The sequence below is a fragment of the Cryptomeria japonica genome, chromosome 9 (assembly GCF_030272615.1).
Source record: "Cryptomeria japonica chromosome 9, Sugi_1.0, whole genome shotgun sequence".
NCBI classification, from domain to species: Eukaryota; Viridiplantae; Streptophyta; class Pinopsida; order Cupressales; family Cupressaceae; genus Cryptomeria; species Cryptomeria japonica.
In genome coordinates this window covers 644764636-644908814 of record NC_081413.1, presented here as the reverse complement: position 1 = coordinate 644908814, position 144179 = coordinate 644764636, and the positions used below count along the sequence as shown (strand labels likewise).

General features: G+C 36.7%; 1 protein-coding gene and 1 long non-coding RNA gene across 3 annotated transcripts in view; one reads left to right on the top strand and one right to left on the bottom strand.

The window, feature by feature from the left end:
* LOC131066726 (uncharacterized) overlaps positions 1-3894 on the top strand; it is an 8693-nt gene extending 4799 nt beyond the window's left edge. The window contains exons 3-4 of one of the 2 annotated variants that reach the window (XR_009111711.2): positions 513-628; positions 3569-3894. This is a non-coding gene — a long non-coding RNA (uncharacterized LOC131066726). Of the gene's footprint in view, positions 1-512; positions 629-3092 lie in introns of both variants that reach the window. The other variant, XR_009111710.2, reaches the window with a different exon arrangement.
* Positions 3895-55983: 52089 nt separating this feature from the next.
* LOC131066725 (uncharacterized) lies at positions 55984-115584 on the bottom strand. Its single transcript, XM_058001557.2, has 4 exons — positions 115316-115584; positions 62149-62407; positions 56962-57156; positions 55984-56766 (listed from the first exon to the last, which is right to left on the bottom strand). The coding sequence occupies exons 1-4, from the start codon at positions 115405-115407 to the stop codon at positions 56371-56373; spliced, it is 942 nt and encodes a 313-aa protein (XP_057857540.2). The 5' UTR covers positions 115408-115584; the 3' UTR covers positions 55984-56370.
* Between the last annotated feature and the right edge of the window lie 28595 nt (positions 115585-144179).

The window sequence follows — 144179 nt, the reverse complement described above, 5'->3', positions numbered from 1 at the left end:
AATTATTTATTCGAGTAGATATGTATTACTCAAAGTGAACAGGCTTATAGTTGATTATACAAAATGTTGCGTAGGTACTAGCTAAAAATTATTATAGTTCATGTACATATTGTAGGAACATTACATAATTTAAGACTGGGTATCATTGGCTATACATAAAGGGAATTTACAGTATCAAAGTTTTGTCAGTTTTCACTTATTTGAATACTCCAAACCTCTAGTTTGTTTGCTAGTCTTCTTTCTGAGATGGATCTTCATATGTTAGTTTTGACTTTGTCATTAAGTTTTAAATCTACGAGGTTATTCTCTACCCACTTATTTTTTAAATCCTTTTATTTTAGGCATGAAGTACTGTTCATCTTCCATTAGTATGAGTTTTTTGTACTACTGCATCTACTAGTATGGATTTTGTTGGTTTAAATCTGGAATGGATTTATGAATGTTGTTGTATTGGTTTTGATATTAGATTGTTTATGATTTACTGATTTCTTGTGAAAATTGTGTTGTGGTAGATTCAGCCAGGTTATTCTCTGCCCACTCCCTTTTTTTTCTTGTTGGAATTGATGAAAAAGATGGACAACAATTAATAATTGTAAAGAGGATGGGAGGCAAATTCGACATTTGAAAGGTTAGTTTTCATCTTCTTCCTTTCTTCTGAAAAGTGGGACATTTATATATATTTTTTTGGTGAGCATTGGTGAGATAATGTAGGATTAGGAATCTTCAAAAAAAATCAAAATGAATTCCAACCCATTTACTCAGAATGAGCCTTGAAGCACCTAAATTAGAATATAGACCTACATGAACACCTTTCTAATTGGCCTAAATTAAAAAGCATCTCACCTTGATTGATTATATTGCCAAGAATCTCTGTTGTCCTTGGAGTCATAGATCTCACATCACTTCCTATCAGCAATGGTGCCTACAATCATGATTAAGAGGAAATGGAAATTCGAATTGTTTATCATCATCATTCAATATATAGAGTTGCTAACACTTGTTTTAGTCATAATAGTGTTCCAATTGATAATGAGATAGAACATATTTTGAGTGAGGGTTTAATTCTTTAGTGTGGATAACATTGTTTACCGATCTTTCTTCAATTATACCACAACAAACTCCATTTTTCCCGGTCCAGATCTGATATGGTATTTTCAAGTAATGGCTTTGAAGTAAGTTTATGAGCATCCAAAAACTTGTAAAGACTAAGAATAAAAGATAAAATGTGAATGGTATTCTCCAACATGTCAGGATCTGATACACAAATGCATAATGAGTCCGATTGGTTACATTAAATAAAGTCGGGATAATGTAGCAGAGCGTAAAGGCTAAAAAATGGGTGATTGGTTCTTAGTTAATTGTTTATGTAAACTATACACATTTTCAAACCCAAATAGCGACTATTTGTAATTGAACCTTTGAGTAGGCTAAGATGTATGATTATAGAAATTAGATCTGAACTTGCTAGTGACGATTTTAGTTTTAGGACAGTATAAATAAACAAATTTGTGCTCAGTTATGATTTCAGTAAAATTCAATTAATGTGAAATATCAATTGCATTTCTCTTTAATTGGGAAAGTCCTCACCATTCCATCCGCCCGGTCTTGCATAGTCTGCCCATCTATTGTTCAAATCTGCTCGAGTAGATATGCTGAGCCACCTAAGCATCCATGCTCAGAACAAGCAGTCTACCACAAGGGTGATTGTAAAGCAATCCATGAATTTGGGATTGAACTTATCACTTATCCCAATTGCTGTTAATATCTTGTGTTGTCCTCCAGCTATTTCCAACTTTCCCTGCAAGAACATAATGTCAATTAGCAGCAGTACGCCATTAACAGGGAGATTTCTTTTCCCTTTTCGATCAATTCTGTTGTATTTGTAAGCAATATACCAGCTTTTTATGCTATAGTTTTTCAGAGTACATTGTAAGAAAACCTAGGTAGATTATTACTTCATTGTGTGTGTATTCCATTGCAAAACATGCCAGCCCATCCTAATTCATTGTGTTTGATTCAAAAGATTTATTGATGTACTTTTGATTGACTTAGTCTTGTAGCGCATTGCCTTCCATAAAATTCAATCAAGTCGCAATCATACACTGCCACTACCTTGATTAAAAATTTCATAGCGGTGAATGATGGCCCTGTCTTGCTTAGCTTAGACCATAATTTTAATTGGGCACCTGAGCTTGAGTTCAATGCCCTCGGTACATATGTATTGCTCAAAGTTGTATAAATTGAGATTAAGTAGAGGGCTTTTAGTTTGATGATAAAATTTATTCAAATAGAAATGTATCAATCAAATTTTGTCAGTACACAAACTTATAGTTGATTCTACCAAGTCTTACGTAGGTATTAGCTAAAAACTATTATGGTTCATGTGCATATTGTAGGAACATTACGTATTTTAAGACTGGGTACCATTACCTACACATAAAGGGGATTTACAGTAACAAAATTTTCATTTATTTGAATACTCCAAACTTCTAGTTTGTTTGCTTTTCTTCTTTTAGACGAGATGGATCTTCACATGTCAGTTTTGACTCTGTTATTAATCCCTCTGAGTTATCACAAATTAACATTTTGCTTCCCAGTCAATATTTACAGTAATAAAAAAAGCTAGAAAATATCAGTTTGAAATCCTACTCACTAATCATAATGGCTAGAAAATATCAGTTTCAGGGAAATTGTACAATATTCATTTATAGTGAAAAATGAAAGAACTAAGTCTTCCTTATCTGTTGTAGCTGACCGGTCTCCTTTTTCAGACTTGTAGATAGAAATAGCTATACTTTCCTCAGGAATACAGTCTTACTTGTTTCAATTGTCAACGTTCATGAACTTGACAAGTAAGAAATACCTTCTAAACCATGGTAATCACTTCTTCTATATACCTGCACAAAATTTCAAATGCCAAGTCTTTTCCATCTGACTAAACACTTCCTACCTTGGCTGCAACAAGAAGAAGAAACTCGCACTTTTGAGAATGGCAAGTTGTCTGTCTTTTTCCTTTTGCTTCTATTCCCATGCCTATTGATTAGTTCTGTTATTGATTATTTTTTAAATTTTTCTCATGATGAGGATTACAGCTTACCAAGGATGGCCTTGCATCAAAATGTCTCAAATACGGATAAGATATGCATTTCTAATCTTTTTTGCCAATAAAAGAGATGAAAGCTTTTGTTTCAAAGTTTATAAGGTCGTCATGGCACTCCAGTGCAAGTAAGATCTTTTCAGTTTTGTGTTATAGTGTCTTATGTTTTAAATACGAAATTGTGAAGTACTGCTCATGATATTCACTGGCTCTCTGGCTGGAATTAACACCATCAAATTTGCAATTACTACGGTCATATTAGACCACATCTTGGTGAGGTTGGTGAGGTATTTTGTCATATAGTCTGCTACTTAAATTAACTGTTAGTATTCCAAGACAATTGAAATTGTAAATCACTTAAAATTGATGCTTCCACATTTTGCATACATGTTTATTATAATGTACACAAATACAACTGACAAAAAAAATCACTTTTAATTATTTTTAATGCATCTTTAACATGTATCAAAGCTCCCATTGTGGCACAAGCTTGGAGGATGGTGTCAATAGCTACACAACTTGCTTTATACCTTTATACCAGTTAATCACATTTGCTAAAAGAAGTTTTTAGCAGCAGAGAAGAAAGGGCAGCAAATTTTACTAGGGAAAATTTCATCAGAATATCACGAAGAGAAAGAAGATTATGAAGTCCGTTTACAGATGAAAGACCACCACAATTCTTGAAATAAATGAAAGGTTAAAATTTATTCAAAGAAGAAGAAATACAAAGCAAGGGCATCAAACAGCCCATCAGAATAGTGTATTAACCCCAAAATTCAAATAATCCAAGGTGAAGGTACCCCTCATGACTTACTATTTTTTAAGTATTTAGTATTATTAATTTATTTTAGTAAATAGTATTAGTTAAATTTATATTTTAAGGAAATTACTTATTATACCATTAATTACTAATTAGTATTATATTATTCTGAAAGACAATTAATATTAGTTAAATTTATATTGCAAACTAATTTTAAAAAATTAGTATAGTTTAATTTATTAGTTTTAAAAAGCCAATGAAGATTAGTTGTATTTATATTGTAAGAATAAATTGCCAAAGAAATAGTATTTAAAAGTAATTTAGGTAATGAACATAAAGGAGAGGTAAAAAAGTAATTTATGTAATGTTTTTGAACTTCAAATCGAAATTTTGTGAAAATTATTTGTATTATTGAAGTTGAGAATAGTATATTTTATGTCTTAATGTTGTAATTAATATATTTCATGACTTATGTCTTATTGTTGATATGGATACATTTTATGATCTATTGTTGAAATGAAATAATTTGACTTATTATTGCAATAGATATTCATTTTATGACTTATTGTTGAAATGGATACATTTTATGATTTATTGTTTATGATTTATGATTTATTGTCGATTGAATATATTTTATGAATTATTGTTTGAATGGATAAAATTTATGTCTTATTATTGTCTAGAATAAGATATCTTTTATGTCTTAAAGTTAGATATATTTTATGCTTATGATTTGAATAAATAATTATTTTATGTGGTGTTGATTTATTATTAAGAATAGTATCTTTTACGTTTTAAAGTTGTAATGAATATATTTTATGACATGTCCTATTGTTGATATTGATATATTTTATGATCTATTGTTGGAATGAAATTATTTGACCTATTATTGCAATAGGTATACATTTTATGACTTATTGGTTGAAATCATAAGTTTTACACCATGTTGTTGAAATGGATACATTTTATGCTTTATAGTGAAAATGAATATATTTTATGAATTGGTGATTGAATGGACAAACATTGTCTTATTGTTAGAATAGATATAATTTATGTTTTATAATTAGAATGGATATTTATTCTATTTGGTGTAGATTTATTATTGAGAAATAATATATTTTACGTCTTAGTGTTGTAATGAATATATTTCATGATTTATATTTTTATTGTTGATATGGATATATTTTATAACTTATTGTTGGAAATCATACATTTGAGACCTTATTATTGAAATAAATACATTTTGCACATTATTGTTGAAATAGACACATTTTATGATTTATTGTGAGAATGAATATATTTTATGAATTATTTTTTGAATGGATAAACTTTATTTGTTATTATTGGAATAAGCTACCTTTTATGTTTTATTTTTGGAATAAGATATCTTTTGTCTTATTGTTGGAATGGACATATTTGATGCTTTATGATTAGAATGAATATTTATTCTACCAAGTGTTCATTTCATTTTTGAAATGGTTTGTTTAAATGATCTCTTTATTATTGGAATGAATTTATTTTATGAATTATTTTTAAATGGATAAACCTTATGTCTAGGGGGATAACTTCTAAGTGGTGGGGTTGTTCCTAATTTGATTGAACTTCTATCTTCAATAGGCTTTAGATGAGGTCAAAATGGGTTTTAGATGGTTATGAATGTGCTAATTAAATATGATAACTTATCTTTATACCTATTATGCTTTTGAATAGTGAGTTGAATGACGTGAATACATTGACTACCTTATAACTAGTTTTTGTTCATCTATTGAGTAGATGGCTTATTGTGTTGGATCCAAATGATTTTTATATGTTTGTTAAATTGATCAATACATATAAGACTGTGTTTGTTAATGAAATGCATGCAAAGTGATATTTTGGTGACCCATTTTAAGTACTCATTTTTATGATTCATTTTGATGACCTATTTTTATTACCCATGTTAATGACCTATTTTGATGACCCATTTTTAGTTTTCATTTTTATGATCTATTTTTATGACCTATTTTGAGTACCTATTTTTATGATCCATTTTTAAGATTTATTTTTATTACTCATTTTGAATACCTATTTTGATTACCTATTTTAAGTGCCCATTTCGATGTTCTATTTTTATGACCCATTTTTAGTACCTATATTTAGCACTATTTTTTATGATATATTTTTAGTACCCATATTGATGATCTATTTTAGTATCCGTTTTGATGACTCAATTTTAATATCCATTGTTAGTAGTCATTTTGGTGACCCATTTTTCGTGACCATTTTGATGATCCATTTTTATAACCCATTTTTATAACTCATTTTTAGTGGCCATTTTTATGACCTACTTTGAGTACCAATTTTTATGACCCATTTTTAGTACACATTTTAAGTACCCATTTTAAGTATGCATTTTTAAGACCCATTTTTAGTATGCATTATTGAGTACCCATTTTTATAACATATTTTAATTACCCATTTTGATGACATATTTTTAATACCTATTTTTAGTACCCGTTTTCATGAGTTATTTTTAGTACCCATTTTAATAACTCAATTTGAGCACCCATTTTTAATACTCATTTTGATGACTCATTTTTAGTATCTATTTTGATGACCAATTTTTATGATCCATTTTATTGACCTATTTTTAGTACCCATTTTTATGATCCATTTTGAGTTTTCATTTTGATGACCCATTTTTAATACCCAGTTTGATTACTTATTTTAATAAATTGTTTTTGTGAATCATTTTTATGACCCATTTTTAGGTACCCTTTTTAAGTACCTATTTTTTACTCATTTTTTTGTATCTAATTTTATGACACATTTTCATTAGCCATTTTGAGTACCCATTTTGAACCCATTTTGAACCCATTTTTATTACCAATTATTATGGTTTCTTTTAATAACCCAATTTTAGTACCCATTTTGATGACCTATTTTGAATAGTCGTTTTTCTAACCTATTTTGAGTTCTTATTTTTATGACCCATTTTGATGATCCATTTTTATGGCCTATTTTGAGTACCCATTTTTATGACCCGTTTTGTGTACCCAATTTATGACTCATTTTAAGTATCTATTTTGATAACCGAGTTTTAGTATCCATTTTTATGACCTATTTTGAGTACTTATTTTTATGACGCATTTTGAGTTCCAATTTTAAGGCTCATTTTGAGTACTTAATTTTATGACCCATTTTGAGTATTCAATTTTATGACCCATTTTAATGACCTATTTTGAACACATTTTAATGACTTATTTTGAGTTACCATTTTTATGACTCAATTGAAGTACGCATTTTGATGACTCATTTTTAGTGCTCATTTTGATGATCCATTTTTATAATCCATTTTTATCTCATTTTTACTACCCATTTTTATGACCTATTTTAAGTACCCATTTTTATGACCCATTTTTAGTACATATTTTAAGTACCCATTACTCAAGACCCATTTTTATGACATATTTTAAGTACCCATTTTGATGACATATTTTTATACCTATTTTTACCCATTTTCATGACCTATTTTTAATACCCATTTTAATAACTCACTTTGAGTACCCATTTATAATATTTATTTTGATAACCCATTTTTAGCACCCATTTTTATGACTCATTTTTATGACCCATTTTAATGACTTATTTTTAGTACCTATTTTTATGACCCATTTTGAGTTCTCATTTTGATGATCCATTTTATAAAATTATTTTCATGACTCATTTTCAATACCCTTTTTAAGTACCTATTTTTATGACTCGTTTTTTGTATCCTTTTTTATGACACATTTTCATTAGCTATTTCGAGTACCCATTTTGGACCCATTTTTATTACATATTATTATGATTTATTTTAATAACTTGATTTTAGTATCCATTTTGATGACCTATTTTGAGTACTCATTTTTCTAACCAATTTTGAGTACTTATTTGTATGACCCATTTTGATGATATTTTTTTATGACTTATTTTGATTACTCATTTTTATGGCTTGTTTTGTGTACCCAATTTATGACCCATTTTGAGTATCTATTTTTATAACTCAGCTTTGGTATTCATTTTTAAGACCTATTTTGAGTACTCATTTTTATGACCCATTTTGAGTATCTAATTTTATGGCTCATTTTGAGTACTTAATTTTATGACCTATTTTGAGTACCCATTTTAAATAATTATTTTGAGTACATACTTTAATGACCTATTTTGAGTACCCATTTTTATGACTCATTTGAAGTACCAATTTTTATGACATATTTTTAGTACTCGTTTTGATGACCTATTTTTAATGTCCATTTTGATAATCCATTTTTGTAACTCATTTTTATTAGCTATTTTGAGTACCCATTTTTATTACCAATTATTGTGATTTATTTTAATAACCCAATTTTAGTATCCATTTTGATGACCTATTTTGAGTAGTGGTTTTTCTAATCCATTTTAAGTACATATTTTTATGGCCCATTTTGATGATCTATTTTTATGACTTATTTTGAGTACACATTTTTATGATCCGTTTTGTCTACCCAATTTATGACCCATTTTGAGTATCTATTTTGATAATTGAATTTTAGTATCCATTTTTTTGACCTATTTTGAGTACTCTTTTTTATGACCCATTTTGAGTTTCCTATTTTATGACTAATTTTGAGTACTCAATTTTATAATACATTTTGAGTACCCAATTTTATAATCCACTTTGAGTACCCATTTTGATGACCCATTTTAGATACATATTTTAATGACCTATTTTTTAGTACCTATTTTTATGACTCATTTGAAGTACCCATTTTTATGACATTTTTAATACTCATTTTGATGGCTCATTTTGATGATCCATTTTTATAACTCATTTTTAGTACCCATTTTTATGACCTATTTTGAGTACCTATTTTTATGACCCATTTTTAGTACACATTTTAAGTACCCATTTTGAGTATCTATTTTTAAGACCCATTTTTAATACTTATTTTTTAGTATCTATTTTTATTACATATTTTAAGTACACATTTTCATGACCTATTTTTAGTACCCATTTTAATAACCCACTTTGAGTACCCATTTTTAATACTCATTTTAATGACCCATTTTGATGACCTATGTTTAGTACACATTTTTATGACCCATTTTGAGTTCTCATTTTGATGACCCATTTTTAATACTCATATTGATGATCCATTTTAATAAATTATTTTTATGACTCGTTTTTTGTAATGTTCCTAGACCGTACGGTGGTGTGACAACCGTAGGAGGGAGTGGTCGTATGGTGAAGAGGTCGTACGGTGGTGTGAAAGTGAGTGGTCGTACGGTGGTGTGAAGGGGAGTTGTACGGCGTACGATGGTTGGAAGAGGAATTGGTCATACGATGGAGAAGTTGTACGGTGATGTGAAGGGGGTTGTACGGTGGTGTGAAGAGGGAGTGGTTGTATGGTGGAGAGGCTATAAGGTGGCGTAACCATACTGTGGACTTCAATCACCGTGTGGTGAAGGAGATTGTAGTCGTACAGTGGTTCAGTGGACTGCCTTCGGTTTCAAGGGTTGATCTTTTGCATGCATATCAAGTATTGAGCTCTGAATGAGAGGAATCCTTAGACTAATTAACACGCATGTATACCAGATTACCAGATATGAAACTAGAAGTAAAATTTGATTCAACAATGATGAAGTTCCAGATTTGCCAGATCCGGAACAAGTACACAAAGCAGAATAGGGTGAGGGATGAATCCCACCGAAACTGCAGATACCAAGTAGGGAGGGTCTTCCACCTCCGAAATGGCTGACCACAGAACTCCAACTGGAATTCACACAAACAAAGAAAAATACCAAATTCACACACCTACAACAATACTAACTCGGCCATATATATGGGATCCAGGAAGTTTCCCAAAGGTTTACAAACAGGCCGACACCAAAAAGTTTATAACTAACTAATTAATAAAAGGGGCCCGAAATATATTATGAAGTACAAGGTCGTACAATAAATTATTTAAAATGACTATTTAATTATATCGGGGACATTACATTTTTATGATCCATTTTTAAGTCCCTGTTTTTATGACTCATTTTTTGTATCCATTTTTACGACACATTTTGATTAACCATTTTGAGCACCCATTTGGACCCATTTTTATTAACTATTATTATGATCTATTTTAATAACCTAATTTTAGTACCCATTTTGATGACTTATTTTTATAATCAATTTTGAGTACTTATTTTTATGACCCATTTTGATGATCCATTTTTATGACCTATTTTGAATACTCATTTTTATGACCCATTTTATGTACCCAATTTATGATCTATTTTGAGTATCCATTTTGATAACCCAATTTAAGTATCTATTTTTAAAACTTATTTTTAGTACTCATTTTTATGACCCATTTTGAGTATCCAATTTTATGGCTCATTTTGAGTACTTAATTTTATGATCCATTTGAGTACCCATTTTAAGTACTTATTTTGAGTACATATTTTAATGACCTATTTTGAGTAACCATTTTTATGATTCATTTGAAGTACCCATTTTTATGATATTTTTAGTACTCATTTTGATGACCCATTTTGATGATCCATTTTTATAACCCAATTTTATAACTTATTTTAATTACCAATTTTTAATACACATTTTAAGTACCCATTTTTAAAACACATTTTTATTATGCATTTTTTAGTACCCATTTTTATGTTATTTTAAGTACCCATTTTGATGACTTATTTTTATGAAATATTTTTAATACAATTTTTAGAACCCATTTTGAGTATCCATTTTCATGACCTATTTGTAGTACACATTTTAATAACTCACTTTGAGTATCCATTTTTAATACTCATTTCGATCACCCATTTTTAGTACCCATTTTGATGACCCGTTTTAATGACCTATTTTTAGTACCCATTTTTATAACCCATTTTAAATTCTCATTTTGATGGTCCATTTTTAATACGCATTTTGATGATCTATTTTAATAAATTATTTTTATGACTCATTTTTAGTAACCTTTTAAAATATTTTTATAACTCATTTTTTGTACCCATTTTTATGACACATTTTGATTAGCCATTTTGGACCCATTTTTATTAACTTATTATGATCTATTTTAATAATCCAATTTTAGTACCCATTTTGATGACCTATTTTAAGTACTCATTTTTCTAACCCATTTTGAGTACTTATTTTTATGACCTATTTTGATGATCCATTTTTATGACCTATCTTGAGTACCCATTTTTATGACTCATTTTGCGTCGCCAATTTATGACCCATTTTGAATATCCATTTTGATAACTCGATTTTAGTATCCATTTTTATGACTTATTTTGAATACTTATTTTTATGATCCATTTCAAGTATCCAATTTTATGGTTCATTTTGAGTACTCCATTTTATGACCCATTTGAGTACCCAATTTTATGACCCATTTTGAGTACCCAATTTGATGAGCCATTTTAAATATCTATTATGAGTACATATTTTAAAGACTTATTTTGAGTACCCATTTTTATGACTCATTTGAAGTACCCATTTTTATGACATTTTGAGTACTCATTACCCATTTTTAGTGCCCATTTTGATGATCTGTTTTTATAACCCATTTTTATAACTTATTTTTAAAACCCATTTTTATTACTTATTTTGAGTACCATTTTTTATGACCCATTTTAGTACACATTTTAAGTACCCATTTTGAGTATCCATTTTTAAGACCCATTTTTAGTACGCATTTTTTATTTTTCATTTTTATGACATATTTTAAGTAACCATTTTGATGACCTATTTTTATGATATTTTTAGTACCCATTTTTATGAGCTATTTTTAGTACCCATTTTAATAACTCAATTTGAATACCCATTTTGAGTACTTATTTTGATGACCCATTTTTATGATCCATTTTAAGTTCTCATTTTGATGACCCATTTTTAATACCTGTTTTGATTATCTATTTTAATAAATTATCCTTATGACTCATTTTTATGCCCCATTTTTAGTACCTATTTTTATGACTCATTTTTTTTACCTATTTTTATGACACATTTTGATTAGCCATTTTTGGTAAACCCATTTTGGACCCATTTTTATTACAAATTATTATGATTTATTTTAATAACCCAATTTTAGTACCCATTTTGATGACTTATTTTGAATACTCATTTTTCTAACCCATTTTGAGTACTTATTTTTACGACCCATTTTGATGATCCATTTTTATGACCTATTTTGAGTAACCATTTTTATGACCAGTTATATGTACCCAATTTATGACCCATTTTGAATATTCATTTTGATAACCCAGTTTTAGTACTCATTTTTATAACCTATATTGAGTACTCATTTTTATGACCCATTTTGAGTATCCAATTTTATGGCTCATTTTGAGTACTCAATTTTATGACCCATTTTGAGTACCCATTTTGATTACCCATTTTAAATACATATTTTAATGATCTATTTTGAGTATCCATTTTTATGACTCATTTGAAGTACCCATTTTTTATGATATATTTTTAGTACTTATTTTGATGACCCATTTTGAGTGCCCATTTTGATATCCATTTTTATAACCCATTTTTATAACTCATCTTTACTACCTTTTATGACATATTTTGAGTACCCATTTTTATGATCAATTTTTAATACACATTTTAAGTACCCATTTTGAGTATCCATTTTTAAGATGCATATTTAGAATGCGTTTTTGAGTACCCATTTTTATGACATATTTTAAGTATCTATTTTTATGACATTTTTAATACCTATTTTTAGTACCCATTTTTATGACATATTCTTAGTACCCATTAAAATAACCCACTTTGAGTACCCATTTTATTATTCATTTCGATAACCCATTTTAATAACCCATCTTGAGTTCACATTTTGATGATCCATTTTTAATACCCATTATGATGATCCATTTTAATAAATTATTTTTGATTACTCATTTTTATTATTCATTTTTATGACCCATTTTAGTGCCTTTTTTAAGTACCTATTTTTATGACTCATTTTGGACCCATTTTTATTACCCATTATTTTGATCTATTTTAATATCCCAATTTTAGTATCCATTTTGATGACCTATTTTGAGTACTTATTTTTTTGACCCATTTTGAGTGCCTATTTTTATGACCCATTTTGAGTACACATTTTTATGACCCGTTTTGTGTACCTAATTTACGAACCATTTTGAATATCTATTTTGATAACCCAGTTTTAGTATCCATTTTTATGACACATTTTGAGTACTCAATTTTATGACCCAATACCCAATTTTGAGTACCCATTTGGATGGCCCATTTTAAGTACTTATTTTGAGTACGTATTTTAATGACCTATTTTGAATACCCATTGTTTTTTATTGAAAAAAAAAACGTTAAGAAGGGCGTTGACCCTTTACAAAGCCAAATGCTATCAAAATTAAAAGACCAAGCAGGGGTGCAAACCCCAAAAGGACAAAGTCGAACAGGCCAAACCAACCTGTCAAACCATCAACAACCCAACCCAAATCAAGAGGGGGGAGAGAACCTCGTATCTTGACAAAGGAGGGCTTGGGAAAGGGGGTTAGATTTTCCTTTCCGCCTACGACAACCAACCGTCCAGGCAACACTATCATTAGGAACTTTCAAAGAAGAAACAAGCGGGGAAGACCCTGCAGAGTCACTGCCAGACTGCTGTTACAGAGCGGCAACAGGTTGTTGCAGTGGAGCAGCAGCACGAGAAGAATCGCCAGGAGTAGAGTGAAGGTGAGAAGCAGGAGCAACGGGTGTAGGAACCAAGGGGGCGAAAGGGACCGCAACAACAATAACATCAACCAAGGCTTCATCAGCAGTAAGGGGCACCTCATCTTGAGATGAATCCACCGAAACAGAATCTGAAGCATTAATCGTCAAGTGGTCTTCCGTAGTATCCTTCCACCAAGTAGCAGCACCTTTGCGACGAGAGAGAGAACAATCAGAAGCAAGGTGACCCGTTGAGAAATGGGAGGCCCTCACAATTGAGCAGTTGAGTCCAAGGCTTGTCCCCAACTATAAGAACCACATCCCCAGGGAGGGCCAACGATATGTCAACATCAATTAATAGGCGAGCAAAGGTAGAATGACCCATGGAGAACGTGGCATCATCAACCTTCAAGAAGTTGCCAATGGAGTTGCCGATGGCCTCAAAACAAGAAGGTTCCCAAAAATGGAGGGGGAGATTGGGGAGGCGAACCCAAACCGGACGAACAGAGAGAGATTTCGTAAGGGGGTTGAAGGAAGGAGTCTAGGGCTTAATGGAGAGGGAGTGATCCCCCCAAGTCCATAGCTTACCCAAAATCAAATCACGATCATGAGTAGAGGCAAAGGAAGCAACAAAAAACCCCTTAGCATAGGGGAAAAGCGCAATGCCATAAGAAATATGGGGCTTCCAAGAATCACTCACCCAACGACGAAGGTTCAGGAGGGAAGGCCAATACCCATTGTTATGACTCATTTGAAATGCCCATTTTTATGACATATTTTTAGTGCCCATTTTTATTACATATTTTTTTGAAAACCTTTTTAAATACCCATTTTATGATTTATTTTTATGACCTATTTTTAGTACCCATTTTTAATACTCATTTTAATGATCCATTTTGAATATCCACTTTTAGGACCCATTTTTAAAATCTATTTTGTGTACCCAGTATTAAAACCCATTTTGAAAACCTATTTTATGACACATTTTTAGTACTCATTTTGATGACCTATTTTTAGTACTGATTTTGATGACCCATTTTGAGTATCGATTTTTATAACCCTTTTTAAATATCTATTTTTATGACTCATTTTGAGTATCCATTTCTATGACCCATTTGAGTTCTCATTTTTATGATCCATTTTAATGACCTATTTTTAATACATATTTTGATGAGTTATTTTATGACCCATTTTCATGATCCATTTTGATTATCCATTTTAAGTACACATTTTAATTACCTATTTTAATGAACCATTTTTAGTACCCATTTTTATGGCCTATTTTTAGTATTGTTTTTAAGACCTATTTTGAGTACCCATTTTATGACTTCTTTTTACAATCCATTTTTAGTACATATTTTTAGTATCCATTTTAGTACATATTCTTAGTATCCATTTTTTATGACCTAATTTTATGACCCATTTTGATGCCCTATTTTTACAATCCATTTTGAAGTCTCATTTCAATGCCCCATTTTGATGACCTATTTTGATGACATTTTTATTACCCATTTTTATCGCTAATTTTTAGTACCCATTTTTAGTACTCATTTTGAGTATGAAGATCTAATTAGAAATTATGGCCCTAAAGAAGTTGTCCAAAGAAGAAAGAAATGGGAATACCTTAAGAAATTGGAGAGGGAAAAGAGAGAAAAGGACCCTAGTTTTTAGGGATTTTGTTCAGTCATTAAGAATGATTTTGCAAGAATGCTAAACAAAAGGAGAAATTTTGAGGCCATTGTCACCAATGAATTGGCACGGGCTAGGGCAAAGCAACCAGCATAAAAGCTTGAAGAAAGTCCCATAGATTCTTGCCTAGTTGTATCTAAGGTGAAAGTGAAGGAAATTTTGGTAGAGGAATCTTCCCAAGCTATCCCTCACGACAAGCTCCTCAAGTAGGCCAGCCAGCAACAGGGGCAGTTAGAAAAGTTGAAAAGGGGAAAGCAAAGCTTTCAAATTTTGTTAAGGTCATAGATGATGAAGTGGATGAAAATGTTCCACCACCTTCTCCTCTGAGGGAGACATTTAGAGATGATGAAACACCAAGTGTCCCAAATGATGAACATAGGGCAATCGTTCCTAGTTTTATTCTAGAAGAGAAAGCTCGTGATGAAAGGATTATTGTTGCTATCCATTTTTTGTCAGATGATGATTTTGTCAAAACTCTAGAGTTCAAGGCTTTTTGGTTGAAGGAAAAATTGAAAAATTTATCAAATGAGGAGATTGCGAAATTTGATAAAGACAATATTGAGTACACTCCTCAAGAGGCAAGAGAAATGATAAAAAATATAGTGACATGATGTTAATCCCTGGGTGGGATATGAGATTTTTTTTAATTTGGACTAGGTAATGAGCCAAAGGGATCCCATTTATTCTCAGGAGTTTGGGAAGCAAGGGCTAGGATTCAACCCAAGCATCAAGGCATTTGTAATATGGGCTAAGGCACCCAATACATATAAGCCTATTGTATTTCATGGTATAGAGCAAAAAAATGGGGATGCTATTGTTAAAACCCTTGCTGACACTGATGCCTTACAAGTGGCCATATTGTCATTCCATGCCGCTCATTTTGCAAAGGTAGCCACTGAAGAAGAAGAGAAAAAACATGAAGAGCTTAAACAAAAGCATGTTGCTCTTAATCCTAGCCACAATGTATTATATATTAAAAATGTCAGATTGAAAAAGGAGCTAGCTTCAAACCTTTGTTTGCTACTATGTCATATGGTGGTCAAATTGAGAAACAAAATCCAAATATGACTTTCTCGATCTTTCTAGATGTGCTAGAACAACAAAAAATGTTGTCAATATAACTAGAATACTTGTGGTCACTAGATCTCACCGAAAAACACACATACAATATACAATCAACAAGTCTTCATAATTCTTTTTTAATTCTCTAGATTGTATTAAAATGCAAGAGAAGAGCATATGATAATTTACAAGATCATATAAAAACTCAAATCACAATAGAAAAAACTTGATTGCAGAAACTCTCTAGATCAGGGAGGGGCTTGCCAAATTTGATGCTCTAATACCATGTTGAAGTGAGCAACCAAGATCTTCAATCAACAACACCAAATAACCTTCCACACATAAGAGAGAAGCAACAACAAAAGATGTTATTCTACCACTCAAGAATACAATACCAATATAATATTCACAAGATGTTTAAACATGAGACCTAGAAAGGCATAGGATTAAGACAAGTGTCATAATCACATTCAATGACACAAAACGAGATAAGTATCTTTAGTGTACTCTAAAACCTACCTAAGTAAGATTAACTACTAGATGTGAATAGTTCCTAAAAGGGAATTGGCTAGGGAATAACCCCTTTCACACCAACAATAGGATGGATAGTAATACACCAAAGTTTAGTTGTCAAAAAAAGGTAGAGCAAGGCTAGGTTCCAAATGCATTTTGCACTATATGTGAGAAAGAAGAAACAATTGATCATATCTTTTGAAAATGTGTAACAACTAGAGGCTTTTGGGGATGGCTACAAGATGAATTCAATTTCCTTATTATTGCTCCTCTCTTGAAAAGGGCCTATTTAAGGGATTTTGGTATGGTCTACGACAATTGCAAGGGTTTTTGGCATACAACTCAATTGGTAGCAATCAATTTTCTTTGGAGATCAAGATGCCATGCTATCTTTGAGGAGGATACTTCCTCTCTCAATATGGAGAAGTTGAGACTTTTGAAACAAGAGTTGGCTTTGATTGCACAGTATAAGTTTTAGTGATTTCAATAGACGTGAACTCTTTCATTGGGGTTTGGGTGCTTTCTATCCTTGCCTATATGGGAAGAGAATCCTCTTCTTAAGAACTATGCTCAAATGGCGTTACTCTCCGTTCCTTGGAAGTTTTTTTTGAAACACTTTTTTAAATTAAAAATATATATTGTAAGATCAAATTTAATCTCCCACATAATATATCTTATACTACCATGCATTCATTGTATGATAATTTGTATTTTTATGTGCTTGTCATTTAATACTTCAAATGCAAACACTTTTCTCAAGTACAATTTTTTTTTATTAAACCTCAAATATGTATGTCGATATTGGCAAGAAGTGATGGTTAAGTTGTGGTGTTGTTCTTGCCATCAAGGTTCAAACCCCATAGAGTGTTATTGTTGAATGTTTAAATTGGGACGAGGTCCCCCATTTGTGACCTCATTGGTTCATAGCTTTGGATCAAAAGCGTTTACCCCATTTTTTTTTTAAAAACCTCATATATGTACTAACAAAATGAACAACAAAAGTTTGAAGTCGGAGTTCACAAAATAGTGATATTCATGGAAGATGAATTAAAATATACAAGACTTCTAATCAAGTAGATTCTTTAACAATTTCAAATTCATATTTCATATAATTTTTATTTTGTGATAATTTTGCACTTAATTTTCTTTTGTTCAAAACCAAATGTTATTATGCTTTCATTTGTAATTTGATTTTTTTTAGGATCTTTATAACATCAACTTTCCATAAATCAACCTACAATGCAAGTGTGTCAACCCTTGATACAATACACTTAATTGGATTTCCTTATACAAGCTCCCACATGCCTCAATCAAGACTCCATACCACATCCATTAACTATCTCTCTTCAACCATGATAAGACTTACTTGACCCCATCCATACTGTCAAGAACTCAAATATTAGTTGGTGGCTTAAAAAGTCACCTTCCACACCAATTGGACTTCAACCTATTTGCCTTGCAAATTAATTTGTTTTTAGAATTTTTAATTTTGTTGGATTTCACTTGTGTATGTATTTTAAGTCATCTCAACATGACTTCCATAAGTAATCATTATATACTTTATTTTTCCTCGTACAATTTTTTTTCTTTAGCTAGACAAATTAATATCTCATCTCACCCTTTCAAGGTTACAAGGTATTTAGAGAGGAATAAGATGATATATAAAAATCTAAGGAGTAAATTTCAATGTCAAAATAGAGTTTAGGTAGAATGAAGATTCCCTTCGTAGGATTTAATATGTAGAATTTTATCCAAGATTCATAAGGCAATCCAAGGAGTGCAGCGTCGAGATGTCATTTGTAAATATGGTAGTTATTTGCATGGTCACTTGTTATTCTTGAGTCACAAGACTAAAAATGCAATAGTTGCAAAAATGGCTCTATCTTCCTTACAAATTTGAAATCTTGTTGTGGAAGGTGATTCTCTCATTATGATCAATTCTCTAAAAGAGGTGTGTGTCCCAATTGGTAGTTGGAGAGATTCCTTGAGGAAGCCCTCAATCTTAAAGCATAGCTTTAGGATGTCCCTTTCTTGGATTTTCACAAGGATGTAAACTCAATGGTGGAGAATTTAGCAAATTGTGGGATTGATCGAGATCCTATCATCGCCTTGTATGGTATTCACCCTTCCTCTTGCAATGAAATTGGCAATGTTTGAATTTTAAAGCTCCCTAATTTTCTTTTTCTTTTTTCCTTTTTGGGGACCCTTGGTCCTTTTTCCAAGTTGTCAACAATATATTTAAGGCAAGTTCAATATGTGGTAAGGTGGTGATTGTTATGTTCTAGAGAGCCATTCATTAATTTATTCACCCTTTTGCATTAGTTGAGTGTATTTTTAAACATGCAATGACTATTCTCATTGGCATTGTGGTTGTGACACTTGATTAATCTTTGGCACCTAGTTTTGGTCTAGGGATTTTGATTGTTTGTGCTAAGGTAGTTGCTTGTTGTCATGGCATGTCATAAGAGGATTTTGTTGCTCAAGGTTCTATTTAAGAGGCATAGTTTCCAGCAGGTGGTTGTATTTTCAACCTAGGCTACTATAGAGTTTGTTAATGCAACTTTGGGAGAGGATGGTGTTGGCAATATGAAGGAATTGATTATGTGCTGCATTGATGTTTTGTCATTGATGTCAACACTAGCTGTTTTAATTGGTTACTGGCAAACAGATTTTGGTTACTGGTAGAAGAACTAGTGTTACCGACAGAAAGGACTATCAGTTAGATACTACCGACATGTTTGGATCAATGGAATATGTTTGGTTTGATGTTTCTGGAGTATGTTTTAGTCAGTTGGTATTGACTTGATGATCGGATGTTATCATACACTCTAGTAAGCCTATATCGGTAAGGGTTTAAGGTTTTACCGACAGAGCTTTTACTGAGAATCTTTGACAGGATGCAATAAGTGGTGTTGGGGCAACTTCTAGATGGAATTAAGGAAGCAGAAGATGATATTTGTTTGTGCCTCGACTGATTGGAGACATCGCTTTGGCGTGGTGAATCTATTTGGGTCCAAGTTATGGACCGGTATCATGTAACGTGTTCTCTACACGTTACTGGGATGATTTATGGATTGGTTAATGTTGTTTTGGTTTAAAGTCAACATGGCATATCATTGTAATATGGATGTATGTAAATGATCTTATTGTAATATCTTTTAGGTGGCCGACCTAATTGGTTTAGGCCTTAGGGTTTATATAAATTGATGTAAGATCTCATTGTAAATTGATGAATAATGATGAACAACTAATACCCTAACTGGTACTGAGAGGGGGGGGGGGGTGAATCAGTACAGACAAAAATTTGCTTCAATATTTTGACACTCTCTTAACGGAGATAACCGGTTGTCTATACCACTGTACTTAACCATAGCAATATCGGTTAAACAGAAATGCTTCAAACAGCTAAATCGGTTAACCAAAAGTACTTCAAATAGCATTCAACAGATCTCAGATCTTGATAACTACTTTACCAATTTAGTCATGCATGAGTTGCATCAATAATACCACAATCATTTAGCACTGCATGCATATTCAACTTTAATTAAAAAACTACTCAATCATCACATGATAACACACAACCCATAACACACAGATTTTTCACGTGGAAACTCAAATGGGAAAAACCACGGTGGGGATGAATACCCACAAGCTTGTTTTGAACTCTTTTGAAGTCCACTCTGTTAGAAGCCTAGTCCGGTTAAAGACTTTACAATAAGGTTTTGTTAGGAACTAATCCTGTTAGGGATCACCCGATTAAGGGATGGCTATAAACCTTGTTAAAGGTTGAAACCCTGTTAAAGGTTACCTCACTAGAGGATTTAAAGAACTCAATGAACTTGAGTCACCTGGTTAGAGGATTTGCAACAAGCCTGTTAAAGCTACTCGGGATTTTCCTTCTGTTGAAATGGTTAGAAGTCAACAGGTAAAACTCTGATATGATAACAACACTACTTGTTAAGGCAGATCCTTTTCAGCTCCTCTCCTTTGCAATCACACTCTGCAGATTCCACGCTCTCGTTTGGCAAGTATCTCAACATGCGGACACAAAAACAACTTTTGCCAACACAAACAATAACAAACATCATCAACCTTATAGACAACAATTAAGTCAGTAGCATAAACCCTAAACCCTAAGTATTTTAGGTTTACCATTTCAAGCGGTCCAATCTCGACCGTTAAATCCATTGCATAGAATGAAACAATCTGAAACAAATCATAAGTCATTCTGCATCGTCCAATCTTCACCGCATCTGGAAATCAATAACCCATCACGCGCTCTTCACACACCGCTAGAAAAATCGCACATTCCCGAGGTAGGCATTCAATGCATTTGATCTTCACACGCAAGATCCTCAAAGAAATTCTTCACGTGCACACAACTTACATGGTATCCTAATCCTTATCGTTCACAACACACCATTGATTGCACCACATAAGCCAAACCAGAAACCCTAGAGCTGAACAGAGACTACCAACCGGTAGTCACACTTAGTGAACCCCGACACCGGTCCACTCCATCTGGGTTGACCATGACCGCTTCCAATCTTCATACCGGTGCATACCGGTACACTTGCTTGAGCACTTACTGACATCAATGACAACATACATTGTCATCACTTCATCATATGCCAACAATCGTGGTGGTAATGGTCATGGAATGAAATATCATATGCAAAGGAGATTTGGTTGATCATAGGTGATCGGATTGGGTTTATGTAAGAGGTCAAAGGCCTCCGGTACTGAGCTTAATCGGGACTATAATTAGGCATGGTAGATGCTAACATTTGCAGTTCATTCTTCTAGATTGTTGTCCAATTATATTGAGGTGGTTATAACCTCTCTGTAGTCAGTGAAACTCTTTTGTAATGAGCAGTACGCTCTAGGCAGTGTGTCTTCCTGCATGTGCAGACCCCTTATTGTATCACATACTTTCTGTAGAAGTATTATCTGGCTATGGGTAGGCTTCCCACCATGGTTTTTCCCTTTACCGGGTTTTCCGCGTACAAATCATGGTGTTATGTGGTATGGTTGCATTGTGTTAATTCTCTATTTCATTCTTAAGTTTTATTGCTTACCAGTATCTGTTTCTACTATTCCGGTATTCAATGTTTATGTGTTTCGGTTAAAAGTTATAAAGTGGTTTGTTTAATATAATTTGTTGACAACTGATTCACCGCCCCCCCCTCTCAGTTGTCCATCGGTTATTCTAACAATTAGTATCAAAGTTTTGGTCCGCTTTTGCATAAGCTTAACCGCTTGAGGTAGATCCTATGGCAACTAATACTTCAAATCCACCAGCAGCTATCTTCAGAAGAGAAATCCCTAAGCTTGATGGAACAAACTATGGGATATAGAAAATTCGAATGGAGACTCATCTTAGATGTCTTGGCAAGGATATTTGGGAGATCACTGAGAAATGATATACACCTTATGATCCGACATCTGGCGATCCTGCTCTTGCAGACTTGGACAAAAGTATTGAAAATGATTACAGAGCTAGAGAAGCCATCTTGTGTGCACTCACTGATCAGCAAATCATGGGAATGACTAATAAATCATCCACAAAGGTTATGTGGGATAAATTGCAAACTCTGAATGAAGGTGACCCTACTGTCAAAATTGCTAAACTTGATGGTTATCGGGTAAGATATGAGAACTTGAAGATGGAAGATAATGAAAGAATTACTACATTTATGAAAAGAGTAAATGAGATTGTCATGAAAATTCAATGTTGTGGAGGATCTCTGAGTGAAGATGAAATAGTTTCTAAAGTTTTGAGAGCCCTACACCGGCTTACAAGATGAAGGCTACTGCAATTAATGAATTGAGAACAATGGCAAACACTTTAGGTATCAGAGACATTCTGATTGGGAAATTATCTGTTTTTGAGCTTAAAGAATTTGGACCCTCTGGAGCTGCAAAGTTTGAACCTTCTTTTCATGCATCATCATCTATTGGCAAAAGTGATTGGAAAGCCCTATATTCAAAAGAATTGGAAGATATGAGGAAAGAGGATGAAGAATTTGAACAACTTGAAGCCTTATTTGCTAGAAGAGTACCTAAAGGACCGACATGAAATAAATATGAAGGAAAAGCACCTTTTAAATGTTTTGCATGTAATAAGATTGGTCATTTTGCATCTAGATTTGAAGAAAGAGAAGAAATCATTTAAGCCTAATCAGAACAAATATAGATTCAAGAAAAACAAACTATGCTACATAGTGGATGAGGAAGGAGTAAGTGATGACTCAAATGATGAATCGACAAGAGACTCTGCTAGTGGATCCGGTAGTGGAAAGGAATGGGTGTTCTATGCTATAAAGGAAGATAAACCGGAACCGATTATCAAGAATGAAGAAAAGGCCCTGGCAGCAAAAGTTGTAAGAAACAAGACTAGACTAGTCTGTAAAGGATATTCTCAAATGGAAGAAATTGATTATGGTGAGACATTTGCACCAGTAGCTAGAATTGAAGTTGTTAGACTATTTTTTGCCTATGCAGCATACAAGAACTATAAGGTCTATCAAATGGATGTTAAATGTGCATTTTTGAATAGTGAACTTGAGGAAGAAGTATACATTGAGCAGCATGACAGATTTCACTGACAGATGACAAAGATATGGTTTGCAGGTAAAGAAAAACATTATATGGATTGAAACAAGCTCCTAGAGCTTGGTGTGCAAGGTTGGATAAATATATTTTGAAGCTTGGTTTTACCAAAGGTAGTGCTGACAGTAGTTTATATTACAAGATCACTAATGATGATATTTTGATTATTGAGGTATTTGTTGATGATATCAGTTTTGGAGGTGAAGATAAATTGTGCATGAAATTCTCTAATAATATGAAGAATGAATTTGAAATGTCTATGATTGGTGAGATGAGATTTTTCTTAGGTTTGCAGATTACTCAAACTGACAAAGGCATTTTTATCTGTCAAACTAAATATCTAAGGGACTTGTTGAAGAAGTTTGGTATGGATAATTCCAAACCAGTAAGTACTCATATGGTGACAAGTGAGGAATTATCTATCTATCAAAGACACATCTGCACCGGTAAATTCGACAAGGTATAAGTCTATGATTGGTGGCTTGTTATATCTAACTCAGACTAGATCGGATATTATGAATGCAGTAAGTATTTTTTCAAGATATCATAGTAATCCTAAAGAAAATCATGAATGTGCAGTAAAGAGGATATTCCGGTATTTGCAAGGAACAACAAAATATGGTTTATGGTACTCTAGAGATGATAACTTCACTTTACGTGCATATACAGATGCAGATTGGGCAGGAGATACTGATGACCGGAAGAGCACTTCTAGTAGAGCTTTATTTCTTGAAAAGAAATTGGTTTCATGGATCAACAAAAAAACAGTCATGCATTTCTTTATCTACTGCAGAAGCTGAATATGTTGTAGCAACAACTAATTGCACTCAAGTATTGTGGATGAAGCAAATGTTGAAGGATATCAAAGTAAATTGCAGTGAACCGGTAGTTATCTATTGTGATAACTCTACAGCTATTGACATATCTGAGAATCCGGTATTTCACTCTAAGACTAAGCACATTTCAATAAAATATAACTTTCTGAAAGAAAAGGTGGAAGAAAAGGAAGTAAAAATTGGTTTATGTGAACACTAAAGAGAAGATTGCAGATATATTCACTAAACTGTTGTCTAAGGAATCATTTGAATATTTGAGAGACAGGTTAGGGGTATCTACCCCTCTGATAGAAACTTAATTGATGGAGCAGTGCATTAGTTTGGTATGCATCATCAGCTTTATCCTTTGCTCCGGATTGATGTAGTGGTGCTACTACTCAAGGGGAGTAGTCAGCTTTGAGATTCACAAGATTTTGATATCTGTCATATATTTGACATTGATCTCAAAGGGGGAGAGTTATATGTGAAAAATAATGTCATAATATGTCATATGGGAGAGATTCAGATCAATTTCAGATTGGACTACACTCCTCAGGGGGAGTTGCTGGGATTTTTCAATTTTTCATTATTATATCTTCTATGAGAAATTTTTGGCATTTATTGGCACTTAGATGTTTTCTTTTTCACATATAGTGATGCCATCAATGTCAAAGGGGGAGATTGTTGTCAATATGAAGGAATTGATTATGTGTTGCATCGATGTTTTGTCATTGATGTCAACACTAGCTGTTATGATTGGTTACTGACAGATAGATTTTGGTTACCAGTAGAAGAACTAGTGTTACCGAAAGAAGGGACTATCAATTAGATACTACCAACATGTTTGGATCAATGGAATATGTTTGGTTTGATGTTTCTGGAGTATGTTTTGGTCAATTGGTATTGACTTCATAATCGGATACTATCATTGTTGGCATTTTGAGTTTGTTGGTATTTTGCATAAAGATTGCATTAATGATATATTGTCATTGATGTCAATTGAACCGATAATAGTATTCATGTTATTGTTGATATTGGCTAGTAACCGATAAGGAGAGCTTTGTGGAAGATGTTGTAAACCGGTATGTTAAGTTTGTGAGTTGAATCGGTGAACCAGTGTAGAGGGTTAAACCAGTACAGACAAAAACTTGCTTCAATATTTTGACACTCTCTTAACGCAGATAACCGGTTGTCTATACCACTGTACTTAACCATAGCAATACCGGTTAAACAGAAATGCTTCAGACAGCTAAATCAGTTAACCAAAAGTACTTCAAATAGCATTCAACAGATCTCAGATCTTGATAACTACTTTACCAGTTTAGTCATGCATGAGTTGCATCAATAATACCACAATCATTTAGCACTGCATGCATATTCAACTTTAATTAAAAAACTACTCAATCATCACATGAAAACTCACAACCCATAACACACATATTTTTCACGTGGAAACTCAAATGGAAAAAACCACGGTGGGGATGAATACCCACAAGCTTGTTTTGAACTCTTTTGAAGTCCACTCTGTTAGAAGCCTAGTCCGGTTAAAGACTTTATAATAAGGTTTTGTTAGGAACTAATCCTGTTAGGGATCACCCGATTAAGGGATGGCTATAAACCTTGTTAAAGGTTGAAACCCTGTTAAAGGTTACCTCACTAGAGGATTTAAAGAACTCAATGAACTTGAGTCACCTGGTTAGAGGATTTGCAACAAGCCTGTTAAAGCTACTCGGGATTTTCCTTCTGTTGAAATGGTTAGAAGTCAACAGGTAAAACTCTGATATGATAACAACACTACTTGTTAAGGCAGATCCTTTTCAGCTCCTCTCCTTTGCAATCACACTCTGCAGATTCCACGCTCTCGTTTGGCAAGTATCTCAACATGCGGAGACAAAAACAACTTTTGCCAACACAAACAATAACAAACATCATCAACCTTATAGACAACAATTAAGTTAGTAGCATAAACCCTAAACCCTAAGTATTTTAGGTTTACCATTTCAAGCGGTCCAATCCCGACCGTTAAATCCATTGCATAGAATGAAACAATCTGAAACAAATCATAAGTCATTCTGCATCGTCCAATCTTCACCGCATCTGGAAATCAATAACCCATCACGCGCTCTTCACACACCGCTCAAAAAATCGCACATTCCCGAGGTAGGCATTCAATGCATTTGATCTTCACACGCAAGATCCTCAAAGAAATTCTTCACGTGCACACAACTGACATGGTATCCTAATCCTTATCGTTCACAACACACCATCGATTGCACCACATAAGCCAAACCGGAAACCCTAGAGCTGAACAGAGACTACCAACCGGTAGTCACACTTAGTGAACCCCGACACCGGTCCACTCCATCTGGGTTGACCATGACCGCTTCCAATCTTCATACCGGTGCATACCGGTACACTTGCTTGAGCACTTATTGACATCAATGACAACATACATTGTCATCGCTTCATCATATGCCAACAATCGTGGTGGTAATGGTCATGGAATGAAATATCATATGCGAAGGAGATTTGGTTGATCATAGGTGATCGGATTGGGTTTATGTAAGAGGTCAAAGGCCTCCGGTACTGAGCTTAATCGGGACTATAATTAGGCATGGTAGATGCTAACATTTGCAATTCATTCTTCTAGATTGTTGTCCAATTATATTGAGGTGGTTATAACCTCTCTGTAGTCAGTGAGACTCTTTTGTAATGAGCAGTACGCTCTAAGCAGTGTGTCTTCCTGCATGTGCAGACCCCTTATTGTATCACATACTTTCTGTAGAAGTATTATCTGGCTATGGGTAGGCTTCCCACCATGGTTTTTCCCTTTACCGGGTTTTCCGCGTACAAATCATGGTGTTATGTGGTATGGTTGCATTGTGTTAATTCTCTATTTCATTCTTAAGTTTTATTGCTTACCAATATCTGTTTCTACTATTCCGGTATTCAATGTTTATGTGTTTCGGTTAAAGGTTATAAAGTGGTTTGTTTAATATAATTTGTTGACAACTAATTCACCGCCCCCCCTCTTAGTTGTCCATCGGTTATTCTAACAATTAGTATCAAAGTTTTGGTCCGCTTTTGCAGAAGCTTAACCACTTGAGGTAGATCCTATGGCAACTAATACTTCAAATCCACCAGCAGCTATCTTCAGAAGAGAAATCCCTAAGCTTGATGGAACAAACTATGGGATATAGAAAATTCGAATGGAGACTCATCTTAGATGTCTTGGCAAGGATATTTGGGAGATCACTGAGAAATGATATACACCTTATGATCCGACATCTGGCGATCCTGCTCTTGCAGACTTGGACAAAAATATTGAAAATGATTACAGAGCTAGAGAAGCCATCTTGTGTGCACTCACTGATCAGCAAATCATGGGAATGACTAATAAATCATCCGCAAAGGTTATGTGGGATAAATTGCAAACTCTGAATGAAGGTGACCCTACTGTCAAAATTGCTAAACTTGATGGTTATCGGGTAAGATATGAGAACTTGAAGATGGAAGATAATGAAAGAATTACTACATTTATGAAAAGAGTAAATGAGATTGTCATGAAAATTCAATGTTGTGGAGGATCTCTGAGTGAAGATGAAATAGTTTCTAAAGTTTTGAGAGCCCTACACCGGCTTACAAGATGAAGGCTACTGCAATTAATGAATTGAGAACAATGGCAAACACTTTAGGTATCAGAGACATTCTGATTGGGAAATTATCTATTTTTGAGCTTAAAGAATTTGGACCCTCTGGAGCTGCAAAGTTTGAACCTTCTTTTCATGCATCATCATCTATCGGCAAAAGTGATTGGAAAGCCCTATATGCAAAAGAATTGGAAGATATGAGGAAAGAGGATGAAGAATTTGAACAACTTGAAGCCTTATTTGCTAGAAGAGTACCTAAAGGACCGACATGAAATAAGTATGAAGGAAAAGCACCTTTTAAATGTTTTGCATGTAATAAGATTGGTCATTTTGCATCTAGATTTGAAGAAAGAGAAGAAATCATTTAAGCCTAATCAGAACAAATATAGATTCAAGAAAAACAAACTATGCTACATAGTGGATGAGGAAGGAGTAAGTGATGACTCAAATGATGAACCGACAAGAGACTCTGCTAGTGGATTCGGTAGTGGAAAGGAATGGGTGTTCTATGCTATAAAGGAAGATGAACCGGAACCGATTATCAAGAATGAAGAAAAGGCCCTGGCAGCAAAAGTTGTAAGAAACAAGACTAGACTGGTCTGTAAAGGATATTCTCAAATGGAAGGAATTGATTATGGTGAGACATTTGCACCAGTAGCTAGAATTGAAGTTGTTAGACTATTTTTTGCCTATGCAGCATACAAGAACTATAAGGTCTATCAAATGGATGTTAAATGTGCATTTTTGAATAGTGAACTTGAGAAAGAAGTATACATTGAGCAGCATGACGGATTTCACTGACAGATGACAAAGATATGGTTTGCAGGTAAAGAAAAACATTATATGGATTGAAACAAGCTCCTAGAGCTTGGTGTGCAAGGTTGGATAAATATATTTTGAAGCTTGGTTTTACCAAAGGCAGTGCTGACAGTAATTTATATTACAAGATCACTAATGATGATATTTTGATTATTGAAGTATTTGTTGATGATATCAGTTTTGGAGGTGAAGATAAATTGTGCATGAAATTCTCTAATAATATGAAGAATGAATTTGAAATGTCTATGATTGGTGAGATGAGATTTTTCTTAGGTTTGCAGATTACTCAAACTGACAAAGGCATTTTTATCTGTCAAACTAAATATCTAAGGGAATTGTTGAAGAAGTTTGGTATGGATATTTCCAAACCAGTAAGTACTCATATGGTGACAAGTGAGGAATTATCTATCTATCAAAGACACATCTGCACCGGTAAATTCGACAAGGTATAAGTCTATGATTGGTGGCTTGTTATATCTAACTCAGACTAGATCGGATATTATGAATGCAGTAAGTATTTTTTCAAGATATCATAGTAATCCTAAAGAAAATCATGAATGTGCAGTAAAGAGGATATTCCGGTATTTGCAAGGAACAACAAAATATGGCTTATGGTACTCTAGAGATGATAACTTCACTTTACGTGCATATACAGATGCAGATTGGGCAGGAGATACTGATGACCGGAAGAGCACTTCTAGTAGAGCTTTATTTCTTGAAAAGAAATTGGTTTCATGGATCAACAAAAAAACAGTCATCCATTTCTTTATCTACTGCAGAAGCTGAATATGTTGTAGCAACAACTAATTGCACTCAAGTATTGTGGATGAAGCAAATGTTGAAGGATATCAAAGTAAATTACAGTGAACCGGTAGTTATCTATTGTGATAACTCTACAGCTATTGACATATCTGAGAATCCGGTATTTCACTCTAAGACTAAGCACATTTCAATAAAATATAACTTTCTAAAAGAAAAGGTGGAAGAAAAGGAAGTAAAAATTGGTTTATGTGAACACTAAAGAGAAGATTGCAGATATATTCACTAAACTGTTGTCTAAGGAATCATTTGAATATTTGAGAGACAGGTTAGGGGTATCTACCCCTCTGATAGAAACTTAATTGATGGAGCAGTGCATTAGTTTGGTATGCATCATCAGCTTTATCCTTTGCTCCGGATTGATGTAGTGGTGCTACTACTCAAGGGGAGTAGTCAGCTTTGAGATTCACAAGATTTTGATATCTGTCATATATTTGACATTGATCTCAAAGGGGGAGAGTTATATGTGAAAAATAATGTCATAATATGTCATATGGGAGAGATTCAGATCAATTTCAGATTGGACTACACTCCTCAGGGGGAGTTGCTGGGATTTTTCAATTTTTCATTATTATATCTTCTATGAGAAATTTTTGGCATTTATTGGCACTTAGATGTTTTCTTTTTCACATATAGTGATGCCATCAATGTCAAAGGGGGAGATTGTTGTCAATATGAAGGAATTGATTATGTGTTGCATCGATGTTTTGTCATTGATGTCAACACTAGCTGTTATGATTGGTTACCGACAGATAGATTTTGGTTACCAGTAGAAGAACTAGTGTTACCGACAGAAGGGACTATCAATTAGATACTACCAACATGTTTGGATCAATGGAATATGTTTGGTTTGATGTTTCTGGAGTATGTTTTGGTCAATTGTTATTGACTTCATAATCGGATGCTATCATTGTTGGCATTTTGAGTTTGTTGGTATTTTGCATAAAGATTGCATTAATGATATGTTGTCATTGATGTCAATTGAACCGATAATAGTATTCATGTTATTGTTGATATTGGCTAGTAACCGATAAGGAGAGCTTTGTGGAAGATGTTGTAAACCGGTATGTTAAGTTTGTGAGTTGAATCGGTGAACCAGTGTAAAGGGTTAAACCTTTTTATGTAATGTTACCAGTAAACCCTATCAGTTGTTAAACCCTAATCGATCAAGTTTGATGGTTTATTATCTGATAAGCGGTAATGATGGAGACACGTGTGATCATTGAATGAGGATATGTTCAAATTGTGTTGGCACATTTGTTTTTGTCTAGGGAAGGAGCAAAGTGGATTGCATCTAATGCACAACACGTGATGAGTTACAAAGTCCGATGAAGTAGTGATCATAGAGCAGTTGAAATTTTCTTGAAGAATGTGAAGAGATTGTCATGATTTCTAACGGTCAAGATTGTACCGACTTGTTTGTAATCTCGATGATGAGAATTAGGCTTTTGTTATGTTACCGACCTAATTGATTTCTATTTAAGGTCGATGAAGTTGTTTGTAAAGGTTGTTGGCAAGATTGATGAAAACTTATTGAGTGTGTAGTTGCTTAACTAGTGAATGGATCTACACTTTGAGTGAAGGCAGATTGAAGCTTAGAAGGATTTGATTAAGCAAATGTAGTGCTACTCAGACAGATCAAGAAAACCTGTTGTTTTCTAACAATTACAGCAGAAGTGAAATCCCTTAACCGGGCAGGGATAACTTTAAGAAACCCCCCCGAGCAACTGTGTAAAATCTTGGCGAGTTAGACATTATTTTCGGGGGGAAATTTTCATATCGATGGCGAAATTTTTTTTTTAAATGACGAAAAAATTATTTTATATTGGCGATTTTTTTTCTAGGGTGCGAAAATGCCATAAATTTCTGGCGAATAACACCTTGTTCTATGGGGAAAATATTTATTGTGGGAGGCAAATAATTATTGTTAAAAAGAACAAATATATAATTGTATGAGCGAAAATTTTTACTCCGAAGGAAAAATTATTTAAATGTATTGGCAATTTTTATCCACAGCTTGAAAATTATTTAAATGTATTGGCGATTTTTTATCTACCTCTTGAAAAAAATTTAATTTGTTTTGGCGAATATTTTGTTATTTATGGTACAATATATAATTCATTGGCGATTTCATAAATTCATTGCCATTAATAGACAAGGTACATCACATCACATAATACATTGAGTCCGGACTCTGCACGATGTATCAATAAGCGCGGCCTCTTTGACACATAAAGGGTGACACATACCTAAAATCTATCAATGATTTTAAACCATTCGATGATTGTATATCAATGGCTGAAGTTTTATTTCGGCCCAATTTTCTGAAGAGAACATAGCTCACCAGAAAGTGCTCGGAATGGAATTGGATTCAATAGACACGTATCAAATGTCACAAATCACGATCGATAATTTCATTCATTTAATATATATCTTTTGACTTACAGCAATCCACTCTATCCCCACGACTTCCAATGTGATACTTGCCAATTTGGTACTTGTTCATAGCTGTTTCCAATTTCGCACACTCGTACATTTATGGGAAAGATTTGCAGAGATACGAAAGATTTAAAAAAAATTATAGTAATTAATATTGTTAAAGAAGTAATTATTACAATTAAGAGCTTCAACAATTTATATACGATCTCTGCTTCTTTCATCTTCAATTAGCCTTTGCCATTTAGTAGATAAATCGTCAAAGCTCACGGTATTTTAGGTTTATAGGCTCACTGCTCGGGTTGTTTAATTTGTTAATCTGTTTTCTCAAGATGGACACTCCCATCTGCTTGAGAAGCATTTCTGCAGAGGACCAAAGGGCCTTTCTAGGCTCTGTTAGAGACCCAACCCTCCAATCAGTCTGCAAGGAGGTTGGGTCGTTCACCAATGAAGCTGTGCAGATGGTGCTGGGCAGAGAATTTCTGCGAAACGAAAATAGGTACCGTGTTAACACGGACCTTACATCTCGCTTCTTAACATCTCTTCTGGACTTGGGAGGAGACAAGGTAGATATGCTGATGCTATTGAGGAAGGTTTTTAAGGAAGACTTCCTCGGATACGACATTACTCTTGTCGTTCTTGCAGAAGTAGGGGTGGGGATCCCTTGGGCGAGTGATTTATCCAAGCTTCTCCTCCCTGACCAAACACTGTCAGTGGTCAGGCAACTGTTTCTCCTAAATTTGAATGCGGAGCAGCTGACACGTCACAAAAAGTGGGCGCGGATTGGCAGGGACTTCCTCCGAAAATGGTTCCTCCTGGACGACTTTCCAAACTATGTGGCTTGAAGAATTCTCTCAGCTTATGTTGTCTGAAGAATTCTACATGGAAGGAGGGCCAGATTCTTAGGGAAAATTTGTAAACAATTCCACTACCTGTAGTTTTTTTTTCCTATGTCCTTGACCCCTAACAGGCTGAGTGCCTGTGGCTCACTCATTTTGGCTTTTAAGTTTTTGGGGGACTCAAGTCTCTGATGAAAAAATTGTAAATTTCAAAAGCATAAATATTAATGATAATTTTTCAAATTCCAGTTTGTTTCACTTTGCCTCTTACAGTCTTATGGATATAAAAATGTTTTCTATAATTCTATTTCATTTTTATTAATTAATTTCTTTCAAATGTTTTTTGTATATGAGCTACGTTATTTCAATTATTTGTTAAACAATGGAAATAAATTTAATGTCGTGATCTTTTTATGTAATGCTATTAAAAAAAAATTCAATTCGTTCCATTAATTATTTTACATTGATTATAGTTGATTATAATTTTATAAATATATACTATTACTATATAGTCATTCAAAATACAAAATTTCAAAAGTTGCAAGATACAAAAGTTTATCAGTCAAGGTTTTTTCATTCAATTAATTGAAACATTTCAAGATACAAAAATTTGTCCACAGCTTATAGCAAGCAGACAAAAAAACTAGCTCATTGTCGATAGGCCGCTCACTCAGTTTCACTATCCCCCTGGTCCTCCCAGTCTCTTCCCTCCTCAGAGGTCGATGCTTTGGCTTTCCCTTTTGCCGCTTCAGCTTTCATTTTTGGAATGCAGTTTAGGAACCTGAAGTCGGGGTCGCCCTCCAAGCTTGCCAGTAGCTGTATGGCCCTTCCTTCTTCAGCCCTATCTCTCAATGCCCTACCAACCTCCATCCTTCCCACCACATGCAAAGCATTCAAGACTTCATCCACCCTCGTTAATTTAACAGAGTTTCATCGCTTCCCACCCCACTCGGACTCGTTCACGGCACTGGTATTTGATTTCATCCTCTGGGCCACGAATAAAAGGAAGCAATTCCTCCTGGTCGTCCCCTTCCATAATTCGAATGCCTAACTCCCGGCACCACCCACTCCAAGATTGAATCCAGATTAATCGAAAACTCCCCATCAATCAATTTGACCAATGTGAGTTTTACCTTTTCCACCTCTGATTCGAATTCACAGGCCCACGCCATAATCAGAAAGTAAACCTCCATGTTAGTTCGATATCGGTGATTGATATACGCCACCTCCTCCGCAAGCATCAATCGAGCTGCCGCCTACAACTTCTCCTCCTTAAACCTGAACAGTCCTTGCATTCGTTTATCAGATACTTTGCCCAAAAAGGGCACCAACTTCTTGTCTGTTCGAAGTGTGAAATTGGCCTCCATTGTCACCTACAATTTCAAAATCACTTCCTGCAAAAAATGTCTTACAGAAGGTACAATTCTACAAACTACAAATTTGTTCTGTAGTTGCTTCAAAGCAAAAAGTGGTAAACAGATCAAAAGGTAAAAAAATTTGCCTCCGTTTTAACTCTTATAGGCCGGGTAATGAATGTGCATGATAAGACATTAATGCCATGAGATCAGGAAAAAGATTTCCTACCATGCTCCCCTTCCTCCTTTCGTGCGGCATGTCGCAGACAACTCCTTGTGCAACAATTAATCACCACCTTGGCATTTGTACTTTCCAAATTTGCTTGCTTTAACAGGTTGAGAACTGTAGTTGCACATTTTTTTAAATTAATAGACTAAATTTATGTTGAAATTTTATATATATTTTTAAACTATTTTTGAAAATTATTTATCGTAAACATATTTTCAAAGAATTTTGTTAAACGTTAAATTAATATTTTAGATTTAATATTGAATTTTTTCTTTTTAATATTAAACTTTTACCTTTCAAATTGCATATCAAAATTTATATTTTTATTTAGTTATTTGTTTTATTCTAGAAACTAAGTTTCGTGTTTTATACTATTTTTGAATTTAAAATTTTTACAAATAATATTAACATTATATTTAATAGTTATCTCAAACTATTGCACGTCTTTAATTACAAATAATATTTATTATTAACATTATATTTAATGAACAAAGATCAACGGTACCATCGACCGTTGGATGAACAAATATCAACAGCTAGGGTGGATTTCGACCCGAATGTGGGAAGTGAACACCTTTCTGAGAACTTCGCCCGGAATTGGACATTTTAAATTTAATTAAATATAATTAAGTCTAAAAATCTCTTTTTCGGGCAGAATTTTAAAATGATTAAATAGACTAAAAATCAAACCGAAAAAGTGACACGAGTATGGTGACATGCCAGGAAAATGGCAGAAGTCGTGGGACCCACTACATCTTAAAGCAGGTACCATCGACCGTTGGATGAACAAAGATCAACGGCTAGGGTGGATTTCAGCCCGAATGTGGGAAGTGAATACATTTGGAAGAACTTCGCCCGAAATTGGACATTTTAAATGTAATTAAATATAATTAAGTCTATAAAGCTTTTTTTCGGGCGGAGGTTTAAAATGATTAAATAGACTAAAAATCAAATCCGAAAAGTGACACGATTATGGTGACGTGCCAGAAAAATGGCTGAAGTCATGGGACCCACTACATCTTAAAATAGGTACCATCGACCGTCGGATGAACAAAGATCAACGACTTAGGGTGGAATTCAACCCGAATGTGGGAAGTGAACACATTTGGGAGAACTTCGCCCGGAATTGAAACATTTTAAATTTAATTAAATATAAGTAAGTCTATAAAGCACTTTTTCAGACGGAAGTTTAAAATTATTAAACAAACTTAAAAAATAGACTCGTAAAGTCACAACAGGTACCTTGGTCTCTCGTCCATTGGATGAGCAAAGATCAACAACTTAGGGTGGATTTCGGCCTGAATGTGGGAAGTGAACACATTTGGGAGAACTTCGCCCGGAATTGAACGTATTACATTTAATGTCCTCAGAATTTATACTGAAGTAGTGAATGTTTTGTCCTTCGCCATCGAATACTTATTAATAATAATTAATAAAATTACAACATGATTCTTAATGTTCTCGGAATTTATACTAAAGTAATGAATGTTTTGTCCTTCAGCATCGAATAGTTAGTAATAGTAATTAATAAAATTACAACATAATTCTTGATATTTTGCCATTTAGGTTTTACTTTTTTACTTTTTAGAGTTTTCAAAATAAGAGACTCGTAAATCATAATCGTCTTTCATTTCTTTGACAAACCTGTAAATCGAGGGAGATTCAGAAACAGCTACTAGATTGAGGAATGCAAGTTGCAACATAGACTGTCTGCGCCAATCTAGTGAAATAGAAATTCCAATTTCCGGGTAAAATCTAGAACACCTACATCCCGCCTTTTTTGCTTTTGGTAATCCCGTGGTCCAATTTGAGGGTTAGCATTTTCAGGTTTTTATCTAGCATTATTTTGAATTATTAACAATAATAGTGATGGGGAAAACGGGAAGCAGTAGTTCTACAAGAAGTCAAGTGAAAAACAAAATCTACCTAACCGAACTGGTTAAAACACCAGGTTTCACTGATGAATACCATGATATTTATGACCATGTTATCCATGGTGAAAAGCGTATCATAGATATTAGATATACATTGTCTAGTAAGGCGGCAGATGCATCCAGGGCAAAATTTACTGTTTTCAACCCAATGTTACAACAAAAAAAAAAAAATTGCATCGTGGGATGTTGGATTGGGAAGCATGGTGTTACCTGAAGTATTCCCTTGCCCTGATTTTGTCATGGTCTGCGCCGAAAATTATGATGAAGATAAAAAAACAATTGTCAATAAAAATGCAAAAGAGGAAATTCTATTCATAAACGAGGGAGAATTTGCTCGTTTGTTGAACCTAGGATTTGAAGCCCAAAACTCAAACGTCCAAATTGACCTAGGAAAGCTGGCAGAGAATTATGAGAGTCTCGGTCCAAGTCACAGAGATTCATTTATCAAAGCTCTAATAAAGATTGGTACTGGTATTGTGTTGGATCAGAATCATAAGCCTCCTTATGATTCTAAAATTTTTGTTCCATTAGTTGGGGATGCTATTTCCTTGCTGTCGTTTTGCCTGGGATTGGAAAATGATAGAGAAGTGGGTGCAAGCCTTCTTGAATTGATTTATAATATCCATTGTGCAGGTCAACCAGTAAGATATAATTTTATTGAGCACATTGTAAAATCCATGCAAAAACAGTTACTAATGATCAAAAAAGGTTCCTGTAAGACATTTAGGTTCTCATCCTACTTGTGCTATCTCCTTCTATCCAAGTATTGTGCAATATTTGAGACCAACAAACTTCAAATTGTAAGCTATAAGATTGATGAGAAAACTGGGAAGAGAACAGAGTGTCCAATATATGATTGGACCCCAAAGATAAAGATGCATGATAACAGAAAGAACTACAACCATTTTGTAGACTTCTTTTTGGCACCAATGTATAATGAAATTACAAGCACTCCAATGCCTAGGTTGCCTGTGTCTTGTAGAGATTGCATTCAACTTGGAAATCAAATAGAATTGGCTGACTGGTTCTTCATGGAAGAATTCACTGTGTTAAGGTTTTACGGATCGGCAGTAAAACCATACAGACTTCCAATACATGTGACAGAGAGGGTATTTGCCTTAGAGTATGTATGGCAATTGGAGAGCACAGATAGACACTTCCATGGTCAGCAAAAGAAGAGCATATTTTCTTCCTTGCCTTTCTCATGTGGAGGGTTCACATTTGAGAGAAAAGCATTCATTGTGGCACATGATTTCTTGACAGTTTTTAACTTTGGTGATGAGGGTCTTTAGCAGTATGATCCAATCGGTGTAGTTCAAGCAAGGCTTAAGAAAAATGGGAACTCTTCAGCATTATGTCAACATGAAAGTAAGCCATTGCTAGAAAAGCTTAGAAACAAGGACTCCTGGGATGAGGTTAAAAAAGAAATGGAGAAAATTGCAGCTGACAATAACATTTCAATAGAAGAAATTTCATCACAAATTATGGCATTGCAAATGCACACAGAGAGGACAACAGAGGAGGGCCAAGGCATCCAGAATAGGAGGTCCTACAATTTCTACCTAAAATATGCTAATCCATCTAAAAAAACTATTCCCAAATCAATTATGCACGAATGTAAAGAGAATTATTTCACTCAAACCAAAATAAATGATTTTTGGACTATGAGGAGGAATCTCGGTGAACCAAAGACAAGTTCAAAATTTGAGAGCATCAACGAGGATGCAGAGTTTAGCAAATTGTGGGATATGGAGCATGGCGAGACTGAAGGTGATGATGATGAGCATGAGGTTGTTATTGAGCCCCCTCCAACAACTACTACAGTCCCTAAAATATTAGGTGGAGTCAGTGAGTCCATGAAAGAAAAATATAGCAAAGGGGCAAACCTTGTGGAAAAAATGGGTTTTGAAAGTGGTGGTCTAGGTCCCAAAGGAGAGGGCATTTGGTATCCACTTCAAGTACAACTTCCATCACAGTCAAAATCAAAAGGTCCTTATAAACTAGTCATTGGACTTGATTCTTCAGATTCATCAGGGATAGGTACTACTCATTACCCTCAGGGTCCACCTACATTTGATTCAGGTTCAAATCCACAACCACCACCACATCATGGTATTCCCATTGGTGGTGAATCAAGTGCCACTGCCATTGGTGGGGAATCTAGGGATAGTATTCCTATTAATGTTCAGTCAAGTGTTGTTGTGATTGGTGGGGTTGGCATGGGTACTACTACTGATACTAGTTGTCTTGGTGTTGGACAAGGGCAACAACAAAATATCTCTCGCAAGAGGCCACTAGAGGTAGATACTCAATCTCATACTATTGAGAATCCTATATCAAGTGCCACTGACACTACAAATCAATCATTTGCAGCTTTAGATCACACACCTCAAAAGACTGAAAACTACACATGAAAGTGTCAGTGGGAGTGGGACAGCATCAGGAACTGCTGTTGGTAATCCTCGTCAAGTATTAGTTAAAACCATAGGAATAAGTGGAACTGGAGCCTATGGTATTCTTATGTCACCTTTCAAACATTCAATTGCTTCAGCAAGCCGAGATTTTCAATTTTGTGATTACTATGAAAAATATGAACACACAACAAAAGCAAATAAAGAAAAAAAGAAAACATTTCATAGGAATTTCGTGTCTGAAGTTGTAAACGAACAGCCCGCAAGGAACAGGGTATTTCCAACATATGACCCACAGAAAGATATGATGGAGTTCATGGTTGTTATGCCCCCGGACACATCTAAAGATAAAAATCCACCACACAGTCAGATAGATCCCTCTCAATTTCAACTTAACACCCTCCAAATGGATTTTTCCAAAGTACATAATGTGGACAAAATTAGTATGTCAAAAAGGACTAACGAAGTGGTCTGCACTTCACTGCTAAAGGTGGAGAGAGAAAAAAATAAACTGGAGAAACAAATAGAAAAGTTACAAGCAAACCTAGAAAACGAAAAATCAAGGAGGAAAGCAGCAGATAGCAAGTACAATGATTTACAGAAAAGGATTAAAAATTCGGGCTCTGCAGTAGAAATTGTAGAGTAGAAGAAGAAGGATGCAGAATTGAAGGACCTGACTGAAAAACTGGCTAAAAGCAGTAAAAAAATTGTTGAGGAAAAAGCCAGTTTTCAAAAATTACACAAAAGTTATGAGTCTACTGCCGCAGAAATGAGAAAGTTACATGATTTATTGGATCATGGGAAGGAAAAAGAAAAACATTTGCAAGAGGAAGTAGAGGAAGAAAGAAAAAAATGTGCACAAATGAAAGAAGACCTGCACAATGCAAATGATAAAATAAAAACTTTGGAGGATAGATTGAAAGACAATATGAAAAATACAACGAAATATATACAAGAAAACATTTGGCGGTGAATAATGCAGAGTAGTGAGAAGTTGTGTGAATGGTTTCAATTGACTGAAAGTATGAGACAAATTTTTATAAAAATCAAAGGGCACTATGAGAAGAGCACACATGTTTATTCAAAAGAGGAAATGGCAAAAAAGATTCTGAAAGTAGTCTACAGTTCCAGTGACAGCTACTTGGCATCCAAGGGAATTAAGAGTTGCATTGATGCCACAGTTAAGACATCATCTATCATTCAAATATGCCAGAAGCTAAGGGAAACATCAGAAGTTATCGACAATTGTGGAAAAAAGATATTGAAGCTGCAAGAAATGAAAAATAATTTGATTAAACTTGGTTTGCCTAAGCCTCTTGACACATCAAATAAATTCATTGGAGAAGAAGCTTACAAAAAAATCATGGAGATAAAAATGAAGTCTGATTTAGACTTGCTTCCAAAGGATACAACTCCCAAAAGCTTTCTGGAATTCATCCAACCATTTACAACTTTAAATACGGTATTGGATGAAACAGTGATGTCAAGTAAATCTTATAAATATGGAATGTTGACGAAGTTGGAGTTGACTTTCCATAGTTTACAGAATATTGACCTTCCATCAGACAAAGAGTGGAGCACCCTACAAAAAATGGCATAGAATTCTTAAGAATCATAGTATGTATTGCACAATTTTCTTCTTTTATTCTTAATTTCAAGGTTTTATGTTTTTTCTGTTTGCTATTTTGCTAATCCGGCTTATGAATCTATTTTATGAATAGGAAAAAAACAACACTCGTTATTGCTATTTTGCTAATCCAACCTATGAATCTATGATGCACAGTGCAAAACTTCAGCCAGTAAATTTGTATTCTCAAATTCTCCCTTGCTTTAACATTTATGCATTTCTCTATTTCTGATTAGTAGGTTTTAGGCACTGCTATTATCTATGTTTAATTTGTCATGCCCTGAATTAATATTTAATTTTGAACTTTGTTTTTTGAACAGGAGACATCAAACATGTAGCAGATGGTAAATTGCTAATACGGCATGTGATGGCCATATAAATATGTGTTAAGTTTGTGATTTTGATGTTCAGTGTTCACATGTTGCAAACTTGCAATTCGACCTGAAGCTGTTGTTGCTCCCTTGTTTCTATAAAAGGGAATTCAGGGTCATTTGCAATTTTGCAAAGGGTTCTACTTCTGAAACTTTGTATTCACTTTTGCATGGACATTGGAGAATCACACAGGAGTTGTTGTTGCTCTCTTGTTTTTATAAAAGAGAATTCAGGGTCATTTGCAAAGGGTTCTGAAACTTTGTATTCACTTTTGCAATTGATATGGAGAATCACACATATTGGAATTTGGTGTATTACTATTGAATGAATTGTATCATATGGCTATATTTTGAAAGAATTAATGAAAATCTAAGTTCTCGACATGTGTATTACTATTGAATGAATTGTATCATATGGTTCTAAAATGTATCACACAGATTTGAGACTCAAACATGAATAAATAAACAATAAACATCTTTGTATCAATAAACACATTATGGTTTTTTTTTATTATGCTATTTTAAATCTGGAAATAGAAAGTTGAAAAATATAATTACAAATCAATATTAAATTTTAATTGCAAAAAGTAATATGTTTTTGTAATATGAATGATGAGATACAGTAATAAGATTAATAAATACCAATCTCTTACTGTTACAGTTGCCATTCATCCTCATCAAATTCAGTGCTTTCTTGATTCCCGTCTGTGGATTCTTCACTCTGAGTCTGAGTCTGCATATCTTCGTCGAACTGCATCTCAATGCTACCAGTAGCTCCAGTAGTCCCACTGGCACTTTGGTTTGAAGCGTTGCCCAAACCTCTTCTTTCACATTTGGACCTCCAGATTTGCAGTGCCCTATCGTAAGGAAAAGTGTGGACATCATACCTAGATGTATAGAGCCTCAAGCAATTTTTCAAATTTTTGTCTAGTTTGTTTCTTAGCTTTGATTTTAGGAACCCCAAAGCACTGAAAACTCTCTCATCTTCCACCGAACCCAATATCATGGTAAGACATAAATCAGCAAGCTTCACATATTCTGGCATTGAATCACGCAAGGTTTTGTTCTCAGCTATATATTTCCAAACCCTTGTTATTGATCCCTCTTCGCGAGGGTTATCCATTTTGGCATATTGTTCTTTCATAGTGTATGCAAAACGAGCTGATTCCTCTCGAAGATGAGTTTCGTCTAATATTCCATTTATAGTTACTCCATTAAATTCTCTGGAAATGCAAAATTGTTTTACCAAAGTCAGTAGCTTACTTCAATAATCAGATGCACTGTTGAGGCTCCAATAATGAGGAAACACAATAGACATGGCTTCGAGTAGGTTGTCAGGAGGGAATCTGCTTCTAATTTGTGAGGAAAGATCATATGCAATTTTCTTCACATAAGTAGTTACAGTCTCAACAATCTTGTCGAAATCTTCCTTTGTAACTCTTGCTAGTTTCTTCCTGGGGTGCTTTCCTGGTTCCTCGGGATCGACCGTGGCATAGAAGTGCATTGGTGTCTCAACTCCCCGTACATTGGCACATACCTCCTCGTCTGCACCGATTTGTAAAAAGTTATTAGGATTGTTCAAATCTGTGAGTGTCCGCCACTTAACAAATTTTTCATCAAATAGTGTTGGTTGATTTCAATAGAGATTGTCGAGGGAGAGGCATGTCATCTTACACAGCGTAGCATATTCTGCAATATACAGAGCTCTTTTTTGGGCAGCCTTCATAATATTTCTCATTTCCTCTAGCATGGGCAGAAGAGCTGCTAAAGTTAAGAGTGTCTCTAAATTACTTAACCTGCCAAGAAGTTCTAGAAATTTCAGTTGATCTGATTCGTCGCGAGTTGTGTGAAATAGTCCAATCAAGGATGGATATTCTGAAAACACTCGATGTGCTAGACCATCCAAAGAGATCCATCTGGTATCATTATCCTTGAGAAGCTTGTTCCCATCAGTTAATCCATCAGCAAAGTTTTGAAATTCCATAAATCACTTGGGACTTTGACAGAAGTGTGAGTAGAGCTCTCTGATTAAAATTTCAATTTTTTTAACCGAAGCAAACTTGCTCACAATTCCAAAAGCTAGATTCATTCTGTGAGCCATGCAACGAATTGCAGTAATGTACGGTGCAAATGAAGTTTCAATCTTTGTACAAAGTTCGTTCCTGTGACCTTGCATTACTGAAGCTCCATCTGCTCCAACACAAACCAATTTTTTGGCTACCGTCATGTCATTCATACCTCCATATTCAATTAAACTTCTCTTTACTAGTTGAAATAAATTTTCCACTGTCGCACTCTCCTTCATTTTAGCAACAGATAGTGGATGAGGTTGGCGGGTATGATTCTCTCCAGTATAAACATGCATGCATACCCATGAAGTATTATCTACTGCGGTAACTTCGTCTAAAGAAAATGCAATGAAGTTTGACTCTCTTATTTTTTCCTGTACATCTTCTTTTTCAACCTCAGCAAGACAACTTGCCCATTCTCATCCACTGTTTACTGACCAGTGTCTATTAGGATAGTTAGGAACTTTCAAAAAGTGTAATAAACCACTAATTGATGGGAAATCTGTTATAGCATGCCCTCTGCTCAAAATATGAAAAACAAAGCTTAACTGAACAACTTTTCCCAGTTGTTTTATTTGCATTGTTTTTCCAAAAACAGCTTCAATAGAACCTTTAACTTCAACAAGCTTCGTCTGTAATTTCTCATAAAAATAATACTCTTCGGCATTCCTCACATGCTTACATTCATCATTTGTTTTCCATCTTATCACTAATTTTTCAACCTCGTCTATCACTTGTTTTTCATAAACTTTACCCATATGTTTTTCTATGGTGTCAAATTTTAGCTACAACCTTATTTCCTTGTTATGTTTCCAAGTGCAAATCTTACACCTGCATTCTATTGGAGGCTCGCCTTCAATTGGATTCTCGACTGGTTCAATGAATGGATACTTTGATGCCCAATTAATTTGAAAATTCTTCATTGACATATCCCACTCCCGATCCTTTTTTTATTGTGATTCACCCTTTCTTGATATGGCTTTTCTTTTCCCCTTCTGTGCATTATCATCAATAGCATTATCACCCAAGTCGATTATATCATTCTAGCTAACTTGGGTATCTACCAGATAATCTTCTTCAAGATCATCCTGATCTGAGATATCAGGTTCGCCGTCATCTTCAACATGCGGTGCAGGTGGTGAATTTTGTACTTGTACTTGTGATGATGTACCTTCCTGATTTTCACATCCAATGCCAAAGTACAAAGACAACATTCTGCTTTTTGTTGGCCTCTCCTAGCCTTCCCCACATTCAGGTTTCCTACCCCTCTTCCTGTTCGACATCTCCAACGAAATAAAGGCTGCCAAAAAAATATCAATTTGCTGAAGAAGCAATAATAGGCTATAATGTATAATATACCACTTCAAAAATATGATCGCTCACCTTTAGGCTTTATGATTTTCCTTGGTCTGAAACTTTGCTATTGATCAGAATTCAGAGCCTAGAAACCACCAGATTGTGTTGAGATAGATCTGATCTTTGCATGTATTTATACAAATCCTTATATGGCGAATTCCACAGGAATTTTATATGGTATACAAATATTTGGCGAATCCCGCGTAACTATAACACGACTTATGTAATTTTCGAGGCGATTATAGGTCGTCCAAATACGACTTATGTAATTTTCGAGGCGATTATAGGTCGTCCAAATAATAGCCGAATACAATATAGTTGGCGAAAGTTGGGGTGAATGGAGACGCGTCGGCAAGATGTCAAGCGAATTGGGTCCCCTTGGCTAACAAATCTTCACATGCCTATAGACGAATTAAGGTCATCTATTAAGGCAACCTCGGAGAGTGTAGGCGAAACAATTAAATTTACCGTGTGTCCACCATATATTATATTGGCGAAATCATCGCATAGAAACATTTATTTGCATAAAACATATGGCGATCGGGCTGTGACTTTGACGGAAATTGATAATGTTATGGCGACATGGCCACCCCCAGACGGTACAAAATATTTGTCATTTCCGACATGGCCGAAGTGAAAAATTCGCCATTGGCGAATATTCGCCACTAAAGTAATCTCTGTAACCAGGTAAGCTCTAACAACCTTGGTTACTCATTAAATCCTCTAACAAGGTGGTCCATTAGCTTGGATTCTTAAATCCTCCAACGAGGTTCCTCCTAACAGGGTATTGAGCTTTTAATCAAGGCATATTTGTGAATCCCTTAACCGGGTGATTCCTAACCGGAATTAGTTCTTAACAAGACTTATTGTAAAGCTTTAACAGGCTTGGCTCCTAACAGAGCGAACTTCAAAAGAGTTCAGATAACTATCCTTGTGAGTCTCATCTCACCGTGGTTTTTACTTATTTGGGTTTTCCACATATAAACATTTGTGTCAAGTGGTGAATGTTTTTGTGGTTGTGATCTTATTTGTTGATGTCGTTAATTTCTGATAAGGCATGTTATGTGGAAGCATTGAGAGTTGAATATGTTGAGTTATGATTAAGCATTGTTGATGTTTACAATATTGAAGTTGTTTACTGTTAAACTTGTCATAACAGTTAAACCGGTTGATGTCAAGTATTCTTATGAATATTGATCTTGACTGAGATATGTTTCCTTTGTTTGACTGAGTTTGAGTTTAGGAACTTTGTATCAATTTTTCAATATACTGATTCACCCCTCCACCCTCCGCCCCCCCCCCCCCCGCCGCCCCCCCTCTCTCAGTATTCTACCAGATACTTATTCCTTCATCATACCATCAATTGGTATCAAAGCATCTTAGGTCTTAATCTAAAAGCCTAACAGCTTGAGGAAAAGATCTTGTAGATCATGATGATGAAAGAAGATCCGAAGTTCAACAAAGATAACTATAGAATATGGAGTCACAGAATGAAAATTTACATTAATAGTCTTAGTAGTCAGTATTGGGATCATATAGAAAATAAGTATACTACACCTATTGGACCCCTGACTGATGATCAAAAGAAAGAACAACAAGAAAATCACCAGACATTCGAAGCTATTATTGGTTCCTTGTCTGATGTTGAATATGTAGATGTTCATGGTCTTGAAACTGCATATGAAGTATGGAAGAAATTAGAAGAGATTTATAGCGGTGATGAACATGTTAAGATTGCCAAAGAGGAGAGTTTAAGAAGAAAGTTTGACGACATGAGAATGTCTGAAGGTGAGAATATCCAGCAGTACGGTCAAAGGATTAAAGAGATAGTTGGTGAGATAAAGATTGCAAGAGGGAAAGTGGAAGATGTCACAATAATCAGTAAGGTACTAAGAACCCTGCTGTCGGTCTATGCTATACGAGTTGCAGCTATTCAGGAGCTGAAATCCATTGACAAGACAAAGGTAACTCTTGACTCTATTATTGGCAAACTTACTGCTTTTGAACTAAATGGCTATGATGGTAGTGTACGGAAATCAGAATCTGCATTTAGAGCTTCTGTCTCTAACCCATCTATGAGAAGTAGAGATATCGGCCATAACTATGAATCTAGATCCAATAGAGATGTTGAAGATGAAGACAACTTAGTGAAACTTGAAGCATTGTTGGCAAAATGACTGCCTAGAGGCACTGGTAAATATAGAGGTAAGCTACCTTTAAAATGTTTTGCATGCAACAAGATTGGTCATATAGTAGCAAATTGCCCTAATGGTGAAAATGAATACAAGAGAGACAAATTTAAGAAATACAAGGGTAAAGGCAAGGGAGATTGTCTTGTAGCTATTGACAGTGGTATTACTGATGAAGAATCTGATGATGATGCTAGTGAAGATATTGTGTTTGTAGCTATTGAGGAAGGAATATCATATCAGAAGGCACTAGTATCCAAAATGGATAACTCTGATGATTGGATCATTGATAGTGGTTGTTCATATCACATGACCGATGATCAGAGCAAATTTCTTTCCCTGAAGGAATTTGATGGCGGTACTGTCAGATTTGGCAATGACTCACCCTGTATGGTTAAAGGTAGGGGAGTTATTTCTCTTAATGGGAAGAGCAGTGCTGACGATATCTATTGGGTTGAAGGCCTAAAGCACAATCTTTTAAGTGTGGCACAACTTAATGACAGAGGATACCCACTGGAGTTTAGAAATGGAATGTGCAAAATCTTTGACAACAAAGGTGAATTGATTGCAACCGGGAAACAGACCAGAGGTAATCTATTTCATCTCAATCCTAAAGTTAGCAATTGTTTGATTGCAAAAATAGATGATAGCTGGTTTTGGCATAGGAGATTTTGTCATATAAATTTTGACAATATTGTTAAAGTAAGCAAGTCTAAGACAGTAAGAGGTCTGCCTCGGCTAGACAAAACGGTTAATGCTCTTTGTAAATAATGTCAACTAGGAAAGATGACTTCTTCGACTTTTAAGAGAAAGTCCTTCTCAGCAAAGCACTTGTTAGATTTGGTTCATAAAAAACCTATGTGGACCAATAAGAACAAGAAGCATTCAAGGTGACAAATACTTCATGATCTTCACTGATGATTGTTCAAGGATGATGCGGGTCACATTCTTGAAAGATAAGAATGAAGCTTTTGGTAAATTCAAGGCATTCAGAGCCTTAGCTCAGAAAGAGAGTGGCAAAAAGATAAAATGTCTAAGAACAGATCAAGGCGGTGAGTTCACTTCCGTAGAGTTCACTAAATATTGTGATGATAACGATATCAAGCGGCAGCTTTCTACACCAAGGACACCACAGCAGAATGGTATAACAAAGAGAAACAACCGATCAGTGGTTGAAGCTGCTAGGACTATGTTGATACAAGGAAGTGTATCAAAAATATTTTGGAAAGAAGCTGTAGCTGTGTACACAATGAACCGAGTTCTGGTGAAAAGAGGTAAGGACAAGATCCCATATGAGTACTGGTATGTGAGAACACCTAATGTTAGCTATTTTACGATATTTGGAAGCAAATGTTTTACTAAAAGAGGCGATTACGTAAGCAAGTTTGAAGCTAAGAGTGATGAAGGCATATTTCTTGGCTATTCCACCAAGAGTAAGGCCTATAAATGGTTCAACAACCGGACACAAAAAATTGTTGAAAGTGTTGATGTTCGTGTAGATGAATGTCCTGAAATTTCAAAAGGAACCGGTTTTGAAAAGAAGAATGAAGATCCTTGCATTTTGCTCTTGGAACCTGAAACTGTTAAATCAGAAACTAGTAAAGCAAATCTTGGTGTACTTGTTCAACCGGAACAAATAAATTCAAAGGAAGATGATAATGAAGAAGCTGAACCTGAAGAGAATGATCATATTATTCCTAGGTATGTGAGACTGAATCACAGTCCTGAACAGACAATTGGAGATAAGGATGGCGATGTATTAACTAGAAGGAGAATAAGAGAAAACTCTTGCATGATCTCCACCTTTGAACCTAGAAGTGCTAAGGAGGCATTTGGTGATGATCATTGGGTGAAAGCTATGGAGGAGTTGGATCAAATTGAGAAGAACAACACTTGGACCCTGGTACCTCGACCGGTAAACAAGAATGTTATAGGTACTAAATGGGTGTTCAGAAACAAATTAAATGAAGATGGTGTTGTAGTTCGCAATAAGGCAAGATTAGTATGCAAAGGATATGCGCAAGAAGGAGAGGATTATGGAGAAACTTTTGCACCAGTAGCAACACTGGAAGGTGTTAGAACATTGCTTGCATTTGCAGCTCATAAGAAGTTCAAGGTATACCAGATGGATGTTAAGTCTACATTCTTGAATGGGATACTGAAAGAAGAGGTTTTTATAGAGCAGCCTGATGGTTATGCATTGACAGATAAGGAAGACATGGTATGCAAATTGCATAAAGCCTTGTATGGATTAAAGCAAGTACCCAGAGCATGATATGAACGGCTTCATACTCATTTGGTGAAGATAGGATTTGCTAGAACCAGTGATGACAACAACATTTATCTCAAGTCTGAAGGAGATAAAAACTGGTGAATGAAGTATTTGTAGATGACATTATATTTGGAGGTAATGATGACATGAGTAATTGTTTTGCAGATGAAATGAAGAATGAATTTGAGATGTCATTAGTAGGGGAAATAAAAAAATTCATAGGCTTACAGATACAACAGATGAAGAATGGTATTTTCATTACTCAATCCAAGTATGTGAAAGAGATTTTGAAGACTTTCGGTATGAGTGACTGTAAACCAATTGGAACCCCAATGGTTGCAGGTTGTAAATTGTCCAAGGAAGATGCATCGAATTCTGTAGATGAAAAGGAATACAGGTCAATGATTGGCAAATTACACTATGTTGTTCACAGTCGACCGAATATTGCCCATGCGGTTGGTATTGTTGCTAGATTTCAGAAGAATCCAAAAGAGGCACATCTGATGGCAACCAAGAGAATTTTTAGATATCTAAAAGGTATTGTTGACTATGGGTTATGGTATCCATATGGTGGAAATTTTGATTTGAAAGCATACACAGATGTTGATTGGGCAGGAAATATTGATGACCGGAAAAGTACTACCGGTGGAGCATTCTTTCTAGGAGGAAGACTAGTCTCATGGAGTAGTAAAAGGCAGAGTTGCACTTCACAATCTACTGTTGAAGTTGAATATGTAGCAGCTTATATGAATTGTACACAAGCTATGTGGATGAGGCACATTTTGGAAGGTTTCAAGATGGAAATCTCAGAACCGATACAGATTTTGTGTGATAATACAAGTGCAATAAACATTTCTAAAAATCTTGTTTTGCACACAAGGACTAAGCACATTGAATTGAAATATCACTTCTTGAGGTAAAAAGTTCAAAGTAAAGATGTTATCTTGGAGCATGTTTCTACCAAGGAGCAGCTTGCAGATATCTTTACCAAACTTCTGCCTCATACCACTTTCGAGTATCTTAGAAGTCAATTGGGGTTTCTCCCTCTTCATGAAGTTAGTTGAGCATGATGTTGATTGCATCAGTCCCTGAACCACTTGCAGAATTTTATATGGATTGATAAAGAAGTGGATGTATTCCATAGGGGGAGCATCAAGTTGCAGAATGATGTTGATACACAGTGAGAACAGAATTACATGTTTTACTTTCACTTTGGCATTGTTGTCAAAGGGGGAGAAGAATTATGTGATTAAGGAGAAGAATTATGTGTCTGATTAGGTGAACCAGCGGCAGGTTGAAGACAGACAGAGCAAGGTGAATACTTGGGATTTGTTAAGGTGAATACAGAGCAATCAGAGGCGTTGATATTTGTATTGCCATCAATGCCAAAGGGGGAGATTGTTGGCATTTTGAGTTTGTTGGTATTTTGCATAAAGATTGCATTAATGATATGTTGTCATTGATGTCAATTGAACCGATAATGGTATTCATGTTATTGTTGATATTGTTATTTTTTATATTGGCTAGTAACCGATAAGGAGAGCTTTGTGGAAGATGTTGTAAACCGGTATGTTAAGTTTGTGAGTCGAACAGATGAATCGGTGTAAAGGGTTAAACCTTTCTATGTAATGTAACAGGTAAACTCTATCAGCTGTTAAACCCTAACCGATCAAGTTTGGTGGTTTATTATGTGATAAGCGGTAATGATGGAAACACGTGTAATAATTGAATGAGGATATGTTCAAATTGTGTTGGCGTGTTTGTTTTTGTCTAGGGAAGGAGCAAAGTGGATTGCATCTAATGCACAACGTGAGATGAGTTACAAAGTCCGATGAACCAGTGATCATGGAGCGGTTGGAATTTTTTTGAAGAATATGAAGAGATTGTCATGATTTCTAACGGTCAGGATTGTATCGACTTGTTTGTAATCTCGATGATGAGAATTAAGTTTTTGTTGTGTTACCGACCTAACTGATTTTTATTTAAGGTCGATGAAGTTGTTTGTAAAGGTTGTTGGCAAGATTGATGAAAACCTGTTGAGTGTGTAGTTGCCTAACCAGTGAATGGATCTGCACTTTGAGTGAAGGCAGACTGAAGCTTAGAAGGATCTGATCAAGCAAATGTAGTGCTACTCAGACATATCAAGAAAACCTGTTGTTTTCTAACAATTACAGCAGAAGTGAAATCCCTTAACCGGGTAAGCTCTAACAACCTTGGTTACTCATTAAATCCTCTAACAAGGTGGTCCATTGGCTTGGATTCTTAAATCCTCCAGTGAGGTTACTCCTAACAGGGTATTTACTTTTAATCAAGGCATATTTGTAAATCCCTTAACCAGGTGATTCCTAACCAGAATTAGTTCTTAACATGACTTATTGTAAAGCTTTAACAAGCTTGGCTCCTAACAGGGCGAACTTCAGAAGAGTTCAGATAGCTATCCTTGTGAGTCTCAGCTCACTGTGGTTTTTACCTATTTGGGTTTTCCACGTATAAGCATTTGTGTCAAGTGGTGAATGCTTTTGTGGTCGTGATCTTATTTGTTGGTGTGGTTAATTTCTGATAAGGCATGTTATGTGGAAGCATTGAGAGTTGAATATGTTGAGTTATGATTAAGCATTATTGATGTTTACTGTTAAAGTTGTCATAACAGTTAAACCGGTTGATGTCAAGTATTCTTATGAATATTGATCTTGACTGAGATATGTTTACTTTGTTTGACTGAGTTTGAGTTTGGGAACTTTATATCAGTTTTTCAATATACTGACTCACCCCCCCCCCCCCCCCTTAGTATTCTACCGGATACTTATTCCTTCATCATACCATCAATCATACAATCTAGTAAGCCTATATCGGTAAGGGTTTAAGGTTTTACCGGCAGAGCTTTTCCTGAGAATCTTTGACAAGATGCATAAGTGGTGTTGGTGCAACTTCTAGATAGAATTCAGGATGTATAAGATGATCTTTGTTCGTGCCTCAACTGATTGGAGACATCGCTTGGCGTGGTGAATCTATTTGGGTCCAAGTTATGGACTGGTATCATGTAACGTGTTCTCTACACGTTACTAGGATGATTTATGGATTGGTTAATGTTGTTTTGGTCTAAAGCCGACATGGCATATCATTGTAAAGTGGATGTATGTAATGATCTTATTGTAATATCTTTTAGGTGGCTGACTTAATTGGTTTAGGCCTTAGGGTTTGTATAAATTGATGTAAGATCTCATTGTAGATCATGGTGGTAATGGTCATGGAATGAAATATCATATGCGAAGGAGATTTAGTCGATCATAGATGATCGGATTGGGTTTATGTAAGAGGTCAAAGGCCTCTGGTACTGAGCTTAACTGGGACTGTAATCAGGCATGGTAGATGCTATCATTGGCAGTTCATTCTTCTGGATTGTTGTCCAATTATATTGAGGTGGTTATAATCTCTTTGTAGTCAGTGAGACTCATTTGTAATGAGCAGTACGCTCTAGGCAGTGTGTCTTCTTGCATGTGCAGGCCCCTTATTGTATCACATACTTTCTGCAGAAGTATTATCTGACTGTGGGTAGGTTTCTCACCGTGGTTTTTCCCTTTACCGGATTTTCCACGTAAAAATCATGGTTTTATGTGGTATGCTTGCATTGTGTTAATTCTCTGTTTCATTCTTAAGTTTTATTGCTTACCGGTATCTATTTCTGTTATTCCGGTATTCAATGTTTATGTGCTCCGATTAAAGGTTATAAAGTGGTTTGATTAATATAATCTGTTGACAATTCCTTAGTGTGGCGAAGTGAAGGTTTTGGAGATAGCTTGCAATTCCTTGAGCACATGTAGTCTTCCAACGCTTCAAAACACCTTGAGTCCACCTTTATGCCTTAGGAATGTCCTTGATGATGATGGATTGGAATAGGTCGTCCTTGTCCTAGCTTGGTCTCCTCCTATCTGCAAAATAAATCAAAGGATGATTAAGTACATATGACATATTCATTTCAACATAGCATTTTCCACCTTAAATCATTAATGAAAAGACATCAAAATGGAATTTCGCTCAATATCCTCTCCAGGAACAGGTCCTATTAGAATTTCGCTTTGGACCCTTTGGAAGGGTCAGGAGCGAAATTTACATTTTAGCTCAAATTGCATCATTTCTTCACTCCAAAATGCCTCCAAGACAAGCATATGCTATCTTTCTCTTTCTAAAGCCTAGGAATCCACAACTTGGCTTTCATCATGAGCAAATTAGGTGAAGTTGAGAATTTCACTCTGGACCCTTTGGAAGGGTCAGGAGCGAAATTCAAGTTTTAGACTTGATCCTTCATTTTCTTCATTCCAATTCACCTTACAAAGCAAGAATACCTCACTCCACCTTCAACCATGACATAGGAATCAAAGTTTTGGCTTCACACAAGGAGAAAATAGGTGCTTTGAGGAATTTCGCTCTGGACCCTTTGGAAGGGTCAGGAGCGAAATTCTTTCTTTGCTTGTTTTCTCTTACTTAGCTCCATTCTTCTCACTTTGTTCTAGCTTGACTCTCCCTTTGGATCCTTCTCTCATGCTTGCACTTTGTTTGACCTCAAAATGGCTTGCTAGGCGAAATTCGCTAAAAATCATGGCCAGGGACAGGACCTATTTAGGATTTCGCCCTAGACCCTTTGGAAGGGTCAGGAGCGAAATCCTTGTCCTAGCCTAAAATCTTCATTTTTGGTGACCAAAATCCATTCAAGGGCAATCCTAGGGGCATCTCCCAACTTATCTCATCTTGATCAAGACTTGTTTTGACACAAATTTTGGAAGATAAAATAGGTTTTAGGATTTTCGCTCTTGACCCTTTAGAAGGGTCAATAGCGAAATCCTTGTTCTTGAGCTCATTCCTTCATTCTTCCACTTCAATTCACCTCAAAGGTTAAGGCAACGTTACCCCATTCCTCTCTAGGCCATAAAAACCAAAATTTTGACTTGTTTTGAAGGGGAAATAGGTGATCTTAGGAATTTCGCTCTGGACCCTTTGGAAGGGTCAGAAGCGAAATCCTAGTTTTTGCTCAATTCCTTCACATTTGTTGATTACTAGCAACTCAAAGTCACGCCCAAGGGACATCTCCAATCCTAGTTCACCCTGACCCACACTTGTCTTGGCATAAATTTGAGAGAAAAGAGAGGTTTTGGGGAATTTCGCTATGGACCCATTCGAAGGGTCAAGAGCGAAATTCACACTCTAGGCTTGATATTTCATCTTTTCCACTCCAATCTTCTTTGTAAGGCAAAAACACATCATTCTACGCCCAAGGAACAAGGTTGGTAGCCTAAGCAAGGAAGCAAATGAGGTTAATGAAGAATTTCGCTCTGGACCCTTTGGAAGGGTTAGGAGCGAAATTCATCCCCTAGGCAAAATCTTCATCTTTCAATGCTTTCAATCGCTTCCCAAGGCAAGAACATATCAATCCACCTTCCAACATGCCTTTGAAACTAAGAACTTGGCCAAAACAAGGAAGAAAATGAGGTCTATGGGGATTTTCGCTCTGGACCCTTTGGAAGGGTCAGGAGCGAAACCCTCATTCTTGGTTGATTTTCCACTTCATTCATCTAATTCTCTCTCAAACTTGATCAATCTCAAGCTCCTTTCACCTTAATCAAGGCAATCCACCATCAAACTAGCTCAAGACAAGGTCAACCTAGGGCTTAAGGCAAAAAGGAGGTCAAATTGAGGATTTCACTCTAGACCCTCTCAAAGGGTTAGGAGCGAAATTCTCCTTCCAGGTTGATTTCCATCATTTCATCGCCTCAAACCTCCTCTCCAAGGAAAATATGCATCCAAGTCTTCCAAACCATGTCTTAGAAGTTCTAAACTTGGTCAAGTTAAAGAGCAAAATAGAGGAAATATGAATTTCGCTCTGGACCCTTTGGAAGGGTCAGGAGCGAAATTTTCCTTCTAGGCTTATTTTCGCTTTTTTCCTCCCTTCTTTGGCTTGGATATAACTCATTAGGCTTCTCCTGATCATCCTCTAGTCCAAGTCAGCATTCACTTCAAGGTTTTGTGAAGAAAAAAGGGTCTTGTATGAATTTCGCTTTGGACCCTTTGGATGGGTCAGGAGCGAAATTCCTCCTTATGCTCAAATCCTGACTTCATTTTCATATTTCTTCACTCCAAATAAGTGTTTTGCCCTCAATAATGCCTGGGAATGAGTTAGTTCTAAGTTTGGATCAAAGTAGAATGTCCTATAGAGGAATTCACTCTGGATCCTTTGGAAGGGTCAAGAGCAAAATTGAAATTCGTTTTAGACCCTTTGGAATATAACATTTAAGTATAAATGACACTTATACTTTAAGTTATATTCCATATACACTGTCAGGATGTTTGAGAGTGGTTTCGGACCTCCAAGAGTTATAATGCAAAATCTAGTTTTTGGAAGATTCTTCAATTTTCCAGACTTAATCAAATTTTAGGATCAGGATGACATTCCAGACTTCATCACTCACCAATTTGACCTAACTCGGATCTTCAAAGATGAAATTCACTCACCAAGCTTCATTGACCTCCTGCAACTCAAACAAGACACTATTAGCAACAAGAGCAAAACTAGGCCTAAGGGAGACTTTCAAAGAAACCCTAACCTGGAGCACCTGTTGACTCCCCCTAGCTCAAGCAGAGCCTAACATCCTAGTGATCCCCCTGGCGACACTCAAAATGCAAAGGCTAACAGACAAAACCCTAAAAACCTAGAAAGCAAACCCTAGAAAGCAAAAAAAAAGTAGGGGTCCCCATTTGCAATGGGGCGATGTGTGAATATGTCACAACAGGGCACCAATTGATACCCCTAACTAATTAATCAAAAAAAATTCATACAACTTGGTTAAATCATCTAAAAACTGAAATTTTTATTTGTTGATAAAAATACCTTCAGCTTGTTCAATTTCACTAACCTTTTGTTGTTTGAAAATGTCTAAGTCCCTTCTCAAGTGACACGATGTTCCTCTACAATTGATTTCATTTATAATATTATGTTATTGTTATAGTTCTTCAATAATTTCATTCCATCAACACAAGTTTTAAAATCACAAATATCCACTTCACACATAATACAGGCCCCTCTTTAGGCTCCCAATGCCTAGTACTGATTCGAGAGCAATCCAGCTGCTTATATAACTAGACTCTCAGCTACCATGCATTTCATATGTGTGTCACTGACTCAAATTCAAAATAAATCACAGTTGCAATTTAATAATTTCCACTTACATTGCATCTATCACAACAGTAAATTGGGAATTTAACTGCCATTTTGGTTCAATGCAATGAGATTCCTTATAAATTTACTTCACATAGTACACCACCCTCTTTAGGCGCCCAATGCATTTCATATGTGCATGTCACTGACTCAAATTCAAAATAAATCACAGTTGCAATTTAATAATTTATCTATCACAACAGTAAATTGGAATTTAACTGCCATTTTGGTTCAACGAGATTCCTTAAAAATTTACTTCACACATAATTCACAACCCTCTTTAGGCTCCCAATGCCTAGTACTGATTCGAGAGCAATCCAACTGCTTATATAAGTGGACTTCTCAGCTACCATGCATTTCATATGTGCATGTCACTGACTCAAATTCAAAATAAATCACAGTTGCAATTTAATAATTTCCACCTTATATTGCATGTACCACAACAGTAAATTGGGAATTTAACTGCCAATTTGGTTCAGAGCAATGAGAATCCTTAAAACTTTACCTGATTGTTAGAAGCACATGGATTAGGATTTGTCATCTCAGTAGCGTATTTCACGCCTTTCAGCAAAAAACTTTCCTGTAGGTGACTCTGGAGGAAGTAAGACTGTCCATACTCCTGTATCTGCACCTTCATCTGCAGTTGCGATACCTTCCCCACCCGTCATATCGGTCTTGACCCAGCCTGGACAGTAGCAGTTGGCATATATCTTTGAACCTGCAGGGCGATCTGAAAGCCTCCTTGAAAGCAAACGAGTATAAGAATTGACAGCTAGTTTTGAGACTGAATAGTCTGTAAAATTTTGTGGCCATCCACCAGAGATCCACGTCCCTTCTTTCACTTGTTCCAAAAATCTTTCAACGGTATTATCAATGAGTTCTTCTGTAAGATGTTCCTCGTCTTCAAGTTGATTCCTTAGCAGCTCGTCACCAATTTTCTAAAAGGCAAATGTTTTGTTACAATGCAAACACATGTTTCTTAAATATCAATCAACTTTGAACAAAATTGTATTCCTTCAAGCATTTAGACTCTAGAGCATTAGAACAGAAAATTGTAAGCAACAATTGCATAGATGATTTGCTAAAAATGAATGGAAAAATAGCTTTTGGAATATTATATTTATTTTTCGTACATTCCGCCTTCCATTTATCCTGCCCAGTCGGGAGCCAACATTCAGAATTCGGGCACCAGATGCTGATGATCTCATTAGAGGAAGCATGGACTCTATCATCCGTTTGGAACCATAGTAATTTGTATATATCACAGTTTGTGCATGCTCAACTGAGTTGCTTGAGCCAGTATTAAAATTGGCACCTGCATTATTCACCTGTGCATAATTGACATGCATATGAGAAACTGGATGACTGCAAGGAAGGACCTAATCTTAAGAATTAAGAAAAAAGATTAATACATGTTTACACTAAGAATTTTAGTGAGTTTATATGATCCTCAATCAAGACACATTCTAAACATCTCTGAGTAAGAACAAATCCAACCTTGTGAGTGATAACACCAAAGAAAAGAATTCAAAGAGCACCTAACATTTTCTTTCCAATAAAAGGCTTTACGATAGGTCATTTTATAAATAAGAGTAAGCAAATTGAAAAGAATCTTGAAATTTTAGTACAAATTGAACGGTTTGTGATTAGCAGGCACTACTACTAAACTATAAAGATGGAGTACTGTTGTGACGTTTTCACACATCATCCCATTGCAAATGGGAACCCTCACTTTTTTTTACTTTTGAGGATAGTTGTGGAGTCTTTTTCTGTTAACCTTTGCTTTGAAGAAGTGTACTATCACAAGTGGCTGAAAAGTAATCAAGACATGAAGTCAAGCATAACACCTCCTTTGCCCAACCAAGCTTCCGACCTGCCTCTCGCAGCATTGCCAGTGGATGCCCAAACCCGATTCCCCTATTTACCCTACCTTCTTCTCACCCTCACTTCCCACCTATCTTATATCCTCTATCATCATTATCGCTCCCTACATCTTCTAACCTACATCCCATATCTCATACTTTCCTACCTCTTATTCCTCCTAATTACTTATCCTAACCCACAACCTATTCCATTTGTCCCCTTAACATACACCTCATAACCTTTCTTGCTGCCCTTTCATAGCCCCTATCCTATCCTACCTTCCATTCCCCCACTTCATATTTATCCTCTCTAGCTTACTACCTACTACACCCTACACCCTACACCCTTTTCCCCCTTTATTACTTACCCCTTCCCCTAGCCTATCCCATCCACTACCCATATCTCCTCACACCCTTCATAACCCCTATCCTCACTAATCCCAGCCACATCCTATCCTACACCCTACACCCTACCTCTTGTTATCTCCTTATAACTCCCCGCAGCTCCTAATCTACCCCTTACCGCCTTCCTTACCTCTTCCATTTCCCTTTCCTAATCCCTTTATCTCCCACCGTAACACTTATCCTACCCTTACTTTCCTTCCATCCTACCCCGCGGTTTTTTCCTTACCACTCTTCACTTCCCCACAGCATCTCTTCATCCCTCCCTGCCAAGTCATTGCTTGGGCCCCACCGAACTCTAAGGTAAGGTAAAAGTTTCAAGGCATTTTTTAAAGATAAACTTTCAAATATGCATTTCAATGTGGTAACTATCAATGTACCAAAATGATGGTTATTGTTGATAAGGTGTACAATTTCAAGGCAGAAGGGTATCCAAATAACAATGATTCAATACATACTCAATAGGAATACTTAATAACATTTGTCAAGGTTGTTACAACCCTTCAACAACCTATAGTGATCATAAACTTTATACTTTCCAATTGTGCCAAGGGAAATAAGTAAGAATAGTATTTCCCCAACATATCCTTTCTAAAAATCCACCATAATATTCACCCATTCCTTGCATTGCCGTTTGACTATTCCAATCAATCAAGGGCAAAACATGGCAATGAATACCAAACCCTTTCTTTCCATTCAAAGAGTTTGAGAGGGTAGAAACACTCTATCAATGCCAACTCTAGATTCAACAACATTGGTAGGACAAAATCCCATAACAACCCTTTCACAAAAATAACTAAACCTTTCATTTAAATTCTCATCAATAAAGAAAAGAAAGCAAATATTCTCTCCTTGAGCAACTGCCACAATCCTTCTTTCCATTCCAATACTTCACAAAACTAGCAATAACCTCTTTCAAACACTTCAACATCAAATTTATAATAAACGTTTCCTTCAATCAAAGGCTAAGATCATGGTATGGCTGGCCAATATTTCACGAGTTAATACCATAGACTATCTTCATTTCTCATAGCTGAAAGTGTTATTTAATTGTGTGTAATTATTGGTGTATACTCCACTGATAAGATAGCCCCAATCAGTCCATCAAGTAGTTGTGTTGCTCATATGTTTATAATGTAAAACATCCATGGATGAAAAGCCAATGCTTCTGACCTATAATATGATTTAACAAATGCAATCATGTCACCTAAGACATTATGAAACTCTTATCAACTAATGGTTATCAGTTCAACAACTTTACAACTCTTCTTCTAAATTAACCAATGATTTACAATTTGACTAAGACAAGCATCCTCATTGCAATCCACTTTTGATTTGACATCCAAGCAAGCTAACACTGATAAAAAACTTGACTACAGGAATAGCAAGTCATCTATGGCTTTCGAAAACAATCTTGCCAATTGTTGTTGATAATATAGCGTCAGTCAGTCTCCTTCTAGCCGACTCTGCAAATCAAAATGTGTGAAGGGCCTATCGGCCTTACACATTTCACATTTCGATTATTTATATATATCATGCTTTATACTTCTGTCAAGTTCTAATGTGCATGTTTAATAAGAAGTTAATAAACAAGATAATAAATTTGTTAATCAGTATAAGCGATTGACTATTTGCATTAACTTGTGTTTATGACGACTAATGTCTTGTCCACCACCCTTAGTGAATGGGTGCGATATCTTGTGACTGTCATATCTCTCCAAAGAGAGACGACTGTTGACAACGTCACCCATCGATGCATATTAATTGTTATACCTGCATTGGAGATTGATATATGATAGCACATCTGACCGAATTCAACTGATAAGGAACGGATAGCATATACGGTGAGCAATATCAGATCTGTAACATATCGAATTATCTAACAATCATAGCAGATCAGATTTCTTACACACATCTTCAGCAGTTCGCATATAACCTACAGCAAGTTCGAATGTTATACACAGCAGTTCGAATACATACTGCAGTTCTAATACTTCAAGCAGATCGAACATACACAATTCTACTGCAGACTGAATCATTTAGAGAAGTGCTCGGTGGAGACAATCAAGTATTGTCTATGGTTGGGAGGGCAAATCAGTGCCCATGGTTAATCGAGCACCATAAATTCAACAATTGTTGCCCATCAAACTCTTCGATTTCTTGGTATTAGCAAGAACTAACTCAAGTGATTGTAAATCACTAGGAAATGTGGCAACTTCTAATATTTTAAAGGAACCAAAAAGAATTAGCTAGGGGATCCCCCTTTTTGGCCAAATCTAAAAAACCAGCCCTCTTGATGTCAAAAGGACCTATTTCAATATCTCAAATATTGACTAGATTATTTTGGAGGTACAGAGGGAGCAGGATTACTTGTTTTTTTATTTCTTTGGAAAAAAAGGTTTATTAAGGGAAGGATTACTTGATAGAGATACTTCATCTATGTGAAATTAGGGAACATAGACTTATCCAACATCTATTTATTTTAGTGCCTACTTGAAAGTCCTAAAAACTGAGAAAGGAAACTCTATCCTTAATTTTTAGTTAGGGTTTTGAAGTTTTAGAAAAAGAAAATGAGAAAAATTTGGGACAAAGTGGCCCACATGGCACCTTCAAAGGTTGAGAAGGTCAAGTCTTCGAATTGGCGCATTTAAGGACACAGATTTGACCAGAATTCTCTCCCTGTCAAATCCTAGAGGCATGTATGCCTCCCTCTTTTGCCACTTTGAAGAAAACAATTGAATAATTGCTCCTAAACACACGGAAAACAACTCTTTACTGTACTAGATTGGGGAGGATGAAAATTTAAATGGATAAAACAGATAGATCAATCATTTTCTGTGATTGAAATGAGAAAGGAAAAGCATTTTTTAGCCTCTTACTTTGGTGTGTTAGCATGCCCTTTATGATGGTGTTTTTGTGGTAACAAATGCCAAAATCACACCTAGCACATGCTTTTGGCAGCTTGTACCTTGGCATGGTGTACAAGATGGCGCATACAGGTGCCTAGTGTGCTCCCAAGGTCTTCTTATATTTATTATTTTGCTAAGATCACAAAAGCACATTCAGCTTGCACTTTTGCCACTTTGCACACATGATCCAAATGACTCTTCAATGCACCAGAGCACCAAACCCATCAACAAAAAGGATAAGTCTCATTTAACTATCAAAAGTGGATTGGAGGAGCACTTTTGACACTTTGGACAAAACCCACTGCCTAGCATGCTTTTAACTTTTTTCCAAAATTTGTTTGTGTCACCATGCTTGGCTTGAATTCCTCTTCTTTCACCTAGATTTTCATGATTTTTTGATAAATTTGATAAATGTGCCAAATCCACACCTAACGCATGCTTTAGGAAACTTGTCCAATGCTAGATTTGCCAATGTGGCATACCTGGCACCATAGTTTGCCAATTTGACCCGTTTCACTGTGTTGATCACTTAACTTCACTAATCATTCCCTATTTCTTCCTATTTCTGTACTTTGCTACTGATAGTGAGATTTTACAACTCTTAGACACATCCATACACAACTACAACACAAAAATAACACAAATGACACTTAAAATAGCAGAAACAGAATCAATCATTGCAAACAATGATGGTGGTCATAGTCATTTCAGTAGTAGGGGTACAATAGATCCCCGGTCTCAAATAGCTGAAATTTGAAATTAATGTCAAAATTAAACCTACAAAATCAACACTGACGTGGATTATTTGGAGCTATCTACCTGTAATAGATAGGTATCTAACTGTCTGATATAGCATCCTGCTACAGTACTTATTTTTTAGTTAGAATCAAGTCCAGAGGTAAAATACAAATACATTTTCCCCTTCCTTCTAACAGTCCTTTTCAAATTCCAATAGCATCCACACAAAAGCAAGCAGACGAGATATGACCCAAATAGAATCAATCCAGATCCTACAGTAATAAAGCTGCTCTAACACTAATACATTCCATTTACTTCCAGATTTCCTAGAATACGAAAGGCAGAGAATTATTAAGATAGAAATAGAAAAGCTAGACAGTAAATATAATGTAGTCAAATATTACATTACCAGAATATCAATGCCGCCAAAATTTTCTTCAACCCATTTGGCAAACTGATTTACAGAATTTGTATCCACTATATCTAATTGATGGAAAACCACATTTAATCCCTGTTTCTGTAAAGATGCAACCACTTCCTGTCCTTTATCACTATCCCTTGAAGTGAGAACAACAGCCAGGCCATGCTTAGCAAGTTGTTGAACAATCTCAAATCCAATACCTCTATTACTTCCAGTTACTACTGCCAGTGTATCTGTAGACCACCATCTGCCACAAAATTAATTAGTTAGCAACTTAGCATAAAGATGTAGCATCAATTGTTGGGGTAAGAAACAAGATACATATTCTCTAGTACTCTTCTGTTACATCCCATCTAAAACCAATAAGAAATGCTTGTATAATCTATCTGGCATTTGATCTCATTAATTATGGCTGGATATTAAATGTGATATAAAAATTAGCAAAGACATCAACTGTTCAAGTAGCCAACTGTGAATATTACATTTATATGTTATGTGGCTGACCATATTGGTCAAATGAATGATCGGAATCCATACATAGCAACGTTGACCCAAAACAAGGATCCCAAAACCAGGCTAGAGTCATGACAAGGCATATCTACAACAGTTACAATTTAAAGGAGCTTATTGACCTGTGCATAAAAATGATCCAAAAATAGCTAGAGATAGCCCACCAACACCCATTTGTCATTCATCATCAGCATTGACATTTTTTTCTTGTGCACTTTTATTCTCTACTTTTATTTCACTGTGACCTACAATATCTAATAAATCCCAGAGAATTGCATTCCAAGGACAGTTTTATGATCTGGGCAGGTGAGATAGGTAATTTATGATGTAAATAATAATAGTTTGGTGGCATGAAACACTAATATAACAAAAGCCAGTTTACTGCTATAGTTTTGTAGCATGAACTTCGTATTCAGTGAATGCACATCAATGTTTTACCTCCTAAGATAACTTCCCTGGTCAGAGACCAGAGGAATCTGCAACGCAATGGAAATTCCATGGCAATCTTGGGGCTGAAAATCGTATTTTTATATGCCTTCCTGAAATCAATCTTATATCTACTTGATACTTTAATGTATCATGCATATTGTTGATGAAATCTCTGCCAGGATTAACAATGAACTAATTGTCTTATGAATTAAACATAGATATTGTGGCATGTATCCTGACTCACTATCACAAAGTCATACCAGTTATATGATAGGTTGATGTGCTGAATTGGACAATAATGTAAGACATACCAACTCATAGTGGATATGCTGTAGCAAAGAGCTGAGATGGAGAGAAAAGGATACATCAGTTTATCATTATCACCTTGATCCAGATCCCAGATGGTTTGGGAGACAAACCAATCTTAAGGAAGTGTGTTTAGCGATTATGCGGAGGAAAACAAGTGATTAGTAAACCAACAAATAATCAAAATATGAAAGCAGGAGACTTTAGCAAATATGTATGCTACTTATAGTCCCAATCAAGAATGAATAGGTACAACAAATGTTTACAAACACTACACTAAGGAATGAAATTCAAGTGACCAAAAAGGGGTATGCACATCAAACTAGTGTGGCAATAACTATGAAATTACCCATCCTCTCCTAATGCAAGGAGATGAATGAATATGTATCTAACATTATAGTTACAAACAAGAAGAGGAAGTTGTAATGACTCATCCGAAATTACTGACCTTCCAACTGCCTGTAGGTTTGTGAACCCTTATAGTTGGTACCATATTCCATTGCTAAAGAAGTTCCATATGTGCAAATATGTTGATGTCATCAGATAGGTGTGCAAGAAAATGAGAACTCAGTGGCATGTGAGGAAGAACAAGTCCACGTAGGATCATAAAGTCCACATAGGATCATGCATGATATCACATGATGAACAATATATGGAGTAATGTGTGATAAAGCATGTTGATGCCATGTATTGTGTACAAGGCACATGTTCGTGATGAGAGCACAAAATTCCCAAAGATTGTCAAGGCATGCAATGTTCCCAATGGCCTATGCAATTGTGCTCTAATAATTTGCCTTCTCTTGAGAAATGATGGCCCCTCTCACATCTTCAAAGAGCTATGGAAAATGAACGTGGAGTTGTTGAAGATTTTACTAAATGCTTGTTCTGCATATTACCTTCCCTTGGCCACTCTAAACAAATGATGTGAACTGTTATCACAAAAGCTCGCACCCTTGTTGAGCTATCAACTCAGCAACTTTGTGAAACATGGAAACAACCCCGAAGTGTGGGACCTTGCGCAAGGGGGTTGAATCTCCGGAGAAGGCTGTCTTCCTTCTCAATCCAGGTGCAGGTGTTGAACCAGCTCAACACTTCAAAACTAACTCCTAGGCCTATCCTAACAAATTGCAGAGGTAAAGGGAAGAGAAAAATGCTTGAAATAAAAGGAGGTGATGCACCAAGAAGAGATTGTTCCTCTCCCTACCTGAAATGACACAAAGAATCAACTGAAAAACCCAAGAGATGCACAAACTTCAGTTGTATGAGTGACCCCAATGCATGTATGGAGGTTAGAATTCGCTAAATGCCAAGAGGGGAGAAGGTTTCCCACAAGTCACACTCAGAAATAAGTTAACACAGCATAAATGAGAGAAGAGCCATAAAACATACACCTATGATGAAGGTAAGAAAACATACACAGCGTACATAAGTTGAAGGAAGGCAAGAATGGGGATTTCAATTAATTATAAGGCCAATGGCCAACTTACAGTTGCAAAATACAGAATAATACAAGAGAAGTGAGAGAGCATAGAATAGCTCAAGCCAACAGGGAGAGAACCCTTTACAATGAGGCTTAACAACCTTTATATAGAAAAATGGTTACAAGAGTGATCATGACCCCTGTATGTCAGTCTGGGAGTGCAAGGAAGTGCATGCACTCGACTTCTGCACATGCAAGCAACCTAGCCATACCCACAAAAGGCAACCCTGAGAAGGTGGATTGACTGACCTTCCAAAGTCAGAGTATGCAGACATGACATAAGTCACCACAACAAGCATGGCCCCGTACCTCCCTTGATGGAAATCCTGCCAAAAACATTAAAGGCACCCCTGTGGCTCCACAAAAGAAGGTGCATAAGTCACCAAAACAGTTGGAGCATTTAAAGCCTTGAGTGTCAATCACGCCATCCGGAAGTGTCACCATTCGCAAAGAAGTACGGGGACTTCGGAAACTCAAGTTCCCGAAGTGGGGAAGACAAGGAAAGAACCTCAGAACCTCAGGGTTTCAGGGTTCTGGGAAGGAGAAAGGAAAGCAGCAGGGAACTTCGGAACCTCGGGGTTCCAAAGAAGGCAAGGGAAAGGAACTTCGGAACCTCGGGATTCCGAAATTCCGAGGAACTGAGAAGGAGGCAAGGAGGGAAGGAACTTCGGGGTTCTGAAGTTTCGGGAAGGAGAAAGGAGATGCTAGGAAAGGAAAAGGCCAAGGGGAGGAACTTCGGGGTTCCAAAGTTCCGGAGAGAAGAAAGGGAAGGCTAAAGAAGGAACTTCGGAACCTCGGGGTTTCGGAGTTTCGAGGAAAGAGAACAAGAGAAGGCAAAGGGAAAGAACCTCGGAACCTCGGGGTTCCGGGGTTCCAGGGAAGGAAGAAAAGACCAAGGGAGGAACTTCCTCCGGCAAGACAATACCTCACCCTTCATGATTCCATTGTTTTCTCTTTGATCAACTGAGGCAGCGCTGGTCCATAGAATATAACTCTGATCGGTTCTCACTGATGGACCAAGGGTGTCATAAAATGACAACATTTTTGGTGACCTCTGCGGGATGCTTGCCTGCTAAGCATATAGATCAATATAGCCTGTGTAATCCATTGGGCACAGAGTCACAACTACAAGAAAAAAGAAAACTCTCTCCTCTGTAACCTGCAAAGGATCAAGATCAGCTATTTTGAAGGGGAACAGCCTGTGCTCGTGCACTTCTTAGAAAACAAGAAACCTGACTAATATTTACATTGTTACAATAAGAGGCAACTGATGCTTTTGTCTCTGTCAAAGAGGAACCTTTTGAAAGAGCTGATTGCCCTCGTACCATTGTTACATTCACCATCTAGCTGTAATGGTTGAAATCTCTTGTTTGCATGCATTAGAGCACACATACTACTCATGTGGTGAAAGAACACTTCGCCATTCACCTTGCCACCATAGGGAAGCCATAGAAAATAGCCACCTGAGACATTCGAGGATGCATGAAGCATACACATAGTAGCAAGGGGGGAGTTTTTTAGGAGTTGGCTAGCATCAAAAGAACTACTCCTTGCAAAAGAGAAGGCATCTCTATTATACAAGGGGGCATCATTTTTTTCACAATAGCCGGCCTCCTCTTGGCGTGAGTCGAAACCAAAGGAAAAGGCCTCAAACTCACATGGTGATGAAAAGTATACCATATCTTTGTCTTGGCCTGCACAAGGGGGCTCTTCAGGCACATCAAATTGGAAACTTTGAAGCTTGAGTACACTGTTAAGTTGAGCAACCAAAAGACTGTTGGCATGGCCAACATGTTGTTTCTCAATGTCATCATATTTAATATGTTGGTCCCAAGTGAAACATTCAAGCTCAGGCACAGTATACCTAATGCCAAAAGAAACATATTCACCTTGAATGAAGACTTCATATTCAACATCATCACTTTCAGGGACAGCGGAGAACCAACATACATCATAATCACATGTGTTGATATCCAACTCATTAGCACAAATCTCAGGCTTATGAGACAACTCAAAAGAAGAACTAAAATCTTTAGATTGTCTCTTTGTTTTTGTTTCCTCCTCCTGGCAACAGAATGCAACAACCTCAAGTTCATGGCATGACCCATCTGTCATGCAATCTGTAGTAAAACCATTACCCCTTGTGCCCTCCTCAAGACTAGCATGTTTCTCCAAAGCTACCATTGGGGGAGGTGTAGACATATCCTTCTCCTCATGATCAATAAAGAAAGGAAGATTGTCAAATGAGAGGACAATGTCCTCCTCTTTACCTTTACACTCCTCATGTTCAATGACCTGTTGCTGCAACTGATTGTTCTCAATATCCTCCTGCGGCATTGTTGATTCCTCTTCCTTTAGAGCATATGAAGGCTCACCAATGGCTGATTGAACCCCTTAATCATGATGAGGATGGGAACCATCCGTCGTCCATACAACAGGTCCGCCCTTAAAAAGGGAGATAGCATCAGGAAAGGGCCTAGGTGGTGGGGTGTTTTGCAAAAGGCACTGAGGAGAAGGCTCTTGTATAACAACAACTGGAGCTCCCTTGAAACCTGGAACTTTAAAACTAGGGGGGGAAGTTGAAGGCTTGGGAGGTCTCCCCTGCCTAAAGCTTGGGATTTCAAACTTAGGAACCCTAGGGGCAGAAACCTCCTTATGTATAAGCCGCATCTCTATGGCTGCTAGTTGCTCAATTTCTTTCTTCCTAGCAGAGGCAAGGAAATCCATATGTTGTCTTTGGACTCCCATCTGTTCTTGTTGAAGTTGAGCCTGATAAGCAAGTTGATCCTGCTGTAAATCCCGCTCCTGTTGTCTCTTCAACTCCTCTAGCTGCTTGGTGAAATCAAGCAACACACTTTTGATTTCTGCAATTTGCCTTTTTTAGTCATCTTGGGGTTGGTTGGGCTGCCAAGAAGGTTGAGCAAGGGTGGGTGGGTGGCAAGCATTAGGAAAGTACCCACTTGCTGCTGAAGTGAAGTTGTTTGGGTTGAAACTAGGAGCAATCGTAGTTCGGTCCTGTTGGTAAGGAAGGGAAAAATGGTTGGCATTCTCATAGAATGGGGGTGAATAGAAGTTACACCCATGATATGAACTCATTTTAAAGCATTTGAAAGAGATGGAATTTTTTTAACAAAATGCTTGAAAGAGCAAACAGACCCTCTCAACTAGAGACTGATAACATACCACAGATCCACCAAATGATTGCAGAGTCGCCAGGTGCTTGAAAGATGTTGCCTCCAAAGGCTTGATGAACTGAAGAACACATCGAATATTCAATTGGCTTGGGCTTAGGATTGTATGATTTCAGAACCTCGAGGTTCCGGAGTTGAGGACTTAGGCACTTCGAAACCTGGGGGTTCCGAGATTCCGAACTTGCAAACTTCGGAACCTGGGGGTTCCAAGATTCCGAACTTGCAAACTTCGGAACCTGGGGGTTCCGGAGTTGGTGACTTGGGAACCTAGGGGTCCCGAGGTCCCAAAGTTAGGAACTTGGCATGAAAAAGAACTGGACTTGTTGAGCAGAGTCCCCAATTGCTTGAGAGATGACTGCCTCAAAAGGCTGAGACACTAAGAACAACACCGAATCCTTAGCATGTCTGTCGAAATTAAGTCCCACCGAGCGTGCCAAAAACTATTATCACAAAAGCTTGCACCCTTGCTGACCTATCAACTCAGCAACCTTGTGAAACATGGAGACAACCCCGAAGTGTGGGACCTTGCACAAGGGGTTGAATCTCTGGAGAAGGTCGGCTTCCTTCCCAATCCAGGTGCAGGTGTTGAACCAACTCAACACTTCAAAACTAACTCCTAGGCCTATCTAACAAATTGCAGAGGTAAAAGGAAGAGAGAAACGCTTGAAATCAAAGGAGGTGATGCACCAAGATAAGAGATTGTTCCTCTCCCCACCCGAAATGGCACAAGGAATCAACTGAAATACCCAAGAGATGCACAAACTTCGGTTGCATGAGTGACCCAAATGCATGTATGGAGGTTAGAATTTTCTAAGTGTCAAGAGGGGAGAAGGATTCCCACAATTCACACTCAGAATAAACAAGTTAACACAGCATAGATAGAGAGAAGAGCCACAAAACATACACCTATGATGAAGGTAAGGAAACATACACAGCATGCATAAGTTGAAGGAAAGCAAGAATGTAATTTCAATTCATTCAAAGGCCAAAGGCCAAACTTACAGTTGCAGAAATGAAAAAATAATTACAAGTCTTCAAGAGAAGAGAAAGAGCATAGGAAAGCTCATGGCAGCAGGGAGAGAACCCTTTACAATGAAGCTTAACAACCTTTATATAGAAAATGGTTACAAGAGTGATCATGACCCCTGTATGTCAGTCTAGGAGTGCAAGGAAGTGCATGCACTTGACTTTTGTACATGCAAGCAACCTAGCCATACCCACAAAAGGCAACCCTGAGAAGGGTGGATTGACTACCCTTCCAAAGTCAAAGTATGCAGACATGATTAAGTCATTACAACAAGCATGGCCCCATACCTCTCTTGATGGAAATCCTACCAAAAACATTAAATGCACCCATGTGGCTCCCCAAAAGAAGGTGGACAAGTCACAAAAGTCGTCGGAGCATTTAAAGCTTTGAGTGTCAATCACACCATCCAGAAGTGTTGCAAGCCAGAAGGAGCTTGGAAAACTTCGGAGACCTGGGTCACCGAAGTTGGGAAGACTTAGCAACTTGGGAACTTCGGGGTTCCAGAGTTCCGAGGTTGAGGAAGGGAAGACTTAGGAACTTGGGAACCTAGGGGTTCTGGAGTTCTGGGGTTAAAGACTTAAGAACTTGGGAACCTGGGGGTTTTGGAGTTCCGAGGTCAAGGACTTAGGAACTTGGGAACCTGGGGGTTCCGGAGTTCCGGCAAGACAACACCTCACACTTCATGATTCCATTGTTTCTCTTTGATCAACTGAGGCAACGCTGGTCCATAGAACATATCTCTGATAGGTTCTCACTGATGGACCAAGGGTGTCATAAAATGACAACATGAACCTTGGCAAGTGTGTGTTGTCTTAGTTTGAATGATCTTATCTTGCATGACTAGGCAAGTGCTCAAGGTTCAAGTCTATAGGATGTTGAGTTGATGCTTGCTCAAGAAGATGATGAAAGTATGGCTTGAGGAGTTCCACATTGAATATTGGATGCAAACACAAGTATTGTGCAAGATTGAGAACCAAGGTAGTCTCACCAATTGTAATGTCCCCTCATTCCTAGTTGATCACTCAGATTCAAAGATTTGCTTGTTATCCATCTCCACAGGTGAATTCAGTGAATAGGAGATGATAGTGATGGCATGTGGGGTCCTATACGTGACACTTGGGTGCTAGGAAGTCTTATTATTTAAGAATATAATGTTATTTTAGTATAAAATCACTTTTTCTTCCGAAAATAGAAAAAAGTAAATAAAAGTGACTTTATGGGGTCAAGTTATAAAGTAATAATAAAACATAAAAGAACCCCCATGGCACGCACTCCTAGGCATAATGTTGTTTTAAAAAGTGGGCCATCTCAATGATGAATAGGACCCTCAAGTTGGGCAAACTTGCTAGGGAAATATTTATTAAATAAATTTCATTAATAATAAGGCATGAGAACACTAAATGGTACGATTAGGGTTGAGAGCTAATAAAGCAACAAGAGGAGCATTCATTTTGGCATCTTTGAATTCATTTTTACATCAACAGGTTGAGAATTGAGCTCTGAAGAAAGTCTTCTAGGAAAGAAAACTCCTTGAAGCCAGGTGTATTGGATGAAACCGCAATCCACAGGAGAGAGTAATTCACTCAGAATTCCTATTGGTGCTTCAAAGAACATTTAATTCAATGAATTACAGAATTGATTGCAGATTTTGGGAGGGTTTATGATCTTCATAAGGCAGTCGTTGCACTTCCTAAGCCAATCGTACAACCCTCTTAGGCAGCCGTACCACTTGCAGAACCTCTGGATACCAATCAGGTTCGATCCAACCGATTAAGGGCATGAGTCTTGTGCAAATCTCATGATTGTTGAAAATTTTGTACACTTGGAGAAATATACAAAATTGTGGCTTCAACCACAGTGTGTGAGTAAAACTCTCCTAATTAAGGGAAGGCTCCCCCTATCTATCTAAAACTAAAACTAAAATAGGATGGAACAACAATCTTTCTTCTTTTTTCAAGAAAGTCAATATCCTTTTCTCTTCACAAAAAAGTGATAGCAATTTAACATAAAACAGCAGTAACAACTTTTTGAAATGAAATGAGAGAAAGGAAATAAAGTTTCCTGAAAGTTCAAAGACTTCCGTCACTTCCTTCGGGATGGGACAGAAATATCAAGATCAAAGTCTTGACTATGTGAAGTCCTATCTACCCTTTTCTATTCTAATGATATTAAGAACAAATTATAACAGCACAAACTCTGAAATAACTTATTTCTTTCTACACAAGACAACAAGAACTAGTGTGAGCTCAAAGTTTCACAGCTATTTCTTATTATAAAATCTACTTCTAATCTCTCTTAAGAACGAGTGTAAGCACAAAGTCTTACAGCTTTTCTCAATAGAACTTCTACTTTAACTAAATTAATCTCCAATACTTGCAGCACAAAGTCTGCAAATCAAATTTGATTAAGCCATTTAAGAAACACTTGCAAGAAAGGTAATATTGAACATAAACTCAAGAATATAGCACAAAATCTCAACACTTGAGTAATTTTCTTCTATTCTTTTCAATTCTTCAATTTACACATAAAAGCTCAAAGACTTTTTTGCTGCAAATTTGGCAGAGTTTTTGCTTGCTTTCCAAAAGATAAAAAATTACAATAGATCCCCTCAAGTATTTATAGGAGAGGAGTCTTGGGAAAAAGGTGGGAGGATCCTAACTAACTTGAGAAATTCTCTCAACCACCAAGACTTATTCAATAACTAACTATGAATTATTCAAAGTTACAAGTCCTATTCTAAATTGACTTGTTACTCGTCTACTTGTAATTACAAAAGTGCAAGTAATGACTTGACTTGCAATTTACAAAATGTTTTTACAAGTAAATATGTCAAAAGGAAAACTACAACTAAGAGATTACAATTCTGAAAAATGCAACTAAGTGTTGAAAAACACTTAAGTTGCAGCATGTGAAGACATGAATCCTTCGAACTTCTGGATGATCGTTCGTAGCTCAACAGGATTCGGCTCGTGAGTGTTCTTGGCAACAATCATGGTCTTAACAATGGTATCGTGGCATTGAAGAAGCATAGAGTTGTTCTTCTCCAAAGTGGACTGGATTTCGTGCAAGAAGATTTGATGTTTCATCACAACTTGAATTGAGGCAGCTGAAAATTGTTCACTCCTCCACTCATTATGAATCTTCATCTGTAGATCTGTGAGCACTTCTTCTGGTATCAACTCTCCATCCTGACTCATGATATTGCAAGAGGGCCTTCTCACAATGAGAAACAACACCTTGGAATACTTCAACTCACAATCTCATCACGTCACCAATCTTTTCAATGAGGGATTTGAGAACGAGGGCTTTGTTCTCTAGAAGCTCTTCAAATTCTAGATACATGACCTTGGAAGGAATAATGGCATGCTCCTGAAAAACACTCAACTATTGTCGAGGCATCTTGCGCCAAACCGTCAAGCTACCTTCAACCTTTTCTGAGTTCTGTTTGAAAGTCTCAAAGGTATGATTCAATTTTTCTTCAATGGTCTCCAACTTAGCCATCATTTGGAGTATGTCTTTCAGCACTTGCACACACAGATCATGAAGTTGATCCACCCAAGAATCCAACGCTTGTACCTTTTGTGCAGCTCTTTCAACTCCCCGAATTGATTCTTGTGAACCGGAAGAACTTGAAGGATTATTCCCTTCACCAGCAGGTTTTGTGATTTTATGAATAGCTGCAACAAGTTGCCTATTCTCCTCTTCTAGCTTGTCTTTCTTCGCTAGAAGTTCATCATACCGTTGTACTAGTGAAGCTACGGATTGCTGGGCATCATGCTTGACCACTTCATGCGTTTGTTTACCCAATTCTATCCTTGTAACCTTGTAATCAACAGCTTGCATTTCCTCACGTGGCTAATCTACAAGAGGCTCAACAATTTCAGCCACCTTCATCTTATTACTATCAACTGTTACCCTTGAGATTGTCTTGGCTTTTTTAGCAACCTTGAGCCTAGATTGTTTGAGTTGCGGATAATCAAAGACATCAGGAGAAATTTCTTGCTTCTTCCTATTGGGAGTAAAAGAACTAAGCCATGGGGGTAAAATGACTAGTTCTCCTCTAGTAGCTACCGAAGACAAAGGAGAAGCAGTTTCTGTTTGAACAGTCGTGGTCACCTTGGGAGGAGTATCTATCTGGATGGCAACCATGGTTTGCTCGGTAACCAAAGGGCATGAAGATTGTCTCATAAACTCTTCAAAGCTGGAAGTAGAGGTATCAATTTCTGACAAATGAATACATGCAGGAGTATCCTCAAAGATTTCCAGCAAACTCTCTTCTTGATGATCAAGAGGTGGCTCAACTACTGAAATAGGAATGGCTTTCTGAGGAGACTCATCCACTATTGTGTCAGGAGGAGATATAGGCAGCTCCATGGAAACTGAGGAGGGAATCTCATGAGGTGACTCTGAAGCCAGTGACTTGGGAGCATCATCGGATTGTTGTCCTTCCTCTGCATTATCATGATCAATCACATGAATGTGAATCTGGGATTTTTCTTTTCCACAAACTATCACCTCCTCGGGAGGAAGCACTATTGCTCGACTAACCCGTAATTTGATCCTAGTGCTTGAAGATGATGCGCCCTCCTTGTTGTCGATCTGAATCTCAGACTTACGTCCAAGAGGCCCCGTAGAGTCATCTTCTTTTCCAACCTTAATCTTGATGAGTCTAACACCATTACCTTTGAGTCAAGTGTTGGTGTTAGCTAAGATAGGCTGAAATCTCTCAAGAATGGAAGTGCATTCTTTATGTGACCATTGGATTAAAGGAAGTGGGGCTTCCTCGACCCTGTGAGACATACTCTGGATCAAGCACATTCCCATCATCAATCATCCCTTGCGGAATGTCCACTAGGTTCAAAGCAATAACTTGCTCAAGGGTGAGCCTGCAGTAGTCCATCTTGAGAACTTGCATTTCTATACGGAGATCCTCAATGCGATGCACATGTATGAAGGACTTTTTGATCTTTTCCTTCATACCTCGGTAGTCAAAATATGCCCTTGACTTAAACCTTTTGAGTTTAATCTCCTGCATCTCAATCTCCATAGCTTTGGCTTTGGTGGATGTGATAAGGGAGTACCGGCCAATTTTTAATGGGTTGGTTGTAGAAATCCCCATCCCAACCTTATGTCTGACAAATTGATGTGCATGTATAGCCATGATTTGTCTTCCCAACTCCATAAGAATAATCTTATCAGTTGAGTATCTAGGAAGCATGTATGGCTGCCCACTGTAGCATACGACTCTTATATAAGTGAAAGTCAGGAATTGAAGGGACAAGCAACCATACTCATTCACTCTTTCACATGCTTCATCTGACACCCTTTTGTTCTTTAGAGTCTTGTCAAACTGGCACATGAAGTAACCAAAGAATGCATCTTGAACCCTCCTGAAATGTAATTTGTTGGGTCTTAAGGGCAGTTGATCATAGCATTCCCACACAGGTATAAGCGAGCGATCACCATTGGTAGAAAGACCAGGGAAATGTCTAAGTGATGCTGCTAAATACACTAAGTATGAATTCATGTAGAAGGTCATGGTAGTAGGGACTGTTGCAAGTTGTTCACACAAAACGTCACTGATAATCTCTCCCCATGATATATGATGGGACTGCCTTATGAACATGGTAAATTGATACATCCAAGGCTCAAAAACATTAGAGTGCTCAAGACCCATCATCCTATTGAGGAGAGTAATGATGTCTCCAATTTCCCACTTGAAGTCACAACGATACAACTTAGCCCTAGCCCACCTTGTGAAAGTGGCTTGTGGTTCATGAATCCACCTGTTAATGTGGCATTTGCAGTCCTTTTCCCTCTTGACATAGTACTCGGCTACACTATCCTTTGAAATTTCCATACAAAGGTGTTGATGGTATTCTGAAGACTTTCTCAATAGTATCTGCATCAAGGCGGATTATTGCCTCACCATCATCATTTCTAATGGTTCTCGTCTCCTTGTTGAAGTGGTGAGCGCAAGCAAGAACAAATTCAGGTTCTAAGGCAGCCACTGGAAAAGAAAATGCATGATGAATGTGGCTGTCCAACAACAGCTGCATATTATTATCTTGCGGATCCTCCACCCTTTTAATGAATTCTGACATGTCAACATACCCTATCTCTGTATCCTTGATATAATCCAAAGGAGAGGAAACTTGTGAAGGGGAAACTTCGTTCTGGTGATTGTCATATTTATACTTCATCTTCTTTGGACTGGGAGATGATGGTAAATCTGACATTGAAGAACAACCTGGTATGCTGCGATGAAGACTTAAAAGTGTTAAAGCAACATCATAATCAACTGCAACTAACATTTTCCTTCTTCGAATGGGAAGAACTTCAGCCCTTGCACTTCACAACTTTGTGAGAGAAAGATGGGAAATAAATGGGAATGCTGGAAACTTGACTTTGACCAATTTCGGATCTTGGGGAAAGTTTTACAAGTATACAAGTGGGGAAGAACAAACATGCAATCGGATTTTTGAAACCCGAATGCAAGTATACTTGTAAAACGGAAAATGGAGAAATGAGTGAAAAATGAGATTTTGACATGCGGGAAATGGCATGAATGGAATGTATGGATAATGGCAATGAATATGGATGAAAATGGAAGGATTTTGAGAATGTCGTCTTCAAGAAAATGGGAAGAACTTTCAACATGTAATCCGGTTCTAAAAACTCGATTTTGAAAGAATGGGTATTTTTCATCTTTGAAGCTTGGACTTTCAACAAAAGATCGTTAAAATATTATAACCATAAGGGAAGATCAATTTTTTTCATCCTACTTGTAATCGGGATTTAAAATCCCGAATACAAGTAAAGAGGGAAAATGGGGAAGATCAATGCAATTCACAAATTGCTTTGCAAAGGGGAAAATCTCTCACAAAACCGATTTTAGGGCAAAACCAACATATATACAAATTTACAACAAGAAAGATCAAATAAGAAGAGAAAATAAACAAAGCAAGAAAGCAAAAACCAAAAGAAAACTTACCTTTCTTATCCAAGATGCCTCTTCAAGAGATGAAACAATCTTTGAATGGAGAAAGCAATCCTTCAAATAGAAATAAACTCCAAAACCCTTGCCACGTTTTTCAAACCCGAATTCGAAGAATAACAGCAAAAACGTGTTTCAAGATGCAAGAAAAATGGATCAAATCTCTATCCAAACCCCATGCCTAGGTCAAGGAAGCAAAAACGACTTAGGAAAGTGTTAAAATTGTGACAAATTTCAAAGAAAATCGCAGCATTAGTAAACACGTTTTTTGCTGTTTATAAATCATAAAAAACCTAGGGAATTGAACCTCCAAATGGCGTGGGACGTGTTTACAAATGCATGAAAATAGGAGACAATCCAAAACACCTCTTAGCTCCTAAAATTCCTCCACAAAATTTGATTGAAAACTTCAACAAATTCGCCTTCCTTTTTGTCGGGTTCTTGGAGAAATTTTTGTTCATTGTGTAAAGTTAGTCTGAGCTTTACTTTGTGTATGCTTAACTTCCAATCATAAGCACATACCTTGAAGATTGCATCCACTTTGTGTAGTTGTCTTAAGAGAGGCGAAGCAAAGTGTGGTTATTGAGTTCACCTAGTCAATACCGTCTCTTAAATTCTTAGAAGTAGGATAGACTTTCTAAACCCTTATCCTTTTTGTCCTTTTTTTTTTGAAGTCTAAATCCGAAAATCAAAAAAAAAGAGGAGCATCAATTATTAAATTTGTCTAAGTCCTGAGATTGTGAACAATCCAAACGTAAGTCCCTTTGTGTGTTACCAACATATCACAACACCCATTGAGATTATCCACATGTCAAGACCTAGCAAAAGAAACCTTGGAATCGCCATATGATCTTCTTGCAATCTTAGCATAAGCGGTGATTTTTCAAGAGAGGATATAGTATCTTTGGACATTTTATTCTGAGTTTGGTGAATGATAAAACAAACACCAACAGACAACCAACCTAGAAAGCGAAAAAGTGGGGGTACCCATTTGCAATGGGCAATGTGTGAATACATCACAACAGATCCCATTTGTGAAGGCCATTGTATCTAAAGAACTCTAGCGTCTATGCTAAACTATGTTCAGTCCATTCCTTGGATAATTATTTATGAAGTACTTTTGAATCCGAGGTTGTTCTTTTTCAACTTCATAATTTGGTTAGAACTTGTACTTGACTTGGAAGGGGATCATTTATTGTGTCTTGACGTCGATATCCTGTGATTACAATATTTTTACATGATTAATTAATTGCTCTAGGTCATAAGGTTTGCAAGAAAAGTCATGGTAGGTGAAAAATCTTAAGTCTTGCTTCAGCGCCATTGTGATTCTCAAACCCACATGTGAACTTCAGTGTTTACAAGCCAAGTGAGAAAATATGCAAAGAAGAAAAGAAAATCAAAAGAAAAGAAAATGAAATGAAAAGTATCAAAGTACTTGGCTTTGGGAACATGCGAGTATCTATGACGGGGTTATGGACACCTGACTAGCAGTGGAGCAATATTTGTGAGATCACAACGATAACCTTATCGGGGCTATAGACGCTTGCTGGCAACAAGGCTCTATCCAGGATGCATTTGAAGTTAAGATACTAACGTAACTCACCATGACGGATTCTAAAAGTCTTACACTTCCTTTGAGTTGGAATTAACTCAATTGCACACACTTGGATGATCCGAATGAAGTGTCTTGATCCAATTTGAGATTTTGCTTCCTTTTTTAGTATGTTTTCTAGTCATTTGATGGACTGGAAGGAATTTTCCAAAGTTTCTAGGTATAGATTGGTCTTATCTTTGAAATGTTCAAGAACATTTATTCAGGTTGGCGCTAAATGTTGTGACCTTGTTCACACATCGCCCCATTGCAAATGGGGACCCCTTGTTTTTTTCTTTTTAGGGTTTTGCCTTGGCATTGCAACTGCTAATGACCAATCTTTTTGAAATGAGTTAGACTTTTTAGATGGTCATCCAAGTCAATTAGGGAAATCATGCTTAGAATTGTGTTTGGACGTCATGGAAATGCTTAGAAGGCCTGAAGGACGAAAATCGCAATTGCTTAGGGTCAATTCTGACACCTTCCTATTTTTGTGGCATTTTGTTTTTTTTGCTTTTTTGCTTTTTTTATTTTTGGCACTTTGGGACCAATTCGGGAAGCAGCTTTTTTGTTTGTTTTTTTTTGCTTTTTGCTTTTTTCAGCTTTTTGAAAGTTGACCTAGGATTGGGTCACTCAGGCCATGGCAACAAGGTTCTGTTGATGTGTTTTTTATGCACATACAAACACAGAATAAAATACCCAAAAGTATCTTATCCTCTCTTGATCAAAGTCTCTCAAATGCTGAAGATTCGCACAAGGATCACTTGAGACAACTCCAAGTTTCTTCAATGTCGAGTCATGACGTGTGGATAAGCTCAATGGTTTGATGTGATTATGCTGGAATCACAAGGGGACTTACGTTGTACATGAATGCTTGAATTGTTGGAACTTAGATCCTAGCTACTTGCTTGGAGAATAAATAAGGGCAAAAGATATAGGGTTTAGGAAGACTACGCTACTCCTAAGAATGCAAGAGAAGAGTGAATGATTCGATGGAATCCTACTGGGCAAGGTCTCACCATCAAACCGAACAGTTTGACACAAGCTCAGCGCAATCTTCTAAGGTGCAATTTAAAGATGTTCAAATCATTATCATCAAACATTGATTACCATTCAAGTTAATGCATAAACAATGGACGTATAACAATTGAAGTTAAGCTCATATAATTCCAGTTAACCACGCAAAGCACACTTATAATCAGCAAGAGGCTAGTGGTAAGGACTAAACGGATTCCACACAAACACATTCAACAAATTCCTCCATTCAATTTAATCAACATGAAAGCAAATGAATTGAGAAGTAGAGACCATGCAACTTGTTGAAATGACACATTAATTCACCATAACTTCAATGAAATCATGTTCTTTACAACAAAGTTTTGGCAACAATCTTTGCCTTCTAATCTAATTTCTACTCTAATTGCTATCTACTATTCAACTATTCTCTATTTGATTCTTCTAAATTAACCCTTACAAATGAAGAGCTTGAGCTTTATATAGAGAGCCCATTTTACAATGAATGGCCTGGATTAATTTGAGATCAATGGCCAAGATTTTACAAGATGAAAACCCTAATTAGGGTTTGTTAAGACAACTCCCTCTGGCCAATAAGAAAATTACATTTAGGTTCAATGTTGAATGTGAACCAATAGAAAACGAGGGTATGTACATTGGAGTTTGTGCCATCATGGACAAGTCAGGTACATTGCATCTAGACATGCTAATGTGGAACCTCTTTGATTGGTGGAGTGGTGACTGGGATGACACCTCAACTTGCACTTTGTGGACTGGATTCATCATCATGAATGAGTAAATAATATTTCTTGATACCAGCTTCAGCAGTGATGACGATGATCTTCTAACTTTGATTAACTCTTCTAAAACTATCCTCTTGAATGTCTCAATCATGGAGGTGCAAGGTGTAGATGTTGACTTCCTCTTAGTTTTGGATCTTGATACTACCTTGGAATGAACCCTTGATGTCGTAGCTGCTTCTTCACTCTTTTGAAACTCTTTCCTTGTAATCCTGCAATGAGGATTCTTGATTCTTTCATCCACATCCTTGAATGTGTGTATCATGTTCTTGTATAAGTGAATGTTTCTTGTGTAGTCACCTTCTTGGATACCCTTGTGCTTGTTGATGAAGTTTTCCTCTTTGAAGTTGCATGGTGGTGGGGTCTTGCAACATAGTCTCTGATTTTCTATGTGTTGTAGGTTTGATGAGTGCATTTAGAGAGGAGGTAGCTCCTAAGGATAGGCAATGGAAGTCAGAGCAATGGAAATCAAATTCGCTCCTAATGAGGAGCAAAGGAAGTATAATTCGCTCCAATCAGGGAGCAATGGAAGTTTTCCAACACTTAGAAAATTTTGGCATATGCATCTCTTTCAATGAGCAAAAGGGAAATCCGCTCCTCCAAAGTGGCAAAGGAAGTGATTTTCGCTTCAACATCAAGGCAATGGAAGTTCATCAATCGTCATCTCTTTCCATGTGAAATGCTTGTAGTTGTCATCAAAATTGCCTTAGGATGATTTTCGCTCTCAAAGAAGGGCAATGGAAAGCAATTTCGCTCCACTCCAAGGGCAATGGAAATAACCATTTAGTCAAAATTTCATTCAATATCTCCAATCTATCAACTCAAATTCTAGGTTCCAATCATCCATGGGTGAAAATAGGTCAAAATAACCTTAAGGAGAGCCTTGGAATCAACTTCGCTCCTATCTAAGGGTAAAGAAAGAGCTTTTTGCTCTCAAAGGGAGGCAATGGAACAAGAATTTGCTCCGAAAGAGGAGCAAAGTAAATTTTTTGATACTTAGCCAAATTCTTATTCTTCACTAATCAACTCATCTGTTGAATTTAAGTCCTCATATGCAAGAGTTGTCAAATTTCCTTCACCAAATGTCTTGAAGATTATTTCGCTCTAAGATTGGAGCAATAGAAGTGAAATTCGCTCCCAATGAGGAGCAATGGAAGTGAATTTCACTCCAATCAAGGAGCAATGGAAGTGAATTTCACTCCAATCAAGGAGCAATGGAAATTCTTTCACACTTGATCAAATTTTGCCCTTCATCGACTCAAACTTGGGTGTTTTGCTATCTATGCACTTGAAGGAGGCATCAAATCAACCTTAAGTTAGGCTCAACATCAACTTCGCTCTCAAACTCAAGCAAAGGAAGGCATTTTCGCTCTCAATGAGGAGCAATGGAAGTGAATTTCGCTCCGATCAAGGAGCAATGGAAATTCTTTCACACTTGATCAAATTTTGCCCTTCATCGACTCAAACTTGGGTGTTTTGCTATCTATGCACTTGAAGAAGGCATCAAATCAACCTTAAGTTAGGCTCAAGATCAACTTCGCTCTTAAACTTAGGCAAGGGAAGGCATTTTCGCTCCCAATGATGAGCAATGGAAGTAAAAATCGAGCAATGGAAATAATCTCCAAGTTGATACTTAATTCACTTTCGCTCACTTACATTCATTCTCTCAACTCAAATGCATCAAACCATGCTCAATGTGAGGTCTAGAAGCAAATCCGCTCTCAACCAAGGGCAAAGGAAGTGGATTTCGCTCCAACTAGGGACCAATGGAAATGATTTTTGCCCTCAATCTTGAGCAATGGAAATGACTTCAAAATGCATCTTCTAGCTAAATCTTATCACCTTATACCTTATGTTTTTCTTTATGCACAAAAGGTTATCAAGTTACCCCCTATGAATGCCCTAGAAATGACCTTGCTCCTATGAATGGGTAAAAGAAGAGCAATTCGCTCCTAAATAGGAGCAATGGAAGTCATTTTCACTCTGAACCTAGAGCAATGGAAATGATCTCCAAACTTACCTTCTAGCTTGGTCTTACTAATTCACACCTTAGGTTTAGCTTTCATGCCTCAAAAGACCTCAATGCTTGCTTTGAATATGATTCTGCTCTACTCCAAAGGCAATGGAAGGGAAATTTGCTCTCAAAGGAGAGCAATGGAAGTAAATTTCACTCCTGGAGAGGAGCAATGGAAATGAGTCAAAGCTGCCTTCTTCCCTCCATTACTTAGTCAAAATCCTGATGCATTTGATGAATTTGCATGGTCAAAGTGATTGTGGAGGCACTAGACTAGGTCAGCATCCTCAAATATGCCTAAGAAGTTCAAATCGCTCCAAAATAGAGGCAATAGAAGAGGATTTCACTCTTGAGAAGGAGCAAAGGAAGTCCGTTTCACTCCAACTAGGAAGCAAAGGAAGTTACACCCATACTTAACCTAATTCAAGGTCTTTGATCAAAGATCAAATCCTTTACTCAAACCAAGACATCTCATGATAGCTAGGGGCAATTTTAGATGATTTGAAGGGCTAGAGAGGGATTTCGCTCCAAAGAGGAGCAATGGAAGTAAAATTCGCTCCTAGGAAGGAGCAATGGAAATTTTAGCATACTTAGTCAAATTTTACTCCCGGATCTCACCTCTCATTGAAGTACGCTCAAATCATCTGGATGATGAAAGAAACACTGCAATGTTGACTAGGCTTGATATAAAGGGCTCCTCCATCCAACTTTCATGCTCAACTTGACCTATCTTAGTCATTCATTTCAATCATAGCCCTACAAGTAGAAGACGAGTCATCCATTCCAAAAGCCTTAATAACTGACTATCTTCATTAAAACCTAAGGAGACAAACTTGAAACTATACCCCTTCAATGCAAAGGCTAATAGCAAAGGACTCTTAACACTATCCTAGAAAGCAAAGAAAAAAGTGGGGGTCCCCGTTTGCAATGGGGCAATGTGTGAATACATCACAACAAGTTCCTGCCTTCGAAATCAAAAGTTTATGTCTCCAAGTACAAAAAGCAAGGGAAAATCTCCAGACAGAATGTTGTTCTAGATGTTCTAGATGTTCTAGACAAACATAGATTATTGAGCAAGGAAATTCATCCAAGTGTTCATGACAATAGAGAGGACCATGTCTCAGGCCAATTCAAAGTTTGCCATCAATGGAGTTGGCCATGTCCAAGAAAATGTCCGACCTATGAGCAAGTCTGCTCAAGGTAGGAATTTCCAACGTCTGAGCCACCATGAAGTCCGCTCAAGGTAGGATTTTCCAACGTCCAAGCCATCATGAAGTTTTCTTAAGGTAGGAGTTTCCAAGATCTGAGCCATCATGAAGTCCACTCAAGGTAGGAGTTTCCAACATCCAAGCCATCATGAAGTCCACTCAAGGTAGGAGTTTCCATCGTCCAAGCCATCATGAAGTCCGCTCAAGGTAGGAGTTTCCATCGTCCAAGCCATCATGAAGTCCGCTCAAGGTAGGAGTTTCCAACGTCCAAGCCACCATGAAGTCCGCCCTCCCTTGGAAGGATGTCCAGCACAAGTGCAAAGTCCACCAAGGAAAAATTCAAAAAATCGGCTAAGTGTTGATACCTTGGGGAGAAAAAATTCAGAAAATTGGCTAAGAGTTGATACCTTGGAGAATAAAATTTCAAAGTTTGGTTGTGTCAAGGAAATGTCTTGCCTAAGCGCCAAGACAAAGCAAGACAATGTCTTAGGCAATGGCAAAGTCCACCTAGACAAAAAAACACAATTGGCTTGACCAAGTGTCAAGTCTACCATGCCACAAGTTGGAAATGTCCAATCTATGTTGAAGTTTGCCCAAGGTTGAATGCCAAGTTTGTCCTGCCAAGTGTGAATTCCGCCTCGATGAGAAGAAAAACATCCAAGCCATGCTGAAGTTCACCATGCATATTGTCCAAACAGCAGCCAAGTCCGCCAAGGGAAAAATTCATAAAATTTGGTTGTGTTGATACCTTGGAGAATAAAATTTCAAAAGTTGGTTAGGTGTCAAGGAAATTCCCTAAGCAATTAGCAACTCCGCCCAACATGGCCAACCAATCATGCAGTCTGCCAAAGGAAAAGCAAGCAAAATATCCAAGACATCATGAAGTCCGCCATGAAGTGGCTTGCCAAGGTGCCAACTCCACCAAGAATGGCTTAAGCATGACGAAGTCTGCCAAGGCTAAATTGAAGATGTCCAAGACACATCCAGAGTCCGCCCTCCACATGTTGGCAATGTCCAAGACAAGGTAAAGTCCGCCCATGCATCATGAAGAAAATTGTCCAAGCAGCCAGCAAGTCCGCCTTGGTCAAAAATGGCATGAAGCTGATGAAGTCCGCCCAACGAGGAAATTGTCTTGCCAATGCTAAAGTCCACCCTCCACTTGGCATGATAAAGTTAAAGTCCGCTAAGGAAAGAAGCAAGGGAGATGGCATGTAAAAGATCAAGTTCGCCAAGACATGGCTAAACAATCATCAAGTCTGCCACCTCCCAAACAAGAATTGGATTGCCAATGCTGAAGTCCGCCATGGGAAAAGCAAAGAAAATGTCCAACCATTGATAAAGTCCGCCATAAATTGGCTGGCCAAAGCTAAAGTCCGCCCAAGATTGGCTTGCAAATAGCTAAGTCTGCCATGCCATGTATGGCAAATGGTGTGGAAAGTATGAAGTCCGCCTTGACACTTTTTGAAGGGGCAGAAAGTTTGCCAAGAAAAGAGAGAAATTGACATGGCATGAAATACATAAATTCGCCATGGATAAAGTTTGGCCAGGGTTCGAGGAAAATTTCACTCAACACTTAGAATTAACACGGAGAGAAATTTCCTAAACACGTGAAGAATCTAAAAAAATTCCTTGCCAATACATGACCAAGATGAAGACAAGTTGGCTAAGTGTGGGGCTGGAGATTAAACTGAGACTGCAACTGGAGCTGGAACAGCAGCTGTTGATAACCCTTTCTGGTCAATAATTGGCAATATTTGAAAGACGTGTGACTTGTAGGTTCAATTTTCGAGTCATTTTTTAAAGACGTGTGAGTTGCAGATTAAATTCTAGTCATTGCAAAATCTCACCATTCATTCCCGGCACTAATTTGGGGCTTGAAGGGGAGGGAAGCAAGGAACGAAGGAAACGAAGAACGAGGGATGGAAACAAGCAGGGAAGGAAGCACAACCACCAATACTCATCTTACCTACCCAACCTTACCTACCTGTTGATGTGTTTTTCATGCACATGCGAACACAGAATAAAATACCTAAAGGTACCTTATCCTCTCTTGAGCAAAGTTTCCCAACTGCTGAAGATCTCGCTGAAGGATCAGTCAAGGCAACTCCAAGGTTCTTGTATGTAGGTTCTCTACTCGTGGATAAGCTCTTTGTGGTATGATGTGATTTTGCTGGAATCACAAGGGGACTTACACTTGACGACCTAAACGTCTGATTTGCTCTGGAATCACAGGATTTCACTAGCCTAGATTTTTTTGAAAAAAGGATGAGGGTGAGGGAAGGATCTAATTCTGACACTAAGAATGTAGGAACAATGAATGACCTTTGATGAAATTCTAACTAAGTCTTGTCTTGACATCCCAGGACCATCTCCACAAGGTTAGTGCGATCTTCGGAGGAAAGCTTTATGATGTTCAGATCATCGCTACAGGCATAGACACCATCAAGCTGATGCATATCAATGAAGAAGCGACAATTGAAGTTAAGCTTAAGCTGAATGATTCCAGTTGACTACACAAGGCAAGTCTGCAATCAACAAACTGCTAGTAGTATGGATATACAAATTTCACCATCAATCAAACACATTTCTTCCACTCATCTAATAACATGAAATCAAATCTGAGAAGTATAAAGACCATGCAAATTGTTGAATCGACCCATAGATTTCACCATTTCTTCAATGAAGTTTTACAAGTCTTTTACAACAACATCTTGGCAACAATCTTTGCCTTCTCTTGCTATTCTACTCTAATTACTATTCTATCAACTGACTATTCACTATTAGCTAACTATTCACCTACTATCAACTATTGACTAACTATTAGCCTTTACAAATGAAGAGACAGGGCTTATATAGTGCCCACAATACAATTCAATGGCTTAGATCAATTTGAGATCAATGGCCGAGATTTTACAATGAAAACCCTAATTAGGGTTTGTTACAACAAACTTAATTCTGACCAATGAAATAATTGCATTATTTGGACACGTCTTCTTTGGAATATTCGACCAATGGATAGCCGAGGTAGGTACATCGAAGTTTGTGCCATCTCTAATGAGTCGGGTACATTGAATCTGGACATGCTGAGGTGGACCAACCCGACTGGAGGAGTGATGACTGGGATGCCACCTTGTCTTTCCTTCAAATGTTTGACTGGAAGAGGTTGTCCTTGATGAGGCTGGGCTGGAGAAAGTCGTCCTTGTCCTGGCCTGGTCTTCTTTCATCTGCCAAAAGAAACCAAAAGATGATTAAGGACACATGATAAATTCATTTCAACATAGCATTTTCAACTTAAATCATCAACAAAAAGATATTAAAATGAAGTTAGTTCAAGACTCTTTCCAGGGACAGGCCCCATAAGAATTTCGCCCTGGACCCTCTGGAAGGGTCAAGAGCGAATTTTGCATTCCTAGCTCATTTAGACCTCCTTTCAACGTTACCTCACAATTAGCTCCTCGCCTAGCCCCAACAAGGTGAAAAATAGCAATTTCAAAGGATTTCGCCCTGGACCCTTTGGAAGGGTCAGGAGCGATTTTCATTATTTGGCTCAATACCTTCAAACTTGATAATTGTTGACCATTCAAGGACATGCCCAGAGGCACCTCTAATCTTGACCCATACTAGACTTAGCATAAATTTGAGGGAAAAGATAGGTTTTGAGAAAATTCGCTCTGGACCCTTTGGAAGGGTCAGGAGCGATTTTCTCTTTTTAGGTCAAAATTCATCTTTGCTTGATCATTAACTTCCTCCAAAGCAATCTCTAGGGTCTATTTATCTCAACCAATAAGTTAGCTCAACAGGATTTTGAAAGAAATACTGCTTTTTAGGCATTTTCGCCCTAGACCCTTTGGAAGGGTCAGGAGCGAAAATCTCATTCCTGGCTAATTTTCCAATCTCCTTCACTTCAATTCATCAACATTCGCTCAGTTTGAACTTACTTCCCAACCTACTAGCATTGGCTTAATCTTCACAAGGCGAAAAAGGTCAGTTTTGCTTAGTAACCTAGCCAGGGACAAGACCTATCCAGAATTTCGCTCTGGACCCTTTGGAAGGGTCAGGAGCAAAATTCTCTCTTGAGCTCAAAATTCACATTTTTTGAAGATCCAAATCTTTTCAAGGCATTCCAAATGGCTTTTTTCACTGCAATCCAGCCTTAGTTTTACTCAAACCTTGAAGGAAAAGGTGACTTTAGTGTTTTTCACCCTGGACCCTTTGGAAGGGTCAGGAGCGATTTTTCATACTTAGGCTTACTCCTTCATCATTTTGTCTTGAACCCTTCGCTCAAAGCTAGGCAATGGTCTTCTTCATTCACTTAATACAAGTTTGATTTCGTTTTGCAAGGCAGAATAGGAGATTTTAGGATTTTCGCCCTGGACCCTTTGGAAGGGTCAGGAGCGAAAATCCTCCTTTGGCCTAAAATCATCACTTTTGGAAACCAACATCAAGTCAAAGGTAGTCTCAAGGGCATTTCTTACCTTAACCAAGCCTTGTCTTAGCATAAATTTGAAAGGAATGGGTAGGTTTTAGGATTTTCGCTCTGGACCCTTTGGAAGGGTCAGGAGCGAAAATCTTGTTTTAGGGCTATCTTGCCATCCTTCCAACTTCAAATCACTTCCAAGGCATAGAACATCTTGTCTTTCTCCTTCCCATGGTATAAAAACCAAAATCTTGTCTTGAATTGCAAGGAAAAAGGGGAATTTTAGAAATTTCGCTATGGACCCTTTGGAAGGGTCAGGAGCGAAATTTTCATTAGGCTTTCAATTTTGTATTCTTGGCAACCAAAATCCACTCTAAGGCAAACCAAATGCCTTCTCACACCCTTGTCTAAGTTTAGTTTTGTCCAAAATTTGGAAGAAAAGATGACTTTGAGGATTTTCGCTCTGGACCCTTTGGAAGGGTCAGGAGCGAAAATCTCTTCTAGGCTCAATTCCTTCATCTTTCATAACTTCCAAACATTCTCAAAGGCTAAATCATGCTCATTCTTCTTCTCATCATGTCTTGGTCATCAAGATTTGGCTAAACAAGGAAAGAAATGCCTCTTAGAGAGATTTTTGCTCTAGACCCTTTGGAAGGGTCAAGAGCAAAAATCTTGACTTGGGCTAGATTCTTCATTTCTCCCTTTCAAAACGACCTCAAGAGGCAAAGACAAGTTATTTCTCTTCTATCCACGTCATGACAAATCAAAACTTGATCTTCTTCATTGCAAAAATAAGAGCTTTTAGGAATTTCGCTCTGGACCCTTTTGAAGGGTCAGGAACGAAATTTCCCTTTTGGTCCAAAATCCTTCATTTCTCAACGCTTTCAAACACTTCAAAGGCAAAAAGAATGTCCATCCTTCCTTCCAAGATACCCTACAAATCAAAAATTAGTCAAACTTAGGAGGAAATGAGCTTTAAGAAGATTTTTGCTCTGGACCCTTTGGAAGGGTCAGGAGCGAAAATCTCATTCTAGGCTAGATTACTCACTTTTCAAACTTCAAACCACTTCAAGAAGCAAACTTAGATCATTTTCCACCTGAGGAAGAAGGTTTCAAGGTCAAACAAGGTAGCAAATGAGGTTTATGATGAATTTCGCTCTGGACCCTTTGGAAGGGTCAGGAGCGAAAATCTCCTTTAGGCCAAAATCTTGTTCTTCAGAATCAATCAAACTCCCTCTCAAGGCAAAAACATACCCATTCATCTCCCATCAAGTCAACGCCTAGCCAAAATAAGGAGGAAAACAAGAGTTATAAAGATTTTCGCTCTGGACCCTTTGGAAGGGTCAGGAGCGAAAATCACTTTTTGGGTTGGATCCTTGACTTCATTTTCACATTTCTTCATTCAAACAAGCGTTTTTACCTTCATTCAAGCCTGGGAATGCATTAGTTCTAGGTTTTGGTCAAAGTAGAATGTCTTATGGAGAATTTCGCTCTGGACCCTTTGGAAGGGTCAGGAGCGAAATTCGCTTTGGACCCTTTGGAAGGGTCGGGAGCGAAATTTGACATTTTGGTCTCTCCGTTGGGATCATTTTATGATACTTTAAGTTATATTCCATATATACTTTCAGGATGTTTGAGAGTGGTTTCGGACCTCCAGGAGTTATATTGCAAAATCTAGTTTTTGGAGGATTCTTCAATTTTCCAGACTTAGTCAAATTTTAGGATCAGGACATTCCAGACTTAGCCAAATTTCAGGATCAGGACATTCCATACTTAGCCAAATTTCAGGATCAGGACATTCCAGACTTAGCCAAATTTCAGGGCATTTGAAGATCAGGATGACATTTCAGACTTCATCACTCACCAACTCGACCTAGCTCGGACCCTCAAGAATGATACCCACTCACAAAGCAAGACACAATTAGCAACGAGAGCAAAACCAAGCCCTAAGGAAGACTCTCAAAGAAACCCTAATTCTGGGGCCCCAAAGACTCACCTCGGCTCAAACAGAGCCTGCCATCCTAGTGATCCCCCTAGCGACACTCGAAAAGCAAAGGCTAACAGACAAAACTCTAAAACCTAGAAAGCAAAACCCCACAAAGCGAAAAAAGTAGGGGTCCCCATTTGCAATGGGGCGATGTGTGAATACGTCACAACACTACCTTAACACCACCTACACTTACACCTACACTTGCACCAAAACAACTCTTTCTATTTAAGCAACTCATAACTCACTAACCCATATTAGATGAAGACAAGTTGGCTAAGTGTGAAGTGGCGCCAAGAGCAAAATTCGAAACTTTCTTTGAAAATCTTTTGAGAGGATTAAGTTGCCATTTCAAGGAGGATGAGAAGAGGACTAGGTTCGATGAATCTACCAAGAATGTAAAGATGCTAAAAAGGATCAAACTTCTCAATCTTATATCAATTTCAACTTGTCATTTTCATTCTCATACTTTCTCAAGTTTGAAAGTTGAAAGGTCTCTCTCTCCAAGTGCAAGAAAGGAAGGTAATTTCCAAAGTCCGACCCAAGTGTTGGAATTTGCCAAGAGCAAGCAAAAAAATGGTTAAGTGTGGAGTTTTCCACAACAAAAGCGTCAAATTTTGACTAAGTGTTGGACAGGAAACGGGAAGAATAAAGAGGAAAAGTAAAGAGGAAATGAATAAAATCCTTGTCCAAGGATGGAGTCTGTCCTACTTAACACAAGCCAAATTCAGAATTGAAGGCAAATCCACAGGCAAAGTTCGTCTGAGCATAGAGATGGCCAAAATCTTGGCTAATGTTAAAAGGTCCGCATGAAGGTGTTACAAAATGAAATTGAATAGCCAAAAACTTTGGCTAAGTATGGGAAATACTTCACAGAGAAACCAATTTCGTCCATTGTGGCGAAATCACAGAGGAATTCTTCTCCAAATTCAAGGAACTTGAAAGAATTTCAAGGCATCAAGAAGAAAAGTCCTCAGACTTGGTGAAAATATAGGAAAGAAATTGAACTTCTTGGAGGATTTCATCTACAATCCCAAACCTATTGAAGCAATCAAGGCAACTTCTTGAAGGATTTCATCTCGTGAGGAATTGAAGACAAGCTCCTAATAAGAATCAGATGGAGACAAGAGGAGTATTCCAAACAAATTTCCATACTTAGACAATTTCTTGACACAAATTGGGGAAGTCAGAGGAATAACATCAGTCCAGTTCAAGTAGGAGGAATCTCAAAGCAATCAGGAAATTAAATTTTAATAACTTCAAGTATAGACATTTGCTCCAAGGGGAGACTTCCAGACCCCAAAGATTCAAATACGAGTTAGAAGAAGAGATCAAAATCTTGATAGAAATCTGAGATCAAAGCTAGGAAGAAGCAAGCGCAAAGGACAGAGTCATCGGCAAGAAAAGATATTCTAAGGCAAGTACATGGAAAAAGAACAAAGTGACCAAGGAGGACATCCAACACGTTGAGGTGGCGCCTCGTCATCTTCCAACCAATCAGATCATTCCAAGTCAACATGTCCAAGTTCAATGAACCTAACTTATCCACAAAAACTTCTAGAAGGCACACTACACAATGCAACAACTTTCTATTTTATTATTGGTTTATATTTAGCAAGAAGGACAAGTGTCCCCAAATGTAATTTTCTCATTGGTCGAGAAGTAGTTAGTTGTAACAAACCCTAATTAGGGTTTTATTTTGTAATCTCGACAGTTGATTCAAAGTCAATCTTGGCCATTGAAATGTAATTGAAGAGCCTATAAATTGAGCTCACCCCTCATTTGTAAAACATGGGAACATATTGCAAAACATGTTGAGATAGGTAAATTGTTATTTACAACGGCCAAAGTAATAAGTAATGCATTGTTCAAATTGATGGTGATTACTTCTCTTATTTTGGAGTTTGCATGGTTCTTATCCCTCATCATAGTTTAGATTTTATTTCATGTATGTTAGACGAATGCAAGATCTGATAAGTATTGATTTATGGCAAATCTTCTGCTCATACTTTTGATGAGCAGATGATTTTTGTTCATTGTGTAAAGTTAGTCTGAGCTTACTTTGTGGATGCTTAACTTTTGTCTAGATAAATATTGTTCAATTTGATGGTAGTTATTCATGACATGAAAATCATAAGCAGACCCCTTGAAGATTGCACCCACTTTGTGTAGTTGTCCTAACGTGGCAAAGCAAAGCATGGTTATTAGATTCACCGAGTCAATACCGTCTTTTGAATTCTTAGGAATAGATTAGAACTCCTAAACACTTATCTCCTCAATTTTCTTAAAATCCATGATCCAAGACCCAAATGATTTAGCTTCATTGTCTAGACCTTCATTGTGAATTGAACGAGCCAAGCGTAAGTCCCCCTTGTATTTCAGCATACATAACCAAGGAAGCTATTCCAAATAAAGTCGCTCGTTCGCACATATAAACCTTGGAGTCGTTCTGTGATCTTTCTTTGCAATCTTGGCACACGTAGTAATTTTGTTCAAGAAAGGATGGAGTGTCTTTGACATTTTATTCTAATGTTCGCTGAATGATAAAACGTACACCAACAAATCCCACAATTCAGGGATGTTTACATGTTTCACTAGGTTGTTGAGTTGATAACTCAGCAAGGGTGCAAACTTTTGTGACAACACTTACCAGACACAGCAGTAAAATATATCTTTATTTGCACATGAAATTATTACAGAGGAGAAGACTAGAGATGGTCAACCAAGGATTCCAGTTCATTCAGCTATACCCTCCTACCTTCCTTGGTAGTACACAATATATTTCAAGGACTTGACGGTTGCCCGGAGGAACAATAGACATTTTATGTCAATTACAAAGAGCGTCTTGATGACAATGTATATATTAGATTAGAGGTTGTCTTGCTTTCATAAGTGCTTTTGCAACTGTTACATCTTCCTTAAGAGAATGTATGCTCTAGTTCCCAGCTTTCCTCCAACTGTAGGCACGCACATGTTTTGGGTCCTCTCAGTGACTCAATGCCCAATGGATGCTCAAGGCTTCTGGATCTCATGCTTAGCAGGCAAGCATCCTGCAAAGGTCGCGAGCATGTTATCATTTTATGACACCCTTGGTCCATTAGTGAGAACTGATCGAAGATATGTTCAATGGACCAGCGCTGCCCCAATTGATCAATCGTCGAGTTAGGAAATCAAGGAAATGTTTAAATAATCTCTTGTCATGAGGCGGACTTTGGGCCTTCTCCCTTCTCCCTTCACCCTTGCATCTTGCCTTGCACCTTGGAGTCCATTGGTCCATTCTCCTTCCCTCTTCCTAGGAATTCAAGATTTCAGGATTCGAGGAACCAATCTACCCCTTCTCTTTTTGGTAAGAGGTATCCTATCTCCCCAAACCCCAAAATGTGACTTCCTTTTCAGATTTCAAGATTCGGGGAGCCAATCTACCCCTTCCCTTTTTGGAAGAGGTATCATCTCTCCCTGAACTTCCCCTCCTTTTCGGATTTCAGGATTCGGGGAACTAGTCTACCCCTTCCCTTTTTGGGAAGAGGTATCCTGTCTCCCCAAACCCTGAAACCCGGACTTCCCCTCCTTTCTAGATTTCGAGATTCGGGGAACCAATCTACCCCTTCCCTTTTTGGGAAGAGGTATCCTATCTCCCCGAAACCCGGAATTCCCCTCCTTTCCGGATTTCGAGATTCGGGGAACCAATCTACCCCTTCCCTTTTTGGGAAGAGGTAACCTTCCCCCTGAACCCTGAAACTCATACTTCCCTTCTGTTGACGTGTTTTCTATGACTACATCTAACATAGAATAAAGTTCCCAACGGTCACTTCACCTCTCTTGGTTAAAATCAGGTCGTATGCTAAGATTGCAAACAAAGATCAAACGACTAATCTCAAGGTTCCTTTTGCGCGTGGACGTGACATCAGTTAGTTGATGAATTTGATGTTAACCCAAGGGGCCTTACACATGATCATAGAAGATTTTGACAAATTTGTGGGTTCAAGGATTTTTTACGCGAAGGATTTGCAATGAAAGCTCTCTTTTTTGGGTTTTTGGGTTAAGACGTGCGAAAAGTAAATGGGATAGGGTTTAGAAAGCTACTCTAAGTCTAATCTAATCCTGAGAACAAGGAGATGGGATCACTCATGCAAAATCAAACCACAGTTTGTTTTGCCAGCAAAACACAACTACACGAAAGCGGTGCAATCTTCAAAGGGTGTGTAGAGGTTTTTCAAATCACCAACGAAAACCATCGTTGAATAATCTTCACTGATAATCGAAGTTAAGCATACACATATAGTAGGCTCAATCTAACTTTGCAAAGTGTGCAACAATTAGATGCACACAAAAAGTATGAGCTGGGACTCTGCAATAAGTAATCCTCTCAAATCCAATTCTTCTAACAACATAAAGCAAATCTACTTTAAATGAAGAGAGTGAGAACATGCAAGCTTTAAAACAACACAAGAACACACCAACAATCGAACAATGTATTAAGTGTTTGCTTCAAAAACTTTAAGCAACAATCTCTCCTCCCTTTACAAATGAGGGGGGTCACCCCTTTATATAGGCCTTGAGCCATGAGAACATGCAAACCCTAATTAGGGTTTCACCCTAGAAGATTCCCCACTCAAGATGCAACAAGGTGGGAATCAACAATTAATGTCCACTAAGCCCATATACAATAAATTCAAACAATCCCAAAATGGCATCCATTCGTGCATTAAATGCACCCCATTAAATCAAATTTGCTCAAAATACCATGGAAATTTCTCATGCAGAAATAAATGCCCATCATTCTCCATGCGACGGCTACATGCAAAAGGAATCTATCATAAAATCATTAATATGGCGGCTGCATGCAAAAAGATTCTTCATGCATTCAACATGCATTGACCAAGCCACCACTAAGTCAAGATATTCCGGCAGTAAATGCACTGCCACTACTCCATCAAAATATTCTCGTCCAAAAATGGACGACCATTATCCCGCTCATTATTTGCATACATGATGAATTTAGTGATGAATACATTATGAATTTAGTGATGACGGCTTCCAGTTCGCCTACGGAGACACTTGGCACACTTTCAATGTCGAATTCCATCAAGGTGATTTCTTCCTCGGTCTTGGAAAAGAAGTTTTCCCACTCCACCATCATTTCCCGTGTTTTCTTCATCATGCTGGAAAATGAAGAAACATTTGCAAAATGTTCCTTAGAAAACAAACACACGAAGAAGAATTCATGCAGTAGGGATTACAAGGAATTTACCGTCACTCCATCTTCACTCAGCTTCTTCGCGAACAATACTTCAATCCTGCTAATAATTTCTTCATGCACCCTTCTAATCGAGTCCTCTAAAGTTGAAGACTACATGCTAAATTGTTCAAAGGTATTCCTTCCGGAGCAAACAGCATAGAACCATCGAGAAAAGTCATAAATCTCGTTCTCCTGAATTACTTTCCCATCAACACTGTTTGCTTCGGAATCTTCATTAGAGCCTTGAGTCGCGGAATGGTTAAGTCTTGATAGATGTGAACATCTTCCCACAGATCTTCTGCTACTTCCAACCTGTTTAAAAGGGCAACCAATCGGGAATGAAGACGAGCTAAGTCTTCAATGAATTTTCTAGTTGTAGTAAAGACGTCTTCCACCCATTCCCTGGAACTTTGGGCCATTTCTCTAATTACTTATGTGTCATCAATGACTTCCTTAGGGAGAGAAGAAGGAGGAATGAATAAGGAATCTGCTTCTCTGAGTGGTCGCTTGAGATTTCTAATGTATTCAAGGCCCTATTTTCTTCCTTCAGCCTTTTACATTTTGCCTTTGTTTTCTGCATCTTTTCTCTCATGGCCAAGGAAAATCCTTCGAAGTCTTCAATTACTTGTCCAATTAAAGCATGCCCTAGATCAACCTGTCTAATCACATAATCTTCAGGCATAATTTGATTCTTGTATTTATCTACTGCAGGGTCAGCTATATGCAAGGTTTGGGATCCAGATTCATCCCTTACGACCTTGGAGAATTTTCAGGGAGCCTTCTTCTTTGTCGGCTGATCCATTCTTTTTAACAACTCTTCTAACTCCCGTGTTGAATCAACTTCTTTTTTCAGCTCCCTTCTTAATCTATCCATCAACCAATCAGGAGCGGGAATGGAGTGACTATGAATTTCCATCTGTTCGAGCTCTTGCGATACTTCATCCATTTCCCCAAGGATGGCTTCCATGAAACTATCCTGGCAAGTCTCTTCCTGATGAGGAGGAATTTCCTGTCTTTGACCTCCTTGCTGGTTGGGTCTATGTGAAGCACTGACACTGAGAACGTCTTGTAATGGAGCATTGTCAAGGATGTTGCCTGGATGTGGATTTACTGGATTCTCTCGAACAAACATTTCTACCTCCTGTACACTAGAAGAGCTGGTTGGTGATTGCATCCTTTCCACCCTTGCTCTTTTCGGCGTTGGTTCATCATGTTAAACTTCTTGCTAAACTTCTTGATGAACCTCTTGATGGACCTCTTGTTGGGTTTCCTGCTGAACACTCTTCCTTTTCACCATTCGCGACCTTTTCGGAACATTCCTTCCTTTTCCAGGATTAGCCTCCTTTTGCTGAACTTCTCCTTCCTCAGCCTGAGCTTGTGAAGATCCTTTCGTAGCTTCGCTATGGGAATCAAGATTTCCCATTAATTGGAAATTCATGTGGGCATTTCCCACTTTCAACCTTTTGATATGCCTATCAACCCACTGTCTGGTAAACTTTAAAATAGGTCTAGCCAAGACGTCTAGATCGTCAATTTCAGGTTCTGACCAGTCTGGCTGTTGAATGGGTTGATCTTTCACCTTTTCGAATTCAGGTTGCACTAAGTCTAAATCTTCCTTCACTTGATCTGGCACCTGCATTATTCCTTGCATCTTCCCAGTAGTCTTCTAGATGAAACTTATGTAGAAACTTCACCCCAACAACCTTTTTGATCTTATGATAAGGATCATAGTGAGACCTGGTGGTGTAATATGCCAAGCGGTAAAATGCCAATTCCTTAGTTGCCTTCTTAGTTGTTGCCAAGTTCAGGCATACTTCCACGTCGTCCCCAAGGACGACTGGGAATTCAAGGGGCAGCTTCTTTTTCTTCTTCTGAATTTGATCATAAGTTGTCAACTGCCTCATAAGTTCTAACATTATCAGTTTGTCAGATGGATATCGTGGCAGTTTGTATGGCTGGAAAGCAAAGCCTTGTGTCCTGATATATGTGAATTTCAGAAATTGCAAGAACGTGGCTCCAAATTTCTGAACCAATGCCCTAGCTTGTGGCAACACTCTCATATGGAGCTCATTCTACATGAATCTAATCAGGTACATAGTGAAAGCGTTGTTCGCCAGCTTGAAAGAATTAGTATTGTAGAGGTGCAACTGAGGATAATTCTCATGAACTTTCAGTTGTGCTAGTCCGCAACCCATAACTCCTTTTCCAAGCAGACCATCAAAGCCTCCAATCCTTGCAAGCATGTAAATTACATAGGAGCTCATGTAGAAGGACTGCGACTTCTTTTCCTTCAAATCCTTCAACTGTTCATGGACGTAGTGGCTGATTAACCTGGCCCAGTCCACTAACCCATTGGAATTCATAACCTCGCCGATGTAGAAAAACATCCATGGCTCAAAATTAACGATATGTGGACACCCCATTATTCTACTCAGCATCATTATCAGGTCCACATATTCCTATTTGAATTCGAAGATAGTGAGTGTCTTCGACATTTTGGAGATGTGTGGTCTAGGTTTTTGCAGCCAATGCTTGTTGATGGTCTCCCCCAATCTATCAGGACTTGCATCATATATTGCCTTAGCTCCACTCATGGTCAAATAAGTCATCGAATGATGTGAAGGAATTCTGAAAGCTTCACCAATTGTTTCCAAAGTCAATGTGGCTAACAGCTTGCTATTTGATGTTGAAATTGTCTTCCTCTCCAGATTGTAATGTTTTGCACACTCAAGAATCAAGTCTGGACACTGGATAGGAGGAGGAAAACCAGCTGTCACAACAATTCCACTTTTGACTATCTTGGTAGCTGTAGGAGATGGATTGTACCCTGTTGTTCTAAACATCCTGATCCTGAAAGCAGCCAAATTGAATGTTCCTAAATTGGTATCACTGATTTCCTTCCACCCGGACACCATGTTGGATTCCGAGAGGAATCCCTTCAACTTTGCCTTTATCTGTGCCTGTCTGGTGATGGTAGCTGCCTTACTTGATTCTGCCATCCTATAAAAGCTTCTTGAAAATGATGAAAAAATCTACTAAGTATGACTCTCTTTCTCTCCCACTCTTCTTTCTTGAAGCTCGCACGTTAGAAATGAAATGTATCTTCATTCTTATATAGAGTTTCCCTTACGTGTTGCTAACTTGGGAGGAATCAAACTTGGCAATTGCATTAATTATGCGTCATACTTTCCCATTCACCATGCCATGCACATGGAATTTCCCTTGTAGTTGAGTTCAAATTTGGAAATTTCTCTTAATGCATTAAGTCATGCATCATACTTAGAATATTCCTTGCCAACTCACCAACTTCCATTTTTTCAAATTTTGGAGGGATTTTGAAAGATTCTTCAAGATTCACCTAATCCATCCACTTCGTGTGACTTTTCTTGCTCTGGAGGGAATTATCAATGCTTTTCCATCATCTCCTATTTTTTAGGGATTCTCCCAAAATTTAGGACCCGGGTCCAAGAGAGAGAATTCTCTCACAATTCCAAATCTGCAAAAAATTTTGGATTCTGATACGATTTGGTGCCTAAAAATGGAAATTTTAAATTTCTTCCCGAGGGGATTTATGCTTTTCCTTCCTTTCCTGACCTTCAAATTCCCCTTTGCCTTGGAAAAACTTCATCCTGGACGTTCATGCCTTGGAAGATTTCCTGAATTTTCAAACTTAAGCGTGGAATTCACTTTGTGATTGAATCCTTGATGAATTCATTTCTTTGATTTTCCTTCATCTCCCTTGTTTGGCGCCTTACTCCATTGGGCGCTAAAGACACCTAGGCATGGAATTCATGACTTTTCACCATTTTCCTTGCATCATCCATTTTGGCGCCCCATCCAGAACTAGGGCGGAATTTTCATCAAGGCAAGGAAATTTCATTTTCCACGTTCTCCATGACCTCTTGACTTTGGCACCCTTCCAACTCCTAGGGTCGAATTTTGTGCTTGCCAAGGATTTTGAATATCTTCAACTTTTCCATGCTACCCCCTATTTGGCGCACTGTGACTTTCTTGAGCGAGATTTTGCCTAAGGCATGGATTTTCATATTTTGGAGCTTTCCTATGCTTACTTCATTTGGCACTCTTCCAAGACTTTCGGCGGATTTTAACATGTGCCAAGGAATTTGATGCATTTTAGGTTTTCCAAGAGGCACTTATTGTAGCGCCCAACTTCACCCTTAGTCGCCATTCTCCATGCTTGGTGAAATTTCCATCTTTTGCCATTTTCCTTGACCTAACCATCTTAGCGCTTGTGACCAAGCTTGGGCGCTATTTTTCATGTGCAAAGGAATTTTGACCTTTTCAATTGTTCCTTGGCTCCTTCCATTTGGCACCCTCCTAAGGATTAGGGCACAAATCTTCACTGGTGATGGAAATTCACAATTTTGATGATTTCCATGATGCATCAAATTTGGCGCCCTTCCCAATGCATGGGCGTTGTTTCACCCTAGGCATGGAACTTTGATCTTTTCATGAATTCCAAGACATGTTGAATTTGGCATCTGTTGATGTGTTTTTTATGCACATGCGAACACAGAATAAAATACCAAGGTATCTTATCCTCTCTTGAACAAAGTTATTCGAATGTTGAAGATTTGCCTAAGGATCAATCGAAATAACTCCAAGGTTCTGGTATGTAGGGTCTCTGCGTGTGGATAAGCACAGTTGGTTTGATGTGATTATGCTGGAATTACAAGGGGACTTACATTTGAATGCCCGAACGCTTAATTTGTTGGAACTTGAGTCCTAACTACTCGCTGGGAGATAAAGAAATATCAAAAGCATAGGGTTTAGAGAATCTATTCTAGGACCTAGAATGTAAGAATATAGATGAACGACTAGGCGGAGTCCTACTAGGCTAGGTCTCACCATCAAACTGAACAATTTGACACCAGCTCAGTGCAATCTTCTAAGGGACACTTCGAATATGTTTAAATCGTTACACCATCAGACACTGATCACCAATCAAGTTAATGCATGAACAATGTACGTATAACAATTCGAGATTAAGCTCATTCAATGCTAGTTGACCACGCACGGCGCACTTACAATCAGTAAGAGGCTAGTGGTATGGACTAGGCGGATTCCACACGAGTGTATTCAACAATTTTCTCCATTCAATCTAATTATCTACCATCTAATATGAAGATTCAACAAGAAAACATGCACATTGCAAAGAAACAACATATTTCACCATATCTTCAATGAAAATGGAGTCTTTTACAATTAAGGCAACAATGTCTTGCCTTCTCTTCCTACTCTATTCTAATTTCTATTCTATTTGCTATTCTATTCTACTTACTATTAGCTATTAACCAACTATTAACCTTTACAAATGAGGAGCCAGAGCTTTATATAGAGAGCTCTTTACATTTCAATGGCTCTGATTGATTTCCAATCAATGGCTAGGATTTCAAGACGAAAACCCTAATTAGGGTTTGTTACAACAAACTCCTTTAGCCAATGAGAAAATTACATTCAATGCATGAGAACCAATAGGAAGCAGGGGTAGGTACATCGGAGTTTGTGCCTTTGTGCATAAGCGTGATTCACTGAATCTGGACATGTTGAGGTGGACTTCTAATTGGAAGAATAGTGACTAGGATGCCACCTTGTCTAGCATTTGCTTGGTCAAGGAATGTCATATCTCTTTTGATACTCAATGTGGTGATAATGAGAATCTAACTTTGATTAACTCTTCTGGAACTATCTGCTTCTTCAAAGTACCCTTGCACTAACCTTGGTTGATCCTCTTCCGTCCTTATACTTGATGAATGGGGTATCTTTTCTTTGACTTTCTTGTGTTTGATGAGGCTTCTTCAGGATCAAATCATTCCTTCTTCTCTGTCATCTTATGATTTCTCCATGTGATAGAATGAGGTCCTTGAGGATGGTTAACTCCGTTGCTTGCAATTCCTTGAACACTTTAAGTCTTTAACACTTTTAGTCTTCATCCTTGCACTTAAGGTGTCCTCGATGATGATGAGGTTTGAAGAGGTCGTCCTTGTCCTTGCCTGATCTCCTTCCAACTTGGTCTTGAAAACCTGCAAAACAAACAAAAGATGGTGTCAAGCACATATGATATATTCATCCTAACATGGTATTTCTCACTTAAAACCATCAACAAGAAGGCACTAGGATCAATTTCGCTCTGGACCCTTTGGAAGGACAGGACCTATTGGACATTTTGCTCAATTCTTCCTTCGTAGAACTTCATCTCTCAACATTTTCCTCATCAAAATCAAGTCATTTGCCTTTAAAAATACTTAGGAATGGGTTGGTTCAAAGGTTTGAGCAAGGTACAAAGTCTCTTGAAGAAGTTCGCTCTGGACCCTTTGGAAGGGTCAGGAGTGAATTTGCTCCTTTAGGCTCAATTCACACTTCTTTTCTCATAACTTTGTCTTAGACTTGAACTTTGATCCTTTTCCTACCATAACCAAGTCAATTTACTCTCACTATTGCTCAAAATGACAACCATTCAATGACTTTGGTGAAGAATTAGGTCTCCTCAAGGATTTCGCTTTGGTACCTTTGGAAGGTACATGACCCTTTGAGAAAATTCGCTCTGGACCTTGGGCAAGGTACATGCCTCGAGGAATTCGCTCTGGACCCTTTGGAAGGGTCAGGAGCGAATTTGGCAATCTTGGTCAGATTCCTAACTCTTTCAAGGTCCAAGGGCATTCATCTAGGTCTCAAATCACTTTAAGTCATTAATCTTCCCTCAATCACACCATAGGAACAAAGAGTTCAACCCAAACAAGGAGCAAATAGGTGTTTTAAGAAAATTCGCTCGTGTCCCTTTGGAAGGGTCAGGAGTGAATTTGGTGTTTTTGCCCAGATTCTCCATTTCTTCATGTTCCAAGTGCATTTAACTTCTTCAAAGATGCCATGGGAGCAAGGTTTGTGGTCCAAACTAGGTGCAAGAAGGGAGATCTAAGGAGATTCGCTCCTGTCCCTTTGGAAGGGTCAGGAGCGAAATTGAGGCATAAAGCTTAGACATTGATCAAAACACTCACCTTTCTCATTGTACCATGTTTAGAAGGCGTCCTAAGGGTTTCCTTGCTTAAATTTTGGAGTCAAAGAGCAACTATTGACAACTTCGCTTGTGTACCCTTGGAAGGTACATGACCCCTAGGAAAATTCGCTCTGGACCCTTTGGAAGGGTCAGGAGCGAAATTTGGATTTATTGCTCAAATTCCTAACATTTTGCGACCACAATTCACTCAAATGTTTGTCTAAGGGTGTCTCAACCTTAACCAATGCCTTTGGAGCCTAGATTTGACGCAAATTAGGAGCAAAAAGGAGGCTTCAAGAGATTTCGCTTGGGTACCTTTGGAAGGGACATGACCTCAAAGAATTTCGCTCTGGACCCTTTGAGAGGGTCAGGAGTGAAATTTTGCTTTTTGCATAAATTCTCCATATTTCATCACTTCACTTTGTTTGAATCCACTTCAAGAGCATGTATGAATCAAGTCCCTTTCACTCAAGGCATAGAATCATGATTTTGATCCAAATAAGGGGCAAGAAGGTGCTCTTGGAGAAATTCGCTCCAGTACCTTTGGAAGGGTCAAGAGCGAATTTGGCTTCATGGCTCAATTTCCTCACCCAATCTCGTTGCAACTTACCCCAAAGGCATGGATAAGTTAATCTTCATTCAGTCAAGGCGTAGGAGCAAGCTTTTTTTATCTAAGTTAGGAGATCTAAGGAAATTCGCTCTTGTCCCTTTGGAAGGGTCAGGAGCGAATTTGGCATTTGTGCTCAAATTCTTCATCACTTCTCCCATTTGCTAGCTCAAACATGATGTTTATACTTCTTCAAAGGCATGGATAAGTTAATTTCTCCTCAATTGAAACTTTGGAGTAAGAATTCCTTTTAATTTAGGAGCAAGGTGTCTTCCTTAAAAGAATTCGCCCCTGTCCCTTTGGAAGGGTCAGGAGCGAATTTGGTTTATTCACCCAAATTCTCAATTTCTCCCTCAAATTTTAAGTCCAAATTTGCTCAAATTCATCCCTTAGGGTGAGTTCAAGTTAGTCCTTCTCCAATCAATGCCCTAGAGTGAGATTTTATCCAAAATATTAGCAAAAAGGGAGTCTAAGAAGAATTCGCTCATGTACCCTTGGAAGGGTCAGGAGCGAATTTGATCTTTTCAATCCAATTCCTCTCCATTTCGTCAAACCTTCAAGCTTAAACTTGACCATGGATGCCTCCAAAGGATAAATATGTCTATCTTACATCAATCAAAGCTTAAGGGCACAAAACTTCATCAAATTAAGGCAAGAAATCTCTCAAGGAAAGGTCCTCATGAAGGAACCTTAATGTACCTAACTTGGGACACTAACTCTCCCTATTCTAATAAGCTCTCTAGAAACTTTCCAATGCAAAGATTAATAGCACAAACCCAGACAAACAAGCAAAGAAAACTAACCCTAGAAAGCAAAAAGTAGGGGTCCCATTTGCAATGGGGCGATGTGTGAATACGTCACAACATCGCCTTACTCCAAATTTGTATGTGGATTTCACCTAGGCATGGGAATTCACTTTTCAACTTTCCGGACTGAAGTGCCATTTTGGATTTTGAAGTGGATTTCTCCAGACTTCGAACATTCTTTATCACTTTCCCCTTCAGGAATGGATGCTAACACTTAGCCATTTTTTATTGATCTTGTATGCTTTCTAGCCTTCTGGATTTAGACAGATTCTTCAGCAATGCTCAGTCTTCATCATTTGCCTATGGGGACTTGTCACAAATGAACTTTCCAAAAATAGAAACTTTTCAGAATGTCAAAGTTAGAGCCCAAAACAGGACAAAGGATGAATTACTACAAATAGAAACTTAATAAAAATAGTAAGTTTGATTTTTGGCAAAATGAAGACATTCCGGGACGCAATAAAATCCCTAAAAAATAGGAACTTTCTAAAAATAGAAATTTGCTCCGATTTCGCTCAAATTTTACTGGGAGGTTCCTCGAAGGGTCCTGATTCCAGTTCTACGTTCAGTTTTTCCAAAACCCTGAAAGAAACCCCTAAAATCTAGGACTGAAGGCAAAAACCCTAAAACTGACAAAACAAGCCCTACACCTAACCAAATTCGCTCAAAAGAAAAGCAGACTTGACCAGTTCAAACCCCAAACACTCGCAAAGCAGAGAGATTGACGAGATTGCCACCAAAAGACCCCAAAAACCAAAACAAAAGATCGAGCGAGCCTAAAAAGTAGGGGGTCCCCATTTAGGATGCGGTATTGTGTGATTAGGTCACAACACCTTCCTTTTCAGATTTCAGGATTTGGAGAACCAGCCTACCCCTTCCCTTTTTGGAAGAGGTATCATGTCTCCCCGAACCCTGAAATCCGAGATCCTCCTATCTCTTCCCTCTCATCCCTTTGGACTCTGAGGTTCCCAACTCCTCTCCCTTTGTAGCAATTTCTTGAGGGCCCAATGCTCGATCTCCGACGACTACAACACTTCCAAATGGCGTGATCAACACGCAAGGCTCTTAATGCTCCACCAACTCCTACAACTTGTCTACTTTCATTCATGGAGCTACAAGGGCGCATTTAATGTTTTTTGAAGGATTGCCATCAAGTAGAGTCCAAGGCCATGCTTACTTATTGTTACTTGATGGCCTTCACGTCAAGTTCGCATGCTCTGACTTTGGAATGTTAGGCAATCTACCTTCGAGAAGTACTTTTCTTCTTGAGATTGCCTTGTCAAGGTATGGATGGGTTTCTTGCATGCACAACCGTGTCAGATCCAAGCACTTCCCAACCTTCCCAAACTAACATTCTCCTGTATAGGCCAGCGTCAAGGTTTCCCCTTCTTGACCGTTGGTCTCTTCTCTACAACCAATTTTCCATATATAGGCTATTAAGCCTCATTGTAAAGGGTTATCTCCCTGCTAGCTTGAGCTACTTTCTACTCTTTCAATTCTCTTATAGATTTGTATATTTTCTTGCATTTTTGCAACTATAAGTTTGGTTGTTGGCCTGAGAATGAATTGAAATCATCATTCTTGCCTCTCTTCGACTTATGCATGTTGTGTATGTTTTCTTACCTTCGTGATAAAAGTGTGTTATGGTGGCTTTCTCTCACATATGTTGTGTTAACTTGTTTTCTAAGTGTGACTTGTGGGAAACTTTCTCCCCTTTTGACATTCAGCAGATTCTAACCTCCATACATGCGTTTGGGGTCATTCATGCAACTGAAGTTTGTACATCTCCAGGGTATTTCGATTGATTCTTTGTGTCATTTCAAGGTGGGGAGAGGAATATCTCTTATCTTGGTGCATCACCTCCTTTCATTTTCGTATTTCCATCTTCCCTTTTCCTCTGTAAGTTGTTAGAATAGGTTTAAAAGTAAAAATTTGGAGTGTTGAGTTGGTTCAAAACCTGCAGCGAGATTGAGAACGAAGTCAACCTTCTTTGGAGATTCAAACCTTTCGTGCAAGGTCCCACACTTCGGGGTTGTTTCTATGTTTCACAAGGTTGCTGGGTTAATAACTCAACAAGGGTGCAAACCTTTGTGACAACAGAACGAAAGCATTAGAATGCAAATAATATTTTGGCATGATGATTTTGTACTAGGGTGTGAGATTATGATCATTTTGGATGGTCGATAGGAAATTTATTAGGCCATGGAAATTAAAATGGTTGCTTGAAGTTAAGAAACAGTGGCTAGGCGAATTTCAGAAGATATTGGTGGTGACTCAACTCTTAAATCTGGTCGTGGGTTTCTCTCTTGGCGTCTTGGCATATAATCATTAGTAAATCAAATTGGGCAAAATTATCTTGCAATTTGAGGATTTCTTCTGCCCTATCTTGGCGGATTAATCATTTATTTCAGGGTGATATTGAGCATTAATTTGCAGGGCATGGAAAGGGCATTGTTTTGATATTGAAAGGGAGTGGTAAAATGGAGTTTGTTACAAACATAAAGGCTCAGAGCAATGGAGTGGAGTTCTAAGAGCAAATTGCATGAGTTTTCACTGATTTTTTTGGAGGTGATTATGATCACCCTTTGGTCAACTATTTAGCCTTGGGACTCTTTGAATTTAAGTCAGCCTAGAATAGACAAAAAAGGGAAACAAGAGAGTCATGGAGATGAACAGCTGGATGCATCTTGTAGGAGTGGTGTGTTAGAGAATGAGGATGTGATTTTTTTGAGCCGTGTATCCTTCTCTTTCTCGGATGTGATCATTCCTAAGCAGATAGATAAATACATAGTACCTGTGTGTTGCTGGTTGAGTTCTATGTGGCTGAGTGGGGGTGTGTAGATTGGTGTAGAAACAGTGGCTTTCTTTCTAAGTAGCTGGACAGAGTTGGTACTGACATCTTTGTCTAGGCAAGACTTGAGGCCAGCAAAAACAATCATCCCTTTGGTGTTAAAATCTCTCCATCCAATGAAAGATTTATGAAACAAGTCTACAAAAAAAAAGGGGGTTGGGGGGCCAAATATGCTGCCCAAATATTTTCAAGGGCATTCTATGTAATTTTGTTTGCAATTAACTATTAAAGAAGACAGTATTTTCTCACACACTATGAATCAAAACTTGTTCTAATTGTGAGGTGGGTTGTTCTAAGTCAATTTCCTGATCAAAACCAGGAATATGTAAGTGTATTGAACGCGTCAAGGTCTTGTAATCAGCCAGCAAAGTGTTTGTTAAAATTTATAAAGCAAAATTGTGGAATCACCTCTAAACTTACCTAAGATAAAGATTTTAGGAGTTTTAATATCTGGAAGTGTAAAGATTGTAGGATCATATTATATTTATCATTTTCAGACCCTTGGAAACCTTAATAGATTGTGTGGTTAAGTGTTGCATTGAAGAAAAGATCACCATTCAGTTGATTCCCCATCCTTCTTATATTAGATTCTTAAGTGTTGCATTGGACAAAAGGTCACCATTAAGTTGATTCCCCATTTCACGTATGATAGATATGCAATTACTAGCTTGTGGCATCTCTAACTTAGCATGGTAATGAGTTCAATGCATTTTTTCAAAGATAAAGAAATGCTTGCCATTATGCATGCTTTGTAATGTCCCCATTGTCGGGTTTCTAGTGAACCCCGTGAATTTGTCAGTGCCCTCAGATTTTAGTTTCGAAAACAATTAATTAATTAATTTTAAGTTGTCCAAAACACACATTAAAAGACAACTTTGATTAAATTATTTATAAAGTAAAGATTAAGTGACAAGTGCCAGAAAGGTTTAATATTAAAATAAAGTCACTTTTGGGAGCCAGAAGGATAAATTTCTGCTTTTGAAGTTTGGTGGTCATCAGGAATAATCAGATGTCTAGGGTAAGATGATTTTATTTTGCATATAGAGGTGAATAGCTTGTATGCTTAAATAAGTGTTATTTTGTTACGACTTCTCCAATAGCAGCATCAACCTTTTTGGTGTCATCAAATAGTGGATGTCATATTGGAACCAAAGCATTAGAATGGATATAATATTTTGGCGTGATGATTTTGGACTAGGGCATGAGACTATGATCATTTTGGAAGGTCGATAGGAATTTTATTTGGCCATGGAAATTAACATGGTTCCTTGGCGTTGAGAAACACTGGCTGGGCGAATTTCAGAAGATATTGGTGGAGACATAACTCTCAAATCTGGTTGTGGGTTTCTCTCTTGGTGTCTTGGCATAAAATCATTGGTGAATCAAATTGGATGAAATTATCTTGCAAGTTGAGGATTTCTTCTGCCCTATCTTGGCAGATTAATCATTTATTACAGGGCGATATTGAGCATTGATTTGCTGGGCATGCAAAGGGCATTGTTTTGATATTGAAAGGAAGTGGTAAATTGGAGTTTGTTAGAAACGAAAAGGCTCAGAGCAGTGGAGTGGAGTTTTAAGAGCAAACCGCATGACTTTTCCCTGATTTTTTTGGAGGCAATTATGATCACCCTTTGGTCAACTATTTGTCAGCTTGGTAAGGAATTTTAAAAGCCTTGGGACTCTTTGAATCTATGTCAGCCTAGAATAAGACAAAAAATGGAAGCAAGAAAAGCGTGGAAGTGAACAGCTGGATGCATCTTGTAGGAGTGGCATGTTAGAGAATGAGGACATGATTCTTTTGAACCATGTATCCTTCCCTTTCTTGGACGCCATCATTCCTAAGCAGATTGAAGTAAATACATAGTACCTGTGTCTTGCTGGTTGAGTGGGGGAGTGTAGATTAGGGTAGAAGTCAGTGGCTTTGTTTCTAAGTAGCTGTACAGAGTTGGCACTGACATCCTTGTCTAGGCAAGACTTGAAGCCAGCAGAAACAATCATCCCTTTGGTGTTACAATCTCTCCATTCAATGAAAGATTTATGTGACAAGTCTACATAAAAAATAAAGGAGTTGGGGGACCAGATATGCTGCCCAAATATATTCAAGGGCATTCTATGTAATTTTGTTGGCAATTAACTATTAAAGAAAACAGTATTTTCTCACATCCTATGGATCAAAATTTGTTCTAATTGTGATGTAGGTTGTTCTAAGTCGATTTTCTGATCAAAACCAGTAATGTGTAAGTGTATTGAATGCGTCAAGGTAATGTAATTAGCCAGCAAAGTGTTTGTTAAAATTTATAAGGCAAAATTGTGGAATCACCTCTAAACTTACCTATGATAAAGACTATTTTAGGAGTTCTATATCTGGAAGTGTAAAGATTGTATGATCATAATATATTTATCATTTCAGACCCTTAAAAACTTTAATAGATTGTATGGTAAAGTGTTGCATTGAAGAAAATGCTGCCATTCAGTTGGTTCCCCATCCTTCTTATTGTTGGAAGTGAAGTCCAACGGACTCCTTCCTTTTACCGCCAAAACTCTTGGCTCTTCAACTTCTCTTTTGTAAGCTCTTTAAGAACTGATTGCATATCATTTGTAGAGATGAATTCTGGAGCTGCTTGCAGCTGTGTATGTGTGTAAATCAGACTTGGTTATTAATTTATTGATTCCCTTGCCTTAAATGTGGACGTAGGCAATTGCCGAACTACGATAAATCTATGTGTCTCATTTGTCTGTGTTGTTTAGTTTATATTTCTGTTTTCTCTGCTCTTTTAAATTCGTTTCTTCATCCTAACAATTGGTATTAGAGCGAGGTTAGATCGCTGTTAAGATTTTGGTGGTTGAAATTCCAAAACCATGGAAGAAGCGATGATAGAGAAGTTCTCCAATCAGAGCTTCGGGTTACTGAAGGTGCAGATGGAGTCTTTGTTGATAAAGCAAGACCTTTCACTTGTGCTTGAAGGGAAAGCAAAGAAGCCAACTGCGATGGCTGATGAAGAATGGGAAAAATTAGACAATAAGGCAAGAGCGACAATTTTTCTCTCGCTGTCCAACAATGTTCTCTTCAATGTCACGGGTGATGCAACAACAAAAGATGTATGGGATAGACTCACAGCCATGTATGAAATGGCATCGACTGCAAATAAAGTGTTTATCATGAGGTGCTACTTGTACAAACTGAAAATGAAAGAAGGTTGTGCTATGGCAAACCACATCAATGAATTTAATACATTGATTAGTCAAGCGACTTCGGTGGGGATGACACAAGATGATGAAAGCAAGGCTGTTCTTTTATTATGTTCTTTGCCAAGCAGCTGGGATGGCATTGTAACAGCAGTTAGAACATCTATATCCGGTAAAAATAAGTTGGTTTTTAATGATGTAGCAGCTACTCTTCTCAGCAAGGATTTGAGAAGAAAGAATGATGAACCTTCATCCGGTGAAGCCTTAACGATGGTCAGCACCGAAAATAGAGGTAGAAGTCATAATAGAGGCAAAAATAATTATCATAGACGTTCGAAATCAGCAAGGAGATCAAAGTCTAGAAACAGAAATGGTGATTGTTGGTTTTGTAGCAAAGTTGGTCATGTAAAGAAGGATTGTAGAAACTTCAAAAGGGCACAAGAAAGGGTGCGGGACAACGAAGCAAATACAGTCTACAATAAAGATGATAGTGTTCTAATCCTTTCAACAACCGACACTACTCCGGATTCATGGGTGCTTGATTCCGGTGCCTCCCATCATGCTACCTCATGTCTTGAAGCGTTCATTAACTACCATGAAGGTCATTTTGGAAATGTTTTCTTAGGAGATAACAAAGCTTGTGAAATTACAGGCAAAGGGGATGTGTTGCTGCCATTAGAAGGTGGTAAAACATGGCTGCTCAAAGATGTTCGCCATGTCCCAAAATTGAAGCGGAATTTGATATCCGTTGGACAACTCTTTGATCAAGGTCTTAATGTAAATTTTCTTCCGGATACATGGAAGGTAACTCATGGTACCATGCTGATTGCAAATGGTAATAAAGTGGGTAGTCTATACATATTTAAGACTCATGGTGAAGTGGGAGCTGCAATGGTGATTGAGGACAGCAAAGCGGATCTTTGGCATCAAAGACTTGGGCATATTAACAAAAAAGGACTCCATGTTATGCACACAAGAAATCAGCTTCCGGGCCTCAAACTTTTTGACTTAGCCGTTTGTGAACATTGCCTTTATGGCAAACAAAAGAGAGCCAGTTTTTTGAAAGGTGGGTGTGACACAAAGACAACACCACTGGAGCTTGTATACTTGGATGTTTTTGGGCCTACCGAGATAACCTCCATTGGAGGAGCTAACTATTTTGTCACCTTTCTTGATGATTGTACAAGAAAAGTATGGATTTATATGCTTTCTAGGAAATCTGAAGTGTTTGCAAAATTTAAAATTTTCAAAGCTTTAGTTGAAAATCAGATTGGGCATAAGATTAAATGTTTACAAACTGATAATGGTGGAGAATTTTGTTCACATGAATTTGATGATTTTTGTGCTAATAATGGGATTAGAAGAATTAAGGTTGTTCCCTTCACTCCTCAAGAAAACGGTGCAACCAAGAGGATGAATAGGACAATTCTTGAAAAGGCACAATGTATGTTGTCAAATGCAGATTTAGGCAAGGAATTTTGGGCAGAAGCGTGTAACACGGCAGTGTATTTAATCAACCGAAGTCCCTCATCTAAATTGGATTTTTGGTATTCCAGAAGAGGAATGGTAAGGGAAGGGGATTTCATACTCGCATCTTCATGTGTTTGGATGCGAAGCCTTCTCGCATATACCCAAGGAAAAGTGAACCAAGTTGGATCCAAAGTCGCTGAAATGTATTTTTGTGGGGTATGGTGAAGAGCAATTTGGTTTCAGATTGTGGGATCCTGTTCATAAAAGAATTGTTCGCAACAGGGATGTCATTTTTCATGAGACTTCCTTTCCCGCGCTACAAGATGCAAATAAATTAGAAAAAGAGTATGTCCCTATGTCTTTGTTTCAAAATTCGACTAACAGCGCTCTGCCTCCGGTCTCTCATTCAGTGGGAGCCCCTATGTCCTCTACCATGATTGAATACAATTCTCAGACTGAGAATGATGAAGAGAGTGCTGACAATGGCTGCTCTCCATTTAATTCTGAAATTAGGGGTATGCAGAACAGAACACGAGCCAGCACTCACGTTGAAGAAGATGTGGTGGGACATTCATATGGTGAGCACTTTGGCTCACGTTATTCCCAAATTGTTGGGCACCCCTCTCGATGGCCTGCATCTCCACTGGTTCCTGCACAAACCAACCCAACCTCCCCACCGCTCGTTGGGCTTCCACACTCACCGCATACTGTGAAGAAGGCACATCACGTAGCAAACTCCCGGCAGCCTTCCTTGCCACGTGACGTCCTTCACGGGCTCCCTGCAGGCGTTTCTTCCTCTGCGATGGCACAGCCGTGGAGTCACCCTCCTGTGCAGACATGGAGGATGCTTCCACGAGCTCTCCACCCCTCGCTCTCTTGCGTTCACAAACCTCCGCGGTCCAACTGCAAAGTCCTCCTCCCATGCAGGCCGTGGAAGATGTCGCCACGACACCCAACTCCCTGCACACTCGAAATACTTCTGCGGGTTCCTCCTCCCGCGACTTGCCTACACCCAACGTAGATAAAAATCCACATGCCATCGATTACCCTGCAGATAGGGAAAACAACAAAGACATTACCAGGCACATTAACAGTGGGAGTCACTCATTAAATAAGAGATATCGATTTGCATAAACAGAGAACAAATAAATTGAATGATTCTACTACTCCAACAAAAGTCAATTGAGGAAATCAACCAGATAGAGGCGACGTTCTGCAAAGTTCTCCGACTATGATTTATTGTTTTGTGAAGAAGTTGAACCTACTTTGCTAATCTCTGATCAAACAGAGCCTGCAACATACAAAGAAGCTTGTAAAATTGCAGAATGTGATAACTGGCACGCTGCAATGTGCGAAGAAATGGACGCACTATTGCGAAATCAGACATGGGATTTGGTGCCACTTTCGCCTGACAGAAAGGCATTAAGAAATAAGTGGGTGTATAAACTAAAAGATGAAGCCGGTGGTCACAAAAGATTTCGAGCAAGACTAGTTGTCAAGGGATATGCTCAGCAACAAGACCTTGATTTCAAAAAAAATTTCTCGCCAGTAGTCAAAATGACTACCATCCGAGCAGTATTGATTGGTTGCAGCCTGGGATCTTGAACTTGAACAGCTGGATGTGAAGACGACATTTCTCCATGGCGATCTTGATGAGGAACTGTTTATGCATCAGCCTGAAGGGTTTATTAGAAAGGGTCAGGAACACCTCTATTACCGATTGAAACGCAATTTGTATGGGCTTAAGCAAGCCCCCCGCCAGTGGTATCTTAAATTTGACAAATTCATGATTGATCACAAGTTTACTCGCAGCGAGTCTGATCCTTGTATCTATTTTAAAAGGCTTCCTAATGGCGAATTTTTCATTCTTCTCCTTTATGTGGATGATATGCTATTGGCCGGCACAAGCATGAAGATCGTGAGTGAACTTAAAACTCACTTAGCAAAGGAATTTGCCATGAAAGATTTAGGGGAAACAAAGAAGATTCTAGGAATGACTATTGTTCAGGATAGGAAAAAGAGAGAACTCAAACTATCTCAGCAAGACTACATTAAAAAAAATTTGGACAGATTTGGTATGGCGGATGCTAAGTCCGTTTGCGTACCCTTAGCCTCTCATTTTTAGTTGTTTTCTCATTTGTATCCAAAAACACAAGAAGATAAGGAATTTATGGACAAAATTCCATACAAATCTGCAGTTGGAAGCCTTATGTACGCTATGGTGTCTACTCGTCCGGACATTGCTCATGCCGTGGAAGTGGTGAGCAGATTTATGGCTAATCCGAGCAAATCACATTGGGAGGCAGTCAAGTATATCTTGCGATATCTCAAGGGTACTTCTGATTTTTGCTTATGGTTTGGGAAGGACAAGGCAATTTTGCAAGGGTTTACTGATTCTGATTTTGCCGGAGATTTAGACAAAAGAAAGTCTACTTCAAGTTACGCTTTCACATTTGTCGGGGCAACGATTAGTTGGGCTTCAAAATTACAACATACAGTTGCTCAATCGACTGCGGAGGTTAAATACATAGCTCTTTCTGAGGGAGCAAAAGAGATGGTATGGTTGCAACTCTTGTTCAACGAGTTGGGTTTGAAGCAATCAGATTTTGCTTTGTTTTGTGATAATAGCAGTGCCATCTTTATGACTAAACATCAAACATCTCAGCCTCGGTCAAAACATGTTGATGTTCGCAGTCATTATGTTCGCCATATGGTTGAAGAAGGCAAGTTTCATGTAGATAAAATTCATACCGACAAGAATCCGGCTGATGTGCTCACTAAAGTAGTTAAGTGGGAGAAGTTTGATTTCTGTCGAGCTTCTCTCGGCCTTTCCAATAACTAATAGCAAGACTGAGTGGGGGAATCTACTTGTTGCAGCAATTCATTAGCCTTCAGTGGGAGATTGTTGGAAGTGAAGTCCAACGGACTCCTTCCTTTTACCGCCAAAACTCTTGGCTCTTCAACTTCTCTTTTGTAAGCTCTTTAAGAGCTGATTGCATATCATTTGTAGAGATGAATTCTGAAGCTGCTTGCAGCTGTGTATGTGTGTAAACCAGACTTGGTTATTAATATATTGATTCCCCTGCCTTAAGTGTGGACATAGGCAATTGTCAAACCACGATAAATCTGTGTGTCTCATTTGTCTGTGTTGTGTGTTTATAATTCTGTTTTCTCTGCTCTTTTAAATTCGTTTCTTCATCCTACCACTTATGCTAGATTCTTAGTGTGATTTCATATATGATAGATATGCAATTATTAGCTTGTGGCATCTTTGACTTAGCATGGTAATGAGTTCAATGCATTTTTTCTATGGAGATCTTTTAGAAAACTACTCAGATTTGTCATATGGAGATGACAGAGAACTTAGTCATTCAGATTTTCTATATTTTTTAAATTTTCCTTATTTTGTTAACAGCCATCCTACAATTACTAGCTTGTGGCATCTCTGACTTAGCATGGTAATGAGTTCAAAGTTTTTTTCCGGTGGAGATCTTTTGGAAAACTGCTCAGATTTGTCAGATGGAGATGACAGAGAACAGTCTATCAGATTTTCTATATTTTTTATATTTTCCCTATTTTTTAATAGTCGTCCTCTGTCGTCTCCTAAAAAATGGCTCCTTCCCATCCCTGTCTTGAAACACATCCCCCCGTCCCCACTCTACCTTGTCCTTGAAATGCGGGGCAACATAGCAAAATGAGCAGAACTATTGATACAATAGTTAGATTTACTTGTGAGGGGGGGGATTAGTTTAGCTAGAAGGGCGGCAAGATTGTAGGTTGGACAATCAATGGTATCCATTATGGGCTTGAGGAGAATGCCCCACTTGTGGATTTTTGGGACCCCATAAATGCGAGGGGTCACCTCTTTGGAGGGGAGCAACTTCTTTTGGTGGTATCATCAAAGGAAGAAAGGGAGATGGTTTGTTTTTGTTTTTTTTTGTTTTTGTTTTTTTGCCTCTAACTGATTTTAACTTAAACCTTCTTTATTTCTCTTCGTTTAGTCACTCAATTTAATTTTTAATATTTAAATGGATTGCTTCTTTAAGTTTTGTAGTTTTTGGTCTATTTACTTCTTTTGTTTTCTCTTTGGGGCATCTTTATATATGGATTTTTAATAATTTGTATTTCCTTTTTAGTAAAGCTTTTTTCTTTTCTTCTCTTCTAGGTTCTAGAATCCTTTCCCTACTTCTATTTAGTCTTCTCAGTCTGCTACTATCCTCTCATTTTTCTGCTCTCTAGCTATTTCATCCTGATGATGGTATGATCCGAAATGTTCATGATTAACTCCATTTCTTCCTAACTTCCTATTTAAAAGTTTTATGTGACCTTGCATACAGAGAAAGAGGATCATAAGATTCCGAATGCAAGCTTAGTTATAAAAATCAAGAGAAAATGTCAGCAACATTAAAATTCCTTATTCCTTGGATATAGCTTCCAAGCTCATTTGGGCATTCTGCATGAATTGTAATGTGGAAGCTGGATGTTACCAATCTGGAATGATGTCACTATTCCATACCCACACACAGTTGTTACAATAGACTGTTCCTTAATTCCAAGAAACTTAAACCAAATCATCATTATTGGATCAGTAATAAAGTAGAAGAAAACAGCATACTATTTACTCAACACTAGGTGATACTGCACGTGTAGGTCCATTGGCAGGTTTTAGTTTAACCCTCAACTCGGTTATGAGGTCGAAACACAAGGATACAAAAATTGAACAATACATAAGGTAAATAGAAAAACGACCTCTTGTGGGGAACTGCAATATTGGTACGGAGACATTCAGCAAAACAAAATGAAGCACAAAAATTGATACACCAGCTAGTGACTGCTTCGTGTTAAATTTCAAATGCACATTGAAATCAGAAAGCCGTTTAGACTTGACATATGTAGAAAACACAGTTAAAAAACAGTTACAGAAACCACACATTTCTGCATTAAATGTAACGTGAATTTTCTAAAATTGCTTGAAAAAGAAATGGAAAGGGAGTAATGAAATCTAATTACCTGTCCGCTTCAGAGTATGGTATAGCACGGGCTTCGGCTATCTCCTTATATCTTCTCTGTCTCCGTTCCATGGATCGATTTTGTTTTCCCATGATGCCTCAAGGCTCAAGCGTATATTCAAATTGAGCCTGTAATTTCGAGTAACAATGTTTTCTAGCAACAATGTTTTAAACGGATCATTTTGCTTTTGTGTCTATTTATAGGGCTTTAAAAGGGATGTGGGAAAAAACCACTGAATTATTTAATATTAAAAAAATTATAATGATTAGATTTTATTTTTGAATTATCAAAACTGCTGCCCTAAGCCAATGACCTCGTAGAATCGAAATTCTTCTACAACATGTTTTCATGGTGGAGCGGCTCGCTCAATTATATATTGAAGTGGAATCAAAAAGCAACTAAATTGAAAGCAAACAATGTAGCTACATTTGTTTTTAGTTATAAAAAAATAGCAATCATAAAAGTCTTATATGTTAGAGAGTATTGGAACGTAAACGATACACATTCAACACTATTAAGATATGTAATGTTTCATATATGTTTTTTACATACATTTAAACAAAACATAATAACACTCTTACTTATATATAATAGGTGTATCTTTTCTAAAGTTTTGTGATTAATATAACAATTGTTTTGTCAACATAAAATAAGCTCATTTGTTCCATCATAAAATCAAATATGACCCATAGTAAATCTCATTTTTTTAAATATAAAATCTTGTTTAAACAAAAAGCAAGATCATGTGTTTCATCAGTCAAACTCAAATGCCCAACTACTAGTCACTTCCTTATTTACCCCTTACATGCAACACACTCAAAGGTGTAAGACTCACAAATGAAGCTATAAAAACAAGAGGACAAAAAAGAAATAATTCGGACCATGTAAGCATTCAACCAAACTAGTCAACTCTCAAATTAATGGCAAAATGAAAATTCTTCAAACCCTACAAGCAACACAATCAATGGTAGAAGGCTCACGAATTAAGATAAGAGTGCATAAATTTAAGACTTCATACCAAGCAAGCATTCAAAACTTCATTAAGATTACCAATTCAAATAGGCATAACATTCATTGAATTCATTCATTTATCTCATTTGAATCCATCATCAATTTCATTCTATTTTATATTCGTTGTTTACTCTCATGTTCCTTTTTCTCTTATGTTTTATATTTTAGTGGTGCCAGGAGCGTAAGAATGGCAGTAAAAGTAAATTGCATATTCTTTTAGGTATTGTATTGGTTTACGATATACTACATAGGTCTATTAATTTTGTAGGATGGTATTGCTTTAGCTAATGTGTTGTAAGTGCATATATGTGGTTTATAGTTATATTGTTAATGTCTTTTTGTTCTATAGGATGTAAATGTTGTAGCCAATGAATGTACAATAAGTAATTATATGGGGTTTTAACCATATCTTTAATGCACATCTCTTATAAACTAGTAATATTCATCTCTTCTATATGATGTAAATGTTGTTTTGTAAATGCTTATCTATTGTGTAACCCCATCCCATGTGAATTGTACTCCATTTTCAAGTCCAACACCTACTCATGTAACTACCAATCCAATTCCAACAAGCGATGAGAACATGGTCAGAATAACAAGCTCAAGCTTCCAAGTAGCAACCTATATCCCATCATCTCCACAATATTTTTCCTATTTGAACTTATCATAAAAATTACATTGAAATTATAGCCTACAAAGGCATTTATTTATTGGATGTTTGGGACTATATATTTTTGTTATAAATTAATATTTATAATTCTTTCAATTGCTAATGAAAGGGGTTTCACATCTACATTCATCATATGATAATGGCATGCTTTAAGTTCAGTTGTGTGTTCAATTGCTAAAACATAATATGATCCATTTCTCTTATGTGGATGCAATATGTCCCATGTACGTTAGTGATAGGTGAGGTGAGTAAATTAATTTCCCATTTAGAAAGGAAATCAATCATGAATATTGTAGAAACTTACTTTTCTCACTCACTACCATCCCACATATGAGATGTTTCTTGTTAAGTGTTCATTTTGATAGTGACTAAAATGTGTTTGGATCTGCTCTATATTTACTAAGATTTTGTGAAAAAAATAGTCACCAAGGCTAGGTCCTTGAACATTGCTTTATATTCACTAGTATGAGGTATTTGCATTGGGGAGACTTGATTTTCTAGAAGCATTTTTAGTGTTAAACTATGTTGCACATATCAACATTTCTATTTGAACTGTAGACTACAATATGGTTTAACACAAAATGCCTTAGGGAAACTAGATTTTCCAAACACTGCCTCCTCATAAATAGGTCAGATTTATTGTCATCTATGATGAAAATGTTGTTGCCCTTTTTGTGTAAAACCTATATTATATAAATATTATTAATTTGAGAGGTTGATATATTTGGTTGAATACTTGTTTGGGTTGAATTCTTAAATTTTTATCGTATTATTTAGAATGAATGATTCATGTGAGATGAATGAATGGACTTTATGGATGTTTTGATTGCTTGAGTTGTTAGTCTCACACCTTTGAGTGTGTTGCTAGCAACTATGCATTAACAGTAAATAGGAAGGAACACAAAGTTAATGTGGGTGACAGGGATGTAAATAAGACATATATGCATTCAGTATTTAACTAATAAATCCATATATGCACTTAGAATAAAATGAATACAACAACTGTGTCCTATAGAGAAAATAAGCATTAACAATTTATAATATATAAGCATTTAAAAAACAACACTATATGATGAGATGGATAGATAACAAATAGAATTTACATGATATAGAAGAGATAGGGATTTACAACACACTATGTAAAAAATTTACATCATATAGAATAGATAGGCACGTACACAACATTAGAAACACCATTTACATTGCGTAGAAGACATAGACTTTTACTGAATAGTGGCTACAACATTTATGTCATATCAAATAGGCATTTTATAGTGTAACTAAAATTCCATGCACTGGTATTTCATGGATCTTGTCATCTAGGGTTTGTAGATAGTAGGAATTTTCATAATGTTTGTCTATGATCACATATGGTCCAAGCTAGAGGGCTTCAAACTTACCATGGTTTTCTTTGTCTTGGCTCCTTGCATTCCACATGAAAACTAGATCATCCACTTTGAACTTTTTATCAGAGGCTTTCTTATCAAATAATTAACTCACCTATTGGTGAATCTCGATATTATTCTTTTGTGCCTCTCTTATGATCTCATCCAGTTCAATCGACCGCTCCATCCTTTCTTCCATTGGATCAAGAATATCTATTTCTTCTTCTTGGATCAATTTGTATACAAGAAAAAAAAAATTGTTCATTGATAGCCTTGCCTGAGTACCATAAACAAGTTCAAATGGGGAATTATTAGTTGTCTTTTTTTACTATAATCCTATCAGCCTACAATGCTAGTCTTAGTTTTGAATCCCAAGATTTCTTTTTTTCTCCATCATCTTTATGATCTCTATGATACTTTTGTTTCTTTATTTAGCCTATCCATTTCCCTATGGGTGCTAAGGTGATTAATATGACATGAAAAAACCATGCAAGCTACAAAAATTGGTGAACTCTTTAGATTTGAAACACGTGGCATTATCCATGATTAGCCTGATAGGGACTCCAAATTGTTGGCAATTGACACTCATTCAGTTTAGTTTTGTTGTCAATGATGGCAACACACATCATTTTGGGTTGGACATTTAACCGGTACTCACCGGTATTCATGATTCATCATCTGACATTTAGGGAAACCAACAAAGTAGGAACCGGTATATGAGGCCGACATAGGAGATTGATCCGACAGGTTTACACGGTAGCAATCAGCGCCATCTATCATGAAGTTTAAAGTATTTATTTTTGTCTAGTCCGACATGTAAATAACTTGTAATATCATTGTAAGCTGACATAAGGCATTTATGTTTGTGATTGGGAAGGGTATTTAAGTTAGTTCGGTTAGGTTATTTTAAAGATATATGAATATATGTGATAGATAGTGATGTGATATTGTGCGAGTGATGTTGATTGACTGAATGCGAATATAATATTCTATACTTGGTCTTGATTATTGGTTTAGAGGTTTGGGATGCGAAGTAAGTTACAAGTAAGGGAGGACACAGTGAAAACCGGTACAGATGGTGCTTGAACCGGAACTCGTCTAGCATAGTAGATGCATTCTCTGAGTTTATAATTTTGTTTGCAACTCCATATTTGGTGTTTGTAGTCAGTGAGGATCCTTTTGTGATGAGTAGTGTGCTCTAGGCTATTGGCCTTCCTACATGTGCAGGCCCCTATTGTAATAATTATTCATTTGGCCAGTGGATAGATATTGTGGGTCACCAATCCCACTGTGGTTTTTCCTCTTTGAGGTTTTCCATGTATAAATCTCTATGTTATGGTGTATGCTCTTATGGTTGCTTCATTTCTACTTATTGCTATATTCTTTTATGGTTACCAGTTACTGAAATACTTTGTTAATAAGGTTAAAATTGATCTCACCGGTAGAAGACCGATTCACCCCACCTCTCAGTGTTCTTGGATTCCAACAATTGGTATCAGAGCCTAATACCTTGGAGTAAATATAATAGCTTAAGGAAGATCCAGAATCTGGAATCCATGGAGATGAGTATGGAGAAACAACCTGAAGTAGCACTTGAAGACTATGATTCTGAAAGGATGAAGAACTTGAAGTTGCAAGATGAGTTTCACTCTGCAAAGGAATTCATTCTTATCCTATAAGAGAGGTTGTCATCTGCTCAAGATAGAAGGAAGGAACTTTTACAAAATCAGGATGATGAAGAAAAGAATGCCCTTAAATAATAATGTCAAAAGTTGAGTCAGGAGAATAGTGTCATGAAGAATGAAATGCAATCCCTAACTATGAGGATGTCCAAAGAGATTGAAGACCGAAAGAAGAATGCAGAAAATATTGGCAAATCTCTGAAAGACAGATATGAGGAATGCATTAGGCTGGCACATGAGAATGATATGTTGAGAACTGAGTTGGTGCAATCCCAGAATAATGAGTAGGAGTTGGAAAGATTGATAACAGTCCTAAGGGGAGATATGGATACTACAAATGAATACAAAGACAAGTTTAAGGATAGTTCTGTAAAGCTTGATGAGCTATTGAAGGATCAAAGGCACAAGGGAGACACTAGAGGTCTTGGATTTGAGCATGGAGAAAGCTTTGGTATTGCAAATGAATTTGAAGCAACCGATCAGAAGGAGAATCCACCTGTCAACCGGAACCAGAAATCGTCGATAAGGCAACCCAATGCACATAAATTCAATGGTAGATGTTTTGTTTGCAATAAATTTGGTCATATGGCAAGACATTGCAGAAATAGAGCAAATCAAGATAATAATGCAATTCCCAGATAGTGTTCAAATTGTAAGAAGTATGGTCATAAAACAAAAGATTGTAGAATGAATGTGAAATGTCATGCATGTGGAAAGTTTGGACATATGGCTAATCAATGCAGGTCAAGGAATGATCAAGGATACAGTAAGGCAATTCAAAAACTTGATATGCATGCAACAAAATATGACATATTGCTAAATTCTACAGAAGCAAGAACAATCCGATAGGAAATGATTAGAAAGGAAAATAGAAGATTGATGATATCTGGAAGGAGAATGAGAAGAAATGGGTTAGGAAATATGAATATCAACTGACAGAGACAAACAACTCGGTTACTCAACCGACAAAGCAAAATGTTCATGCACCGACAGGAAACTCATCCGATAATTAAGGCATTAGCCTTAGGGGGAGGCAAATTAATGATAGATCTTGCATTACCCTTGGTAGTAGTCTGAAAGCTTGTTTTAGATCTTGGAGAAGTCATTCTGAAGGTTTTCTGGTACTAAGATTATGGATTTAGAATCTGGTATGATAGGTCGGCACGCATTTATGTCAATGTGAAATTAGGGTTTTCACAGAATAAAAGGGAAATGTTGGTCATTTCTAATCACATACCATTCAGAGAAAAGCAGAGCGAAGTAGAGTGAGTTTAAGGCGATCAAGAGCATTTTCAAGCGAATTCCAGTGCATTTAGTGCGGATTTCAAGAGCTTTCACCGACGAAGGTTGTGAGGTATTTTATCAATTTCCATCCTTTCTTTTATTTGCAATGGCTTTTGGATTAGCTCTCACTCCAATAGGTGTGGCTACCCCTGTTGTTGTTAACATCAAGAATCGTCCACGCCCGGTTTTCAAGCAATGCCCTCAGATTGTGAAGGTCGATGATTCAGTTGGCACATTTTCTAGGGTTCCAGACGGAGTTCTGTATACTGAAGATGTCCGTGCATATATCCACTGCACTCTGGAGAATTTAGGTTCTGCTGAAATCAAATTAATGTACATGATAAATCTGTTGGACAGGAAGGGATCGATGAAACCAGAATTCCAAATTCTGAAGGATCGGGGTTTCACAAAAATTTTGGAGATGCCAGAATTTGAAGATGAAATGATTTGGTATGTGCTGAGCCATGTCCATAGGGAATTCATGTGGCTAGACCGACCTTACAAAATCACCAAGGAGGCTATTTGTGAAATCGCCGATTTGCCCCAAACTAGTCAGACTCCCGAAAAGAAAAAAAATCTAACAATGAGGTGGAGAAGTTAACTGGTGCAACTTTTGACAACCAGTAAATGAGGATAAGCACTATCAAAGACAAAGTTGTTCAATTTACAAGCATGGTCATCGGTTACAAGGTAACCCAATCAAATCGATTGAACTATGTTTCCAATTCATGCATTTACTATGCTCATAAGATGGTCAAAGAAAATGATAGGTATGATCTTTGTTAATGGATGTGTGAAGAGCTAGTTTTAAACCTAGGAAAGATTAAGGGTAAGAAGAAAGGTGTTTTCTGGTATGGCAACCTTGTTGTTTGCTTGATGCTTTTCTTTTTGAATGAGTTATCGGGATTCGGTAAAACACAATGGGCATTTGATATGCCAGTATGGAAACAAATAAAAAATGCTATAAGAGGTTTGGGATATGACAAGGAGAGAGACTCCATTTTATGGGGTTATTTCAAATCATTTCAGAAGATAATGAAGAAAAGAGAAAGAGTGCCTAAACATATTGTTAATAAATACTCTACAGAAATCTGCTTTATGGCGAAGAAGGATGAAACATTGATGGAGGCAGTGCAACCACGAAAGGTTTGGATCACTAAGATGGGCTATGAGGTTGATGCTAAAATCTTGGACTTATATGCCAAGACTCTTATTGATGCCCCGGTTGATGAAGCTGAGAAAACCTTTAGGACAACAAAGCAAAAAGAATCTGAAGTTCAAATAGGTTTTAGCAAGAAGAGAAGGGAAGGAAAAATCAAGAAGGTTGGGAAAGTTGTGGAGAAAATGTCCTCTAAAATCAAACAAATCATTGGACTAGTAGAAGGTTCATCTCTTGCAGCAGTTCAGACTCCACCGGCAGCAACAAACGACAAGGGTGTATTGAAGAAAAAGAAACTGAAAACTTATATTGCCCCTGTTGAATCCGGTTTTGATACTGATGTTGTGCCCCCAAAGATTCCCCAGACTTACATCAGGATATAGAGGAAGAAGCCTGAGGAAGGAAAGAAACAAAAAGTAAAGGTCACCCCTCCGACAACCACAAAGAAAATTTTGAAGGAGAGGAAACCCACAGAGAAGAGGAAACAGATTAAGAAGTCGACTTCTACTCCAGGCAAGAAGAAGAAATCAGATATAAATATAGCTCTCGAATCTGGTAAGAGTATTGAAGTCATTCATCCTCTCTCAGTTGTTGAATTGATTGATGAAATAACTAAAGATGGAATTTTGAGCAATATCCAACATTACTATGTACATATGGATGATAAGGAACAAATGGAGATTGAGGAAGCAGTTTTGTTATATTTAGATATATAAGAAAGCATTAATTGAGATTGAAAAACAAATATTGGGAGATTTGTACAATAAGCTAGATGCTAGGAGATTGTCTACAGTTGAAGAGGATAAATATATAAAGATGCGGGAGTTATTGACTGTTTGTGGTGCTATAATTGATAAGGAGATGCAGCAGTGTCTGTAATATGCAAATAAAATAATTTTTTGGAGCAGACACAGCCATGTGAGTCTCATGGTAGGTAGAGTAAATGAAATAGTTAAGGAGACCCACGAGGCATGGGTAAAATTCTTTGTAGATAAAACTGATTTCTTTACTTCACCGGTATTCCCTTCTAAGCCTGGTATTCAAGACATCTCAGTTGATGGTAAGGGGAAAGGTATATTAGGTTTGGATTCACCAGTTTTGGAATAGAAACTAACAGAGTATATTCCTCTGGAAATATCACCTGTACATAATATAGAAAAGTTGATACATAACATTGAAGTTGTGCATGATAAGCAGGATACACCAGAACAGAATATTTCGGATGTAGGGGTTATTGATGTGGATACAGATAATAAATAGGTTGAGGATATTAAACCTCTGACAACAAATGTACATATAGAAGAGGCTAAGGTTGAGCAGGTTACTACACCAAGTGGTGAAGCCACCGGTGCCAGTCAACAGGTTGGAGAGTCTAGTCATTCATTGTTGGCACTTGGCTCATCTAGTCAAGTTGATTTTGGACAAAGGAATATTGAGCAACTGAGCAGTTTTGAATTGATGTTTGTTTCAGCTCAGAAGTTAAGGAAGGAAGGATCAGAAGACAAGCAAGTCATTGAGCAGGCCATTTCGGTTCTGTAGTAGCTAGTTCCAGGATACACTAGTCTGGTAGCTTGTCCCTTTGGTAAGCTTAAGGGTTTGACTGAACACATTGAAAAAGAGTTTCAAACTCTTTAATAGATATCAAACCGATAGTTAATAGAGAGGTAGAATGCAACTAGGAAGGTCACCTATGATAATATGATCACATCAAACAAGGTCAAGATGACAAAGGAACTAACAAAGATTGATGAGGCTCTTAATCAGTGCAATTGTATATATAGGTCTTGTACTAACACCAACAAACTTACAGCTGACCTGGAGTTAAAAATAAAAGTGACAAAGGCCCGGTTGGAACATCTGGCTAACTATTTTGATGGTACTCAGTCATTGACCAGCGCTATTGATGGTCAAATTTTGGTTACAAAATCAAAGATATCAGCCTTGGAGAAAGATATAGACAGATTAATCTGGCAAGCAAGGGAATTGAGAGGATTGGTTAGTCCCCGATTGAACACTTTGTTACTTCATAAGAGGGAAAGTATAGAATTGATGAATAAACCCACACCGACAAACCTAACAGAAGAAGAACTACATGCATACATTCTTAATGGGTTTGTATCTATTTTGGGAACATTGAAAACTGGTTGGGATACTTACTTAGGATTTTTGAAGGGTTCTTACCCCGATATATTCAAGTACATCTAGATCTATTAAACACATTTTAATTCCTTTCTTTCATTCATTTGCCCCGGCCTTTGTCATTGATGTCAAAGGGGGAGAGGTTGATGTGAAAAATGTTAAGGGACATAAGAAGTAATTTATAGCTCAAGGGAAGCAGGGTCAATTTTGGTCATCAGTTTTGGGAGGAACTAGGACAACACTTCAGCGATCCATTTTTCACATGAGTGTTGCCATCAATGCCAAAGAAGGATATTGTTGGCAATTGAAACTCATCTGGTTTAGTTGTGTTGTCATTGATGGCAACACACATCATTTTGGGTTGGACACTTAACCGATACTCACCGGTATTCATGATTCGTCATTCGACATTTAGGGAAACTGACAAACTAGGAACCGGTATATGAGGTCGATGTAGGAGATTGATCCGATAGGTTTACACGACAACAATCAGAGGCATCGATCATGAAGTTTAAAGTATTTATTTTTGTCTAGGTCGACATGTAAATAACTTGTAATATCATTGTAAGCCAACATAAGGCATTTATGTTTGTGATTGGGAAAGGTATTTAAGTCAGTTCAGTTAGGTTATTTTAAAGATATACAGATAGATGTGATATATAGTGATGTGATATTGTGTGAGTGATGTTGATTGACTAAATGTGAATATAATATTATGTACTTGGTCTTGATTATTGGTTTAGAGGTTTGGGATGCGAAGTAAGTTACTGGTAAGGGAGGACGCAATGAAAACCGGTACAGACAGTGCTTGAACCGGAACTCATCCAACATAGTAGATGCATTCTCTGAGTTTATAATTTTGTTTGCAACTCCATATTTGGTGTTTGTAGTCAGTGAGGATCCTTTTTTTATGAGTAGTGCGCTCTAGGCTATTGGCCTTCCTGCATGTGTAGGCCCCTATTGTAATATTTATTCATTTGGCCTATGGATAGATATTGTGGGTCACCAATCCCACCATGGTTTTTCCTCTTTGAGGTTTTCCACATATAAATCTCTATTTTATGGTGTATGCTCTTTTGGTTGCTTCATTTCTACTTACTTTTATATTCTTTTATGGTTACCGGTTACTAAAATACTTTGTTAATAAGGTTAAAATTGATCTCACCGGTAGAACACTGATTCACCCCCCCTCTCAGTGTTCTTGGATTCCAATACAAATATGGTCAGAGTATTATCTATAATAAAATCCACGACCACCTTACTTGTTGCCTTTCTGGTTGGAATGACTTCTATCCATTTGGTGAATTAATTAGTAGCCACTAAAATCCATATATGTCCACCACTGAATTTATCACTAATTTCTTTAATAAAATCAATACCCCATTGATGGAAAGGGGCCTCTATCTACATGGATCTTACAGGAAATGCACCAACATAGTTTAACTTTTCTAAAAAGAATTAGCATGCCTCACACTTTCTTGCATATTTTCTAGCATAAAAAAATAATGAAGGCCATTAATAACCTATTCTAAAAATCACGTGAGTAATGGTTTTTGCTATGAAATGGCATTCACAAAAACATTCATGCATCTTCTTCAACACTTTATCAACTTGATGCTCATCTAGACACAATACTATAAATCATCTCTATCCTTCCAATATAAATCTCCATTTATAAAAACATATTTAAGTACTTGCAGATTTAATGTTCTCTTTTGGTTTTTAGTTAAACCCTTGGGACAACTCAAGTGCTTCAAATAATATATGATGTTAGTATACCATGGATTCAGTTGAATACTACAAAAGTTATTTTCATTTGTGGCAACAACATTCACTTAAGAAGATTCTAAATTAGCTTTATCCATTAGCTTCACAAGACCTTGACCTCTAATCATGGTGATTTGAATGTTAATATCGAATTCTTGGATCTTATTGATCCATCTACACCTATGGCCAATCACTTTTGACTACACAAAGATATCCTTGACAACTACATTTGGCACATATGCAATTACTTTGGATCCAACAAGATAAGGCATAAAGGTCTTTACTGCTTCAACTAGTGCATATGTCTACTTTTCTACAATATCATTCTTTAGTTCTATAGCTTGGAGGGACTTGCTAAAAAATGTAATTAGTTGTTCAAGTCTTTCGTCATTCTTTTGTAACATAACTTCTTCAATAGTGTGAAAAGATGTAAATGAGAAAATACAAAACTTACTTAAATTAGGAGACTTTAACATTGGTGTATCCTTAATAACTCTCTTGATTGATACAAAAGCATTAATTTCTTCATCGGTCCAATCAATCTAGGCACTCTTTTTTAACATCTTGGAGATTGGCTTTATAATCTTAGAAAAATTGGAGATGAATCTCCTTACAAAATTGATTTTCCCAAAAAAATATTTATAGCCTTACCAATTTTAGGGATCGAAAACTTGTCATGGCTACTACTATTTTAGGATAAATCCTAACACCTTCCTTTGACATAATGTGGCCTAGCAGCTTTTCCTCTATAGCACCAAAATTACATTTCTTGGTGTATACGAGGGAGAATCACCATGCTAATCAAATAAATAGGCAACCACAAAACTTAATATAATTAACAAATTCAATCATAACAACAATAAAAAGTATGCTAGGAAATTCAACAAAAAAAACAAAAAAATCAAATCAATGAAAACTCTTGGTCGAATCCAAGCATGTTGATTCTATTGCTCTTCTCTTCCTTGATGTGCAATATGGTTGTGGCTCTCAGAGTTGCATAATACCTACATAATAAGGGCACAAGAATTCAAAGATTATGGTTATTGAAATAGGGAGATTGATGCTCAATTTGTATATTTTAGAAGGATTGATTGAATGGTTGAGACTGATTTGAAAACAAAATTGATCAACAGTTGAGATTTGATAAGACAACTTGGTAGGAGATAATTACGATGTGAACTGTCTACATTATTCAGTTAAACTAAATTGAATGAGAGATCAACTAGATTGATTGAGGGGTTAAGATAATTGATTAAGAGTTAAAATATTGATTGGATGGTTAACTGGTTTGATTGATCAGTTAGGAGATTTAAATGAATTGTTAATTGAAAGTTAGGAATTTTGGAATGTGATGAAGGAAATTAAATTGAGTTGTCATTTGGATTGAATTTGAGTTTTCGAAAATGTGATGAAATTGAAATTAAAGAAAAATGAAGTGAATCTGAATTTGAGGAGAAATTAATTTTATTCGAAATGAAATTAAATAAATTTATGAAATTTATTAATTAAGAAGACATAGATAATTAAATAGTTTAAAGAAATTATTCAATTACGGGGAAATAGAAATTGAATTTAATTAAACAATAAAGATCATTTAATTAAAGTAAATAATCAAGATTAATTAAATAATAAAAATTATTTAATTAATTTTAAGATAAAGGGGTTAATTGATTGAATGATTAAAAAGGAAATAGAATAATTAGTTTGTGTTGAACTTGGTGTTGAAAAAGATGAATATTGATCTAGAGGAACAAAATTAGATTAATTAAATAATTAAGATTATTTAATTAATATAGAATAATAATTAGCAATGTTAGTAATGGGACAATTTTTAGTGTCTACATTTTGCCCCTCTTTGAGACAATGTGTTTTCAGGCATTGTTTCAAAGAAAAAGTGAAAAACATGCCCTAGTAATGCCCTGACAATATTAGGGTATAATTGTGCCTCCTCAAAAAATTGGTCAATTTTTTTTATTTGAAGACCAATTTAACAACAATATGACTAGGATCTCATGTTTGTAGTTTGGCAAAGTTTCAAGCTCGTTTGGCTAACCTAAAAGATTGCTAAAGTTGGATGTGATTGTGCTCTTCAGAGCGAAAAACCTAATTAGGGCAAAAAATTTTCTATAAATAAGAATTGTAGGGTTTATTTAGCTCATTTGCATTCTTGAAATTTATATATTTTGGAGTGAGTTTTGAGAAAAAGTTGCACGTTTGAGGAGCATTAGCTGGCATTGGGAGGAGGCAGCACTTTGACAAGCGGATTCAATTATTTGGCAGACTAGTAAGCTCAGGTGGTGGGGTAAGTACTTCGTCATACCTTCTCAAAATTTTGTCCTAATTTCTCATTCAAAAACTTTTGTCTAATGTGCAAAAATTAACAATTTTGCATTTGTTCGTCAATTTTTTCACATTTGTAAATTTATTTTGCAATTGTTTATTATATTCCTCAAACATTAATGATTCTGCATTTGACTGTGCTTTTTCACATTTGTAGTATTGGTTTTTTGCATTCATAATTAATGACCCCACAATTATTATAATTATTCACAATTGTTGCATTTTTTTTGCATTTGTATAATCATTTCACATTTTCTTAGTATAAGTTTCACAATTGTTGTTTGAGGCAAATGTTTGCAATTAGGCACGATTTGAAACACGTGCATGAGATTGTTTACGGTGTTGAGTAGATTTAGGCTTATAATGACATGTTTTTGTAGGCTATATTTCCCGTCCTTGGTGCGCACTAGAATAGGCCAAAGGGCCTTGCTTTGCGACATCAACTTGATGATGAGAAGTGAGATTTATTTCGATAGATTGGTCTTTGTCGTATTTTTTTTGTGCTCGAGGTTATGACCAATAGGGGCTTGATCACAATGCTTGTGGAGAGATGGAATTTAAAGAGCGACTCATTTCATCTACCCACCAATGAGGCATCGGTGACTCTTGAGGATGTATGGCAGATTCTTTATATTCTCATTCATGGAGAGAGAGTCACGTATGATCGATGTTTAGGCATTAGCGCATTGTACCAGTTATACGAGTGTGAGATGGATGAGCTTAGGATTGAGGCTCTATAATAAATTGAATGAGACATGATGGTGAGAGAACATTATTAGGTTAGCACTATAATATGTATCTTGATTATAGATACATTATTTCTGGATTGACAAAATCATGGATTTCTGGCTGGTTGGGGTAGAGTATTGGTTGGGATGATGGATGATAATAAATTCTATGCTTGGGGTCCATGTGTTCTTATCATGTTGTATTATTATATGCATACAATTGTATACTTGGGCGCTTAGTCGATCAGTTGTGGTATCACGCTCCTCTAGGTTTGGGCTTGGGAGCACATAGTTGTGTTCAGGTTAGTGTAGTTATAGGATGAGCAACCATATTCCTACAAGTATGTTGATGCAATTTTTCCAAGGTTTATGGGGTACACACTATTCTGGTGGCATGAGATTGGCATGTTACAACATTTCACATGGCAACCGTATACATGTTGTCTAGGGTGGTCAGATGATGCACATCATTTGCCAAATTTTTGACAACAATAGTATCTGATAGGTTGGACTATTAGTTCACAACAAATTATAGATGTATAGTTACTAGATCATGTACTCAGGTAGTTTGGAGAGGTACAAGTTATTTCATAGGGTACCACCTATTTCCCTCAATCAACTCGAGAGGTATCAGGCTGGGGACCATGCATTAGCCCATAGGTGGCGGCTACAGAGTTTGATAGTCTACGTCCTATGAAGTGGGGGTGGGGTTCGACAATTGTTTGTCCTAGGATGACACCGTAGTATGACATATGGTGGGTGGCACACAAGCCTATGCCTTTGATAGACCCTACAAAACCTATTTGTTGGTGGGATTGGATGTAGGATGAGATAGCAATGTGATGGTTGGGGAGATGATGGAGGTGGTGATGGAGGTGAGGGTGGAGGAGATAGGGGTGGTAGGAAAGGGAGGAGGAGGGCTAGGGGAGAGGTCAATATGGAGATCGAGAGAGAGGTGCTAGGGATGGAGGTGAGACTATGAGGGTAGATGTTGGAGAAGATGCCCGAGTTGCAACACCAGGAGGAGAGGAGGATGAGGAGATGGAGGTAGAGATCATTGAGACCTCAGGGGATTGTGATGACACATTATCAGGATCCTCCAACTCTTATGATTCAAATGAGTTAGATGACGACATCGATTCAAATGAGGGGGATGATGATGATGATGATGATGATGATGATGATGATGATGATGATGATGATGATGATGATGATGATGATGATGATGATGTAGAGATGGTGGGTGAGGAGGTTGGCATAGAGGAGAGTGTCGCAAGTGGGGATGATACTACCAGTGAGTATCGGGTTGAGGCAGATGTGCCAGATTCACATGCCTGAGTTAGAGGATGTATCGATTGGTGAGGATGTCAAGAAAATCATGGATCCATAGGTTGTTAGAGGACAGAGTTAGGTTTGAGACTTACAGTTGTCTTTATTTGTAGCATAGCGACACAAGGCCAAGGATAGAACCTGATTTATAGAGGATTAAGAGACATGGATGCAGAAATGTGATGCCATTATCATCAAGAGAGACCGATTACAAATTGAGTGAGACTTGGTCGTTCCAGAGAGTGATTTGTTCTGTCACAAGAGGGATGATGCCATGAGTAGGGTACATCAATGCATCAATTCCTGTTAGAGATATTTTGTTGCTAGTACAGATGCATGCCAAATGGCAGACTAGTTATTTGAGGTTGGTAATGATACATCATATTAGAGGAGACACTATGAGGTAGTAGTTCCCGCAAGACAAAGAGCTTAGGATAGTTATTGAGCATTTAGATCATAAAGCAGGTCATAGTCTCCGACCACAACTAGTAGTGGTGGTGTCATGGGTCCACCTCAACCACCTTTAGGACATCCAAGGGTTCATACTAAGGATAGAGAGAGTATTGGCTGATGTTTTTGTTCTATTTTTATAATGTTTTCATATGATATACACTTCCTATCATGGATGCATGCAACTATATGATGATTGTTTTTATGTACTATGTATGCATTATATAATTTGATTCAGACATTCATGTTTCCATCTATGTTATGTGACTTCTATGATAATGTATATATATATATATACATATATACATATATATACATGTATATGTATACATATACATGTATACACACACACACACACACACACATATATATACATATATACATATACATATATATATATATACATATATACATATACACACACACACAAACACATATATATATATACATATGTATATATATACATATATACATATGTATATATATACATATATACATATGTATATATATACATATATACATATATATATCTATATATATATCTACATATGTATATATATACATACATATATATATATATATATATATATATATCTACATATGTATAGATATGTATATAGATATAGATATGTATATGTATATATATATATATATATATATATACATATATATAGATATGTATCTATATATATATATATACATATCTATATGTATATACATATCTATATATATATATATATGTCTACATATGTATATATATACATATATATATATATATGTAGATATATATATATATATATATCTACATATGTATATATATATATATAGATATGTATATAGATATAAATATGTATATGTATATACATATACATATGTATATGTATATACATATATATATACATATGTATATGTATATACATATACATATGTATATGTATATACATATATATATATATATATATATATATATATACATATATATAGATATGTATATCTATATATATATACATATCTATATATATGTATATATATATATATGTATATATATATATATACATATATATATATGTATGTATGTATGTAAGTATATGTATATATATACATGTATGTATATACATATACATATATACATGTATATATATACATATACATGTATATATATACATATACATGTATATATATGTGTATATACATATATGTACATATGCATATATATTTATACATAAATATACATATACATTTCACAAAAGTTTACACCCTTGATGACCCAAGAAACCTTAGTCATCAACCTTGTGAAACATGGAATCAACCTCCAAAGTGCGGGACCTTGCTAAATGTGAGGTTGAGTCTTCAGAGAAGGTCGACTTCCTATTCAATCTGATGCAAAGTGTTGGACCGACCAACACTGATAAAACTAATCTAACATCTGACACATAAAAGGGAGAGAGAGAAGAGTTGCATGAAAGAAGGGAAATATGGTTTGCACCCAGACTGAATGATGATATCCCCTGCCTATAGCTGCACAAAACATCAATGAAAGCTACCCAAGGATGCACAAAATTCTATTCTACTCAGTCGTCTAAGTGTGAGTAAAGGTTGGGAATCAACACAATCACTTACACTACAGAAAACCAAAAGAGAATGCATTCAAACAAAGAGGCACACACTTACACAAATTGCAAGAATTGAATAGAGGCAAGAAAGATAATTTTATTGATGAAAGGGCAAGGGAAATTTACAGATGCAGAGAGACATGAAGAATTATGCATAAGAAAAGAAGGGAGAAGATGGTCAAAATGTTACAAATTGCCTTTATAGTTCAAGCATAACCTAGATGATTACACTGATGAAAACCCTAACCCTACCTGGTTTAGGTTACAAAAATTAGAGGAGAGGGGAAGATCAAATCGACAGATCTAATAATGTGTTGCAACTAGCTTTGGGAGTGTCCTCTACCTCTAGAAGAGCAAATATCCCCGCAAATCAGGGAAAACCCTGCGTCTGGATGCATCTCTGTGTACTGGATGGTGTCTGCAGGCACAAAAAGTCTTCAAACTGCATTGAAGAGGCATGGGTTGCATTTGGAATCGACAGCAGACATCATGTCTAAAGTTATGGCATTGAAATTTGGTGGTTGCATTGAAATCGGATCCAAAATCGGGCGTCGACTGAGCAAAAAATGTCCTTGACCATCGGGTCGACAACCACCGCATGCAGGGAAATTAAATACCAATGGCTACTGCAAAATCAAATACCCACCATTGGTCTGAGAGATTGTGTGAATATGGACACATGAGATCTCTCCATGTGTGCACCCATTGAGCCCAAAAGAAGATTAAAACGTGGTCGTCAAATCAGGCCTTTATGAGGATCTGACGACCGCAGATATCCGATGTGGCACCCTGGGTCCACACTTCATTCGTTGCACTGACTATTGAGCAGTCCCGTATACCACGTGGGATAAGGGGGAACAACCATCCCCTTCACATTTTCTTTGTCTTCTTATCCTACAGATCCCTTTTGTGTTTTTACCTACCTCGCATGATAATATTTTCTCTATTTTCACTTCCTTTCCTTATCCCACGGGCTTCTTTGTTGTTTTTGTTTACCTTGCAGGATAAGTCTTTTCTTTGTTTTACCTTACCTTCTTATCCCGCAGGCTTTGTTAAGCCACTCTTCCACTTCGCGAGATAAGGCTTTTGAGTTTCCTTATCCCATGACATATTTTTTGTCACCATTCCACCCCTCAGGATAAGGAGGAAATACTTCCTCACCTTCATTATCGCTTATCTCGCGACATCTGTTGTTGCTTTTGAAACCTCGCGGGATAAGCCAAAATTCTACCTGCCTTTGACTTCTCTTATCTTGAGACCCCTCGCTGATGTCTTTGCAACTCCACAGGATAGGAAAAGGGTTGTTGTTATCTCTTATCCTGCGGAACCTTAGTGCATCTATTTCACCTTGCAAGATAAGAGAAGAGCCCCTTTCTATGACTTCCTTATCCCATGGGACCTTATCCCGCGTAGCCAAAACTTGTCAAACACTTAGTCGATTGGGGCCCGCCTCAATGCCGAATAACACGCTGCAAACTGGGGCGGTCAATAACACAACCCTGCCAATAACACGACATGTTATCGACATGACTTGTTGATATAGCATATTAGGCATGGGGTCAATAACACTCGTGTTATTGACACATCATATAACCCTCATGTTATATGACTGCAAAACTATGAAGAAGCAGCTAACTCTGTTGAGACCGATAACACGACATGTTATCGGTATTGACTAACACGAATTGTTAGTCACACTGAAATCCTGGATTTGAGCTCTTATAAGGTTGGTACAAAAATTTCCAACCATATATATATATATATATATATATAAATATATATATATATATATATATATGTATATATATATATATATGTATATATATGTATATATATGTATATATATATGTATGTATATATGTGTATATATGTATATATGTACATACATATATATGTACATATATACATATATATATATATGTACATATATATGTATATGTACATATATATGTATGTATGTATGTATGTATGTATGTATGTATATATGTGTGTGTGTGTGTGTGTGTGTGTGTACACACACACACACATATGTACATATGTGTATATATGTGTATATGTGTATGTATGTACACACACACACACACACACACACACACACACACATATATATATATGTATGTAGGTATGTATATCTATGTATATATGTATATATGTATGTATGTATGTATATATATACATACATGTATGTATATATGTATATATGTATGTATGTATGCATATATATATACATACATGTATGTATATATATATACATGTATGTATATACATACATGTATGTATGTATGTATATACATGTATGGATGTATATACATGTATGTATGTATGTATATACATCCATACATACATACATGTATGTATATATATACATACATACATGTATGTATGTATATACATCCATACATGTATGGATGTATATACATACATACATACATACATACATGTATGTATATATATACATACATACATGTATGTATGTATGTATATACATCCATACATGTATATACATCCATACATGTATATACATACATACATGTATATGTATATGTATATACATACATGTATATACATACATACATGTATATGTATATGTATATACATACATACATACATGTATATGTATATACATACATGTATATGTATATGTATACATGTATGTATGTATATATATATATACATGTATGTAGGTATACATATACATGTATATACATATACGTATATGTATACATGTATATGTGTGTATATATATATATATATATATATATATATATATATATATATATATATATATATATATATATATATATATATATATATATATATATATATATATATATATATATATATTGCTTCAGGGGTAAAATTGGTCATAGTTAATCAAATATATAAGAGCGAATCATAAAATTCTAATCTAATTAAACCAACTCCTAAATGATGATGAAATACATCAAATCAATTGAATATCAAATAATAACGTAATGAAACTCCCTCAATTGATCCAAATAGGCTTCCATTGCTCTTCTCCACATTATGTGATAGGTGGCTCTTAGGTGTTGCATTGGGATTCCTGCATATGATAGACACAATTATTTCTAAGATCGTGATTCTATATTGAAATTAAGAAATAATCCTTTCTTTTATATATTTTCGAGTGAGATGGGGTGAAATTTGGAATTGAAGTGCTGATTGATAGTTCACTGATTTTGATTGATCAGTTAAGATGATTGATTGATCTATAAACTTATTTGATTGATCCGTTAACAAGATTGATTGGATAGTTGACTCAATTGATTGACTAGTGGAATCAATTGATTAGAGAGATGATTGATTTGATTGATTAGTTAAAAAAGGTGATTGAGAGTGAAAAGGGGAGATTGGAGAGTTAACTGAGTTAACTGATTTGATCAATCAATCCTGATTTTCAACATGTGTTGTAGGACTTTGAATTGAAATTCATTTTCATTCTTATTTGGATTTGAATTTTGATTTTCAAACGTTGAAATGCACATGAAATTTATTGAAATGGGATGAAATTCAAATTTGAGAAATTGGAATTAGATGAAATTAGTTGAAATTTGAATTTGGGGAATTGGAGGAATAACTTAATTAATTAAATAATTTAAATGAAATTATTTAATCATTAGAAATAGGATTAATTAAATAATAAAGATTATTTAATTAAGGGAATTAATTGTAATTAATTAAATAATTAATATTTGAAAAAGGGTTAAATGATGAATTGATTAAAGGATAGAAATTGAATGATTAGTAATGTGAAAGGTGATGATTGAGTTAGTTCAAAAGAATCATTAGCTTAATTAAATAATTAAATAATTATTGAATGAGACATGATTAATGAGACATTTTTAGGTGTCTACATGTGTGTGTGTGTGTGTGTGTGTGTGTGTGTGTGTGTGTGTGTGTGTGATGCATACTAACATAATTGTACATGTAGGTTGGTGTATTGTATCACTTTTTAAAAAAACTTTATTACAATGTAATGGAATGCATATGTGTGTTATGATACTATTATTATATTCTTATATTCTAAAATGAATGTAGAATGGACTTCTTTTTGCATGTCAAAGTACTATGTCATCATGAACCATTGTTTTGACATAAGAATTGGTGGTGAAAAGGATTAATTAGTACGAGGTGAACAAGATTGAATTATAGATTAAATGAATGACATGAATTCCTATGCTTTTAGGTAGTGCAACAATTTCATCATCAAGCCTTATTATGTATCAACATAGTTTTGTACACCAGGGCATAAAAAAATAAAATATAAGTGATATCCCATTGCAGTAACATACACATAGTAGACAAGCAGTGAATCCATCCATTCTAGTGTTGTTGTAGTAAGGGTCAAGGTATGTGTGATAGTCACAAGCATAGCTATCCTTTACTTTCATTTTTTCATAGGATACTTGTCAAATGAACATACCAAAATAGTAGGTTGGTGTATCACTTTTTTTGTTTAACTTTATTATAATGTAATGGAATGCATATATGTGTTATGATACTATTATGATATGCTTATATTCTAAAATGAATGTAGAATGGACTTTTTTTTGTATGTCAGAGTACTATGTCATCATGACCCATTATTTTGATAGAATAATTGGTGGTGCAAAGGATTAATTAGTACGAGATGAGCCAGATTGAATGATAGATGATATGAATGACATTAATTCCTATGCTTTTAGGTAGTGCAACAATTCCACCATTGATCCTTATTATGTATCAACGAAGTTTTGTACACCCGGACATAAAAAAATAAGGTGTAAGTGATATCCCATTGCACTAACAGACACATAGTAGACAAGGAGTGAATCCATCCATTCTAGGGTTGTACTAAGGGTAAAGGTATGTGCAATAGTCAGAAGCATAGCTATCCCTAATTTTCATTTTTGCATAGGATACTTGCCAAAAGAACGTAGCAACATAGACACCCAAAATAGTTGTGCCCTAGAACTTCATGGAATCACACCATAAAGAAAAAGCAAAGAAAAAGGATCATGAACCATCTTGGATCCTCTAGTCACTTGTGGACATCATTGAGTAGAATAGGAACATGATCCATCATAAATTGATATAGATAAGACTAACTAGGACAAAAGCCACCAACCATATTGATTTGTTTCATTGTTTGATTGCTTGATATGATGATTGATAAGAATGTATGGTTTTGGAGAGTGAATACCTTGTATAAAATCATTCTGTCTGGTTTTGAGTGTACCCTTTCTTGTGTAAGACACGCTGATTTTTGATAGGGTTTGATCGATGGATTGATTAACAAGACATGTGATTAGTTTGATTGCAAACTTTAATAATAGTTTGTATGTTGTTGACTTGTCAAATGCTTGATGATTATTTTCTTAGGTATTTGATTTGCAAGGGATAGTTTATTGCATTTATTTTCAAGTTTTGTGGTTTTTAGGATTTTTTATGGTTTTTTTTCAAGGCATTTTACGATTTTATTTTTTTGAATTTTTAAGGACATTTTATGATTTTTATTTTTATTTTTTGGAAGATTAAGGATTTTTCCACAGTCCAAATTGCAACATTACGATGCAATAACCAAAGGGATTGAATGATGCGATGCACTAGGTTCAACCACCAAGGGTAACACCTCTCAGGCCAAGGCAGATATCATTTCTTAACATGATGAAAGGAAATGGGTAGGTTTGTATAGGTAAAATGTTAATAGATGGTGGAATTGTTGTCTCTACACATGGCATTTGTCTGCTAGGTTTTCACTATGGTACTTACCCAAAATGCCTTCTTGCTAGTTTTTCACTTTAGGGCAGATTATTTCTCTTTACTTTTTTAATTTAAAAAAAAAAATTCTCTCTTTTTTTTTGACTATTTTGGTTTTGACTTTATTTATTTATTTTGACACAGGATCCTCTAAGCACTAGGTGTAGTATTTCTTGAGGTGCATGTTGTTGATTGGTCCAGGTAACAACTCACCTTTTGTGGTTGATAACTTGTATACAACATTCCCAAAAGCTCCTATAATGATATAAGGTCCCAACCCATTTGGCTCAAACTACCTTGGTTTTCCCCTTTCTACAAGGTTTTTCTGATTTTCCATTAGGACCAGGTCTTCAATTTCAAAGAATATCACTCTTACTCTCTTGTTGTAGCTTCTACTTAGGTGGTTCTGGTATGCTTGTAAGTGATTGAGGGCACTTTGTCACTTTTCATCAATCATCTCTAGTTCTTGCAATCTCATGACTTGATAGTCTTCCTCTGAAATCAAGTGTTGTGGTGAAACCCAGAGAGATGGTAACTCAACCTCAATGGGGAGAATGACCTCGGATCCATATACAAGGGAATAAGGAGTTGCACTTATGGGGGTACGAACACATGTTCATTAATCCCAAAGAGCAGGATTCAGCTACAGATTCCAATCATAGCAAACATCATTGACAACCTTTTTAAGGATTTTAAGAATTATTTTGTTGGTTGCCTCCACTTGAACATTACTTTGTGGATAATAGGATGTAGCAAAATGATGTTGGATGTGGAACTAGTCAGAAAGTTCACGGATACCCTATTTTTTGAAAGGGTGATTGTTCTCTGTGACTATGGATTGAGGAATTCCATACTTGCATATAATATAATTGAGAAGGAATTTAGTGATTTGTTTTCTATTTATATAGGTAAGTGGAATTGCCTCCACCCACTCAGTGAAATACTCTGTAACAGTAAGAATGAATTAGTATCGATTAGAAGAGGTAGGGTTGATTTTCCCCATAAGGTTGAGCCCCCACTGTGAAAATGACCATGGTGATGTTATAGGTTGGAGATCCTATGCTATCACATGAATGATATCATCATGTATTTTACACTGTCGAAACTTCTGAACAAACTTGTATGCATATTTCTTCATGTTTGGCCAATAGTATCTGACATGCAGAAGCTTCTTCACCAAAGCGAGACCACTGGAATGAGCTTGACAAATACCTTCATGTGCTTCCTTTAAATATTGCTCTGCTTCTTCCAAGCCAAGACATCTAAGGAGATCTCCATTGAGACTTTTTTGATATAGGGTGTTTGCGATGAGAACATATTGGGAGGATTTTTTCGTATCAACGTATTTTGACGGTTATGAGACAGGTCATGCAATAGGTATTGGTCATGTAAGTAGGCATAGATGTCTTTATACCAAGGGGAGTTTGGACTGACAATTACACACACACACACACTTAAATTGGGGACCTCATAGGAAAGGACAATCAACTATTCTACTAAGAACTCAAAATATGTGACATTGCTCAAGATATCCACTTGAGAGATCGTACTATCACCATAGCATCTGCTACTTTGTTGTGGACACACGAGACTTTCTCAAAGGTGGTGTGGTCAAAATATTGCTTGAAGTCATCTATCATATGCTTATATGATATCAACTTGTCATCCTTAGTCAAATAATCATTATTGAATTTCCTTATTACTAATTGTGAATCTCCATATACCTACAAGTCCTTGATTTTCCATTGTGTTTCTATTCGAAGTCCTATAATAAGAGCCTCATACTTCACCATGTTGTTGGTGTAGGGGAAGTTGATTTTATAGGACTTCAGGATTGCATCTCCTTATGGTGTTACAAATAGGACTCTTTCCCTCACTCCATGATTTGTATGAGACCCATCAAAGCATACCTTCCATCTTATTGAGGTAGTGACAATGAATAATAATTCATTAAGGAAATAAATCAATATAGGGTGATCAACTGGAATTAGAGCATCTACTAATTGATATGCTATTATTTGCCCTTTAATAGCCCTCCTATCCATGTATTCGATGTCAAACTCACTAAAAATAATGGCCCATTTAGCTAAATTTCCAGTTAGTGTTGCTTTACGTAGGATATATTTTAGTGGATCTATGCTTGCTATTAACTTCACTTTATGGCTTAACATGTAATGTTGCAACTTTTGCAATGCAAAAATGATGGCAAGACATGCTCGTTCAATTGGAATGTAATTCAACTCATAGCCCACCACTATCCTAATTATATATAGATAGATCACTATCTCCCTTGGTTGTCATGTTGTTCCAAGAGGGCTCATAGAGATGAGTTTGTAGTAAAGATATACAATAATAAGGGATTTCCTAGTGTCGATGGTACTAGCACTAGTGGTGTAAGCAAGTAGTATTTTAATGCTCAAAAGGCTTCTTGGCATTGTTTTATCCATTTAAATGTTACCCCTTTCTAAGAAGATGTTGAAAAGGTTGGAATTTATCTACCAGCTGAGCAATGAACCTTCTGATAGACTATAATTTTGCTTGTAAACTTCTCAACTGTTTCAAATTGGAGAGAGGAGGCATCTCAAGAATTGCCTTTACTTTAGTTGGATCTACCTCAATTTCTCTATTTGATACTATAAACCCAATCAAATTTTCTAATGTTCACCAAAAATGCTTTTCTTTAGATTTAGCCAGACATTATATTATTTCAACCTGTTAAATTCGAGCAAAGATGACAAGGTGGTTTTCTCTAGTTGTAGATTTGGCTAGCAAATCATCCACATAATCTTCCATAATATCATGTATCATATCATGAAACAGGGTGGTCATCGCCCTTTGATAAGTTGCTCTAGCATTTTTTTAGTCTAAAAGGCATTACATTCCAGCAATAAGTTCTCCATAGACAAGTAAAAATAGTTTTGTGTTGATCCTTAGGGGCTATCCTTATTTGATTATAACCTGCAAATCCATCCATTAACGAGAGCATTTTGTGCCTACGGTGAGATTTGCAATCATATCAATGTTGGAGAGTGGGAAATCATCCTTAGGACATAATTTGTTCAAATCTTTGAAATTAATATAGATTATGATGCCCTCATCTAGTTTGGTCACTGGTACTATATTCAAAATCCACTTAGCATAGTCTAATTGTTTAATAATTCCACATTGAGCAACTTTTGTAACTCTACCTTAACCAACAAAGCTATCTGAGGATGGAATTTTCCTAGTTTCTGCTTATATGGTTTAACTCCTAGGAGAAGTGTCAAGTGATGCAAAATAAGTTCTAGGTCTAGACCAAGCATGTTGGCATATGACCAAGAAAATTTTACTTGTCTCTCTTGTAAAATTTGATAAAGCATTCTTTCTCTTCTGATTGTAGAGATTCGGTAAGGTGGATCTTTTTGACATTCTCACTATCCCCTAGATTGACTTCTTTTGACTATTCTACCAGTAGCGAGGGTCTCTCTTGATCAATGGTAAGCTATTATTTCTCCCATTTGTGGGTGCCATAGAGAGGTTTTCATCATTGGATGTGTCATTTGTTTTTACTTTTTTTTCTATTCAAAGAGTGCCTTTCAGTTTTCACACTGAGACCTGCTATTTATGTTTTCATTTGTGTAGACACCTAAAATTTTCTTAGCTTCATTATATAAATATTTTATACTAAGCCTTCTATTAATTAAATAATTATTTATTTAATTAATTAATTCATTAATCCTCTTCTAGCCTTTCCTTATTTAAAAAAATGTTTTTATCTATTTAAATTATCTTTCCCTAAATTAAATAAATATTTTATTAATTTAATTGGTCCCATTTATTCTACTAATTAAATAGCTCTTTATTTATTTAATTATTTCATTAACTTTTTCTATTCAAGACACATGTAATTTATCTCTTAATTTTCCCTTACCTATCCCCTTCATATTTTATTATTTCCTCTACCTACTCTTTAATCCTAGCCGACCATTTACTTCTTTCACCTCTTAATCTTATTCCTCCATTTTCTAAAGTATCTTCTATATAAGAGGATTCTTTCTCTCTTTCTAACACCTAATGTGACTACCAAGCCTTCTTACGATCAAGCAACTTCACAACCACAATCCGTTCTTTGTTGAGCTCTTGCGCACAATACAAAATCTGAGAACAAATATATCAAGCAAGATAAATGGAGATAAATGGAGATCAAACCCTACTTGGCATGTGAATAGTATTATTGTTTCAATTTATTTATTTGCATGTTCATAGGTTTCTTCATTGGTGTATGGTGAATGTTTTTATTATAGAACTAGGATTTGTTGTGGTTGGATCTTTGTAGTTTTCCAATAGTTTGTCATCATCATTTTTCACCTCACATAATTGTGATTTCCATTTTCATTTTCTCAACTAGGAGATGAACTAGCTTCTCCAAAATATGTTGCTCTGTCAAGATCTATAGAAAAATCGACTTTATGATCTCCATATGGTATCCCATCACGAACTTTGAGGAATTTGACTATCACTTCATCATTTTCAAACCAATCTAAGCATGGTGTATCTTGTTGAGTCTAATCTATAAGGTGAGAGTACAAGGAAAATACCACCATTTCTATCAGAATAAGAGACCAGTGTAGAGGTTAGGGTGCATACATAGTGATTAGGATCTTGTCTGATAGAATTAGGGTCTATCTCTTTATCGCCATAGGCAACATTGTCATTATGGGGAGGTAAAAGGCCATAAGGTTTATCTGGTGTATAAGTGATAATGCTAGATAGGGAATCCCATTCATAGTCATGGGAATTAATCTTGATATTGCTCTTCTCTTTAGATCCTTCCATGGGGGTTGTACTAACTAGTTAAGAAGGCAATGGGGTACCGATGTTGCCTATGTTAGGATTAATGATAGTCCCAAAGATATTGAGAGGGGGGGTGAATCAGTATCTAACTGGTTTATAGAATATTTAACCTTATTAAGTATTTTGCATTCCAAAGCAGTGTACCGATAAACAAGAATTATTGCAGTAAATAGGAACAATAAAGACAACATAGAAAACACACCATAACACAAGATGTTTAACAAGGAAACCCGGTGTGGGAAAAACCTCGGTGGGATTTGTGACCCACAATATTAACTCACTGGCCAATGAATGGATATTACTTACAAGAGGGGCCTGCACATGCAGGAAGGCCAATTGTCTATAGCTCACTGCTCAATCAAAAAATGGAAGTCTCACTGACTTACAAAATGGATTATGAAAATCCAATATAATGTACTGCTACAATTCAGCATCTGCTATGCCAGGTTCAGTATCAGTTTAAGCTCATACTATAGCCATAAACCTTATACAAAATCTGCCTTAATATTTGCTCATCACTTCTACCATCATATGTCCATCCATGTTCTATATCAAAATGATTTACAAGATCTCATATATATACGAGTCTATTACAATATGCCATGTCGGCTTTACAAAAGATATTTACAATTAAATACAATAAACAAAACTTTATTCCTGTCAGCTGGAGTGCCAGTATACATTGTTGTCATTGCCGATGAAGTGTTTGTTGGT

What these genes read in the sequence shown, in the direction of transcription:
- LOC131066725 (XM_058001557.2), bottom strand. Translation starts at nt 115,407, where the DNA reads ATGGGAAAACAAAATCGATCCATGGAACGGAGACAGAGAAGATATAAG. An exon ending in CCATACTCTGAAGCGGACAG is followed by an intron (nt 62,408 to 115,315) that starts GTAATTAGATTT and finishes ATTTTGTGGCAG; the next exon opens with ATGGTGGTCTACAGATACAC. An exon ending in TTGGCGGCATTGATATTCTG is followed by an intron (nt 57,157 to 62,148) that starts GTAATGTAATAT and finishes AATTATGCACAG; the next exon opens with GTGAATAATGCAGGTGCCAA.